The 144179-nt window shown below is 32.2% G+C and overlaps 3 protein-coding genes across 12 annotated transcripts in view; 1 reads left to right on the top strand and 2 right to left on the bottom strand.

The window, feature by feature from the left end:
- The window catches only part of LOC130897807 (uncharacterized), a 56664-nt gene extending 8007 nt beyond the window's left edge, over window positions 1-48657 (bottom strand). Inside the window, exons 1-3 of one of the 3 annotated variants that reach the window (XM_057806721.1) lie at window positions 48512-48657; window positions 9410-9481; window positions 6006-6253 (exon numbers count right to left, since the gene is read on the bottom strand). In XM_057806721.1, coding sequence (XP_057662704.1) covers window positions 6006-6087 — 82 coding nt within the window. In that variant the 5' untranslated portion in view covers window positions 6088-6253; window positions 9410-9481; window positions 48512-48657. Of the gene's footprint in view, window positions 1-6005; window positions 6254-9409; window positions 9482-37762; window positions 37899-41401; window positions 41884-48511 lie in introns of those variants that run through there. The other 2 variants (XM_057806719.1, XM_057806720.1) reach the window with 2 other exon arrangements.
- Window positions 48658-58595: 9938 nt separating this feature from the next.
- On the top strand, window positions 58596-114539 carry LOC130898141 (uncharacterized). The gene is made up of 6 exons (XM_057807209.1): window positions 58596-59180; window positions 96605-96802; window positions 101840-102049; window positions 104950-105127; window positions 107217-107393; window positions 114329-114539. The coding sequence occupies exons 1-6, from the start codon at window positions 59084-59086 to the stop codon at window positions 114537-114539; spliced, it is 1071 nt and encodes a 356-aa protein (XP_057663192.1). The 5' UTR covers window positions 58596-59083.
- LOC130897798 (alpha-1,6-mannosyl-glycoprotein 2-beta-N-acetylglucosaminyltransferase-like) lies at window positions 60347-87346 on the bottom strand. Of its 8 annotated transcripts, none has more exons than XM_057806705.1 (7): window positions 87233-87346; window positions 84960-85558; window positions 84238-84319; window positions 81510-81827; window positions 75427-75641; window positions 72655-72870; window positions 60347-61632 (listed from the first exon to the last, which is right to left on the bottom strand). In XM_057806705.1, coding segments are annotated over exons 1-7 (1449 nt in total). In that variant the 5' UTR covers window positions 87251-87346; the 3' UTR covers window positions 60347-61631. The 8 variants fall into 8 exon arrangements, with proteins under 8 accessions (XP_057662688.1, XP_057662689.1, XP_057662687.1 ...); XM_057806706.1 differs by lacking the exon at window positions 60347-61632 and adding an exon at window positions 68098-68152; XM_057806704.1 differs by lacking the exon at window positions 60347-61632 and adding an exon at window positions 70605-71102.
- Window positions 114540-144179: the final 29640 nt, after the last annotated feature.

Here is a 144179-nt window from a genome sequence, read left to right as displayed (position 1 = left end):
AAAATATCCAGGTTTTTGTTGAAGGAATGATGACCGATTACTGTTGGACTCTATATTATGTGAAACAGATTCCAAGCTATATAATAATTATTTTCTTCATACCTCGGTCGAAAGTACGTTCTTTCGTCCCTAGTAGCATGGATGAAAGTTCAACATTTACTCCAAATAAAATTTTAAAGGAAACTACGAGTATATTATAAAATATTCCTAAAGAATATAAGAAAGCAATTTTTTTAGTACAACATATAAAAATCGTAGTTAAATAGATATAAGAAAAACTTACTAGTAGCTATGAAGGATAATTTCACCAAAAATTTATTAAAATTTACTGGAAGGGCTACCTCTGGTAAGCGTTGTAGATGAAGAGAAAGTTTTGAAATCGAGACAGAGATCTCATTTAACTTTTCGAATAGAGTGGCTATATCGTAGAAGCGATTACTGCGCTACAACGAAATAGTTCAATTGGCATGTTACAAATTCAAATACTTGTGGACTCCAAAATATTTAAATTTTCTAGAAAAATTGTACAGAGAATCAATCTCTTCGATAATTTCGAAATTTAGGACACCATTAGTGCCATTCATACTGAATACACTGTCTACTGCTACTGCACGACTACTTAAAATTACACGGTATAACCAGTGTTTTGATAACTAACTTATCATCTTCAGAGACCAAAGGTAAAGTTTTCATATTGATGGTTGCTTAATTTTGATTAAAATCGATTTCGTTTAAAACATTTTTGCAAGGAAATATATGCATGGAATTCCTTGATAAACAGATAGTAACCAAGGGATAAATCCTATATCTATTCATTATAAATCTGTGATAAAAAAATAGTAATGAATTGTTTTTTTATTTTAACTGATTTCTTTTCTCGGTTTTCAAACGTGTAACAAATATTCATTTGTATCAATGTCCTCATAGATATACATAATTATGTTCGAACTTCCTGTTGCGAAATTATGGTTGATGTCTATCACTGAATAGAATGTTACAGGATGCTTCTAGATAATATTTGTATTTAGTTTACACGGAACAATATTCTGTAATAATATTTTCTACAATTAAAGCAAAAATAATCTGTATACAAGCAAAATTCTCAGTTCTGAATATTATCAATTACACACAGTACCCTCTAAAATTGAATAATTACTCCTACTGTCACCGTTATAAAAAAGAAATTTATCTGTCCAGATTCAGTTTTCTTCTTTGTTTATCATGTGTTTGAACATTTAATCCACGCTTTGGGTGAACACATCAGCAATAGATAATTCTGAAGTGTCTTCTATCTCAATATTTGTAATGAATAAAAAAAAGTCGCATTCGCAGCTAATTTTATATTTTCTTCTTATCTTGTCCTTGTGCCTTTGTAGGCATCGAATATTACATATATTTTCTCAATGCTTTCCTGTCCCTGGTAAGTTTTCTATTTGCATTGTCTTCTTGGTCATAATCTTCGCTTCATCTTTTGTTTTACCATCTCCATTATTTTCTAGGTAAATCTTTGTTGGCCCTTTCCTTCTTCTTACCATATCCTTCAGGCGTCGGATTCAGACTCCATGTAATCTTCCTCTTATTCCTCCTAGGCTTTCCAGTCCATGACGGGTACTTTTGTTCCTTTTAGACATTTTCCTTCATTATGTTCGATTTACTCTACCTAGTAAATTCATATTCTTAGTCATTTTTCCTTGATTTCACTACTTTTCTTATTTTGTTGGCCCATTCTCGTTAAGTATACATACCAACTGAATTATTCCTTTTTTAAGTTAATTATGTTCCTTTTCCTTCATTTTCTTCATATGTTTGTTCCCAATTTTTTGTTACATAAGTATGGATAGATACGACATTATTTATTTTTTTGTTCAATTTACATTTGGTAGTGGTACAGGATATAGGAATGGAATGATATTTAATTCAATAAGAGTTACTATACTTTCGAACCATTTTTCGAAAACATTGGCGTTCTCCTCTTAATTCTTGCTTTCCGAAATTATTATATCATCCATCTCCTGTAGGAATTCAAATTTATGGAGACTACTTATAATATGGTTGATTTTCATTTTACGCAATTAAAATTCACTTCGCACTTTATTCTTTGTGGTAATCGAGGATATGTCTGACAATTTGGTTGTTTCTATTGTTGGTTTTTGGTATATTAGAGCGATAATTATTTTTTAAAAGCTTCCTTATATTTTTTATTTTTATTTGTTTCATTAGTGTTAGTTACTTTATACTTGGGTTAACTACTTAAAACTAAGAGTTTCGTGTACCGACTAAACCATTTCCTGTTCTCACGGGACTAAGAAATAAGTTGTTTGACACTGAGTGTTCACACATTTCATATATAGTATAAGTCTAATTCATTTCATTTTCAGTATAATTCTAATTAATCGGTGCAATACTTTTGAAAAAAGGCCCGGATTCGTTGATTAATAATTACAATCACAATTTTTTATATACAAAGTGGGTTTCTTGTATGCAACGCCTCAATTATATCGGAAACGGCTTGGACGATTTATATGAATTTTTGTGATGTCTTATAGTGGTATTTACATTGTTGTCAGATCTTTCGTTTTTCCGGAAAAACAATGAACTTTGTTATTTTAAATGGATCATTCTCGAAATCTTCAAGAAATACTCATTATTTTTCATCATATGTTCCCTATACCTAAATGCCATAGTTTCGGAGTTACAGCTACATTTGCGTTATTTCCGCCGCAGTTAAAATAATACATTTAGGTGGCTATGACTGCTACAATAATAAATTTGACGGTTCAATAAATTATCATTGTTAAAGTCACAATGGATCGTTTATCTAAAAAAGAACGATTTTATAACTTGACGATATTAGAATATGGAGAGAATATTACATGAAAAATAATCAATATTTCTTAAGGATTTCTAAAATAACAAAATATATAGGGAGATCCATTTGAAATAACAAAGTTTATTAGTTTTCCGGAAAAAGGAAAGATCCGATAACAATGTAGATACCACAATAATACTGGCCGAACCACAAGAATTTATAAAAATCGTACGTTTCCGAGATAATTGAGTCGTTCCGTACAGAACACTCGCTCTGTATAATATAATGTTTGCAGGGTGTCCCAAATCAAAGATATTCCGTCATAGACATAAGAAATGGTAAAACTGTGACTTCAATGACAGGTTGTACAAAGGTAAATATATAACTGTAATAATAATTGGACATCTTATATTTATAATATACGGACCTGACATCCATATAGCTAAATACTGTAGATAAAATAGAAAGACTATACATGAAATGGGAACATGAGAAAAAACAGTATATCAATATCCAAGAAATCTTCTACGAAGCAGATATCTAATCTTATAAATTAACAACCCCCAGAAATTACTGGAAGATGATTATGATAAAAAAGTTGCAGTTATTTAAACAAATTTAAACGGGTTTGTGAGAATTAGAGAGATGTATAGTTAATATTGTCGATTTTTTAACATATAAGAATCCATGCTGGATAACAGAATTGTAAGAAATCAAGTTATAGGACTAATATTCTTTGACAAAATTCTAAATGAATTATCGTTATTTGTAATTGTTGCAAGACAAAATTGGAATTTCTAGAGCCGTTAGTGACCTACATCCTGAATACACTGCTTACACTACCACTACACCAACACACAACAATTACCCTGTTCCAAGCGCATTTTGATGGCGTCTTCAGAGACTGGAATGGGTAATACGTTTATAATCAGTACGCAAGTATATTTAATTGCAATTTTAATTTCAAGCACATATTCTTGCTGTTAGAGACAAGAAGAATTATTTCCTAGGCTTACTACCTAGACTAGAGTTTGATGCAGGCCCACTACTGTTATGTCCCGGTTGATTTTTCACATTATATCAAACATAGAATGGCCAAACAATTTTCCACTTAATAATGAAAGAATAAGAAAAATAATTCGATTGGGGACATTGCTGTACTGTAATGAACCGTCATTAAGTTAAATACTTATGACTCGCGAACACCAAAATGAGAAACAGGAAAAATGTATTCTACTACTTTTCAACCCTCTTTACACATGAGGATTAGAAAACAAAAACAATTCGGTTTCAAATTAGTTTATGAATGCAAAAATACTTTAAAACAATTGTAAGATGTAAATTAACTGTGGTGACTATTACGTTGGACAAATTCGGAGATCTATTAATATCCGGGTTAAGGAGCACCTAGATATGACCGGGCAGAAAAGTCGCATACTGCCCAACACTTTACCAGTTATAATTATAAAAGTGTAAACTTGTTAGAAAAGAGATTAAAGAGATTGTTGGATGCTTCTGTAAGTTTGTAACAAGCCTGTTTGATGATTTTGAATGTATTGAAATTATCAGATGTAAAAATAGTTAATCCAAGCCTATTTATAGGATTATGTAGTGATTAAATTTCTCACTGATGAATATTTCCCGTTAGAATTGTTTCTCGCGTGCGTGAGGAGGTCAATTAGACTAAAAATTTAGTATATATAAGCTTGGTCAGATTGTTTTACCTTCAGTCTTTGAGGATAACACCTTGATTATCGAATCGCCCGTCAGACAGCATTATTATGTACACTATAGCGTTTAACTATTCGCTTCGAAGAATATAGGACAACACAAGATATTGTTTTTAAACTAGGATCAATGAATTGAATTTGATTTGGTAATTCTGTAGATTACTGATGGACCAAAACGCAGCCGATTTCACATAGCACTTTTGACATGTATTATGATTGAGAATGGTATAAATTCTAAACAAGTAATGTCCATTTTGTTCTTTTTTGCATTTTTGTTGTTTTATTAAAATATAAGAGAATTTCTTTTCAGAACTAATTTTAGATTTATGGTGGTATGATTCAGGTTTCCTAAGATGGTCTTTCTAGAATGAAAACAGGATATATTGAGAATATCGCAGCTGTTGCTGAACATGTTGTACAGGAAATCACATTATCCATAGTATATATAAGTATTAGGGTGAAAGACCCCCATAGGATATGGTTTGGGGTTATTTTAAATAGCGAGTCTATGTAAGACTTCTCATAGAGAATATTCTACATGAATACAGGAGATTATCGTCGGAATTTCTGATAAGTGTTAAAGAGCGCAATCCAGCGATCCGTATATTCTTCAATTCTAGTAGTGATCACTTGAGAGTTTCATATCTTCTGCTCAATGTTTTTTGTTTATTAAAAAATAAAAGCATATCGAGTGGAAACTTTTGCAATGTGAAAAATAAATTAATTGACCAATATTTGATACTTATATTTGAATAAATGATACAATGCACTGTTTTCAATTAACAAATATTAATTTATCTCCCTCGTTCTCTCAGGAGAACAATTTTCACCCTGGTGATGGCTGATGGTGAGTTAATTTTTTTCTGCCATTAGGGAATACATTTTTTCTAATTCTAATTTCCTTTATTTAATGAAAATTGTAAAACAATGGAATGAAAAATTATCTATTTTTTCAAAATTTGTAGCTTTTTATCAAAAAGTACGAAAGTGGTCTAATAATTTTTCAATTGTTTATTAAAAATTATTAAAAATAATCTAATAATTGACATTTTCTGTTGGGGGTAGCTAGAAGTGACATTCATTATTTTTTTCAATGAATCAACTGAAAATTTTCGCTGGCTCTTCCTATAATATATTTGATAAATATAATCAAAAATAATCTGTTAGTCGACAAAAGTTTATGTTAGGAGTTGTGACTTTCATTATTTATGAAATAAATCAACTGAAAATTGTCGATGACTCTTCCTATAATATATTTATCAAAATTTTCTATCGAGGGTTGCTAGAAGCGACTTTTATTGTTTTTATAATGAATGAACTGAAAATCCTTCGCTGGCTCTTCCCATAAACAGAATTAGAATCAAGAAAAGAATTACCACTAATGGCAAACTAAATATGTTTATATTTGAATGTATGTCGCACTATTCCACCTGTTGTGAACGTAAATAAATGTTAGTGTTACTTACCTTCTTTCCAGGCATACGTAAAACAAACAAATAAACCTAACAGACTAACAGAAACAGCTGCCACTACAGAATTACATTGCATCGTGAGTCAAACTATTTTTTTGTTCAGTCTATAACTATAATTCCTCCTTTTTCTTTTCGGAGACTCCAAGTTGATTGTTGTTATTCTCAACAAAAAAGTTTGATCGATAGTTAATATTGTGATTGATTTCCGGAAGTCCATACAACTTACACGTCGATACAGTACTCTGAAACAAATTCAAAATGTGTTATACAATAATGTTGAATTGGTCTAATGTATTCGTAAACCCTTTTATTAAGAGTATCTAATATAGTAATATAATGATATCCGTGTATAGTAGGATATGACAAATGTATAGAGTGAAGGAAATCGACGAGTCAAAGGTGTGTGGCAATTATAGAGAATACGTTTAATATCGAAATAAAATTCTACATATTATGTCTGCTTATTATTAATGTTTTAGAGAAATAAAATGCGTTTCAACCTCCATTAACGAGTTACTACCAACGGTCAAAACTAAATGGTACATCAGCATTTGTTTGCCAGAATTGTTGGAAAAAATCTGGGAAACCAATCGCAGAAGACGAATCATTCTGCACCACAACAATGCAAGCTCTCACACATCAGTTCAAACCAAAACGTTTTTGAACGATAAAAACATCGAATTGATGGGTCGTCCGCCGCACAATTCTTGATTGGCACCCTATGATCTGTTCTCATTCTCGTAGATCAAAAATAAATTGCGGGGTCAACGTTTTTCTATACCTGAAGAAGCGGTTGATGTGTTCAAATCACGTTTTAGAGGTAAATCAATCGGAGTGAAAAAAATTCTTCTACAATTGGTTCAAACGCATATTAACGTTAATGGGAAATATTTTAAACTGCAATAGTCATATCCAATTATGAATATTTATTTTATTTGTCATCTCAAAACTTAAGAAGCAAGTCTTGTATTCAGTTTCCACTCAAAATATGAAACGATTGAGCCCAATAACATCTAATTCCAATTCTGATTTGGATTTGTTATAGTATCCCTATTTGTAAATGTGAGATTTTATATTAAAACTATCATTTATGAACGTAGTGTCTGAAAGTTTAAATCCATATTCCTTTATAACCAGAATGATACAATATTCTCAACCTTTGAAAAAATGAAGCATTTTAGTAGAAATTGCACTTTTTAAACTGCTGTTTGGGTGGTATGAGCTGGTTAGATTAGTGAAAATATAAGTGTACACCCGATATATTCATAGTATTTATACAAATGTTATTTCCTACGAAAATACAAACGGTATAACTTGAAAATAAATTTTGCTTAATCATTTTATTACTCTCTAACTTATAAAAATAGACTCTAAAGGTTAGACGTCATAATTATTTAATTACTGGATCCCAAAAATGTTCCTACTACTTGGCACATATTCAAATGTAATTGGTGCCTATGGTGAAAAGTGAAAAAATGTTCATATTTAAGTTTTTAATACGATGTACGTTTCATTCTACTCAATCTCGGTTCTGACTTAAAAAAAGCGTCATAAGATTTCTATTTCTTTGTTTTGTTAAACGTTAATGAAAATATTACTGATCATTGATACTTTAGAGAATCACCATCTTTAATGATGAATGCTTTTGAAAGCCATTCAGCAATAAAATGAATGTTAAAAAGTTATTTGACAACGAAATTTATTAATAGTAAGAGAGAGATTGATACTTCAAAAAATGAAACAAAACAGTAATAATCATTTTTGAGTTCCTACTTACTGACATTGATTGGAAATCACATCAAAATTCACTACTTTCACTCAAAAAATGTTTAGGGTAGTAGTAGTCTAATGAAAACATAGGGTACTGTATAGGAAAAGAATCTTATTCTAACATTTTAAGCTGTTAGTCAGGTAGATGGTTCAATTGTGATAAATAATGCCTATTTTAAGAAGTATTTCGTTAGTGAAATCGACATAAATTGTCTGTTTCTACCTGTTATAAGATTCGGGGAATATTATGCACACTAATAAAAGTAAACCTAAAGATGAAGGTAGATCATCATCAGCTTTTGTTTCGTAGTTGAAAAGAAATCGCTATTTGAATGTGTTGAATTGAAGTTTAGTTATTTTATCTACAGCTATACTATATACTATGTGCAGAATGTTGCTGTATTCGGTAACCAAGATGGCGATCACAGTTCAAGCTCAGGCCTAGATCACAACGAGGATGGAAATTCGGCATGCGACTCACCATGAGACAATTGCCAACCACTGGAAGTTTTCTGCCAAGTACAGCCTTATATCAGCCGTTCTGATGCATTAGGTCAGCTAAGATAGCCCTTGATCAGTGAACACTTATTAACAATAATTTCTGGTAAAATTACCAGGAGATTTCTGTGTATCCACACTTAAAGATGCTCGTTCTTGATGGGAAAGAAGTAACAAATTCTACACACAGCACACAAGGTTGTTAGATCTTATGAATTGGATAAAATGAAAAGGTTCGCTCTCATCAAGAAAAGAAATCTAACCAAAATGTTAAATATAGAAAATTATGGAAAAGTGAATTGCAAAATTTTTCAAAAAAGTGATATTTTGAAACGTATTTGTTCAAAAATACAGCGATGATGCTTAAGTCGAATGAAAGATATACTTTGTCCTCTAAAACATACAAAGAATAATGTTTTCTGCACTTATTACCAAAGTAGATTTTTCATATGTCATCAAAAAAAAACATTTTGAGTAATACTTTAAATTTTCCAAAAAAATGTAATACAGAATTTTATTTAAACAAAAATTATATACTAATAAAGACAAAAATAAACTAACATTGCCGGGAATTACAAGATATGTTAAGGTCCTACTAACAATAAAAATCAAATATTCCATGCACGTGTAAATTATAAAAACAAGTTTTGTTTGTAAACAAGGTAACAATTGAGAAACTTTGATACAAACAAAATTTTAAGCGGGTGTGCCGGTTACGCAGAAAGCATTAATCAAAAAACTTAGTGGATACAATAAAAATGCCGATTCTATTGATCAATCAGTTTCAGTTATCACTGTTTCTCAAGCATTTTTAATAAAAGAATTATAAAAAAATTATATAAAAACAAAGAAATGGAAAAAACATGATGAACTTTAAATCAAATATTAGTTAGAAATTCTCTATCCAACGTTTTATTAACAATTCAAACTTCAAATATTATATATTATAAAGTAGTAAATGATTAAAAAAATATAAATGTTATTATAAACTACAAAACTCTATGAAGATTAAATCATTTCACATTCTAATTCAAATTTAAAAGTTAGGAAGTTTTCAGGTAAAAAATTTCGAATTACATTAACCATTGAAACGAAATTGCATATACAATATAAGTAAATCAAAAACTTACCTGATATATTTTGTAAAACATTTACATTCTATATTCTTGATCCTAGTAGCAACTTTTTTGGCAATTCATATACTGAAAAAGAAAAACACATGTGATATACTCCTCACTCGACCACATGGTGTATATACAAACGTAATAATAATGAAAAAACCCGAGACGTTTTTGATGCTAAGCCATAACTATCGTAGTATAAGAGACGAAATAGACGTCGCCCATTGTAGTCATTTAAAGGAAAGGGGCGAAGTTTTTATAAGCATGGACAAATATTGATCAGTGGTAGGGAACAGTAAATTTCAATGTGCCCTTTTATAATGAAATATAAGGATATGTTAATATCTACCGCGAAACAACACCTGGGATTAAGGTTATAGTTTCAGGGGCGGGTGTTTTCATAATTCATGAAGTATTTAGTAATTTTTAAATTATTCTAGTTCGTTTTTATGGATGTGGAGACGAGGTGTGTTTGATTTTTTTATATTCAGTATTGTAATTTTAGATGCCAGTTTCTATATATATGCAAGATTTTTCAATGATAATTAAAAATATTAAAAATTATTCGAATCGAGTACTTTCAAACTCTTCGATTTGAGAGGGAGACAAAAAGAAACAAAATTATTTTGAATAGATAATCTATCTATCTATCTTTTTTCACTATTAGTTTTATTGACATTTGTCAAGGTAGAAAAGGATGGAAAATTTAGGGCCTAATTGATTAGAAATAGATCTCAATAAATCTCACAGTATTCATATATAGCCTTTTTTATCAATGATATAGTAATAAAATTATGAAGAATTTATAATACATAGGCGTATCACATATTTTAGTAGACACTTGAAATATTTTTTCAATATATATCTCGAGTATTTCTGTATGAATAAATATAATGAATGTATCGGATGTACACATATTTTCATCTAATCAACCTGTTTATAACTTATAAACAGCTGATGGTAATAAAGTGCAATTTTTTCTGAAATGTTCCACTTTTCCTATTAGTGGATTTGAACCAGTAGATGAATAATTTGAAATAGCCTGTCTTCGACCTGTAATAGTTTCTTCTCGCCAAAATTGATACTTCAATATCGTTTCTTTCTTTTAAAACAGATTTTTTAGAAGGCTTTTCCAGCGAAAACCTAGTTTTCATCGCGAACCTAGACAACACCTTTGTCTACTGCCGGAATTTCTTTTCTTTGTATACTTTCCTTCGATGTCTTTCACTCAAATGATTTTCTATTTCAAATTTTTGTTTTCCTGGAGCACATTCTGTGAGAAACTAGCTATTTCTTTTCTTTAATAACTCTGTAAATCGTAGATTTCTCAACACCAATCGTACTACTACATCTACACATTTATAAAGCAATTGAGTATTATTTTTTAATTAACTCTTAAAGGACCGATTTTTCGACTTTTACGTAGCCTTTCCAAATTTTCCATAATCACACTAAAATTCACAATAGATTGTACACTTCACCTTGCAAGTTGCAACTAAACAAAACTGTAAAGAATACACAACTTGGACCTCCTTACTATATGGAAAAACCTAAAATCGTATTATCGGTGAAATTTGTTGGGAAGATTTTCTTGGAACTAAAATATAACAGACTTTTATTGGCAAATAGGTACTTATAGATTCTATGATAAGGCTGTGTAATCCTTAACACACAGGGCTTTTGACCATCCGTACTTTTTTGTATTGTTCTCTACTTCTGGTTATAAAAGGCCAAAACTTGTAAGGATTAGTTCAGGTACATTCAAAAAAATTTATTGTATAATATTGAAAACGGCAGTAGTAAATTTGAATTGGTAAATAGGTTTTATTACACTCTGGTACCTAAAAATAGATTATAGTGATTTGGCATAGTAAGAATATTCTCTTTTTAAAAATGCGAGAAGTTCGAAATAATTAGGATTATTAATTTTTCTTCTAGTGTTTAGTATGGATTTTATTATCGATTATTTGGATCACAACGTTGAACTCTTATTAGTTTGAACTAGTTTTTGAAAGAAAACTACCAATACGTTTTTCCTATCGGACAATTTTTCATATGCATGAAAAACGAGTGTTTTTTGGCAATAATTCCACTTCAAATTTCCACACCAGCAAAAGATCACAATGACGTTTTTGTTTTATATTTGACAGAAGCATGAATAATTTTATTTTTAAGAAGATTTTACAATTCAATTTCATCTGATTATTATTAATTTTAAAAACTAAAATTGGTAAGAATAACAAATCATTAGTGATATACTATGAGCCACGGTGGAAAAGGTCTAATGGTCCTTAACAATGATAACTCACTTTTCTACATTGCCGGATAATCACTATTTCAATTCGAATTATTCAGCTTCATGTACAAGAGAGTGATAGAACCTACTTACTAATCCAATACTTGTGGTGTCTTTTGAATATTATAATATATATTATATAATAAATATTCATTCATACGATTAAAGAAGAAGAAAAAATGTAGGGGCGTGCACCAACTCGTGATTTAAATACCCACCATAAAATTTTAATTCCTATTACAATATGCCAACTCGTGATCGTGGTTGTGATGAAGATGAAACTACTCGTGACGGAAGATTATGCAGATCGGGATTTTAATTATGAAATGAACAACAAAAATATAATATATATTTACCGTATATTTCAGTGAAAATATTTTACATTCTAAACACATAAAAAAACAAAAAACCTTACATTTTGTATTTATAAGAGACATATTTCACGAATCACATTCTGTTATTTTATTTTCTAAAAATTATTTTGCTTGTCTTGATCTCTCAATTTTCATTACTGAACAATTGTTGCGTTTTTATTTTTATATACAGCGGTTTGATACTCTAATAAAAATTTGTAAAAGTTAGAATGAAATGAATCACACGGATGGGTCGTAGTGACAAATCACTGAAATTGGGTGTTCATAAGTGTGGCTATGTAATTTTCTACCAAATAATTGGCCATTTCTTAATAGGTTAAACTATTAGGTATATCTGCCATGAAATTATTCAGTTACTTTTTCAGGAAAGAGATAAGGTAAGCCAAATATTTGTAGCAGCCATTTGCCTGACGCATCAGACTTTTTATATTCCGAAACTAATTCCAATGTTTGTATTTTCCTAAACCAACTTTGGGTTAAGTGAAATCAGAATCCAAATACGGTTGATAATGGTCAAACAATAATTATCGCTTGGTGACTAGGTAGTTTCTAGTTAATAATAACTCCCAAAGGATATAAAGAAATATTAAATGTTTCAAACGGTATCAAATGTTTATTCGGTAAAAGGCAAAAGGGAAAAGATCACGAACAATTTAAATTTATTTCAGATCCAAATTGAATTAAGTGATCAGTTAAGTCACTGCCCAATAAAAAAATATTCTCTTCGGTCAGCTTATAAAAGATCTGTATTATTTATAAAATTGTGAATTGAAGCGATTTGTATTGATGGTGGGACGAATTGAATTTATTTTTGATAGTTGTGGCTCGTTATACAGTGATTCAACAATTTCCGATTGTGTACAATCTTTGCAGGTCTTTCGCATATGTCGGTAGTTGCATGCATCACTTAGTCTACTTAGTTTTTTCACATTTGCCAAATGATTATGATCTAAATTATAATTCACGATATTGTTGCTTTCCAAAAATATAAGCTAACAACATAAATATAATTTGAAAAAACGGAAGAAGTGTAGGTATATAGCTATAATGATACATAAAACCTAGAACATGGAAGTTTATAAGCGAACTTACCTCTATCGGGATAGTACTTTACTTTAAATCCTTCTATTGATCAGCACCAAAGAATTTTGCCTATTTTTTGTAATCTCTGGTGTCTCAATTTAGAATCATCAATTACAATCCCTGCTGACTCAAAATAAAATCTACTGCTAATGCCATTTGTCACAGACACCCTTACCACTTTATCTGTTTTATGAATGAAGAACGGAGCAACGAATTTATTATTTTAAATTGACAAAGGTTGGTGGCAATATGGGGGTAGAATTTTAACCAATATTTGGAATTTCACAAATTACGGTTTCTAAGAATTTTAAAAATTTATTTCTCTATTGTATATGGTTTAGTTTCTACCTAATGTTAAAATGCAAATCGAAGAATGTATAAATTCTAGATTTCAATTTTTGGATTTTTCAACTTTACAGAGTGGATTAGGTACTAAATTCCAAATAATAGTAATTAATGGTTGCAACAATTCATCTTCTATTTTCCATTCTAATTTGAATTTGTGAGACGTAACTCACTTACATTAGTGAGTTTTTATATTAGAACTATTATTTATGGTCGAAACGTTGTTTTAAAAGTTTTAGTCCTTATGACACAATGTTCTCAGCATACTTTATTCATAAATGGAACATTTTAGAAAAAATTGCACTTTTTTACCTTCAGCTATTTATGATTTAAAAGCAGGTTAATTAAGTGAAAATAAGAATGTTTACCCGACATATTCATTATATACCTTAATGTTGAACATTTATTGTTAAACTGTCGAAAGTACAGAAATGAAAGAATACTTAACAATTTTCCAGACAATATAACCACCTTACTCAATGAAAATTGTAATAATGCAAACATAATTAAGTATTTGAAAGACACCAAATTATATCACAAACTATAATTGACATGTCGCTAATAACCTTTGTAGTTGATGCGACAATAAATTTAAAAAAAAAAAAATATTCATTATATTATACAAATGTTATTTCATACGAAAATACTCGAGGTTTAACTTGAAAAAATATTTTAACTACCTAATAAAATCCACGCTTGTGGATTACGAATGCAACATCTTCATAGTACTCTCTAATTCATAATAATAGATTATAGAATATCAATCTCTCTGTGGTACTGCTGCAAGCCAGTAGGTTCAGTTATAAAGCAACGAATTTGTACTCTAAGAATAGAAAAGTACATTGGGATTGGTAAAAATTCGATACAGCAAATCTGACAATATTAACATCCAAAAAATGTGTGTGCCTATCTAGTACAAAAATGTTTGTTGATAGTAATATTGATAGTGATATGCTATAATGTGCTATAATGCAATTAAAAATAACACATGACCCAAACTCGTTAGGATGATTTTCAATGGTACGAACAATATTTGAGTCCTACGAAGCTATGAAAGAGGATACGCGTCGTGTAGGAATTGACAGGAGAAGACTTCCATCACTATTTAAAACAATGGATGGAAGATGATGAAAAGGAAAATTGTATTAATTTGAAATGAGTTATTGTAGAGGGTCAGTGTCGTTATTTGATAGCCACACCTTGTATTATTTCTTCAAGATAATAAAAAATATTCAGTTGTTTCTCACCAAGTAATTTGAAACGTTATTTAATATAATTACGAGACAGTCTGACAAGGTAATCAACTATTAGCCGTACTACTGCGTGCACGTTATATATTTCCTTTTCAAGTGTTAGGAAAATTTATTCAAAAAGTCCCCCTACAAAGCAAAATTGGTGTGCTTTTGAAATTCCCTATTGGACGAAATATTATAAGGAACTATCATCTTATTACATTGGAAATATATTATATATATATATATATATATATATATATATATATATATATATATATATATATATATATGTATATAAATTTCTTATTTCTTAGACCTTCTGATGTATTAATGCATCTAAATGTTCTTGATTTTAGGTCTCTTCTGTTTTAAAATTAGTTTTTTTTGATAGTTTTTAAAAGAAAGATAAATTTTGACGTTTTGTCTTTTCTTTAAGTCTTTATTAAAATTTGATATTGACACTGACAATTTGCTTATTTATATTGATCTATAGATCACATTTATCATGAATAACAAAATAAGGATAGAATCAACTTAGAACTTTGTTCCAATAAGAAAAATTGATTTTTTCCTTGGTTTCCACATCTCAAATATATTAAATTTATTAGAATTTACAAAATAAGGCTATAAATTTTACTTAAATTATTTAGATCTTTTTTTATCATTCATAGCTTTTTCGTTTATATGAATGTGAACTATTTCTAGAAATTCGTGTATTAGATTCAGTTTTAAGAATTTTTGAATCTTTATAATTGAATTTATGTTTTTTTGATATCTCATGGTTCGTTAATGCAGTTCTATTGCATTGAAAGAAAATAATTATCCGGAAAAAATGATAAATAACATATTCAAGAAAAGGATAAACAGATACTACAATCAATTTAAAAACAAAACATAAACGAAACATCAAAACTTTAAACATTTTTCCTTACCATATGTAGAACGACTTTTCCAACAATTATCGAATTATTTCAATAAATATGATATTAGTATAAGTCATAGAGGACATAATACATTATCCAAATATTTCACTAAATTAACATCTAAAACACCAAAAAACAAAAGAAGTAATATTATATATCAATCAAGTGCCTTGTACTAATTGTGACGCTATCTACATAGGGCAAACATCTTAGTCATTAGAAAATAGAACTGCATCAACGAACCATGAAATATCAAAAAAACATGAATTCAATTATACAGATTCAAAAATTCTTGTAACGAAGTCTAATACACGAAAAAGGGAATTTTTAGAAATGGTTCACATTCATAAGAACGAAAAAGCTATAAATCATAAAAAAGATCTAAATAATTTAAGTAAAATTTATAGCTCTATTTTGTAATTCTAATTCTAATTTTAATAAATTTAATATAGTTGCAGCTAAAACTTCAGTTCAGAGAAACTATATTATGTTAATTATGAATAAAAACATTTACAACTGTTCTTAATTGAATTTTAATCGCCGTCAAATGAATACATGAGAATTGCATTTGTTCATTACCTGGATGTATTAGATGCATAGTTCAAAAAGCATTAATACAAGGACAGTACAATGGAAACAAAAGTATTCCGTTAAATAACAACGTAGTGTTTTTTCAGCTGATTTATTCCCAGTTTTCCCTTGCGGAAACCCAATTAGTCGATAACACCATAAAGTATTTTATTGTAAGACGGTTCTGTGCACATTTTTTTCAAGTTTGAAAACAAGTAATCATCACGAACAGTATAGAGGGAGTAATGGTATAATACCATATACGTAATCTTGCATTGTTCTATTTTAAAAATTTTTCGACCAAATGTTTCTGTCAAATTCTCATTCAATGAACCCAATAAGTTTGAGTCTTTGAATTTTTCAACTCTTAGGCATTAAACTGTCGCTATAATTTTGGTGGCTGCTCATTGGTCTCTGAAGTATTATGGCACATCCAAGTTTCGTCCACTGTTATAAAGCTTCTATGTTACTGTTAACCCATTCAACACTTCTATGAAGTTGCCGTCTAAGGTATTGAGCTAGAGGAAAATTGTTTCATACCAGAACGATCGACCAAAATTGAAACCGCCTAACCTAACCATACGATATGCGTTAGGTTTCCACAATCTCTAGTACTTTCAGACTTTGAGTGTGAATCTATTCAATTATTTCGTGGGTAGAAAGTTTAAATGGATATCCTCTATATTCGGCATCTTACGTCCTTGCAGGTGATTTTAAAGTAATCTCCTCTATAAATAATAAATAGAGCAAAAAATGATCTAGTTTACGAAGTCATATATAATCGATAAATTAAATAGTGTAAATTATCATTCAGCGAAATAAAGTGGCGCGACGTCGGTGTGCCAATCTCTTGTTTAATCTGGCATGCGCAGTAATAGGTTGTCGGGGATTCACCGATACAGTTATGGTAAAGTCAAGTACTTTACAAGTTATAGTTCTTCCAATATCAATTGCAGAAGACATTTATGCGAGGAAGAATTAATATTTCATAAATACCAAATTAAGAAATGAAAAATAACGTTTACTCCCTGTATAAAATTCGGTAAACATCCAACAAACCGTCAGTCCACGTGGACTCATCATCTCCACTGTTTACCAATAAAAAGATCGAATCGTAAACATAAATTGATTTTTATTGGCCGAAGCCGTCGGAAGGCGTACACAATTTCTTCGAAATATTCCAGACAAAAAGTCTGCGATAAGCAGTGGCATGGTTTAGTTACATTAATTTAATTCATAAATGTCTTTAAATAAGTAGAAATATGGCGTCTTTCAGACCATGGACGAATGAAGACAATGAAATTGTATAGTATGCATAGTGTGCTTAAACAGAGGTATTAATTTATTAATTTAATAATAAAGATTTAGATATACAAACACAGCAAGTTATTTTAAATATATCCGAATGTTTAAAAAAGGAAAATATTCAGCAATCTGATAATGCAGTCATAATAAGAATTGCTGAATTAACTAAAGTAAATAAATTTTCCATTTATCGAGTAGTCACGATAGGGGTTGCTGTGGATCATTTACAGAACCGAAAACTATGTAAAGAATAATTAAAATCAGCAAATGGTAGCAGATTATCCAGAATACAATTATACCAATTTAGAAACATTGCGTCAATTTTTGTCAGCATGTGTTTTTAAACACTAAAAACTGAATAAACGGATGGCAATAACCTAATCGTCAAGGACAGTTTGATGGCAGCAAAATTATTTGCGTCAGTTAAAAGACTACCGAAGTTCTAATAGACACATGGGCAACGCATCCTACCACTCGCGACAACTCCTTAAGATACCAAATAATAGTAGTAACAAAACTTAAATTTAACATTTACGCCTGAAAAAAATATTCCTATAAGGCACATAAAACAAAGAAAAGGGTCATTTTTAAGAAGACTGCTTCTTTGTAGTTTTTTTGACTGTTTCTCACATAATTATAGAACGACTTGAACGTTAAAACAATTATGTGGTAGAAATTGTTGTTTGTACAAGAAATAAAAGAGCAATTAATAAATTCATAGTTCTGAAAGTGCGTGAAATTTCAAATAAATGTACTGTAAATAACTTACAGCGAGAATGTTTTAAATTAAGATTAGACTTTTTTTGTAATATAGTTCAATTTAAAGCCTGGTTTAAACCATTTGAAGAATTTCTATGTTGTGACTTTATTCTAATAATGTTACCACGTGTGATTGGTATAGTGACGTTCTGCTCATTACTATATTTAATATCAAAAGTTCAAATGGATTAATTTTTTTGATAAATTTTGTGATTTGAAAGAAATATATAAAAAATTTTGACACCGATGACCACATTATATATACTCACTCACTCACTTATTTTTATACATGTATTTTTGGATAAATTTTGTCACTTGTACTTAAAGCAGTCGAATTTGAAGTGCTGTTTTACGATTTTTCCAGAAAATTTAACTCTTTCAAATAAAATAAGAAGCAACGACAAGTATCTCTAAAGTAATTTAGTTTTTTCTGTATTTTGTTTTTTACTTGGTATTTTATTACTCTTCTCAGTAAAATTTCATAAGCGAATGGCCTTTTTTTCGATCAAATTCTAGTATTTATCAAGCGTAGTCTTGATTCAAGTGATGTTTCTTTTCCACGAAGCAGATTGTTTGACAAGTATACGAAATTCTGTAAATAACGAGTTTTTCTCTATCCCTGACTATAATATGAGAAGACGGCGCTTTTGACTGGGGTTAATATACACTTTTTTATTGTTATATGAAAAGTCATGGATTTATTGATTCGTCTTTGTAATTTAACGGTTATCGGAATATAGGTGCGTATGCGAAGTTAGTATAAGGAATTCTCACATACATTTGCACCTGCGGATTTAGTACGAACAACAGAATTACCATTAAAATTGATTGTCTAAACCAGTTATTCATTTCAACTTTCCCCTCATAGAGCATGTTTTGGCATGAATTTTAATTAATGTGTATTTGCATTGCTAACAAGCTTCGAATTGAAATGTTTTGCGTAACAATGCGTATATTATATAATTATATATAAATTTTTTAGGCCTTTTCATACATTAATGCATCTAAATGTTCTTGATTTTAGGTCTCTTCTGTTTCGACTTTTCTTTAAATCTTTATCAAAATATTGTATTCACACTGACAATTTGCTTATTTATATTGATTTATAGATCACCTTCATCATGAATATCAAAATAAGGATGAAATCAACTTTGTTCTAATAAGATAAAGAAGAGTAGAAACTTCAAAATTGATCTTTCTTTTAAAAGTCATCAAAAAAAAACTCATTTTAAAACAGAAGAGACCTAAAATCAAGAACATTTAGATGCATTTATATATATATATATATATATATATATATATATATATATATATATATATATAATATCTCTAAATTTTCTTTATTTTAGGTCTCTTCTGTTTACTATCAATATTATTAAGAAAAAAAAGAGACTTAAAGAGAATTTATCGAATTATCGAAATAGAGAAACGTCCAAACTATCTGAACACAAGGGAAGATAGCCAGAGATTGCCGGCAACTTCATCATCTACATTTTCCCTAAAACTCCCCGAGAAACCGATCTCAACACATTTATTAGCCCACCTGCCAATGAAATACTTCCTATGCGTGCCAAAGCCCCAAAACCAGCCAATAGGTTCCCTATAATTACATGGTCCAGGCGACTAGCTCCCCAGTTAGCTCAAGAACAGCTGTGAGTGTGTTATTGTCAACAGTTCTCTTGATGGTAGCATATTATTTTGATTTTCTATTTTAGTCATTTTATTTTTTTTTTGTTTTTCAATTTTCTCTTTCCTTATTCCAAAGAGTAGGCAGATTGAGACCTTGGAATCAACTAAGAAAAAGGGGTCATACGTTGCGTGGAGTAGGCAGATTGAGACCGCGGAATCGGATCACCTCTTACACAATGAATGAATAACCACCTAATCTCCACTCTTCTCTTGATAATGGCTTCAAAGTGGGAGCCGAAACGTCGAGATTTTTTAAAATTCCAACTCGGAGAGGTTTCCGAGGTCAGGATTATAAACAAAAGAACTAGGTTCACGGGTTGGAATCTTAAAAATTCTCGATGTGTCGGCTCCTACTTTGGAGCCATTATCAAAAGAAGGAGAGAAGAACGTGGCAATGAAACACCAAAGTGAACTAACTTTAATATATTTTACGAACTTTAACCGCTTCTAGTATACGTTACCGATATTAATTAATAATTAATCATAGACTAAAAAACTCTGATGTGGCAAATGAAAAGAAAAATTTTGGAATATTTTTTTATTACTTAAGATAAGAGTAGAGTGATTATTAAAAGATATCATTTCAATGTAAAAAATCATACGTTAATACGAGGGTGGCTACTTTAGTTTTGAGGTATAGCAACACTGATATGAATATGTCAAATCTGACATTGCAGACAAAAAAATTGACATTTTTAATGTTGAACGTACTTAGAACGTATTGTCAAAAGAGTGCTATTTGAGTTGTTTCAAGATACTTGAAACATATATCTTGGTCAAAAAATGGAATTAAATCGCGAACATCTTAGTGCAACGATTTTCTATAAGACGTAGATCAAACCAACAGCAGTGCGCCGATCAACTCGCTTCGACTTTTGGTGATGAAGCACCATCTCGAGCCACGGTGTTCCGGTGATATTTCGATTTCAATCTTGGCTGCAGTTGTTCTAGAAAACATCGATGCTGTGTGTAAACTGAAATTGCAAGATCGTCATGTGACATACCGTAAAATCAAGGCATACTTGGGTATTAGTTCTAAATTTTGCTATGAAAAAGTTTTGTTCGCGTCGGATACCGCATCACTCAAAAAAGCTCGTGTAGATTGGTGTATAGAGATGCTGAAAACATTCAATCGCGGCGCTTCACAAGACGTCTTTAACCGAAACTTAACAACAATCGAATGTATGGGTCTTTAAAGACGAACCAAATCGAACACAAGATGATCGAGCACGAAGCAATTCGAGCAATGGTTGCTTGTTTTTTCGGAATAACTGAACATGTCGCCACCATTCAATTAGAGCAACGTAGAACGGTCAATTCTGAATGGTACACATGCATTTGTTTACCAGAAGTGTTCGAAAAAATCAGGGTAAACAATCGCAGGAGACGAATTATTATCAACTACAACAATGTGATCTCTTACACATCAGTTGAAACGAAAACTTTTTTGAACAGTTAAAACATCGAATTGATGATTTATCTGTTTGGCACCCAATGATTTTTTATTATTCTCGCAGATCAAAAATAAATTGCGAGGTTCATTTTTCTTTACCTGAAAAGCGGTTGATATGTTGAAATCACATGTTTAGGAGGTACCTCAATCGGAATGGAAAAAATGCTTCGTTAATTGGTCCAAACGTATGCAAAAGTGTATTGATTTTTAAATTTAGTTGTGTTATCAGAAACTACAGACCAACACTCGTAATTGGCCGTCAATAATTTCAGGTTTAAATGCATTTAACATCATTTTATTCATTTCGGCTCTACAATGTCGTTTTGTAGTCCCATGTTTAAAGGTATTATTTCAATGGATTCTTCAGCAATGTCGGTATATACTCGATTCACTTATTTAGTGCTTCTGAATGAGTTCTGAATTCTCAAACTACTGATGGGCTTATTTCTCTCTCCTCAACAATTAGAAAAAACCAACGACCTATAATATAAGATCTTAGTGATTTGCACAATAGAAGAGTACGTCAAATATGATCATGATTACTCTCTTCGTTTATGACTAGCCTCTCACATTTGGAAATATTATGTAACCTTACTCATTTAATGATAATGGTCATAACAGGGAGAACAATATACGTCAGAGGATGATATGATAGATTTGAAACGAAAAGATGGTACTATTTTTGTATTTTCTCACCAAAAGGTTTTTATTTAAGATAATCGATCTCTTCCGTATTCGATGACGTAACATATATTTAGTTGTAAACAGTGATATGACGAGAAAACTGGAACGACGAAGATATCAAAATATTGTTTGGTTATGGTGTAACATTGTTTTAGTTAATAAATTGCTATTGAAAATAAATTCTCTTTAAAAATAAATTTGTGTACTAGATATTGCGCCAGGAAGAAAATGGTAGATATATAGAATTTGAAATATATATAAATAAGTTAGTAATTATGAAGATGCATTTTCCTACCTATATAATATTTGAAATAACTAACACCAGAAATTAATGATTGTAATAGCTACTGAGAACCCTATTGTCATTTTTGATGACCTTAAAAAACTATTGACCAGCTATATTATATCAGGGGATTCAAAATGAGTGGGATTTCAACGCACCATCATAATACATTAAACTTAGAATGTTAGTTTATCAAATGAAATAGTCATTAATAGTTTTACTTAAGTTTAGGAGTATTCTACTAATCTCCAATAATCACAAGCACGCGCCAAGACGACAAGCGAGTTTGCAACATACGAGGTCTGGCTATTAAATAACGAGACTGCGCGCCTAGAGGGCGCCTTAGACGGGTAGGGTAAAAACCGAGTAGTGCGTTGGGTATCTAGATATTTTGTCTATGCACGTCCCAAAACACGTTTTCGTCTCTATTAAGGTATTTGTGCGGTTTGAAACGAACGTGAGAAGTTTATTGCATTTTCCAAAAAATGACAAAAGACATTTTATTGTAAATTATTAATGCATTACAAATAATATCTCATGATGTTGTAGCATCATGTAGAGAAATTCAGGGAACAGTATTTAGAGGAATTAATTCTTTTATGGAGTGGCGTACTAAAAAAGGGATAAACAGCTTCACAGAAAAAGTGTAACTAGCTTATTCTGAAATTAAATTCAAAATGTCTTCAACACTTTGGTCGACTTAATCAAAACTGAAAGGCACCCTAAAGGTAAATAACGACGTACTTTTAATATTACTATTACAAAATAAAAATTGATAAAGGTTTTGTCGAATTTTTTTAAGTCTACGGACGTAGAAAAAATTTTGTCAAACCGTCCTACTCGTGAAAAAAAGTATTACTCTACTCGACTCATAAATATTTATTATTGAACTAATACATAATTGATAAAAATATGACGATAGAAATTTTTTGACAGCGAATTATTGTTCAACGGTAATGCATAGTTTTCAAAATTGAAAATAAGCTGGGGTATTGGTTAGTAGAAAGAAGTAGTCGTGAAATCTGATGTCAATGGAGTACAGAGGAAATAGATAGGAATCTAATCGATAAATTTAAGCAGGTTTGATTAAGCCCTGCTCAATACTAATTAAAAGGATTATTGGATATCTAAACTATAACGGAATTCAGTATCAATCATGAATTTGGTTATTTTTCTCGATAATACATCATTGAGGAAATTAAAATAGCTGAATAATATATGAAACTAACCTAAGTACGAGGGCCGTTATTTTTTTTAACCTCCGATAGGCTATAAATACAAGACAATTTCATGTAAAACAATAATTTTATTACCAAAAGATCAGTACACTTACGATTACTTTTCGACATAATCACCGAAGAGATTGAGACATTTATCATATCCGTGGACAACTTAACCCTCTTGAAAGAAAGTTGCCACCAATGTAGCTTAACCATTCATTAACAATAGAGTACAAACAGACCTTGAAACTTCTGATAATTTCGTAGACAAAGCAGCAATGGTGAATATGCGGTTTTCTTTAACCATTCTGTCAACTCGTTGAACCAGGTCATTTGAAACCACAGATTTGCGTCCTTGGTCCCCTTCATCGTGCACATCAACACGGCCATCTTTAAACTTTCGACACCATTCACCCACAACACCATCACTCATGAAGTTTTCTCTATACACACAACTCATTCTTCGATGAATTTATGCAGCACTATGGCCTTCAGCCTGTAGAAAACGAATCATACAATTCACATTTGGCAGGAGCATCAATAGTGGCGGACATATTTACGTGGCTGTAGCACACCGCCGACTGACTCCTGAAGTGAGTGTGTGCGGTCGAAAGTTGAAAAACAACGGCCCTTGTATATGTAGCATTCATGCAATTTGTCTTAGAAATTAGTATGTTGACTTTTAGAAAAGGTCTGATTTGAAACAAAATGTTTTAGTTTAGTTTCACATACTTTCACATAAAAAATCAAAGTCAAAAATATATTTATAAAACACTGCGGAATATTTTTGAGGAAACTTACATTTTCAAACAATTTCTTCTTATATTAAATGGAACAAAGTGTCTCGTACATTTTGGCAAACCGTTTTGAACACACAGAAAAGTCAATTTTAACGAATTCACCCTTGAAAATATCCAAATTTATTAGTTGTTTACTCATTGTGTAATGTGAACACTATGAATTTTTAATGCCAGTTCGAACTATTCATATAATAATAATATTTATGTTTCCGTTAACAAATGTTTAAAAGTTGTTATCGGTACGAATATATATATATATATATATATATATATATATATATATATATATATATATATATATATATATATATATATATATAGTATGTATTAATTATCAATAATCCAAATATTTTTTGTTATCGTTGTATTTTTGTTATTAGTCATATTGCACCAAACCATTTTATATCCTACTCGTTGAAAATTGCACCTTAGGCTTTCTTAGTAATAAAACTGCCGCCATTAGTTAAAATACTGAAGAGACATGTATAGTTTATTTCGACCAACTCAAGTCTGACGCACGTTTCGATAACCAAGTTACCATCTTGAGAGATTGAAAGTAAGCTGTCGTTTGTCGAAGTCTGCATCAGATAGTGTAATTGTGAGTGTTGGAGTAGTAGTTTAGGAATTCCATTTAAAGCAAATTCCTTTTCCACCGAAACTGCATCATTTCGAGATGGAGATTAGTGATGCAGCTTATATACTGATGCAACACAACGCATGTATCCGAGACAAGTAACTAGTTACATAAAGTTGATGTTTTCATATTATTGGAAATGAAGTCTTCTGAAGTTGAGTATATTATCATTACAACTTTCTCAATTGTGTCAATCATTCTCTTCTCTAAATTCTCTTACTCCAAATCAACTACATCTCTCTTGCTAAAGTCACCAATTTAAAGTTGAATACCTCAATATAAAGAGAATAATGACAACACCCACAACCAAAACAACTGATAGCGGTATGACCGGAAATGCAGTTACTTTCAACAGATCTTATGGTTACAAATTTCAACATTACCTGAATGTTTAGATAGCCCTCCCACCACTTTCGCTCTAACTACTGAGACACTCAAATCAAAAAGAAAGAAAAAAAATATAAGTCAACTAGTGAAGATCTGCGCACCTTACTAAAGACAATCAATGATCAAATTGAAAACCGAAGCCCACCTTTCCTTTTATGAGATCTGCGATTTTCTACAAAACACTATTAATATTGCAAACCCTAAAATAATCGCATCAGATCATTAAAACGAACCCTCTGAATTACTCAAAACTCTCATTTTTATCTTTTTATCTATAAACACATACAAAATAAATAAAACCTTACAAAATTATATCACGAGATTTAAACAAAATTATTTACTACCAACATATCAACTTTATCAAAATATTTTTATAAAGACTTCACGAACAAATAAAACTAATACTAAATGAATTATTCTCCCTAATACTTTGCCTCACAGTAAAGCATATACTAATCAAATGTCATCAAAATGAAGAACACAGAAGACAGTAAAAGCTAGGAAAAAAATTTGAAATCAATTCTCTGTTTATCCGAAGACAAAGTTATCTTTAAGACACAAATTTTATATCTAAAATCTAATATCTCATTACTATAAATTATACTACTATGTTGTGAATGTTGCCCTTACTAATAACTCTTAGTAGTTGATGCGGGATTATGTATGTTTAAATAAAAAAAATTATTGATTGGAAAATTAGTGTCACTGATTTTTAAGCATGGTGTCCTCAATATTAATCGTTATGGGTTGTCACTCATTTTTTTCCAGAATTAGAAAATGAGACAAAATCATGAAATGACTATATCGTTATCAGTCTTCGACCAGTGATCTCAATGCGTTCATCTGATCACTTAACGTGAGTAAAAATCTAATTGAAAACCACGTTTCATGCTACTCTAGTGATCCTTGCAAGAATAATAAGACAATTTCTGAATTTAGTATATAGTCATTGGTAATTGAGAAGTGTGCCAAAAATGTGTATTTATCTGTTATTTTGTGAAGTCAGTAAAGCTAAACAAAAATGTGACGCTCGACCAGTACCGTTTGGTGAACTTTTTCGATGATATCGCTGATTGTTGCAGTTTTTGAACGTTCGTCGTCAGATGAACTAATACGGCGATGATTCAGCTGCTCGTATACACTGTGTCTCACCTCTGTCATTTGCGCCTTTCAACAACAAATGTTTAATAACAGCTCACTTAATCTTGATGAGCTCATATTGACATCTTCTGGTTGAGGTCGAAAACTTCTCAGATATCCCTCGTACAAACAATTTGTGCTAATAGAAGCTTGATGAAAATAGAGGAAATCTTGGCGGCAAATGAATTGAATGTATCTTGTTCATTATTCGACCATAAAATTAATGATCTTTGATAGTATAATAATGTAGAAAGAAGAGTTAACCAAATGTCAAGAATCTTCGTAAAGAGCTAAACAAGGACAAACAAAATGAAGGAAGAACATAATCTTGATTAATCCTAATATTAATACGAAATACATTCACAAGAGAAAAATCAAAAAGTCGACTTGTTTTGGCAATTAATAGAGGATATTCAAAGATGTTAAAGGTTGAAGAAAATGGTAACGTAAAAAACTGCAGAAAAGAGGAGGAGCCATTGGTGTTACTAATATCTAAATAGAGATCTCGGTTATTACGAAGATATGAAAAAGAAACAACTGTCACCTAATGGATGAATTGTAGAAAAAATCCATATGTTGATTTTAGAAATGAGTTTTGAAAAATCGCACCTAAATGGCGAAAAATTAATTCATCTCTACATATTCTCACATTTAAGTGAGATAATCAGAAAGTGAATAAGGTAGGTTTTTGTTCTTCTAAATTGTTGTGACTTGTGAATCTAGATAAAAACTTTATAAAGATATTATTTTACTGAAAAAGAGGAGAAATTATATGAGATTCTTGTTGAAATCGAATTAATACGTTTGAAGCCTAACCTAACCTAACCTAGCCTGTATCATCCAATCCAATCAAATGGTCATATCAAAAGATATAGAAAAGTGACATAAAATGGCGACATTGCTGGGATAACGCGCAATCGATTTAAGAACTGCCCACGAAATAAGCAGCTGTCAGTTTTACGTGAGTCACCATTGTTGAACTTTGCTTTCCTGAAATATTTTGTTTGTTCGAAGTTATAATATTTCTTACCGGTGTCATTTTTCAACACAATGTAAATATTCTCACTTTCCTTCTTTTTTATAAATGGTTGGAAAATACTTGAGAAAAACCAACGCCAACAGTGTGATCCAAAAAACATGGCAAAAGCTCTTACAGCTGTTTCAAATGGGAAGATGGGATGGCCGAGGGCCTCTAAAGTATTCGAGGTACCGTTTACCATACTAATAAACAAAATAATTCTTCAGGACTAGGAAGATTTTTACAGCCACTTTAGCTCCTGAACAACAGAAATCAAAAGTTGATGATCTTAAGAAAATGAAACAGCGCTTAGTTGCATTCACTTGTGATGAATTGGGTTCATTGATTTACGAGTGGGCAAAAATAAATCAATTTCCCGATCGGTTCAACAATCATGAGAAACGTGCTAGTTTATATTGGATTCTAGGATTTCGCAGTTGAAACCCACTACTTCTGTTATACAGGTCATAAACCGAACATTGCCAAATTTTTGAAGCCATACCAAGAAATCATTAACAAATATAAAATGGCTTGGAAAAAATCTAGAATGTCGATGGAACTAGTCTATCTACTTTCCAAAATCCCCCAAAAATATTCGCTCCAACTGGTAAAAAGTAGGTTGGCACGATTTCAGAAGCTTAAATTCACGTAACAGTTGATTATTGCTCTGGCTGCACGAATGAGAAAATTTTCCATCAATGGATGGAACATTTTGAAAAAACAGTAATCTAAAGATTCGCTAGTCCTACTTATTTTGGATAGGCATTTGAGCCATAAAAGTTGGTGTGTTTTAAATTATGCAAAACAGCATGGCATCATACTTCTCTGTTGACCGACTCATTGCAGCTATCGTACTCAGCCTTTGGATTCATCTTTTTTTTACCTTCGAAAACATGATCTTCGACCCACTTATGAAAAAGCTGCCACATTAGAAAATGCTGCAAGCAGTTTCATGCCACTGGTCACCAAACGCTTTCTCTGACTATTTTTATGTTCTATTAAGCGTGATCGACCCAACCCTCCTACCTACTGAAGAAAAATGGATGTACGTCCCACAGGGAATATTGTGAATGCTAATGATGTAGAACAAGAGCGTACTACCAATAATAACTCTATAGTCCACAAATTGTCCCCATAACTACCTTGAGTCCGCTTCTTCCCATGTTTACCAGCAGTACTTACCAGTAGCTCATTTATGTTGGAGTTAAAAGAAAAAGAAAATACTCAACGACAGAAAGAAAAGCAAAAACAGGGTTTGCATAAATATGAATGATGCTTATGATGAGGAGCCTGCTCATGAAAATTTAAATGTAGAAAAGGATGATGATAGTAACGCCTTTTGTATGGTAAGTGGATTCGATACTATGAATGTAGGCAGTCGGAACATGTAGATTGTGCTGCTGTTTTCCAGTGTTAAAAGAAAAGTTGTGTTTTAAGTGTGTCAAAAATTCTATTCTATTCTGAAATTCTATTCATAAAATATTTTATAAAATTCTATATCGAGTTCTATGTAGATTATCAGAGCTTTTAGAAAATTACTTTGTAGATTATAATGAATAGTTTTTTGCTTACAGCTCGCTTTGGTCATGAAGATATATAATGATTTATAGTTTTTGTAGGATAACAAACAACAAACAAATTTTGTTTCAATACAAAACCATCTTTATTGCCAGCATGAAGTATAATTACTCGTATTCTCTTTAAGCAATGATTGATTAATCAACCTTGCTATATTCAATTACGTCGTGCGTATCAAACAAGGTTTTGTCCGCTATATTTATGTTGGGGGTCTCAGAATGTATCAATACGAGTACTTCGTAAATATTTTTGACGAAATTATCCGATACACGATTCCTTCGGTTCTCAACTTTTTTATGCTTAAAACTACACTCTATCAAAACACACAAGTGTCATAAACAGGGAACGTAACGTACGCAGTTTTTTATGAATCATGTCCAGTGTTGGCACTAAATTGACTTTAGATAAAAGTAATTATATTTAAAGTAAATTGTTCAATTCTTTTAATACTAGCCTTTAATGACAGATCTCCATGTTCTCGATTTAGCCACTCAAACATATTCGATATAGCTCATTGACATCTATAACACTGTATCGTCTACTTCAAATGGTCGCCAGAAGCCATTCATAGAGTAGTAAATAATAAAAAACTAAAAGACTAAAATTAAATAGGAAAATCGCAATCGCAAAAATAAATTGACTTAATAAGTAAACTAGTACAATTAGCTTCTTTTCGAGTGCGATTGGGTATTATATGCTCTTTATAACAACTCTGCCCGGTAAATTAGTTCTGCTGGGAGCTCTTTGATCCTTTTATGTTTATGAATGCATAAAATTTACTATACGATTCAAGGTCTTTTTTGCGCCACACTGTAATTTTTTTCTATCAATTAATGTTATGTTTAATAATAATGATGATAAAATCTTTCTTTTTTTTTCTGGTTTATTTAGAGAATTGTTTTTATTTAATCCCCGTATAATGGATAAAATCAATAAAACAGGAATTATTTATTGTTTCAACTCGAACGGAATTGAAAAATTGTATAGAAATATTGGGCGAATAATTATTTTTATGGGGAAATTCTTACGTTAAATATTTTCAAGAAAAGTAAGACTCAATTTTTTCCAATAAATAAGTGAAATGATATCATAATCATAATAGTTATCAATTTCAAGAAACAATTGTATAATGCATGCTCGCAAAAAAACCTAGTAATCAGATGATTGATAATGAATTAGCATATTGTGTCTACTGTAAAATTATTGTTTTTCTACATTACATAGATAAACAAATTAGTTATTGAATATTCACTATTTATTCACAAATAAGGACTAGGTATGTAATGACTGAATTATCGCTATATTTATGGCATTATCTTAAGCACATGCGATAAATTTTAAAAATACGATAAATGATTTGATATTTCATACAAATTTTTTTCTACATTAGTAGACATAATTTTTATCAATTTTTATTTTGTAATAGTAATATTAAAAGTATAACTGTGAGCGTTATTATTTTGAAGTGAAGAAGAAGTTGGTTCTTGAATTAGCAACATTTAACAAGTTCAGAGGAATAACTTCGTTTATAGTTCTATTAGTATCTATTTGATTGTTTGTAGGATCATGAACATGAACATCAATGATGAAGTCGAACTAGTTGTTCCCGTTAAAATCCATTTTGTTTTTTATTGAGTCGTCTACGTAACCCTCCGCAACTGTGTTGGATTTTCACCCACAGGTTTCTTTAGTTGAATTATATCACCACCGGAATCCACCAATACGCCGAAGAGCGTGGAAATGTATGCCCAGTGTTAATTTTTTGGATTAGGTAAATTCAAATGTTTTGATATAAACGAGATAGTTTTTGAAAAGTTATTGAACCTACATCTTGGGTTTTGCATTTTACATTTCTATCCTGCGAAAAGAAACGATCCGTTTTGATATTTGGGTCGTTGAATTTTATATTTTTTATAAAATTTACAAAGTTTAATCTATTGTCAGATATTTCACCAATAACACTAAATCGATGTTTAACATAAGGTTTTGTATAAGGTACTGTGATAATTAAAACATTTCCGGTATTAATAATATCGTTACACTTCATTTTATATAATTCCTCCCACCGCAGGGCTCCTGCAATTCCGAATATTAAAGCAACCTGAAAGATGTTACAAATAATATCTAAGTTTACATTAAAATTTTTTGCTGTCATACCTTATGCATGAGATAACGATCGTCTGGAGCTTGCAACAGAAACTTATTAATTTCTTCACGGGAAAATGTTTTAGATTTTCTTGGGTCTATAGCCAACTGATTTAATTTTCAAATATGCAATAAGTTTAGAGTATTTACTGATGCCTTTCAGTTTTGAATAAGTCGACCAAAGTGTTGAAGACTTCCACATGGTGGATTTAGTTTCAAAGTAAGTTAGTAACACTCTTTCTGTGGAGCTGTTTATGCCTTACGCCACTCCATAAAAGAATTATATTCCTTCAAATTCCCTGGATTTCTCAGGGAGAAGATTCATAGTCGCTGCAGTTACCGATCCAACAACATCTTCTTATGAGCAATTTAAACTTTCTTCGCTATTACTCTCCATTACTAATAATAATACTATACTCTTTTTAATTAGACAAAAACGGATTTTCTTGAACGAATATCAAGACAGTTTATCGGAATTGACACGAAAAAGAAAGCGTTCACAGCCCACAAATGTTACTAATCATTATTACATATTTGATGATAAGTTGACCTAGCACCTAGCATCATAGATATCTCTCATATTCACTAATTACAATATCAATTCTTTCGTATGTCTCATTTTATTTAACGCTCATCAGTTTGAAATATTGATAATATCAGCAAATGTTAAATTAGAAAAATGATTCATTCGACCCTATTTCCTGTTTCACACTATATTATTCTGGAGTATCTTCATATTTCCGCTACAAATAGATGAAAATTATCACTGGGTACATAAAAATAGAACAATAGTAACTATTAAAATGTATCATTTAAATGGATTTATGTGTTAGTGGGTGATTTAGTTTTTTTGGTCGGCTATTCTACCTTCTAGTATTACTAAGAAATTTTCATTGATATTTTCCTGCAATGGAGTTCAATATAAATGACATATTTAAATTTGTATTATATACTCGTAGTTCCTCGTTCATATTATTCGAAATTGGTATGATTTCATATTGTAACATACCATTCGTCTTGTTACGTTTTTCTCCAAACATTTTGAATATTCCTTTGTTCACGTAGTGTGGATACTAGGCACTTGGGATCTATTTATTCTAACATTCGAGTTTTTGGAGAAAATAATTTGAAAAATTCGATTTCTTTCTCTACTCATCTTAATTTAAAATCAAAGTAAATTTTAGTAAATATGTGATAATTTTATTCTTTAAATTCGCTTTTCTACAGCTGCGAGGTTGGGAGGTTAACCAATGATTAAGCCGATACACCACAAAAAAGAAACCAAGCAATCCAACATGAACGTGTGAGAATCTGCAACCACTCCAGATTTTCATATATAAATCGTGGTTTTATCTTCAATATATATTTAAATCTGAATTATTGTCAATTTATAACTGCTTTGTTCTCTTCTGGATACGCAGTTAATGAAAATTTATTATTTTTTCAAAAAAATTAATTGATGCTGAAACTTTTTTTTAATGTCCTAAATATTAATTTGGATAATCGTGTCCTGGGATAGTTTTCATTTGTTTAATTCCTATTATTAATTTAATTCATTAGGTTTTTCCAGCTTTTCCACTTTTTCTTAACGTCGTTCGTTAAAAAACAGGTGGCGTCCAATTTAATATTTATTGTTCACCTCATAGTTAAATACTTTACCTGCGGCCGAATACCATTTCCCGAGAAAGAGTCTCCTGCCCGGGGATTTATAAATTGGCGCCCAGTTAAACGTATTGTTTGCTGATTACTTGGGTGGTGTGCTTGATCAAAATTAAACATTTTCTTTGGAATAAATTTGGATAAAGGGATTTTTTAGTATCATAAACTTTTGAACAAATAGGTATTTAAAATATTTGCACAAAGAAGCACACCCCAGGTAGCACTGGATGTGCTGCTGAATCTGAAACCACTGGATCTGCACATAAAAGGATTAGCAGCTAAAAGTGCCCTCAGACTGAGGGAAACTGGGCTGTGGAAACAATCCAACTGTGGGCAAACCAGTATACTAAGGGAGATAGAGAATATGACGGATGCAGTAGACAAAGGTGTGTTGAAACAACGCACCGACTACACTACCGCCAGACTGACTTTTGATATAGACCTGAACATCCTCATACCAACGAGAGAAGACTGGGAAGACTGAGAAGAGAACCCAGGAACAGTAAGTAACTTCGAGGACGAGTCCGTAAAGGATGAACGGATGGGAGTGGTAGTATATTCTGAAGTTCTGGGAATAAGGGAATCCTTGAGGTTTAGAAATGGCTGCAGCATACTGCAGGCCGAGCTGCGGGCAATACAACAAGCCGCGGAACTAATCCGATGCAGAGATGAAACGGTGCGTGACATCACAATCTACACGGATAGCCAAGCGGCTCTGAGATCACTATCGTCTACGGTAGTGAGATTTAGGTCAGTCATACCTGTCATGGATTCGTGACCGAAAGGTTAATCTCTGCTGGATACCTGGACACAGCAATGTAGAAGAATCATATAGCAGACAAACTAGCCAAATTGAGAACGACCAGAAGCGGAGACGAAGCAGTAGGCTTGCCACTACCACCGATCAAATTGCTGATAGATAGAGCATTAGAGGGAGAGCACGGCAAGAGATGGAGTAATAGAGATAACTGTGTCATCTCACGCTCCTTGTAGCCGGTGCTATAGAAGAGGAAGACAACAGCACTGCTAGGCTATGAGAAAGCCTCGATCCGAAGGTTTGTAGCAGTGATTAGCGGTCACTGCACAGTAGGCTCCAGACTCAGGAAAATGGATATCAGAACCGACGATCTCGGTGCAGAATGCAGTGAAGAGAAAGAGACAAGAGAACACCTAATGTGTCACTGCATAGCATTGGCGTCGAAACTACTACAATGCATGGGGAGTGAAACATTGGAATGTCTGGAAGAAGCAGAGAAACTGGATGTTAAGGACCTGAAACACTTCATTGCAAACTGGAAAAGTTGGAAAGGGGGCAAGGACCTGGCAACGGAAGAGATAGGGAAGGGGAGTGAAATGGTGCTGACACAATGGGCCTAAGGCCTCCGAGTGGATCTCGGCTGAAAAGTGGAGATTACCCTGTTAACCTAACCTAACCTAACTTGTTTACAGAAAATCGAATAGATTGTTACATTCCCTCTCCTAAGAGAAAAAAGAAATTCAAGGATTCACTTTCTTTGTAAACTTACCAGTCTATAAAGAAAGTGCAATAGTGTCCACAAATTGCAGAGACAACGAATACGAAAGAATAGGGCAAAAGAAGAGCAGTCAAAACAAAAAAAAACATAATATATATAATGTTAATAAGCTGCTTTTTCAATCAAAGCTACAACTATGAACTTTTCGATATAATAATATAAGCCGTATAATAATATTAAAAATTATTACTACCATACATTAAATATTAACGTGTGATATAGACAATATATGTTGAGAATGAGGGCATTATCTCTGAGATATAACACGAGGAGCTGATTGTGCATGTAAATCGTAAACTGCTGTGAATATTTCTCAAAATTTATAAACAACAGTCTTTTAGTATTCTTATTTATATGAAAATATTTTTCGTTCATACCAAAAGTAGTTCCCAATTCTGTTATTTTAATTTGAAGACTACTCTGAATATGTTTTAGTTTAAAATACATAACCAAAATTAGCATGAATTTGACCTACAGAAAACTAACAACTTTGTCACTGAAGCTTTATATAGAACGCATTTCATGATTTGACCTAGTAGCTGACAACATGTATAAAAATTAATCTTATCTCGTGAAATGGTTCCGGTAATTGATCATACTTTATTTACTGATATTATATTTAAAATATGATGTTATAAAGAGTGAAAAACTTGAATGGAAAAACTCTCTAGTTTAAAGAGTGTCGTCACGTCAATTTGTTTTTATATTTTTTATAAGGCAATATACGAAGCAGTTTGTTTATTTTTCAGTCATATAGGTTAGAATTTTGTAATTACCAATATATAAACAATGAGTCGAATCAAACAAAATAGAAAACGATGTGTTTACTGGAACAACTTTACTAACACGTTCAAATTGTACTTTATCAAAATAGTGGAAATAACTTAATCGATAACAAAAAGTATTCTTAACATATCGTAACTACGTTAACGCCTTTATATTTTTAGAGAAATTGCTCTATGATGGCTGCTGTTTTCTTATGTAGCTGGTTTCATAACTTTACAGACCTGGTCAACAAAGGCAGAATAAACGGCAATCACTCATGATTTAAAAAGATTCGTTGGTCGTCGAACATTTTTACTTGAACAGGTAATCGTTCGTTGAGCACAAATCCAGATTCAGTGTTAAGTTTAAAAATGGACAGCGAAGAAGAAACTAAATTTTAAGCTGCGTATTTTCAACACTCAACAAATATAAAAGAAAAGTATAACAGAAAGTGACATAGAGGTCAACCACTTTATTTACAAATCGACAATTTTATAATTGAGTTGGAAACAATTGCCGATTTAAAAGTTGGGTTGTTCTAAATTTTTGGTAGAACATTTCCAATATAAAATTTTTCCATTATTACAAAAGTTGCCTTATCCAGGTTGAACCAACTATCCTTTTTATTGGATTTGAAAGTTTGAAGCGTTGGTTATTGACCGAGACAAGAATTAGTGGAAAACCACGATTGAGTGTTATATGTATTTTTTTATATTTCAACTCTTACGCATAGTTCGTTTTTTAGATATTTGGCTCAAATTATCACTTGATCATAATATTATTTTGTTAAAAGAAACCAAATAACTAATGGAAAACCATGGATTCTCCATATTATTATGCTTCTCGTTCGGAACAAAAAGCTTGGCATTCTATCTAAGAAAGTGAAGGTCAAGAAGCGAGAAGAGTATTTCGAACTTTGTTTGTTTTATTTTGCTTTTGTTCTAGTAATGAACCTCGGAGAAATTATTTTATTTTTCAAATCAATCTTAGATGTCCATGGTGCAGCTACGAGGATGTTTCTAGAAGTATCTGGCCCAACAAAGGCCCAACAAAAATTTTATAAAAAAATATATTTATTCTTCAACGGAATCTCCTTTTAGTTCCATACACTTTTTCCAGCGATGTTAAATGAGTTCGACACCCTTTTTATATTAAGAATTGTCAAACTCCTCAAAATAGCCTTTAACTGCCAACATAATCACTTCATTGTTGAAAAATTTTTGACCACCGAGCCATTTTTTAAAGTCTGGGAACAGAAATTATTCCGAAGGGGCCGAATCTGAGGAAATATAGCCGAACATTCAACGGAAACATCTTCACGATGCTGTTTTTGTTTCATTTTGAGCAAACACGTCATCCATCGTGCGCACAACTATATCTTCTAGCTCAAGTACTTTCAGTCGATCGTCCAGTACCGCATTTTGGATTTTCTTCAACATTTAACTCATAAAGATTATGAGTAATGTCCAAAGATTTGACATCTAAACAATAGAAAGTCTGCATCAAAGATTCTTGAGAATATCAACAACGAAGTTTTGAATTGTTCTTTGGTGCTAATAAGGACTAAAGGTTTTTATTCGCTCAAAATACATACCTAAAGGTAACAAGAAACAAAATTCTCAGACATTTGGGAAAAAATGTAAACATTAACACGATTAACCACTGAATTTCCCCCAAAATGTACAGACCTATCTCAACGGTTGGTTTCCGCATGCACAGAATGGAAGAGAGCCAATTGTTTGGTAAGTAAGATCAACCAATCTCATTCCATTATTTTTTTAAGGTTGTATCTAGAGCACAAAGTTCCCTAAAGAAATTAGACACAAGTCTGAAGTGTGATAAAATGTTATGAATAGTTTTTATTATCGATCAAAGCAACATTACTTTGTAAGCTATAATCAACCGAGAAAGTTTCTAATTTCTAAAATACTATTTCTTCTATCCATTAGAAAAGTTATGGGTTGCTGCAACCTACAAATAAAAAAGGAACAAACTTTTTGTATTATATCCCATTTTAACTTAACAAAACTTGTATGAATTCTTAATATATGAAAATTTAGTGTACGTGTTTATGTTCCGAATGAACTCAAAAACGAGTCAACTGATATTCATGAAAGTTGGAATATATACGTAATTTGGGCCAACTTAAATGATATGATAGTTATTATTTAAATTAATGGTCTCAATAATTAATACTGAACTGATCATCAACGTTGATTGTTGTTATTAATCGGAGTTTCCGTAAGTCTGGGACAGATGGCGCCTTAAGCGAATTATCAAAAAAAACTAATGTTAAAACAGAAGAAACCTAATATATATAAATATGCTGTTCTCAAATTTCTATAAAGTTCTATAAAGTGTTCCAATCTTATTGTAATATTCATAGCTTCACGAGTATTTTCATAACTGATATTTAATAATAGCATTTTTTTCATAATAATTTTATAAATATTAGTGTTAAATTGTTTGTAAATGTTCTCACCAATGCAATCCATATCTTTATTCACTTGATGTACACAATAACACGTTTGTTCGAGTGAATATTAGGCATAATACATAAGCCCCTCTTTTATCAAAGAATGTAAAAAACCGCAAACATAGCGCGTTATCAGTCTTTTACGATCATTTGTTCAAACGAAAAACCAAGTAACGAAATAACGTATATTTACCAATAACGGTATTTTTAGTTCAAATTTGATAATCTTTGGATAGGTATATTTAACATGCTTGTAAATGACATTGAGATTTATTTATAAAAATAGAAACATGGTGGTCCTCCAAAGTATTCGTAACGAATAGGTACTTTGGTTAATCGTACCGCACAAGATTCTATTAACGCATTATTGTTTTATCAGGATGAAATAGCCAAAATCTGTGCCCATTTTCTTCTGCCTACGTCACGCAATCTTATATACTTCAATGTAGTTTTCCATTAGAATCGTGTAAATTTTTGGAGCTTATTTGTAGTACAGAACACCTTTATAAACATAGAAAATATTTTTCACTCCTACCTCTATCCAAAGACTATATTTCCTGGCAAAGTCGTACTTCCTCCCTAGAGAGGAAAAGTACTTTCTCACCCTAGGTAGGAGAAGTAAAAGTGACTTCATGTAATGAAGACTCTAACTATATTAACAATTATATATCTCTACGCACTAAAATAGATCAGACACGTTTATTTGTCTTCTATAGAGCAGGAAAATGTATCAACCAAATAGTTGGAAAGAATAAGAATACTATTGCTAGAATTCCTGAAAAAATTGCAGAATTTTAAAAATGCCTAATGCTATAAAATATACCTGACATAGTTTTAGAACGGAAATTGGAAGTCTACGAATATCGCTGAAGGATATATGCAGCAATTTCTTGCAGAAAAGCGAAAAATTTCAAACTAAATTATGGCAGTCTATGAATTTCCTGCAACTGATTGTAATCAGCCAAGTACTTCCGGGGAATATCAGATAATAATGTTGATAATGAAAATATCACGAAAACTGCATTGGCTCCAGCTATCACTTCTAGTGGTATGTAAATAACCACTGCTCAAAATTACACGTTTAAGAATAGTATAAATAAATAATCGCATAAACGGAATAGACAAATATTTTGTCCAGCCGTCGTTGCACGATGGAATTTTTGAGCGAATCTTTCCATTCATGTGGTTGGCAATTTCCATAGCCAAATACTACACAGAGACAGTTTTTAATATTTATGATATTCAACATAAGTTACATTACTATAATTTTTTATTGTTAAAAATATTATATGACGAAGTGTTTTATTCATCTAATATATGCAATCTCATTATGACAAATAAATACTGATGTAATCCTACAAAATTGCAACCAAACGCTCAATCTCAAGTAACTCGCATAATCCTTTTGTAATCGGCACAAAGTAAGAGTATGTTATTCATATAGAAAGTATTGGAAAATCGCGAGAGGCGTAGACTAAATGAAAATATAAATCCCCCTTTCGTCGTCATTCGTATTTCTTTGATTAGGGATACCACATCTTAACAATCTTTTGTGTTTTTTTATAGGATTGATTCTAAGTATGATTAAAAAATATCCACTAGTTTTTAGTTCTCATTTTGTAAAAGCGTGTATCATAGAATAGTTATATTTGATATGTTTCAGTTCTTCATATTTCAGGAAGACTATTTTTTGTGTAAAATAATCAAACTTATCAATGAATCATCCTTATCTCATAAGTCCTAGTAATAATTGTTATGAACTTTTTTAAAGTTGTTTTTCCACTTATTTACATGAAATCAAAGCTACAATATTTCCACAATAAATTGAGAATTTATTTTAAAAGTTTAAAAGAATATGTATCTGTCATGTTGTTGCACACTATATGAAACAGTAGTAATAATAGTATATAATAATAATAAACTAATTCTGTCTGTACCATTTCAAAAATTCTCAAAAAAATTTTAGTTTCTCAGTACCTTATAATTAATTTTGTTAATTTTATACTTCCGGGTAGTTGGCTTTAGAAAATCGAAAAATCTTCCGATTTCCATGATTTTTTTTAAATCTTCGTTTTTTAATACTGTACACTTGATTACAATAAGTGATTTTAAGAATGTTTTTGTTCATATAACTTTGATGATTACTTAATAAAAAAGGTACAAACGATTATATGGGAGAAAAGGTTTTAATTGTAAAAACATAAGTCAACATTTTTGTATAATTTTTTTTTCAATTTGCTCGTTTGTTTTGTAGATAATGAAAAAATATATATAACAATTCCATTTAATTATTTAGAAAAGATAATTTTACGTAATTGAGTGCATTTTTATGAACATTTAAAGCCCTGAAACCAATATAAGTTTCCTTTTTTTTATTTCCATAATTTTTTTCGTGAATTCGCCGTAAAAACGAAGATTTAAAAAAAAATTCATTGAAATCGGACGATTTTCTGATTTTCTAGAGCTAAAAAATGAGGGGACCGCAAAAGTATAAAGTTACCTTAAATTTTCTACAAGATTGTAAAGATCAAAATTTAAAAAAAAAATGCATGCACTTATTTCGATTCTATTAATGTTGAGTTCAAATGTTGAGATTTGGAGTTCAAATTTTGGGAAATATCTTTTATATTGTAGAAACTTTAGAGACAAATTTAATCGAAATAAAAGTATCTTGGTGTTCCATTTTGAATGAGAAAGATTATAATAATATTTGCAGAAGCAAATGAAAGATCTGACACCAATGTAAGTACCATAACAATAACAGTCATATTGCGAAAAGAATTTATTACAATTTTAGGAATCATTGAGGCATTCTGATGGGAGATTGTATGCGATTTAAAATCTATAATTTCAATTGTAGAGAAAAGACACTATTATTGGGTTAAATATTAATTTTCAAATAAAAGAGGTACAGTTGAACCATTTTCTTATTCATGTACCGGTGTTGTTGTCAAACAATGGGCGAGTTTTCTTTTGAACAATTTTCATTGATTTCATACGTCATATCCTTTATTATTTGATAATACATAATTAAACGTTGCCCCCAAGAACAAAATGTATAAAGCTAGTACACATGATGCAATTATATAAGTATCCTATTATTTGAAAAAAATAATCACGACATTTATACAATGTAAGTCACTAATATCTATAGCCTGAATAATTATCTGAGTATCTGTGAAGATATTGTTTCGAAAAATATCACGAATTTATAAAATTCATCAAAAAAATTAACCAAAATATCAATATCGTACTTACCAATACAATACAAATATAATGACATTAAGAAATATTCAAAAAATTCTAACATGGTTTAATCTTTGTAAATATTTTTTAACTATTTTATGTTTTTTTTGCCTGCTCAATATGCCGCGATAATCCTTTCCCATTCCTATCACTGTGATCTCTTAATTGTTTTTAGTAAACATTATAAATTATTCATTATCGGGTATAGGTACATGTGTGTTCTTTGTAGGTAAATTATAAATGTACCAAATAAATTGAATACTTAATTGTTCAATAAATTTGAATATTAAATCAGCATGTAATTTGTGAAATATTGGATATTTCTAATTTCAAAAACAGTTCAGTACTGTGTTCCTTGAAAAGATATGAAATTTTTAGTTTATAAATAATAGTCCTTACCTTGGAAATACACTGCTGTAATAAGTTGTTGTGTTTCTAAACAAATATATATTGACTCGAAGACAGTATTCACAATAAATAGATCACATAAAACAACACAGTATTCACACAAACAATTTTTAAATAAATTCCAAATTACACACTACCATCAACTATCGTTAAATATACTAACGATCTACGTCATAGTAAGTAGCATAAAAACTAAAAATCTTGTGCAATTTCTTCACTCGAAAAGGAAATAAAGACAAACTGGTTATTGGCATATAAGAACTGTTAGGTCTGCTTAACCTCACCTACATACAACACATGTTAAGTCGCACAGACAGTCGTTTAGAGGCCAGCACGAGTAAAAAACGAAAATGATGATGGTACGAATACTCGACAGAACGATTTCGCTTATAAATTATCATACGCTTTGCATGTTATTAAAAAAATCACTGCGTCGTATTTTAAATGACTGATGGCTACTAAAGATTACAAAAAAGTTGCACATACATTTTAGGTGTTGAGTTTCGAAATATTGAATTACTACCTACTTTGTATTGTATAAAGTAAACACTATTAAATTACAATTATATAATTCTGTGTTTACTTTGAAAACGATACTAAGCAGTATTTTCCAGTACAGTTTATAGCATAAGCAACTGAATTTTGAACCATCATCAAGTAAAAAATAAACTATTGAAAAGAGGGTGAAAATTATTGCTTCTGTCTAGATAGAAGTTTGAATAACAAATTAGATAAAAGCATATTTCGAAAGTTCTAATTTACGAAACGATCTTTAAAGTTATATGGATCCATGGAGTGGAACTATGGGCATGTGGTTCAAAACGTAATGTACAAATGATCCAGAGGTCTCAATCGTAAATACTTCGACTAATTATAGTAGAAGCCCCAGGTTTTGTACTGAACTACATCATCCAAATAATAGAAGCTATATGGTTTGTATTGGACTATATCATTCAAGTACGAGTACTAATAGAAGAGCCTTTAGTACCAAGGTACAACAAATGACTAAAGAAAGCGTGGCCAGTAGACCTAATATGAGGTGATAGAGGATACATCGCTGGATGTAAACCTCACTAAGGTATTACTAGAGAACCCAGCACGTGAGCAAGTTGAATTATAGAATGTGATTACATATTCTGATTGTTGATAAAATATACAAAAAATATTTCCCTTGCGCTTGAATCTAGTCGTACTGGCCATAACTGTAAGTACTATGTATTATGCGGCTTTCGCAAATAGTTACTTGGAAGAAAACTTTTTTGATGATATTCAAAGATGCTGTTCTCCTAGCCGGATATAAATATGGTGACAATGTTGCCAAAAATTGGTGTCAAGAAATTATCCCTTCGGGATGTAACACTTCTAAGGTCACTGAGTATAAATCTATTCAACTATATTTTATAAATAGTTGCTATGTTTGCAATACCGCATGATTCATTATAACAACAATTACGTAATATTTTACCATCATATTTCATCAAGAGTTGAAAATGAGTTATAGTAATGAACTCATGTTTTTAGTTATGGATTCAATTCATAATATAGGCCAGGTACCAGCCGATTTCCCGTGGAATTTTGATAATCAAAGTCGATTTTCATGAAAATTAGTATAAAGATAGTATTTTTAACCTTCTTCAAAACCCTGTTCCGAAGAGTGCTTTTGCCCTGGGGTGAAAGCCCCCACTTCTTGGAGATGAAAATTTATTTTATCAAAATAATCTCGGAGGTCGATAGATTGACTAATTCTCAGCAACTTTTACTCCTCAAGGTTTTTTCCTAAACTTGGTATTTTAAGAGTTATTAACGATTAATTTATCATTGGAAAAACGCATATTTTTTTACCGTTTTTCATGAATGACATAAAAATGTTTCATTTTATCAGCAAAATCAGGAAAAAATGTAGCCTAATAAAAAAACAAATAGATTAGTTTTTTAATAAGCTCTGTAAATTCAATAATAACTGAGTTATCACTCGTTGAAGGATGGCTATTTTTGGAGAACCCCGAAATTGAAAACCTTTAACCTCAAATAATTTGAAATTGATGAAATTTTTGGAAAAAAATCACAAGATACCTTTTTCAAAGCACCTTTAATAATGAGTTCTGTCGAAAGTCTTTTGCATAAGATTTGACTGATTTATAACAAAAATAAGGTTTCATCTTTTTTCTTCTTCAAAAAAATAACTAAACCATCGCCTTTACGACCCTAATTGAAATTAATCGTAATCCATTTGTAATTAACTTTATTTAAGTATTATTGTTTTGAATGAATTTCCGTAATCTTGAAAAAACAAATGAATTTTTCATAAATAAAACAAAAACTATTGATGTTATAAGAAAATGTTTCAAATATCAATTGTAGGGTTTTTCTTGCCAAAAATTTTGAGCCTTTTTAAATCTATTTATAATAGAATTTAAAGGAGATACAATATTTTAAAGTTTGTATTCCTTTCCAAAACCCGGGGTTTAAAAAAGTTCTGATTGATATTATGTTGATGAAATCCTCTACAAAATGCTCTTTTAAAAAAGCTTATAGCTTAAAATTGAACGAGTTATTGTCTAAATACGATACGATTAATACGAAATAAGAATGTGGGAAGTCCTTTTGTCTTTTCAACACCCATACCTAAAAAGATATTTTGTATGTGACTCTGTATCTCATTATTCTGCATCCAGAATTCGATGGCTACTCAGAAAGAAAGCTTTTGTTCTGGAGTATTTTTGCACCAATTAGTAATTTTCATAGTCGTGTGGATAACTTGCTTTTTGATGGAAAAAATTCCCGATTTAGCTACTTGCGCTAGCTCAGAACTTCCTGTATAAGCGGAAGGTTTTTCAAACAAAGATGATCCCGTCTCGAAGCTCAATAAAAAATTCTCATAACGCCATTTGTATTCAGGATAAAGGCCGCTAGTTACACTGCTCATACCAAGTAGTATTGAAAATAATTTTATCAATATTAGATTGAAGTGAGCTTGAACATCGTTCAATTTTTTCTCCAGAAGGTACTCTTTATAAAACTCGATAATGTGTACCATTATTGGAATATTTTAAGTTGAAGATTATGAAGTAATAGCCGATCCAGGTAGAATGTTACAATCTATTAAATTGATACCTAAAGTTGTTGCCCAAACATTTACTTTAAATGAGTGTAGATAAAGTGATACTCTTTTGACACGTGGATTCCCATCACACCAGTAGTGTTCGTTATGGGAGTTAAGCATACCTTGTCTCGTGAAAGTGGCCTCGTCTGTGAAAAGAATAAATTTGGATTGAGTAACCTTCCTTTCAACTACGATGAAGGGATGGCGAACGAACCTACATCTTCAAATTGGTCCAAATTCCCTCGGTACTGACAAATATCCATTCGTAGGGGGATATACCAGGGCGACTGACTCCCTGAGTCCGTTGTGGTTCTGCCTTGCAATGAATTCTCTATCTACTCAATGACACAAAGTACGGATTCCACATTAAAGCGGACAGAGAAACTAACTGTTTCATATCCAATCTTCTTTAAATGGACGTTATCAAGCTATACGCAGCAAATAAGGATCAAATAAATCAACTTCTCGATATAACACATCGATTCTACAACGAAAGGCATTGTCATGAACAGGCGATGGAAAACTGGGAAAACTACAAATACCTAGGATTTCAACAGGCTAAGTTGCCGGACCACAAGCAGGCAAAAGCTAGAATCCAGGATCAATACACCAAAAGAGTGAAGTCACTTATGAAATCTGAATTAAATGCAGGCAACTTAGTCCAGGCAACCAACACCTATACCACGCCTATTTTAACGTACTCTTTTGGAATCCTGAAGTGAACGAAATCAGAACTAGAGGATATTCAGAGGTTTCAAGTTCAAGAGATGGCTTACTAGCAGCAATCTCTTTCCAGAGACCGAAGGCTTCATGATGGCTATTCAGGATCAAGTTATTAAACCAATAACTACAAGAAAAATATTATTAAGGATCCGAATACTCAATCTGACAAATGCAGAAAGTGTCAACAAACATCAGAGACCATCCAACATATAACATCTGCTTGTAGTGTGTTAGCTAATACCGACTATTTACACCGGCATAACCAAGTTTGCAACATCATCCACCAGAAACTGGCCAACAAGTTCGGTCTTCTCAATACGTATACACCGTATTACAAGTACCGGCCGCAGAAGGTGCTCGAAAATAACAATTTAAGAATCTACTACGATAGGTCCATTACCACCGATAGACAGATGATGAATAACAGACCTGACATCGTGGTGGTTGATAGAAGAGTCAATTTAGTCCTTTTTGTCGATGTAGCTATACCGAACACTTATAACATTCTCAACAAACACTGGCCAAATATGCCGATATCGCAATTAAGATTAAACAGCATATATATTTGGCACAGCGAAAATGTGGACATAGTCCCAGTTATTATGTCAGCAACTGGCGTAACTGGCGTCGTACCTAAGACCCTACACAATAGCATCGCCGCCAAACTGGGATTACCAAAAAACACCTTCGTCGACATGCAGAAGGCTGTAATATTGAATACTTGCGTCACAGTGCGCAAGGTCATTATGTGAACCTAGCTTAATCCATTTGATACTTTGTATCCGGGATAGGTAAATAATACCGGCTCTAAGCTGAGTAGTGCATAAGTTTTTCGCATAATAATTAATAACTTTATCAAAACTTCAAACTAACGTCAGTTATTACTTCATAATTTTTACACAAAATATTGAGTTTTATCAAGAGTTCCTTTTTGGTGTTAAATTAAAGGATGTTAAATTCACTTGAAATTTTGCTTAATAATTCTAATATTGAAAATGTTTTGTTCAAGACTACTTGATACGAACAAATTCATTGGATGTATCAGCTTTCAAAACATATTCGTATAAAATTTCAATACAATGCTCCGAGTACTTGTGACAAAACCGTAAGAAATATGTATATTTTTTTCTAGAACGCTCCTCATCTTGAATACGTTACGAAAGATTTTTACTGAGCAAACCCCAAATATTTTTCGGTTTTCTATCTATCATAGAGACGGGATCACCTTTTTTTGATACACCCTGTATATAGGCGCTGTGGTTTAGGAGACTACCTTGACTAGATCATTGATCGGAGTAATTATTTTATCCAGAACGACATCTAGATACTTAACTTACTGGAAAGTATCAGTTGAAATCGGATATTGTGGAAACTGATTCAGAAATGTGGTATATGTGCTGATTTCCTTCGGGGCCTAATGCACTCAGCAGTACCTCACTGATGTAGACTTGCCCAATAAATTATTAATTATTTTTTTGTCAAGAAGTGCTAAATCACTGAATAAAAATTGGAATCGAGAATTTATCTTTTACAAGAGCCGATTAACCTAATCGGGGACATATTGTCAAACGAAAAACATACACTGATTATACATTAATCAATTAAATTAGAAATCAGTAATGGAATTCGGACACGTATCGAATCGATCGATTTTCCGCTAAATAAGATTCTATTTTATGATTTCACGGAATAATACGATATGATTTACTTTATACCTAGTCTGAATTCGCACAATAAAGATTTTTTATTTTGAGTTAATTATAAATAATTGATAGGTAACTGTTAGTTCAATAATCATGTTCTATTAGGTTACTAATTCGCAATGCGCGTGATCTTTCGCAGTCTCGCAGTATTTTATTTTATATTTAATTGGTTTCAACTAAGGACAATGTAGATGTTGGGCTCTACCCCTTACAGCTAGCAAAACGACATGTGATCAGTAAGTGACTATTGGCTGCATTAGATATGTGATATCTTTTCTCAATGGGAGGCCGGAAACACACTAACACAACTTTTTTAAGAGGGCGTCCAAGGTACTTGAGGTTAGTTTCATCAAGCTCGAAAGAAATCTGCTGATCGTCGAATTGATTACTGGCCACTGGTATACGGCAGAATAACTTGAGACAATGGGCATTACACGAGATGCTCAATTTCTAAGGTGAAAAGTTGAAGAAGAAACTCCTCTCTATCTATTGTTCACCTCTCTCCTCACCGGTGTATTTGTGAGGATATTCTGGTAAATATTCTGAAGACAAGTTATTGAACTATTATTGAATAGACCAATGTCAGTAGATTTCCAATGAAAAACAAATGATATATACGGTTAAAGAAGATCTCAATACAACCATTGCATTTTCAGAACATTAAAATATTTATTCACAAATTATATAGAAAAATAAAAATCCTCAATCCTCAAATTAAAAAATTTGAAAACGATTTGAATTCTTAGTTTATTGTTTTATTTATATTAAATAAAAGATGCCACGTGCAGCTTAGAATTGAATAATAAACGTAACCTAAGTTTGCATTTGACTTTTGTTTAATCTGCTAAAGTGAAACATTTCCTACTTTACCTTAAAGTTCAAATTAAAAGAACATTGAGGATGACTGGCAATTATAAAACGCGCCATAAATTAGGTAATTTCATGGGGACTTTAAATTTGAAGCTCCCTTTAAATGTATTAGATTTGAAACATACTAGGTTCGTTCCAACCCATCAAAAAACCGTCGTTGGTACGGTGACGATTCTGCGCAATAGAGATTATGTGTTCCAACCGAGCGGTTACCGTTATACGAACGATTCTGTTTTGCGTTCCAACCGACTTAAGTATAGTTTGTTAACCATTTCCGGGACGGACTTTTGAACACTTGGTTGTTAGCAAGAACCGTGCATAGTTGGAAATTGCACAGAAAATATCTATAAACGCTTCCAATAACCGTTCCAAGATCGGTCCAAATTGAAAGGTTGAAACAAACTTTATATCTGCAACTATTTAAATGCTTTTCAGTTCCATGTTTACCTGATGCTTTAGTTTTAATTTTGGATCTTATTTTCTAATTTCCGTGTCAGTAACATAGTGTAGATTTATGAATAAAATAACGGCTTAAGAGTGAGAATAATTGAAGTAGATTTATATACATGCAATGCAATGCAAAAGTATTCTAAAATATATAACATGTACAGAAAATATAACCGCCCAAACGCAGGGAAAGTGACAGAGCACTTGAAAGACGGGACTAAAATAAATACCGAATAAGAAATGAAATCGAAATACCTTGTGCGTCATCAAATCTTTAATTTGATACTAAACCAAATTATTGTATTATGTGATTTTCTCACTACACATTCACTTGAGGTATGTCAGCTACACAAAGTTCACTAAATTTTCATGTTATTACGTCTTTGTAGCATATACACTATAACAAAATGTTACAACTGCACATATAAATTGCATGAATATATTACCCAGGAAACAATAGTTAAAATTCCACACATACTCGATTTTTAATGAGTATATGAATTCATCGAACGTTGAAAATGGAGAATTAATCAATACTATTTTGACTTTAGAAGTGTTACACCCAGAAATAACCATTTATCTACTTTGAATTTTGGTAGTATGAATTGGTAGTATTAGGACGAGTCCTCCCCCAAAGACATGGCATTTTAAGCCTTTTACCCACAAAATATAACTACTAGAGAGTAGGAGCTTGAATGCCGAGGTGTGACTGAGTACCGTAGAGGGACCAGAGGTGGGCAAGTGAATCGAGAATCCATTCTTTTGAATCGTTCATCTAAAAGAGCGCTCTTTCGAAAGATTCCAAAAGAATTGTGACTCTTCTTGCCTACCATTACTAGTTTAACTTTCTCGTCTATCTCGAAAACCGACCGACTCTCCGAGTGAGTTGACTCTTAAGTTTACCAGTTCTTAAGACATTTCATTCTTTCGACTAGACCAACTCTTAAGTCGTTTACCCATTGAGCCCTAGACCGGTTCTTTTTTCGATTAGTTTGATATGATTCATATTAATTAGTTTATGTCAGATTCTTCTACTTCTTAATCTTGAATTTCTTGAGCATTTTTTTTTTGTTTTATTGGGTATTGTTTTGATATTCGAGATATTTGGGGGTATTGGCTCCCTTTTATAAGAGAAACAAAAAACTAAATTAAGAGTTTAGGGGGGTCATGACTCCCATGACCCACACTGGATCCGCGCTTGATTTGTAGGATATTCAATCAACATGTAAACTGAAATAAAATTATTAATGGTTGAAGAGCCCGTGTTTTTACATAAAGTGAATTTCCACTTGCTCATCCAGATTTAAATTTAATTTGAGCTCTCTTGTAAATTCTCTGTTGTGGTTTTTGAGGACTTGATGTTTTGCAAAAACTACTGTGTCATCAGCAAACGTTACTATATCTGTTTTCCTTGCAGATCAGAAGTATAAATTAGTATAGAGTATAGATCCAAGTATACTGCATTGGGGTACCACTGAGTTGACTAGGGATAATCACATATCTTTATCTCGGCATTTGACAATTCTAATAATAGGTAAAAGGGAGATGGAAATTTATTGTTGATTTAATGTAATAATCTTTCGTGCCAAACGTTATCATAGGCTAGGTTGATATCTAGAAAAGTTACTGATGCAAATATTCTTTCTTCAAAGGCTTTATTTATATATTTTCTATCACTCTATGGATTTGCTCTATCCTATTATATTGCTTACGGAAGTCGAATTAATGGTCTTCTATAATAGGTATTGATTCAGCTTTCAATAGTTTTTCGAGAGTTTATAAGGTCATTGGACGATATTACGTTAGTTCACTTGGATATTTCCCAGGTTTTGGAACAATTTTTATTTTTGCAAGAAGAAAATGACATAATGGCCTAATGGCTGTGTTGGAATAAGTTGAATGAAGTCAAATCCGTTAATTGGCATTTCTTGTAAAACATTTTCCGTTATAAGTTCGTTGATTCGATATTCAGATTGACTGCGTATGTAAAATAGAATGAATCCGCAGAAACTTGATTATTCTACGGAGTAAATTGAGGTATAATGGGAATATAGAAGCACTTTTCACTAAACGATACTGCTTGAAAAAGGTTCAAATGAATTTCATTATTGAAGCCCTATTTTGTAATAGAAAAATGAATTTTTATTGATTTGATTCAGTTTTATCCTTGTAAAATCATTTGAATCGAAGGAATCAAGACAATAGGTTCATTGAAAGTTAAATAAAGTGTGATAATAAAAAACATGAGTCAATTTTTACTTGTACATTGCTTTCTAAACAGAAATGGTTTTAAAAGTTGTATACTTGAAGATTAGGCAACATTCTAAACAATCAACAAGTTATTTAAATTGCATAGCTTTCACAGTTTTTAACATGTGTTTACTTTTTAACTTCAAACTCCTATTATTTCTCGTGCTTGAAATACGAAAATATTTTTATAGTAAATTCTTCATGAAACATCAGACAATAATAAACTTTATTTGGGTGAAATGTATATTGGGAAAAACACGAACTTAAAATGAATGATCTGAAAGCCTTTTATTAATTTAAGGTTAATTATTTTTGGAATGCGTTAAAGACTTTTAGTTGACTTGGAAAATATTGATAAAACAAAACTTAATATTCATCAGTAGAAATGAACTGCCAGCAAATTTCATAAACTATTACTATTGGTGCCAAATAAAAAAAATATGCTTTCTAAATAGTAGAAGTAGAGGTGAACGGTTATTTATGTATAAATGCACTGATTTCATACTTTTTGCCATGAGGCTGACAAGTGATAAAAAGCCGCGCCACATAAATTCAAAATTTTCAAAATCGGCATGGAAATCTTAATTTTTTTCTTTTATTTATATTAAAGGTTATAGAACAGTTTAAAATATTACTTACTATTGTTAAAAGTTTGTAAGCTAGTTGAAATGTAATCGACTGCTGTCAAACATGGATAAATCCGCGGATGGGTGCGAAGATGGACTTTCCACCCCTACTGTCATTTCGACAGGCCCTCCTTCCTTTTCCCTGAATTCTATGGGAGATTCTGGGAGGTCTAATATTTTTGTTAAGAGTTAGTCTGTTGGCTGTTCACTCTTGTCTTCTTGGTTGTCTTGACATCTCAATGAATGTGTGTGTTTCGCTGCCTCGGGTAAATTCTTTGCAAACTTCTTCTGCAAGAAAAGATCTAATCCGAGTGGTCTTTCACCTTATTTACAGCTGGCCCGGATGTATAACTCGGCACTTGCTTATAAAGTGCGAAGTTATCGTGTCGGCGGTTGACACAGAAAACTTAGAATCTTGGAAGAATTTTTTTTTGTTCTTTGATTTTTTCTGGTGTGTGGTTTTGTATTTTGCGTTTTTTGGATATTTGTTATTTTAATACTAACCTAACTTAACCTACCTAACCTGTCGATCCAGTTATCTTCTCTGTTTCCCGTGCTTTCTATAATCCTCTCTTGTATACCTGATGAGTTTCTCGGTAGGATGTGTTACCAACTCGTCGAATAGCTTTTCTACCCTGTCTTCCATGATGTCCAATACTTTTTGCGGTCTTGCGGTTCTCGCCTCTTGTTATCAAGTAGACATTTAATCCTTGTCTCAGTGTTATATTTTGTTAGCTTTTTCCTGTTCGATTTGCATATTTGTCTCATAACCGGTATTATTATACTCCAAATAAATCTAAGTTTTTTCTGTGTTTAGCTTGCTTTTTATACCGATTAAATCACATAGTATGGCTCTCTCATTCGTTGAAATTGAGACCTTGATCTTACGTTACGCTAGGTATTTGGCCTTTTTTGTCCAATGGAATTATCGTCGTTGATTTTTATGTTCCGGTCGGGCCGGTGGCTCCTTCTTCTCTTGTAGAGAACGGCTTGGTTTTCTCGTAGTTTACTTCTATTTTTCATGTTTCGCACCATTCATCTATTTAGTTTGCAGTATTTTGGAATATTTTCGTGATGTTTTCCACCTTTACGCAGCTTATTGTTATTGCGGGATCGTGCATATATAGCTCTGTCATGGTGTTCTTCGTTAATGGGATGACGGCTGTGTATATATTATCAAACATCGGTGATAATACTGATCCTCGCAGTACTCCCGCCTGCTGATCTTCAACCTTCGATTTTTCGTTTGCAGCATTCACCTGAAACTTCCTGTCTGAGGTACGTCCCAGAAATTTTATGAGTGGTGTATCCTGCCTCTTTCATTTTGGAAAAGTCTTTTAAGTCTATGGTAAATTGTGGAATTCTGCCACAGAATAATAAGGTGTTACGAGCAGAAATGCCTTTTCAATTTTCAATTTTCGCAACCTATTAAATGTATTTGCCATTTTTAATTCTGAAGGTAGATGATTGAATAATACTTTGGCACTGAAGATAATTGATTTTTTTACCCGATCAGAAGTTGGTATAGTTAAGTTAATATCCAAATTTTTTTTCTAGTAGGGTAGGTATGGATGGGTCTTCAAAACTCAGGTTGAGTTTTGAAAGTGTTTGCGAGCTAAACAAACAAATTCTAAAATTAAAACAGCGAGGAGAGTTAAAATTTTGTGTTTTTTAATAGTAGAATTCGCAATGCGTTCTATTACTCAAACCATAAACATAACGAAACGCTCTTTTTTGTAATTTGAAGATGGATTCGAAGAGGTGCGAACTACATGACCCCCAGAAAGGCAAACCATAGCGAAGCTGCGATTCGAAAAACAAGTAGTACATAAGTTGTTAAAGTAGTACGAGAATCAAGCTGTTCAGTCACAGATTCAATAGCAAAACAAGCAGAGGATAATTTTTTTGTCAAGTTTACTACATGTACACAGCATTGAAGGGCATCGTCAATATGTAGACCAAGAAAAAAATCGAATTTGGGGATCGTATTAAGTCATTGTTGAGTTTCATAGGTTTAAGAGCTCCTTTACAGAATAAAAATGAAGTGTTTAAACGGACACTGTTCGCATCACACCAGCATGTAAAGCTTGTATATCTGGACCACTTCTAATTACACTGGTTTTACTTTTTCACTAATTCATAAGTCTGTGACCTCATTAATGTATCCAAAAAAAGGAATAAGACCCAAAACTGAACATTGAGGTACACCACTGCCAAATGGCAATTCACTTGAAACTTTATTAGCTTGTACCAATTGTTTTAGACAATCAAGGTAAGATACAAACCACTTTAAGGGGAGAGTGTGGCATCTTTGAATAAATTTTTTCAAAATATTTTCCAAAATCAAATCGGAAAGGGCCGGTGCGTTGTCATGGTGCAATATTCAGCCTATTTAATCAAGTTGGGGCCTGATGGGGAGAAATATAATCACATGAACGATGCCGTTGATATCTTGAAAAAAACGTTAAATACTGCATTCTTTTGTGACATCTTCGCTTATGTTTGACGTTCCTCAGTTATTCCTACTTATTGTTACTTTTATTTACGGTTGCTAAGAGTATACTCAGATATTCAGATATTCATTGATTATCTAATTCAACCAGTTTCTGTTATCACTCTGAATAGATTTACTTAAATCTTTTGCATGTTTACATCTTACGAACCGTTTCTCTGTCGAAATTAGATAAAGGACAAATGATTAGACGCTGGTGAGATGTGTTCAGCGTGCGCTAACGGTCACATTGGTGTCTGTACGAGTGATAGCGGGCGTTCATTTACATGGATCATTTCCACTTTTCTGGAATTTAATACGTGTGTTTTCAACATATACTTATTTTCATGCACTAACTGCAATTTAGGCAGAATATCGAAGGGGTTATATTGTATTACGACACGTTTTAATGTGAGTAATGCTTCAGAGTAATGCTGTGAGTAATAATTCAAGCTTTGAGTATGTAAAATTGAAAAAGAGATAGACTCTTTGCTTGGTCTTCGTTCGCTCCTCAATAGCGATACTTCTGACTGACCATAGTTTGTAGTATAGAAAATAATTCCAGTTTCATCTATTCCCAATTCCACTAAGCTGTTCAAATATCCAGCCTGGTGTTATTTTCCGGAAATTAGAAAATTATAGATAATATGTTGAGTTATTTCAAATAAAAACTAGATCCAGTTGTAACTGCCGTTTTGCTCATATTTAATCTAAAAGAGAAGCAAGCATAAAAAAAAATGAAGTCATATAAATAACAATGTCATATTAACTACATATTATTACAATTTGTTGACTAAGTTGAAATGAAGAGTGAACACGTACTCTGTTTCGCACTTTAGAAACTTACAGTAGGCAGAGCACGGAATGAATTAGAAATGAAATTAGAAAAAAATTCAAAGCATATGATAGTGAAGATTCCGTGCGTTTAAATAAAGACTATTCGTAAATGGAAACAAATTGGTTATGCTTGAAACGATGTTAGTTGAAGCTTTAAAAGGAAGTCAACGAACAACAGATTATTATGAAATAAAGAGAATTCGATCCATTGTTTGTAACAAGACGAAAATAATTACAAGTACTTTTCATTAGAAACTCATGCATTTCTGGTCAGTGGTGTACAGAATTTTTTAAATCAGATAAAAATAATGAATATGATAAATAATATTTTTCAGAATATGATGAGATAGGTAATATTACCACTTGTATACCCATTGATGGATATATACTCCGCTTTTATCATTCATTTTACTCTATGGATATTTCATGGAAATTGAAATTGTCCTTGAGGCACTACATATAGATTGCAAAATCATGCTCATAAGATAACACAATGAAATATACCCCAAGTCTTTTTCATAATTCTAATTCCAAGGACCCTTCAATGTGTGCAAACAAGAAGTAAGAAGTAATCTTGGCAGGTATGGAAACCTATATTCCTTACTCTTTCAAGGGCCTTGTCGATAAAAATCCATGGTTTGATAAAAGCTGCAGTAGAATAGCCAACAACAAAAGTAGTGTTTATCGCAAATGAAGCTTGTGTCCTAGTACCGAAAATAGTATAAATTTTGTTATTTCAAGAAATACTTGCAAGTAGACTAAATATGCTTGAAAAGAACTATATAATGGGTCAATTGCAGTGCCTGCGAAACAGAAGGCATATTTGTTGGGTCGCATGTTTGCGTCAAATTCAATGCTTTATACGCGGGGAAAACTGCCACCCCGCCTGTCTGGAGTTGGTTTAGCGATGCCGGAAATAGAATTTCGACACTGAAATGTGGCAAAACTTTTCAAAGTCTTTGACATCAATAAAGCCATTGGCACTTATGGAATACCACCAATTGTATTAAAAAATGCGCAGCTGAACTAACACGTCCGCTATGTAAGCTCTTTTCTCTCTCATATAAAAGAGGTCTCTTCCGTGCAGATTGCGAAGTTGGTCGGAATCAAGGGGTCATCCATAAATTACGTCACATGTTAATGGGGGGGGGTATCATCGGAATGTGATATAGTGTGACAAGGGGCAGGGGAGGGGGCAAAAACTTTGTGACATCACATGTTAAAATTCAAAATTCATCACGCAAAATTTAATTAGTCGTTTGTTGCTTCCTAACTAGTCGTTTGTTTTTCTGTTTAAAATATTTGACTTCTTTATGTTAATTTTATCAAAGATTATATAATAAAAGTAAGAAAAAAATAAAAATAACTGTTTTCTTTTGATTATTTTTGAATAAATATATAAATTTGAAAAATGTGTGACGTCACATTAGAGGGGAAGGGGGTTTTGAAATTGTGACAACCTGTGACAAGGAGGGGGGGAGGGATTAAAAAGTCCTGAAATTTGTGTGACGTAATTTATGGATGGCCCCCAACCCATACCAAAAAAGGAGAAAAAAACGGTTCCAAACAACTAACACTCAATTGCTTTCGTCCCAACCACCTTTCCAGGCAATGGAGAAAGTTGTTATTGAGCATATCTTGAGATATTTGTTGTTGAGGTTGGCAGTAATATCCTGGAATAGTCACTTGGCCGAATTAACTGAGGTAGTTCACAAAAACTTGGAGCTATATACACCACAACAGCTTCTAATTCTCTTTTAGGCCCAGACTCATCCATTTTTGGTGTATTGCTCGTACATTTGGAAGTCGCCTCCCAAGCATATCTTTAGGATTCTCAATTACCTACTAACTCTCCGAGACTACCATGGCAGATGCTTTTTCGAACTGTCCAACTTAATCTCACATAGAGCAATATTTGTAGAACTTTCTCCACAGGCAGACGTGGCTTATGAACGCCGGGTTCGCCTGTAGATGCCCAGAACGTCAATTTATTGGGATTCCTTTCTTTGAAGAAGTGAAAGCTTGTGGAATCAGCTACAAAAGAACAACTTTCCATTCCAACATGATAGGTACCATTCGAACTATACGCGTGTGCTTGCTTTTTACATAAAAAAAATAATCATCGTATATTGAGGCAATATATTGATTTGTCATAATACGCGTAACATCTGCATACTTAAATCAATTATTTAGATGTTTTTACACAGTAAAAATGAAAAAATAAATACCATGACACCATATTTCTCATTCGGTAAGATCTTATATTATTATTGTATAAATAGATTTTTTTTCATAGGTTAATTTGTGTAAGGACCGTTGAGTATTGTTGTCCCTGACCACACTTTGATGCTACTAGAAAATATCGTAGTTCAATTGAATTTATCAATGAAAAAATTATCAAAATGAAATTGTGCTTGTTGTAAGGGCGTAGTGAGAATTTGAAAGATTTTAATGCAGCTGAGTGTGTGACTATTTTTCGAAAAAAAATGATGATTTTCCTACGATATTGATTTATGCTGGGCCACAGGGCTACGGGGAGTTTGTAATATTAGAAGAAAAATACATGAGTACAATTGTTTGTAAGTTGGATATGAATAATTTTGGAAATTTGAATTAGATAGCTGAAATACTTGGTCATCTCACATGTCGTGCTTTGTCTGGTTTCCAGGCATACGCAGAATGCCATTATACTGCTAATATCGAAAAGCTTTGCAAATTTAAATGATACTAAACCAGAAAATCATTTCAGAATTGATTTCAGTCTGAACATTTGCCAAAATGTCAGAAATATTTGTCCCCTCAGAATGGCAGAATGTCACAGAAGCACACTACATTAATTTATTATCAAAATAAAGCGGTCGACAGTCAATGAAAACAAAACTGGACCACTTGGGTTTGAAGGTTATCCAAGACCTCTTTTATGAGATTCAGATTAAATAGATTCTAATGTAATTGATTATTATAGCGCTCATAGATTTGATAATAATAATTATAATGATACTTATAATTGTTAAAGATACTTATCATAAAAAAATGATGTTTTGGTGATAATTATGAAAAAGATGATTATGATGATACTTATAAATATAATTATTATGAAGATTTTGAATATTTGCTATTATCGAAGTAAATTTCTAATTACTAATAGCTTGCATGGAAGGAATCTCTATATTGTATGTAAATATTTAAAAGACATATGAATGCATAGAAACGGTTTTTCTTTAATTTCTAATTTCTGAGACCTTTTCATATATTAATGCATCTAAATGATCATGATTTTAGGTCCCCTCTGTTTTAAAATTAAATTTTTCAATAATTTTTAGAACAATGATAAAATTTGACATTTATTTATCGATTATCGATAATTATATATGATATCAAATTATTTTGCGTAGACGAAGAAACTTAATTATCGTTAAAGGTTACAATGAATTTTTAAATTGTTATATTTCTTATTAGAGTAACTTTATTTTTGACGTTCTAGTTCATTTTAATAACAAATGATAAAAGCTCGTTTTTTAAAATTTTTTTTTTTTAATTTAGGGTTTTAGTACAACAGGGTTTTCGCCCTGGTACCCTGAGGCGCAGTTTTTTCCATAACTGAATCGTCCGAATCAAAAGGTCATCCAGTTCATATTTGAGATCATTTTCACTTTCACTATCTGGCAACTCTGCCAATACATGGTCCCTTGACTCAATTGGACTTTGGCGCGCATTTATTACACTTGCGTTATCTTCGTTATATTGTTTCTTTTCAGCTGAAGTACACGGCTCGTTACAATCTACACTTTTTGCGTTATTTGTATTGGTTTTTTGAGAAAGCGAGAAAGAGAAAAATTATTTTTTCAACACGAGATGACATTTCCAGCGCAACAAATCACAGACGTAAATACACGTGCTATTGAAATACAACTAATACTAAGCGCCGATTGATTGCGCATGCATGTACATGTAAATATGTACCGGTCCCTCAGGACCGATCCCGCACTAGATTAACAAATTGTAATGTCTGCGTTACGGGTCTCCAAAGTCCTGTACATTTTCTCCTTTAAAAATGATCTCAACACTCAGTTACGGAGATATGCTTTTCGCAAATCTTAGACATTTGCAATTTTCATATACCACTCTACATTAATGAACGATACCGGTCCCCAGGAGCCGATAACGCAGACAACCCGTTGAAAAAGAAACAGTTATTCGAATGTAATAAACTGATTTATCGTGAAATAAAACATGCGCCACTGTTTTAAATGTGTAGGTCAAGATAAGTGGCAATAGTTTATATACTTTGAATACGTTCTTGTTCTTTATAAAACAGTATCATCAACTCAGTTTTTTATTAACATTAATTTTATAGTGAAGATATTATATAACGGTGAACACACAACCAAATTCGTTATTTATTTGATCAACATTTTATAAAGTAGATAGCATCGAGTTGGAACCGTTATAAATGCAATCAATTAAAAAAGAATAACTTGTTTAACCGATTTAAACCGAGTTGTTAGTGTTAAAGCGGAATATCCTCGAAGAACTTCAATATTTCGTGGGTGAAGATGTTACGCATTTGTGATTAAATAATTATAAAAGGCTGTCATTTGATAGACATGAATTCTACTGGTCATGATCATTCGCCGACAGTTTTGTTTATTTTCCTTTATATTTGTGTTTTTACTTCAACTTGGTGTCAAGTGTCAACGGTTGGATGAATTTAGAAAAGGTAATTTTTCTTTTTCTATTATTATTATTATTATTATACAGGGTGATTCAAAGAAGCTGATCCCTTTCTAGGATATGTAGAAAACTGAAAAATAAATTGGTGAATTTGTGTTAACATCTGACTCTCATAGACGGCTCTAATTAGACGGTTCGTACGAAATAGTATTGAGCATACTTGTTGAAGATCAGATTTATTATATATATCAAAATTTCAAGTGAACGTAAGCAACTTTAAATTTTATTCCAAACAGATACTCATGAAAAAACTGGATACTGTGTAGCGTGCTAAGAATATTTTGATTTTAAAATAATGAAGTTATAACATTACTGTGATTTATTGATAGTTACTATGAAGTCAACAATAATCTTTTTGAAACCTTATTATTTGTAGAATGAGATATTGTTATTCAAAATGTATTGAAATGTTGAATACATCGAAATGTTATTAGCATTAGGCGAGAGACAAATTTCTTAGAAAAAACTTACCACGTTAACATGTTTACTTACATATATTTAGAGCTATTAAATGGAGTTGTCGAGAAAATGGAAATTTGAGACAAAAATAGTGACCAGAAATATCAAGAACAATATCATTTTGATGTTATTGACCAAGATCCAACACTTACTTCTTTAAGTACCTGTAGGATAGTTGAACAGCAGCAGTTAAATCCGACCTCTTTTCCAGACCATCTACCGGTTAGATTAGATTTATATCAAACATTTGAAGAAATGGCAATTTTTAAAAATGTATCCCTAATGCACTCTACGGGTGAGATGAGAATCCATGAGTCAAAAAAGTATCACACTTATTCGAGATAGAAGATTTAACGATAAACGAGCGAAGATCTTCATGTTTATGCATGATGGAGCTCCACCGCACATTAATAGAAGTTACCGTAATTAGTTCAGTAACCATTTTTTGAATTAATGGATTGGTAGAGGTGCAGAAGCTCTGATTCACTGAATTTCTCGCTCATGGGATTTTAATCCTTTCTACTATACAGAATATACCTCATAACTGATTCCCAACCGTTTAGAAGATCAATGTATTCGTTAGAAAAAGGAACATTATAACAAAGGTGTCCAAAACTGAATTGGATCTAACGCTAGAAGTACCACATGGGCTACATTTACTTTCAATTTTCGAATGCAAAATTATTCACATTAGGCTGCTATTAAATTATTTATTCTAGGTTAATGATATTATAATATATTATTAATGTCATATATTATTTTAGAATAGATGTTAGTACTACAGAATGACAACGATTTTTTCCTATAAATTAAGTCTTTATCAGCTAACAGCTAGCAAATGTGTTACAAATTACATCTTCTATCGTAATATTTTCATCACCTACTGTCCTTTGCCACTTTTATGTAGTGTTTTCTTCATTGCTGAATTCAAGGTTACATTTTCAAGTTTAAATTGTGTGCGAAAACCGAACTGTTGGCTGCAGATAATCGTCGAGTGTTTATATATATTTCCTAACTTAATTGAATTGAATATTTTTGCTAATTTTCGGTTATACGATATATCGGAAGAAATAAATGTGTTTCACTTGATCGATCACAAATAATCTGAAATATATTACGTTCACACTTCATAATATTTTCTGGACGCTGTTTGCCCAGGGATTGTTTTTTCGCGTAAGCGCAAACCATGTTTCAATTCTATGTTTGTTATGTTAGTACAAAAATGAATTAGTTAAATAATAATAAACGTCAAAGTTTTATAACCCAATAATTATCAAAATAATGGTGGGTTCACACTAGCGGTTAAATTATTTCATAATATGAGTTGGTAATTTAGGAAATTACTATTCAAAAATCATTATAAATCATATCTACTGTTCTCCTCATAAACACTTAATGAAGAATTAATTGGCTGCAATGAATTATTCCGTGGTGGCTCTGGACTTGTAAAATATCTCTAATATGGATAGTTTGGAGCATAGCTGTTAGACATATGCTTATATTTCAAATTTTGGCAATGATTTTATAGTCTGAATGAATTGGTTTGAATCTTTCTTAAGATAAATTTTTCTCCTTGATTGTTTTTTCTCTATAGCCTTCAATGAACAAAATGCAAATCTCTTCCCATGCCCTCGTTTAAAATTACGATCACTAAATTCTCTGCTTTTATGGTCTCATATTATGTAACTATTTTGAATTTCACTCATTCAATATCCGAATCCCCTAATGATGCCATGATGATACAAGTGAACACCTACGTCCTCTCATATTCATGTCTGACTGAAGTAATGTGGAGCGTACGAGTTGGTGTTTTTTCGCGACAGTACAAGATTATGTCGAAGCTGCTATCCGCAGCGACCTCGTTGCGTTGCGCTACGCGTGTACGTTGTGATCGTTGCGTGCCCGTTCCGCTTTGAAGACGCTCGCAATCCGCTTGTATGATAAGGTCCGTAATGCCATGTATTACCCGCAACCAAAACCTGGGTCATATAAAAAAATGAATTATCTTTAACTACCTACTTAAAAACCTTGCCACTTATTTCTAATGTCAAAACCTCAGACATATTTTATCTCAATATCTCAATAATACGTAGTGATGATGAGCAAAATATCCCGAGATCTGATTTTGAAGTACACCTTATTTTTACTGGGGCCTTGGCGTTGCCCTATAGACTAGGCTAGAAATTAAAAAGTCGGTAGCTGTTGACGCGTGACTAGTGTAAAAGCTCTAATTCGAGATAATCACATCTTAGTATCAAAATGGATATATTGTGTTGAATATGAGTGAACAATTACGTTCAAAAAAGTTTACCACAACTCAAATTCACAAAGGTTTGGTGGATACATTAGAGAAACCTGCAGGCATCAGACAGACACGCACAAGCAAATCGTAAAGTTATTTGCACTCGTCTGCAACTATCAGCAGAAACGCTAATTCTAAACGTATTTCAGGATGCTGACGGCGTTAATAGAAAAACGTCGGATGAAGTTGCTTAAATGTGTCACTCATTGGAACAGCCATGATAGGTAGTAGGTAAAAGTAGCAAAATGTATCTCATTTAATTCATAATATGTGGCGATATCTAAATTTAACTGGAAACCACTCGAATATCTCTATTTGTCCGTTTTATTAAGAGAAATCTGTATATGTTGATTTTACAACCCGCATCTCACCAAGGAGCAGACTTGGATCCATCGTTGTTAATGAAAATATTATTTATGCTTTCTTAACGAAGTTACAATTTGTTCCACTAATTTCAAAGCCCCCAGTATATATAAATTTAAGACATTACAAGAGTCACTCATAGATATTTTCATATGATCAATTGAAGATGATTTATCAATTTCATTAGGTGCAAAATGTTTTGGAGATATTTGGATAATTTGGAAATTTGCCGAGCTATTATAGTTTCCTTATTCTTTTTCTGTCCCTTTGAAAGTTTACAGTAAGAATAAAGATTAATTTCGAATAGTGAATCTTAAGTTTTGAGTAGTGATAATATCAAGAAACAACAAAAATTGAGGAAATATTTGAGGTTATAATAAATAAATGAAACGAATAGAATGTTTCCTCTAATTACAGTTATGAGAATATTAGTTCATTTAATGAGAATTTGATAATAGTTGAGATTAACAATATTGCCTGCCACTGATTTTTCCTTCAAGGTAATAAAATAATACTCAGAGCTGCCACGGAAAAATACAATACTATATTTTTCCAATTTTTGTAATGTAACGCAAAATTATACTATTTTGGAGACTATTGAAAGAAAATAACGAAAAACTATATCGAAGATGAAAATTGGTCGTTGCTTTACTTCATATCATTTATCAATAAGGGGATGCAGACTGCATCTGTCACGGGAATGGCGAACTAAACTACAGAGGTCGGTATAAGTCAGGCAACGCTCATAACTTTGGAAACTATGGAGTGTAGAGAAGGAGGAACGTCTCTGGGTTAAAAAATGTGAGCTGGTTTTTGATGGGTAAATAGGTGGCGCTGATTATAGAGGGTATTTGCTTGAATTTTACGCTCTGATTTGAAAATAACTGTATAGTAATGCCTTAAATAATGCACCGTGATAATGAAATTAGTAGTATTAAAATAATGAAACGATTAAAAAAACAGAATCTCGTTAAATTAACTTTATTATTTAGTTTTTTTATTTGGTTTAGATAATACATATATTCTAATATGAAAAAAAAGTAAAATCATGTAACAATAATGAAATAGTATAAAAAAAAACATTTTGGTTGATTAAAATAAAATATTGAATTTTATCCGTAACTAATATAATAATTATAGCGATATAATTAGATCAATAAAAATAATAGAATAATAAAAAAAATGTTTCGGTTCATAAAAATAAAATATTGAACTTCATTAGCAACTAATATAATAGTTATAGTCATATAAAAATATCAATAAGAATAATAAAATAATTGAAAATAAAACATTTTGGTTCATAGAAATAAAATATTGAACTCTATCCGCAACAAATATAATAATTATAGTTTTGTTAAAATATCATTGGTAATTAGCTTATGCAAGCAGGTACAGAAATATATCAAGTTCTTAATAAAAAATAAAAATCTAATAAGATATTAAGGATTGCACAGCTTTTCACATGAATATAATCAAAAGTCAGTCACAACTTTGATAATTTCTTATACAGTAAGTGTTTAACTTCAGATCTCAATCCCATAGTACAATCAGCGCCACGTATTATCCCTACAGAATTCAGACCACATTTTAAACGTACCGTCCATAAGAGATGTTACTCCTTCTCTACACTCCATATTGGAAACGCTGTCGAAAAAGATTAAAACGAAGCATGTTCGTGCTTGAGGCAGTTCTGTCTCTGTCATTGTAAAACGTGCTCGTCGAGTGGACGCGTTTTCAGAATGAATACCGATAAATTTCACGCTTCGGGAGAGAGTTTTTTTGTTACGTCGTATCTGCGAACGAGAAATTACGAAACTATGTTTATCTAATTTCAAGCACAATTTCCGAACTCGTCGCTCATTGGACCCTTCCCAACCTCCGAACTGCAGTTGAAAAAGAATTTGAAACTCTTCGCGGACAGTTTGACATGCTTTGTCGGAGCTATCTCTCAGTTGACAAACTGTGCCGTGAATGCATTGATTAAGATGGGAATAATTAATGTGAATACTTACATTAACCACTTTTCGAATCCCATTTGTAAATTGGGAGAAAACTATAAAAGACTGAGAGAATAAATTGAATAAACGAGTACCTGCATCCAGCTTATGATAGGAATTAAGCGTTTGTCAAAAAAATTATATAAAAATTCAAATAAATTTTTTTTATAGTACTCAAGAATTTTGCAATTTCCCCTTTCAAACATATGATTCGTAACCTCTATTCTACGGTTAGATAGTTAACCACTTTTTCTCTACTTGGTTTTTCTTGTGTTTCTGCTATGACAACCATAGGGCGAGAATGTGTCTATGTCCTACCCATAATCCTAAGGCTTAGCAATACTTGAAAGACATTGATTTAGTTCAAGAACTACTGTAAATTATTGGATCTAATTGGAACAAAGAACCAAACTTGGTTTTTTTGGCTCCCAGATTTTAATATACGATGAAATTTCAAATCAAAGTAGAAATATTTATACAGTTTCAAAATTGTCTTATTTCTTATCGTTTTCAAAGACTGTATGATAATTAATATCACTGTATGTTTTTCTTCTTTATTTAAACAATTTCTATTTGTGGGGGATATTGATACACAGTGTCTCTCATGTTCTTAATTTTTAAAACACCTCACACTACTCTTAACTAATTTACATAATTTAGTTATCGCTATCACTCAACTAACTTAAATAATTTAGTTAAATTCTTCGATTACTTCTTATTTCGGTCCGTTCACTACGACTATTTATTATAAACTGAACTTAACTGCGGTATAAAAACTCCTTTATATCCCAAAATAATTCTAAAAGTTCTAGAAAATAGAGGAACAAAACAAATGGATAAATAGACGTTCCCAGCAATTATTAAGAAAAATGTAAACAAACCGCCTGTTATGATAAAAAGTTATATAAAAAGCAAACAACAAATGTTCGCTGAATTTTAGAATTCCTGATATTTCAATCGTACATCTAACGTTACCGAATTTTAAAATTCCATAATAGCCGGACAGGGCCGGCTTAAGGACCCATTTTGCGAACTTGTTCGTGACATTATCAATCTATCCCTAATTAGTTAAATATACACGAAAAAATTTTTTTGATAAATCTGATGATAAGAATGGGAAGCAATTCTTTTTCAGCTTCCTCTAAGGCCAAGTCGCCACAATCTATAACAATGTTTGAAATATATTTGTGCATTTTAAAAATAAAATTCTTTTTTACGTTTGTCAATAATTTGCAGTTTAACTATTGAGAGAGAAAATGTGATTCACTTAAACCCAGATTCAATTAAAGAATCTGCATTTTGATAAAATCTATAGTTTAAATACGATTTGAAAAAGTAGTCGGTACTTTTATATAGATGGAAATTGTTCTGATACTTAAAAATTTGTACACATGATCATTTTATGGAACATAATCAATGAATGAGAAAAAACTGTAGTAGGTAGATATCTGATGATTGAAATTAGCTAGACGTCAGCAGATAAATTACTTGCTTACAATCTTGTAACCCTACAGAAATTACTGGATGATGCTGACCAACGAATAACATTCTAGGAGAGAGCAGTCTGTTTTTGATGAATATCCGTTTATGTTAAACGTCCATGAATTTCGACAAAATTAAGTTGGGCGTATAAAAATACAAGCTGAACGATTTAAAACCATGATCAACTTCCAGAAAAATTGATTAATTATCCTTGCAAGACAAATTACGACCACAATTGGCTAAATTATACCCTAATTTGGTACATACAGTTTCAACAAGATAGTGCAACTTCCCATTTTCCATAATAAGTGGAATGAATCATTCAATAGTAACCGAGATCCCTAGCTCTCAATTTTTTAGCCATTTTTATATGAAATCAAAGTTTTTAAATCGATCAATGTTGGAGAGTTATGCGTACTAATAATAGTATAGATTAATTTCTCCACAAGTCAGTACTAACGTTGGAAACAAGAGAGATGAAAATTTGCTTGATTTTAAAAAATAAAATAATTTATTTGTTAACTTGTTTTTATACTTTTATACGTCGAGGTTTGTATTTTGCAACCATATTTTCAGAATATCCCAATATTTGATTTAAGCCAGGGTTGCTAGATAGCCGTTCTGCAAACTGTTTTCATTCGAATAATCCTTGGTAGCTGTTGCAACGTATAGCTCTGCATTATAGAGCAGAAAAATGAAGTTGTCTTGAGCAGAATAATGCTTTTCAAATAAAATTATGTATTTATTGACTATAAATGAATAGCGACCAGCTAATATAGTCGCACTAGAATATGTTTGAACCACCACGTAATGGTTCCTTTGGTGAGATAATACAATAAGAAAATATGCTTTAAGATCTGCGCCATATTATATCATGAACAAGTGGATATTTTAGGATCACTCTTTTCCTGATATTTATAATAAATTCTGATTGACTATTCAGCTACCTACTAGTTTATAAATACCTGTTGTCGAAGAGAGCGCTATTTGCTTTTGAATGAAATTATTATTCACCGGAGAACTAATTCGCACAAAAAAATAACCAACACTCAAACAACAACTTTAAATAATGCCCTTATCAAACTGAAGAAAAGTACTTGACTTGATTTATTGTGATTCAAATGATAACACAGTTATAAAAACAGTAGAAATCTAAAAGTTTATATCGAGGCCATTTTTTTTTAATAAAAATAAGTCGGAAAATATCAGTGATGCAGTCACTTCTGATTTATCTGATTATGCATTGGAAGAATACTTTTGGGATTCTAAAAAACCTTCATTGCTTTATTTGTTGGATTAATGAGAATTTAAAATTTAAATTAGCAATTGGAAATTAATGCCAATGATTAAATGCAAACTTTGTTGAAATTATAATTTCCAATAAGTCAATGGTACTTAACAAAACAGTGAAATAATTTACGCAATTGTTGTGAAAGTACCTAGATATGTTGGATTGGCTAATAATTGATACTTTACTATATGACAACAATAAGTCATGAATACTTTTATTTCAATCGCTATTCATTTCTAATCAATATGTCTATAGCAAATCTCCATTCAAAATAACTTTGAACATATAGTTCAACATCGTTAGATAGGAAATTTTCATCGATTATTGATTGTTATGTACCGGATGTCAGCCGGGAAGATGTACCACTTTGTTTTGTCGCCATTTTGGTAAACATTAGTATTGACAGTTCATATTTGTTAGTCGTGAAATAGAGACGTGGCAAATTTATTATGGAAAAATATTCGGTAAACCAACGTGTTCTAATCGTTAAAACATGAATGATTTAGAAGAAAGAGGGACTGTAGCTGATAGGCCCAAGCATGGACCACAACTTACTGCAAGATCGGCTGAAAACATTACTGCCCTTATTTAGGAGCTTGGTCTTCAAAGAACAACTTTGGCCACAATTTTGCTCAAGGATTTGCATTTGCTTCCATTTAAGATTCAGTTGACAAAAGAGTTTCTTCTAGAATACCATTTACGCAACCGTACATATACCAATAGGATGTTACAACTCGCCCATGACGTCATAAATCATAATAAGTGACAAGGCACATTTTCATTTGAATGGATATGTGGATAAACAGAATAGTCGGTTCTGGGCAATGAAAAACCCTCAAATTATTCATCAGTCACCTTTGTATCCATTAAAAGTGACAGTATGGTGTGCAATTTGGTCAGGAGGAATCATTGGACGTTACTCCTTTGAAACTGAAAACGGCGTAACGGTAACTGTCAACGGGGAGCAATATCGTTGTATACAAAATATTTCAAGTAATGGTGATGTTGATTGGCCTCCTCGGTCGCCTGATTTTACTGCTCCGGACTTCTTTTTGTGGGGACATCTGAAAAGCAAGGTTTATGCAAACAAACTAGAAACGTTGGAGCAACTCAAACAAAATATTCGACATGAAATTAATAAAATAACGCATGAATTTGTGAGAATGCAACGAAAAATGTGCTCAAAGGGCTCGTATTTGTGAGGCTAACAGAGGCGGACATTCATCTGATATTGTATTCCATACATAATTTGCCGACATTAAATAAAACATTTATCAATATAAGATCCATTCTCTTTCATTTAATCAAAAATTATAAACCTACACACATTTCTTTGCGAAATATCGGAGAATATTGATATTATCCGATATTATTCGCATCCACAGAATAGTCACACGAGAAAATTGAATAAGTTCTTCCCTTCTAAAAAAAATGCTGGAATTTATCTTTGACCTTCAATAGAATAGCATACCAAAAATCTGCTTTAATAATTAAAATAACATATGTATACTCCAAGTAGCATACTTTACTTCTTACTATTAATTTTCCAACGTATTATTAGTTTTTAAGGTATGCTTCTTGTTTAATGAAATGATTTTTCTGATGTTTGGAAATATTAAGTATCAGTTTGTCTATTTAGTTTTGTCCTGGATATTGAAGACATTTCACGAAGAAGTTCGGACGTTGTTCTCCATATAAATCGTGTTCCAACGAATACCCGATACACGCTTGAAACACAGTTTCTTCAAAATGAAATAAATAAGAACATCAACTTTTATTGATAGGAGGACGAATTCACATTGAATTTGATTAATTTATTTGAAGCCACAAGTGACGTTAAACACAAAAATCACGAAGTGTAGATGTTGAATTGCAGATTTTGGGTCCTTTACAAATAGACAAAATCGACTGACAACTATGTCGAGCATCCGATGTATTCGCATTTAATGTTCATTGAATTGTAGCAACACACACAAATAAAAGTGATTGATTAGTGTGATAAAGTTCAGTGCCTCTTTTGTCCGTTGCGTGCTAAATTTGAAAATTTGAGGGATTATGCCCAGAATTTGTTTTCACATTTTTAAATCTTTGTTTCCGGAATAATGCGCTATATCAAAGTTATGTTTTTTCGAATAAACACCCTATATTTGATTGCATATTTGGATTAAGCTTGTCTTTCCCTTTATAATAATATATTGTTGTGATATGTTCTATGGGGTATTTAAAAAGTTATAACCAGTACAGTGACTACCACGGTTACCAGATTTCTTCAATAAAATGGACTCATCAAGTATACAAAATATCTCCTGCAACAAGCGACCACATGATGGAGGGAATACGGAATGAATTTCGGTATGTTTCTATAGAAATGCTTCGTAATGTAAGTAACTCTTTCAATGATCGCTAACAAGCATGCAAATATGTTTGGAGGTCATTCCGATAATCAACACTTGTGCTTATACTTTAGTAAGTAAGTTCTTTATTGTTTCATTCCTCTAATTCATTTGTAATACACTCATTTTTTCTTTGTATTTCCATTTACACTTGTACTGTTCTCAACAACAATGATAAATTGTCGGGTTTTGCCAAATAAATCATAATCAACTCACAATTAATTGTTAAATGATTAAATATAGGTACATGATCATTATTTTGCACAGAGAAATCAAAATATCCCAATGCTCGAAAAAAAGTATGTTTATAGTACTTTTCGACACTCACATAAAATAAAAGGTGATTCATTTGGAAATAATCGAGAAAGTAATGTTTCAATATTTCGATTCAGTATAAATATTCCCTTACATTGAACTTATTACGATTTTTATGGAAAACTTTTTGAATACCCTGTAAAATACATCACAACCCTGTATTATTCTAATGGGGAAGTCAAACTGATTTTACAATGTGAAGGCTAATGATGGCTATAATGCATCAAATTTTCAAATTTATATCTCAAATGACAAAGAAGGCACTGAACTTTATTATACCAATCAATCACCCTGTATATTTTATCCTGATAGTCGGTTATAATTTTTTTAAGAATTTAGTGAATTATTAAATAACAAGCATTCTTTGAATAATACTCTTTGCGACGTGTGAATGATAGAGTTAATATATAATTGTTTTTATTAGAATGAAATTGATCGTCATTTATTTATAGAGTGAAAAATTTGAAAATTCAAATGTATGGTTTGGTATTCTATGGAATCATTATTTTATGAACTATTATGTGTAGATACAGTCTCAATGGAACTAATTATTTGAATTTGTTTTTTAACCAACCATTTTTTTACATATTTTGCAAGGTTGCGACAGAGAATTGGGACAGAATGCAGATTACTGTCAGTGGAGGTATTTGCAAATGTAAGAATGGTTATTTATGCAACAACTGAGTAAAGTAATACTTCTTTTCAAGAGTAGGACGGTTTGACAATTCCTACGAGTGAAAAAAGTTACTTTATTCACGAGTTTCTTACAAAATTTTTTCTACGTCCGTAGACTCAAAAAAATTCAACAAAGCTTTTATCAATTTTTATTTTGTAATAATAATATTAAAAGTACAACTTTGAGCAACTGTGTTGGATTTCCAACCACCGTGCTTCTTTAGTTAAATTATATCACCACCGTAATACACTAATAGAGACGCCGGAATGTATGCCCAGTGTAGTTTTTTGAATTAGGTAAATTCAAATATGTTGCGATAAACGAAGGAATTTTTGTAAAGATATTAATACATACAATTTGGGTTTTGCATTTTCCATTTCTATATTGCAAAAATAATTGATCTGTTTTGACATTTGTGGGTCGTTGGTTTTTATACTTTCTATAAATGTTTACCAAGTTTAATCTATTGTCAGATATTTCACCAGTAACAGTAAATCGACGTTGAACATGAGTTTTTGTATCAGGTATTGGGATAATTAAAACATTTCCGGTATTATTAATATCGTTACACTTCATTTTATATAATTCCTCCCTCTGCAGAGCTCCTGCAATTCCAAATATTGAAGTAACCTGAAAGATGTTACAAATAATATCTAAGCTTGCATTAAAATTTGTTGCTGTCATACCTCATGCATGAGATAATGATCGTTAGTCTTGAATAAGTTGACCAAAGTACTGATAACTTCCACATTTTAGATTTAGTTTCCAAGTAAGCTAGTAACACTCGTTCTTTAAATACTGTTCTCTGGATTTCTCAGTGAGAAGATTCATAGTCGTTGTAGTTGCCGATTCAGCATCTTCCCGGTGTGCAGTTTAAACTTTCTTCACTATCACTCTCCATCATTAATAATAATACTACACTCCTTTTAATTAGACAAAAAAAACGGATTTTCTTGAACGAATATCATGAAAGCGTTCACAGCCCACAATTTTGACCACGTTACAGCACTTTTTTTAACGCAAAAGCGTGAAAAAATGATCCATTACGAGTCAAGAATCTAACAACTGCGAGTGAGAAATAACGGTTATCTCAGGTTCTTAACCAGATATTACATTATTAAAATAAACGATATATATTATGAAACTAATACAAAAACCCAGATCGCACAAGATTAGGACAGGTTAAGTTAGAAGTGTATTATATCTTTGGGCTAACCAATGATGGTTGATCATATTCGTTGTATTAAAATGTCAAAGCTACTTAATTAAATAATCCATCAAATGATGAGATAAGTAGTTAAACAATGTTTCAATAATCCCACGACCATACTCGAACGAACTCCAGAATATTAAGACCGCTCTTAAATACTGAAAAATCCTATTGTGTGAAAGGTAATAATTATATATGAGTATGTCGTTCGAGTCACAACAATACAAATAAAGTACGTAATTTGATACTTTAATGGAGCTCCAAGGGACACCCGGAATCAATCATCTATGATGTGGGTCCCCATTAAGATCGTGTACTATAAAGCTTAATGAATACAATATAGCTTCAATTTAAGTAGCTACATTTATTATTCTTCACAATCACATTAATATAAGACAGAAATTTGGTAATCCCAGAGGATACATTAAAGGAGGGTAAAAATATGGACCGTTATTGGATCCTTCAACTAAATGACTAACAGATCCCAATGGTTCCTAACAGGGGTAAGTTAAATTACACACAAGAGATTGTAACTCTTTCTGGGATTACATTATAATGTCAAAACAAGGAGGTAAATCGTTTTCTTGCAATAAATAATTAAATATTCAAGTTATAGTACAATTATACTTTATGGTGATAAAATCATTTGAAGCTAGTAGGTAATTATTTATTAAAATTTATCAGTGCTCGCATTCAATCAACTTTTACTAAAATAACCAGAAAGAGTAGAATTTACACGGTAACTGGCCAATCTACTTTCCTGTAACATACACACATTTTGATAAAATAATCCATTCCTTGTTAATTATCACAATCATATTTGGAATAAATAAAAACTGATCCAATTACATTACATTATAAAAAGTAAATTAACTTGTACGAAATAAATTACCAAAGGATATAAAAGTATGTTACATATCATGAGATTTGAACAAAACAATATAATAATTTATTATTTCAGTACAAACATACTATTGATTTTCCTGTTGCCTCGTCATCATTATACATAATTTGTGATCCCTTTTATCGCCCCATCCTCCATTCGCTCTTATTGGTATATTCTTCCCAATTCTCTGTTTTATTGTCAAGTTATTAGGATACATATAACTTTTGGCAAAGTCTAAAATGCGTTGTATCCTTGATAACACCTTAGTGGGCTCACAATTGTTATTAGAGTGATGAAGACCGCTGAAATGTAAGAAATAATAGTATTATAATAGTGTTGAAAGACAGAGAGAAATGCTTTATTGTCAAAAAAGTTTTTACAAAGTGATTGTGCATTTTTTTACATTGTAAAATATTGAACCTTTAACTAATTCTGAACGTGGAGTAGGTAGGTAAAGGTAGTGCTCCGCGTTCTTAAGTGGATAGCCCTGCAACGACCTTTCTGAAATTGGAGAAACATGCTTACGAATCTGTAAAGCCATTGAAATGAAATTTGGTTTATCATGAAATAATTAACATACCATTCAAATATTTTTGTATATTGATATGTCTCGAAAAATTATCAGGTAATTAGTTTTCGATAGTAAGCATAAGAATTATTTCTGTCAACACACAACACTCTGAGAGTGGAGTTTTAGCATGTAGAGAAAACGCCATGAGAACAATTATGAGTCATGATCGTATTTCCCACATCATTTTTTTTATTAACAAAGAAGTACCAGTAATGGTTAAATATGAAATTGCATGATCTAACATGATCTAACAACCAGATAAGTTCTAATACTTGTTTGAAGAGTAACGGTACACTTTGAACTCATCTCTAGTATAAACTCTTTCTATATTTGAGATAAATATCGTAGTTTAATTGCACCTATATTCCTTTCTATTCTCCAGAAATGTAAAACGATTCTGGTGATAATAATTGTTATATTGTTAATCATGTAAAGATCTAACTGACCTGAATACTACATTCTTTTCACTTGAATACCGTTTTTGTCTATATTGGGGGCATCAAATTTGTCTTTACAAATAATTGTTTGAATACAAAAAGGAAAGGTACTGAGATGTAAGAGGGTGGAGGGTAAACAAATGAAGGCACCGAGAAAAAATTACCTAAATGTTATCTCGAAAGTGCTTCTTCTCATGAAATGGTTTTTCTTTACTTTAGAAATTGGCCATATAGATACGGGTGATTGTCCAGGACTGTTATTTACATAAAAGATCAAAAAAAATGTTAGAATACTTTCAAACGTACTGCAATTGAAATTGTTCCTAAATAGGTCACAGTAAATGAAATTTCTGTACACTATTGTATCCAAGAAACAAAAATACAGTGAAAATAATGCAGAAAACCATTTGCTGTTCTTTGACATTCCAAAGATGTAATTTTTATTGGTAATACGTTGATCAGTTTTGTTTCGAAATAACAAAGCACTTGCCACTTTAATCCTAAAATTGAAAACATGCCTTGGTAGAAAGCGGTTTACCACAAATGAAGAGCTAATGGCATAAAATTTTTTATTTTGTAGAACTTCCATAAGTTAATTTTGCTGATGTTTAAAAAAATATAGTTAGTGGGAGATACTTCTTACAGTGAAGTAACTTTTCCATTGAAAAACCAGTCTAACCTTAATCGCTCTCTTATAAGCACAGAAAAAGATGCTGTTATATAATCACTTAACGTAAACTAATATATTTGGATCATATCTAGAGAAAGAAGAAGAATTTAGAGCCTTATCATACTAGCGGATTGCGAGCGTCTTCAAAGCACACACGCGCAGCGAATTCGTTGCGGACGCGCAATGAGATCGCTGCGAATAGCAACGTGGACACCATTTTGTTCTGTCAGGTACAAACGCCAACCCGTACGCTCCGCCTCACTTCAGTCCATAAAGAGACCCGAATGTGAAAGGACGTAGGTGCTCCCTCGTATCATCATGTTTTGGAGAAAACAAGGCTATGCTCCAAATCATCCAGTCCAGAGTCTCCCCGGAATAATTCATTGCAGCCAATTAATTCTTCACCAAGTGCTTATGACGAGAACAGTAACGCTGAAGATACAATTTGTTGTGAAATGATTTAATCGCTACGGTAAAAGTACCGTCATTTTTATAATTAGTGGGTAACTTATAATTAACCGATTAATAATATTAACGAAGTATAATTACTCAAACTTCTTCTGTGAACTTATTTATTGTTAAAAACATACCTTATAGTGTAATTACGAGTCTTTCTTCAGGTGTCACTGATAATCTTAAATGTGTGTCTTCATGTCTTAAGTCAGTTTGTATCAGATGTATCAACTGTAGGTCTTGACATTCGCAAGTAAGTTCGGAATTTTTTGGATTATTTTTCATTCATTTGCAAAACAACACAAAGTAGTCGCTCTCTCCCATTCGATTAACAGCCAACAGTAGTGTTTCCTCCTCGGAATCCATTTTGTTAATGAGTGTATTGTGTGCAACAAACACGCGACAAAAACGTTGCATTTCTGCCACGCGTCTGCGACGTCGGCTCGGTGCAGCAGCCGTGGCGTGTTCGCGACACAATCGTTGCGCGATCGCTCCACCCCGCAGCCGCTCGCAAACCGCTATTATGATAAGACTGTTACAGTTGATTCTTCAACGGAAAACTCATGCATTAAAAATAAAAAAAACATACTAATATAATTACAATACATTTAAGAATCAATTGAAACATAGGTAGTCTGAGGATCAATACGGAAGGCTATATTTCGTTTTACTGTGGTGATACATGTTTATTTAATTGGGTTTTCTCTATGTAAAAGATAATTCTTACCATTCCCCAGTGTGAAATATCCTGGGAGCGGAAGGTACCATAACATAAAGTTTCTCTTTCAAGCATGTTTTAGATATATATTGTAATGACCAGTCCCAATTATAATCATCATAAGTACAGAAATAGTCAGTACATTTCACAATATTCATCCACGTTGATTTGTTGAGAACTAAGCCCATGTTGTGTTTACTACTTATCCATGGCAACGTTTCAACCTAAAAAACTCTGATTTGATATATTAAGCTTGTATATAAACGACGAGAATACTCAAAATTCATATAATTTAATTAAACATTCTAGTTTCTCCTTGTCTTGACTCAATAATACTATAGTATCGCGAATTCAACCAAAAGGTTGTAAGCAAAATAAATAATATCAATCTTTAAACTTTTTGCTTCAATTTGTTTCTTCCATGAATGATAATTGTGATAATATGATGTTAAGACACTGTTCATTTCTTTTCTATAATATCGGTTTCCAACAACGGAGGGTCATAATACCTCACAAAACTACAAAAGCACTGGAGCAAAAGGTGGTTAATCGTTTTGTTCTTTTGTTTTCCGCGCAATTAAGACATCACCTACGATCACGTCTTTCATTCGAAAAATGATAATCTAAATTCAGTAGTCTTTCCAAATTGGCTTTTTTCAAGGTATAAGACAAATTAAGCATTTCCTCTATATACTTTTTTCATATTTTATTTTTATATTTTTCATATTTGTACCCTATTATTGAATCAAAATGCTTTCATATTTTTATTCCTCGCTTTTAAGGTTTTAAGGGTAGGTATTGTTTAAGTGAACTTTAACCCTTGAATTTAATTAACCAATATGGTTTTAGATTCTGCTTTTGGAGATTTTTTATTTAGACATTCAATCATTGGATGAATGTACTGAAGCTTTGTCGTGTTTGAGTTTTTTTTAGGATGATTGGAGTATTCTTCTGAAAACAAAACCTGTAACCTATCCCTTAATAGTTTGTGTGACTGTAGTGTTTCCCATTAAAAAATCAATAAACCAATAATGTTGTAGGTAATGTTGGAACCCGATTATATGACATATAAGCAAATAGCATCATATTAAGGTCATTATTTCATACTGTTCTGAGTTTATCCCTAAAATTCCATAACTTTCAGTAAAATCTTAATTCAGCCAGATCTGGCACCGCTACATGCGTGGTGCTAGCCGAATACAGCCCCCTGCTCTCGACGCTGCAGCTTACTGACAAAAAAAGTGTAAGATTTGCGTTGAGAACGGTTGAGACACGAGACTCGTTTTTCAGTTCGTAGAGTAAACATGTATCAATTTGTACAATTATAATATTTAGTAATATAGTGAATCAGTCATTTCATTTCGTTTCAATAATTACAGTCCACTTACTAACACATACTGATTAGTCAAAATAACCTTTCGCTATCTATTTTCATTGAATATATTGAATATATCATCGATCTCTTTAGTATCCAGCTTCTTATAAAAAAATTCAGTTAAATCACACATCAGATCAGCCAAAATACTCATGGTATGAAGGGTAGAGGTAAGAAGGATCATCTCATATGGGGGCTTAGCTTAAAAACTGTCTGCTTGTAGATGGTAAATTATAATTCAAAATTTGACTAGAATGGCGCTCCTGTTACACGAGATATCATATGAACTTAGTTATTTTAGGTAGAGAGAAATATGCAGTGTTAAAAAATTTTAAATGAGTCGTCAATTAAATATTGGTATACAAAATCTAAACTATTCACAAAATAATTTTGTAAATATAACCTAGAAAAGCTACTGTGTGATAACGCTGAATATTAATTAATTATTGAGAATTTCTAGAAAGAAAGTGTCAATTATCACTTCTTTCTTTCTCTGTCCTTATTCTTGAATTTCTAGCGCTTTATTTAAAATTTATACTCATGTGATAGTAGCGCCTCCCTAACGTAAAGAATTTGATGGACACTTTCTGTAGCACAGAGATGGTTCTCCTTATCTCTAACCTCCATAACTGATGGTTTAATAATAGAATTATGTTTTCTTCGAGTGAATTATACTGCTAGCTTCTTTTTATTTATCCAAAATCACTCGTGAAACCGCAGTAGGACTACATTTTTGGCAGGGGAATTAATATCTCATAGTTCTCTGTTGTTTTCAAATAAACCTACTGAAATTTTAGCAAAACTACTTTGATTTACTGCTGAAAATTCTGCAGATTATTACTACCATCCTCATGCTCAAATTTTAAAATGCTATTTTGGGAAGTATCGAAGTATCGATACGCTTGACGTCGATTTTTGTAAATATAAAATCCAACATTACCAATACGGATAAAAAAGTCATGAGCCAACATTCGCCCCAAAATGATTTGTTTTTATCAAAAAAATAAAAACCCACGTGGCAATTTTATTAATACATATTTTTCGTAGATGAAATGGCAGCTTCAAATCCGAATATCCTAATAACAAAATTCGTTTGGTTCCGTGCACGTTTCAACAAGTAGTGGCAATTATATGAATCTAACCAAACATGTATTTAATCTAGATTCGTCTACATTTAGCACATCCCTATTTCATTCCAGTAATTTTCCCGATACGTCTTAAATTTGAGTCAATATTTTACTACAACTGCGTAATAAACCATGCGAATACTACTAGCCGATATAATCATTTCCCCGCTATAATGGTGCTTATATGGGTTGCTGGGTAATCCCTTTGATAAATAGGATCAGTTTATTAAAGATGGGTTGTTGTCAGAGTTTTCTATTAGGTTGTTTTACGATATAAATCTCCACTCTTTATGAGAATTTTCAACATAATTCCGTAGACATTTATACGCTTATATTAGCTTCACCTGTATGTGTTTTTATGAGCTTATTTGATTGTTTGGAATTCTATTTTGTGGCTTCTTACTGATAGTATATCCTACCACTTCAGTTGCGTTCGTTAACCGAGGGGCTAAGGTGTCAACCTCCGGATTCGTTAATCGTGAGTTCAAATCCCGTTCACGCTATAACAAAAATTTGTTTTTTTTTCGATATTTTTTTTAAATTGTCAGTGCAAATTTTTTTACATTGAAACCAATTTTAAACCTGTCTGCCCTCTGTTGGAGATTTACTATAATACCTGCATCAGTATTACTTTAGAATTCAACACCTTAAATTTGATTATGTTGTTTGAGATGAATTTTACATTCGTGAACCCTCTGTTGGTAATTAACAATACTAATGACTAGAAAAAATTTTTTCGATAATAAATCGAACTAAAAAGTGGAGAATAAATATAGTTTAAGAAAAAAAAAACAAAAAAGCACGCTTTCATAATATATGAAGCTAAAAAGTGGAAAATAATTTTAGATCTAATAAAACGCTCTGAAGAAAACCAAAGGAAATTGCTGAAAATATCTTTTTCAAATAAGCTTAAAATAATAATGAAAGAAAAATATTGGTATTATTGTGAAAAAGCGTGGGGGCTTTGTTCCATATTTCTAATACATCTTATACAAAAAAATTTAGAAGCGTGTTTTTTAGTTTTATTGAACTACATTTATTTTTATGATAACATCAAGTTTCATAAGTTCTTCTAATATAATATTTATTCGATTCATTCAGCAGTGATTCGAAGATTTTGGAAACAATCCACGTGTAGAATTACAGTTTCCAAATATAGGGTTATCTGAAAAGTTTACGATAACAACCTGAAGATGTTATTATGTATTTTGCGAAGTATATTTGCGCATGCTTTGATAGATTCTCATTAAATTTTCAACCACTTTAGACCTTTAGCTTTTGTTTGACAATGATATCAGTGAATATTTTTCGGAAAATATCTGTTTTTGAGAGACTATGCATCATCATTCAAGACCGTAAAATTTTGGGCAGCTAAATTCAGCTTGACTAAAGACGAGCTTTCTGGAAGGCCAAAAACTGTGATAACCAGCGTTATAATGAAATAAGTTAACTAATTGGTAATGGACGGCAGATAGATTGAGGTTAGAGAGATAGAAGAGGTTATCAGCATATAATAGAAATGTTAGCCAGTTACGTTATTATGTAAACTCACTGTATAAAAAAATTAAACGATAATAGAAAACTGAAATTATTCCATTTCCATTCATACTTCATAGTTTTTTATGAATGCGTAAGAAAGGAGCTTAGGAGCTTAATATCACAGATTCTAGAATATACTCATGTAGAATTCGGAAAATACAGAGATGGACTGGAAATTACGTGCCCACAATTCAGATAAAGTCAATAGCCGTTTTAAAAATAGAAAAAAATAACTTGAAACCTTTTTGATTAACATAATCCAAGAAGAAGTTACTCTAAACGCAAAAAAGGTTGAAAATGAGACATTTTGGTTTAGAATAGCAAAAATGAGAAGAGTTAACTTTCTCTATAGTTTCAGCAGTTATACCTTTGAAGGCAAGTGATACATCTACAGAACTAGCGGCTGAATATATTTTATTGGAGACAGAAGAAACTTAAGTTGAATATTAATATTGTTAGCTTAGAATGAAGTTCTATTTTTTGTAACACTGACAATATTTTCTGTTTCAAAACTTGCCTTATCCATGTTGATATTGCAAAACTTCGTGTCCATACTTGAAAGTTTTTTTACCCTTTTATATTATATAAGATTGGCAACTGAGTACTTTCGCTTTTTACTGATAGAGAGCCTTGTTTATTTTTTAAATAACTTATGTTAATGCTTTGTCACGTGATATTGGTCACATTGACGCAACTTCAGAAGCAAGTAGTGAGTGATTTTTTATTAAAGCCATTAGTTGTGAATTAATTTTAAAGGGAGTGCAGAAATGAACATTTTTGGCATATTTTACGGCTCACAAAGACACATGTGAAGTTTATAGTACTCATTACTCAACAGAGTGCACGTATCAGAATTGGTATAAAAAATTCCGTTCTGATGAGCAACGTTCTGGTCGGCCTACTGAAGTTGATGATGTTCAAATCAAACGTATAATTGAAGAGAATCGTCAAATAAATGTTCGCAAGTTTGCGACGCTACATGTAACGTACCCAACAATTTAAGAACAATTAAAATGTCTTAGGCTAGTTAAGAAGCTTGATATTTGGGTCTCTTGAAAACAATCAACATTTGAGATATGCATCTTAAACGAAATGAAATCGACCTTTTCTTCATTGGTGGTGAAAAATGGATCCTGTACAGTATCATAGTTCGAAAACGATCATAGAGAAAACACGATGAAATATCACAAACCACATCGAAAGCAGAAAAACAACAAAAAAGCTCACGCTGTCAATTTCACGTGTTTACAAGTGTTTTTTTTTGAGCTGGTTCCAAGGAACAAAAGGATCAATTCTGACGATTACTTTCAAGAATTAATGATAAAACTGAACTGGATGAAGCAATAAAAAAAGGCCAGATTTTTCAAATCGGAGGTTTAGTGTTCCACCATGATAATGCAAGGTCTCATACATATTTAGCAAGTCGTGGGAAAGTATAACAGTTTGGCTGGAAAGTTATGCAACATCCCCCATACAGCCTCGATATGGTACTATCTGTTCAGCATTTATTTCAAAGTTTGCAGAATTTATTAAATTTTTAAATTTTCATAAATGACGATGACCTTCAATAGCTCCCGATTCAGTTTTTACTGATAAGAACCAGAAATTTTATGAGGAAATATGACAAAAGGTCAGTGAGCAGAATGGAAAATATATAATTTATTAAAAACTATTCTTTGTTAAAAAAAGTGTTTCATTTTATATTACAAAACCGAAATTACTTTGTTTACAATCAATATAGTACTAAATTATATTTCCCCAATGCCCAAATGATATTTATCAAAACAGCCAAACGAAACTTTATCTCGATTCACTCAATTTTGTCTAAGATAGACAAGGAGAGTTTTACGTTTACACGCTTCATTTGTTACTGTTTATTATAATCTATTATATTTTTTATTTATCTATTTGAAATTGACAATTTCTTGAACTTGGCTTAAACTAATTCAATAGTGTATTAACTGGAAGATAAAACGGAAGATAATAAGATTGAATATTGGAAATAATCTCCAAGTATTCATCATATGAGAATACTTCATGTTGTCTCTTACCTTATCTGAGTCTTTTTTATAATTGACTATCCTGGAATACGTTCCCAAGGAGAGTATGTTACAGTTTGCACAATTTGCTTTTCTGCTCCTCTCCATTAATTTTAATACATGAATGAAGTCTTCGGCAACATAATGATCTTCCTCAAGAAAAACAACAAGTCCTTCATGATTTTTAGTCACTTCGAGTTCATTGAAAACCCTATTAGCTTTCCACCACCAATGGTGTTTAGTTTGAGTGAACTTAGCTTCACGATAATGGCCGTATATATCGGGATTCAAAGCGTTGTTACAGTTCAAGACAAAGGCTCTACAACAACACTTTCTAACAATTATTATATATTAACAAATACAGAGGTTATTTTTTAGATTATTTCGTAGGAATATCAAGGATTTTTAATGGAAATGGAAATACAAAAAATGTGTTTTTGAAACTCTTTACGGAGACTGTTGAAATTATTCTAAAAAGAAAATAGATAAAGAACTTTGGAGACATAAATATTTATTGAAATGGGAATGCGTACGTCAATAATAAATAATGGTTATATTGATTGGAAAATACGTGATCAATTCCTTGTAAAAGATTATAATCATGACCTCTAGGTCTCTGGTTCTTCAATTTTCATATCACATTTTTTCAATGTATCAGATATTAAGCCTCCGTTCTCTCATAGGTTATCATAATTTATGTATGTAGTTAATGTGTTAAGCAAGATCAAATCTTTGCACTCTGTGCAAGAAATTTTATTATTCTTATGCGGTGCGAGATTCAAAATAATTTAAGGTTATTATTATTACAAATGCGAATCAGATTTGTTGAAAACTTTCATCACTGTTAATTTACCTTTATTCATTCAGCTATTTATTTGGTTCATCAGAAGATCCATTTACAAACAAAGAGATTTTGTTATCAGAGATAGGAAATATTATATAATAGTGATTGCAGAGTTAATCAGAGCAAACAAAAAAGGGATGTTTTTAGAATAATTTCTAACAAATATTTTAATTCGATAGGATACAAGGAGAGGATAGAATCTCGCCCCCAGTGTTATCTTGTCCAAAGAAAATGCTCTAACGTGTCGATTTTTAAACTTTTAGTATCTAACTGTGAAAGTTTTGATATTCTGATCAACCCTCTGTAGGTAACCCATCGTAAATTTCAATTTCAAATAGCAAAGAAGGTGATGTGAAATTTCAAAGTTGATTGCAACTAATGATTTGTCTAAAAAATTATAATTTCATATCATTGTTTAACACACAATATGGACTATTTTCTGACTAATCATACGTGCGCGGACTTATTATTTTTCGTTATAAATAATGTCAAAAAATGGAAACTATGGTCACAAATCTATTATTGTCACTTCATTCCATTGAGTGAAAAGTAATTGCTTGAAAGTATTTCAAATTTAGGAGACAAATATGAGAAATTATGATTTCTGCTGAAGCTGTCACAAATATAACGAAACCATTATTTTTAATTAACATCTAAATGATAAAAAATCACTCATTAAGTCGTATAACTAACTAACACATTTTTCTACCAAAAATCGCTTTTATTCATCAATGTAATCTTCAAGAGCAATATAATAATTCCAGCATTCTCTAACTTATCGATGCCATGCTTGTAGAAGGATATGTCTTGTGTCTCAAAATGGTCTTCAGTTTCAGCAATTGCTTCTTTATTTGAACTGAATTTCTTACCGACAAGCATTCTTTTGAGATCAGTCGTCACCGGGGGCCAGATATAGACTATACGATAGATGAGAAAGCAATTCGAAATGTAATTCGTTCCATTTAACCATCGTTGAGGCAGTTTTTTTCTTGTTTTTGCATTCAAATGATCCAACAACTCTATGTAGTATTCGCTATTAATTATCTCTCTTTTTTGGAGACAGTTTATGAACAATATATCCTGCGCATCCCAAAATACTGAAGCCACAACCTTCCCAGCTGATTGTTGTGCCTTTGGACCCTTCGGACGTGTTCACTTGGCTGCAGTCCATTCAAATGATGATCGTTTTAATTCGGGAATGAGGTGATGGATCCATGTTTCATCCATTGTCACATATCGATGCAAAAAATATGATTTATTACGTGTGAACATGGCCAAACACTGCTCTGAATCATCAACACGACTGTGAGTAAGTGCTTTCTCATGATCAAATGTTCAAGCATAATTGTAAACACACTGCCTTTCGGTATTTGTATGGCCTCAGTTATCTCATGCAATTTCAATTTACGATTAGATAGAACAAATTTGTGAACTTTTTTGAGGCAGGTGAATACGCAGTTCGTTGTGAATTTGTTTATGATTCTAGCAGAAACGTAATTCAGATAAATGAACTGAAAATAGCGAAAATACAACTAACCTCATTATGGAGCACCATTTTTTTATTGGCCACGTTCAACTTCAAAATATTCAATATTACAGGCTACAGCCTTCCGGATGTCGGCGAAAGTGTTTTTTGGTAATCCAAATTTGGTGATGCTATCGGTCTTAGGCACGACGCCGGTTGCTGACATAATATCTGGGACTATTTCCACAATTTTGCTACGCCACATTTGTTTAATCTCAATTGCGAAATCCGCGTATTTGGCCAGACTCTTCCGGTGTTTATTCAAAACCTTTGGAGGTAGGTGAATACACAATTCGTTGTGAATCTATTTATGATTCTATTAGAAATGTAATTCAGACAGATGAACTGAATATAGCGAAAATATAACTAACCTCATAGTGGAGCACCATGTTTTTATTGGCCACGTTCAACGTCATATTGTCAGATTCTTGAAAATCACAAGTTGTTTCGTGTCTGTATAAAATTTTCCAAGAAAAAATTTTTTTGAGTTGAAAGTAGGGTAATTGTCTTTTAGGTTCAATAACTAATGACTGAAATTTAAACAGTTCAAAGTAACTGAGTTTATCGAAGACAATAAAGCAGCGGTAATTTAATACTAATTTATAACACCATATTTTAATCAATACATAATATTTAAACAAGACGAAGTTAATCATTATTCTCTCTTAATAAGTAATTAACCAAATATTGTTTTTCCTTAATGATTGATTAGACATCGTAGGTCCATACACTGGCCGTCAAGATCACCAGATATTACCCCATAAGATTTTTTTATGTGAGGTTTCTTACAAACTACTAATCTTGGGAAACTTGTGCCGGAAAATGGTACGAGAATGTAAAGTGTCTGTGTGTCCACCACGTCTACGAAACGACGTGGTGGACAAACGGTTTATCCATGGTGACTACCAACGATCGAAAAAGAGTTAGTGAGATAGGCGGGGAGCCAAAAGTGTCTCTTCTTGTCCTGTTAATATTCGGTCTCAAAATAAGAGTTTACACGGAGAGAGTAATACTCAATCCTATCACTGAATACTGATGTAAACAGAACTTTGAAATCCAAAATTTAAAATTATATCAATATATACTTACTTACACCTCTGAACTTATGTCTCTGGGGCAATCATTGGGATCACTTCCTGGAAATTCGTTGGGATGAGTTTGTATAGAGTAAGGATAAAATATTTGCATAACTTTACAAAAATTAATGCTCTTGATCAAGTCATTTATTTCTTCTTCGTAGTAATCATGAGAAAATATCAGGAGAGCTTGAGAAATATTCGAAGATTTAGCCAAACTACCAATTAAATAACGCAAGTAAGAAATCCTGTTATGTACTTGTATCACTAAAATAACAGAATCTGTTCGTAGGGCTTCAAAATTTTGTTGATTGTGGATTATTTGTTCTCTGTTGTACTGTGCTATCTTTTGGTTAATACTATAGAAAATGTCGGACGTCTTGTTAGTATGAATCGATTTGGTGGTTTGTACTGATAATTCCATACCGAAGGCAGAAAAAGTAATATTTGGGCTTGATTTTGGGAGTTGTTGATGATATGTAGACCATATAAAATTCAGTTGGATGCTTGTTAACATCAAGAAAAATAATAGCACGCCGCCCCCGCTCCACAATCTTTTATTTCTACCAGACCATAATTGACTTATACAATTTCCTAATAGACTGCATATCTGAAACTATGGGAATTATATAGTTAGGCATTCGTGATAGGGAATTGTCGGAATTGTGATTTTATTAAAATCGATTTTATTTGTGACATGCATGCGCACGAGGCCTCATTAATAAAGTGCTCTTAATAAAGTGCCGTCTTTTAATAAAGGAAGGTATGACCTATATTAAAATCGGCTTTTTTTGCTCGATGACTAGTTGCCTATATGACTCATGTGTTTTTAGAAATGAAGATAAAAGAATAATGGTTTTAATACATGACCAAATTTCCGGTGTTTGCTGTGTGGTTTATTTTCTTTTTCTCATTTTTTATTTGTATACGATGTCCAAATCCAAAAGATTTTGTTTTCGCTATAAGAATGATATTGTGTTTTTAAAGAAAATCGTGTTTTATAACCCTATAGTTAATCCCCGTAACTAACACCCCTTTATAAAAAAGACGAAATTTCAGGTTAGAAATACCAACTATGTGTCGAATGCGACCCGATCACTTTATTCTAACGTCGACTTTACCAAAAGTAATAGCAAGTAAAGTCTGCTTTAATAAAATGGCTATTCCGATGATTCCCTAATAACTGTCTAGTATATTATTTAAAGTGGGATTATGTTAATTAATACCCAGTGTAAATTGATAAATTTTTGAACTGTATTTTTAGCCAAATCTCGTTTCCAATGTGCAAGGTATCTATCTTCACTTGAAAATATGTAATTTTTTGCGGTTACTAGACTATTTTTCAAAACTATAGATGAATAGTAGATGCAGTTTTATTAGTAAGAGTGCTAATTGGAAGCACTTGAATATTGAAATAAAGAGTCGATCAAATGGATTGAATCAATTTGTACAGAAAAAATTAATGGAATATTGAAGCATGAACTACATTATTATCATACGATAAGTGCAGTGTCTCATGTTTCATTGAACACTGAAATCTTGCGCTCTTATTGAAACATCACTAACGATAAATATTTAATAGATAATTGTCGAGAAATGAAGTGCCGTTAGATAGATGTTGTAGTATAATAGTTGTTCTAGTAAAATAAAATTTGAAGGTACCTAATCTTTCATGACAATATTTTTAGCTTATTGAGACAAGCTCTAGTTCTTGATAAGCTATAAAAGCTATAATAAATTCTAAACATTAGAGAGAGGAAGAGATTTCTTCTGATTGTGAATGGGATGCGAACATCATTCAAGTGGGATGAATAATTTAGGTTGCGCTCTGGCATAGGACAAAATTTTCCCTACAGGGCTGATATTGTGATGGATTTAGTTGGGTGGTGTGATTTGGATTTAAAAGAAAGGAGCAAATGAAGGCTTGACTAAACAAACTGCTTTTCGGAGAGTCTCTAAAGTCTTATGGCTAAAAACGGTTTAAAGTAATTTTCGTTCTTAATATATTTCAACAATCTATAATAATTTAATACAATAATAGCTATATGAATTAGAATTTGTTAAAACATGACTTCTTAAATAATTTCAGTGCTAGAAGAAACAGTTAACTTTAATAAATAAATGATGAATTCCACTCTTCACACAATATTATTGATACAACTATCGATTTTACAATAGCTCTCACAATATAATCATATTACAAATAATTCCATTGAAACATCATGCGTCGTATTCAATAAAACAGTTACAATATATGTAATGTTAAATATTGCATAGTCTTTCAACTTACCCCCATTACTTTAAACATAAATTTGGATTCGTAAATATCCTTATTGACAAACGGTGAAGCCGACAAATACTAAAATTATTGTTATAACAGCACATATCATAGAATAAGATGTCTGTTTATTTCTGTATATATAGAGATTAGATTAGATTGTGGTTGTCTGATAGATATATAATAATAATTCCCATGTGTAGTTTTGTGGGCAAGATTGAATTTCAGTTTTACAATGAGAATGCATACGATATTTAATCCAGTCGTACGAGGATAGTCCCAGAAGTAACTTGGTCCAACAAATAAAACACAAAAATTTTGGAAAAAAATATATTTATTTTCCAGCTTAATCTCCATACACTTTTCTCAACGATGTTCAATAAGTTCGCTACCATAATAAGAACGTCAAGCTCCTCAAAATAGTCATTAACTGAGATCACCACATCTTGATTGTTGGAAAATCTTTGACCACCGAGCCATTTTTTCAAGTCTAGGAACACAAAATAATCCGAAGAGGCTAAATCTGGCAAATAGGATATATGAGGTAGCAATTCATACTTTAATTTATTAACTTTTACCACTGCAATAACGGATGTGTGTCTTGATGAAATTACTCTCTCAGTTCATTGTTTTGATTGTTCTTCTGTTTCGGGTGTAAAGTGATGGACCCACGTTTCATCCATGGTTATGAAACGGCTCTATTTCTGTGAAACACTCGATGGAAACATCTTTACCTTGCGCACAGCTTTCTCATATCCAAATTTTTAGTTAATAAGCTATGTACCGCATTTTCTGAAATGCCTACTGTCTTCTAGCTTACGCACTTTCAGTCAACCATCATCCAGTACCGTTTTGTGGATTTTTTTCAACATTTCTGGAGTCGTCACTTTATATGGTAGACCACTGCGATGCTGGTATTCGCAGGTCATACAGCCTCGTTAAAACTCTGCTATCCAATATTCCACTGATAACGAAGGAAAACTCTCCAGAGTAGAATCTAGTTCAGCTTTTGTATTAGTTGAGCTAATGTCTTTTAAATTAAAGTATTGTATCACATAATGATGCCCAATTTTTTCATGTTTAAAAATTCACCAGAAACATTTACTATTGATATAGATTGTGTACTTTCTAATACGCGATTCCTTCTGGAGTATGAGTACTCAGCGCAACCAGTAGCACTTCCCTAACCTTCGGTATAATCGGTTGGTTAAAAGCCCTATCACGACCACTACTGATATGTAAATACTCAGCGCCCTCAGTGGCAGTTTCGCGACTCCTACTGGTGTGTCGGTATTCAGCGCCTCCAGTTACAGTTTCCTTACACATGGTAAAATCGATTCGCTGAAGGTTCTATCACGATCACCACTGAGGTGTGAATACTCAGCACCCTTGAAGCAGTTTCGTTAACCCACTAAATCTAAAGCTCGGCGGTTGAGAATAACAATCCCACATAGTAACCTCGGATTTTAACCTGAAAGGTCCGGTGCGGTCTTCGGTGGTTGTCACAGGCTACCTGATCTACCTCTCACAATTCAGTGAGTTATATCGGCATACCTGGGTTTCTCCCACTTAAGTTCGGATGGACTGGTGCAGAAACCCATTTGCGGACTTAGTAAAATTTCCGAAACTCACTCTACTTCTGTTCTTCTTCGCTGTAGACTGCGTTGTGGACGGACTGCTGGTTCTTCGAGAACTGCATTCTCTTCCAAATATTAAGATGGCTAACGGTATTTCCTTTACCACTCCACTGGAACTTCCGGTTGGGAAAATATTTTACTTACAATGGTTTGCCTTGGTTGGCTTCTTACGCAATGTGGACGACAGAACGACTTCCCTTTTCGACCATTTCTTTTATTGCTATAAGCGATTCCATTTCTCTAGCGGTGCAAAAGGTGGGGTCTCTTTGGCTACGAGCTTCGGAGCGCGGGGAAGAATACTATCCTTGTAAATAGTAATTTTGGGGGAGAACTAAATTTTGAATTGAAACCAGGCTATTTTTCTGGTTATTCTCGAAAAAAGACTATATTTTTATGTTTACATTTTGAGCCTCGCTAAGTTTTTGATACATTTTATTATAGTTTTGTGGCACAAAATAACCATGTAATTATACATACCATAGAAAAGCATTATATTTGATAATGGGCATGCATAAAACAAAATAATATTTTTCTGTTGAAAAACTTCTAGGAGCATTAATTTAATGTACAAACTAAACAGAAAATATGTTTTATTCATATAAGTACATTTAGACAAAAATTCATAACTGGAACTACTCATTGGTATCTTCCCTTGTATAACGGATATGAGGTGTTCTAACCGGCTACATTTTAGGCATTTGTACCTGGTTTTTCTATTTTTCTTTAACGAACATAGCAGACATAAATTTGATTTTAGTGCAGGGACATTTTCAGCTTCTTTTCCACATATTTCCTGAAGATGCAATCGAATTGTACGTGCAAATCTCTTATTTGTAGATCTTTTTGAAATATGATCCTGAACAAGCTCATATCCTAACTGCTCTAAAAATTTTCGGCGTCGAATTGATGTTTGGTTGTTGCTCTTGAATACTATGCATGAATTAATACCTGCCACATTCAAAAGTTCAGAAGAAACAACAAGTGGCCATCTACGAGTTGCTTGTGCACAGTCGTAAGCTTCAGACATTTGGTTCACTACATCGACACCACCTTTTGTGTGATTATAATCTATGATTATTTCAGGCTTTCCCGTTGTTGTATCTAATTTATCATCATGGTGCATCGTTGACAAAACAATGACACATTTGTTCTTACAGGGAACGTAGGACACTAAAGTGGACGTTTCGTCAAAGGCAAATATTAAACTCTTCTCTGGTCTTCGGGTCATAATAAGTTCTGAAGGTATCTGTTAGCTCCCCAATAAGTGGATATGTTCAATGCTTCATCTAACTAACACATCACATTCTGTCCTTTCATAATTATAATAATTATGAACTTATTAATGAACGACCAATTATTTCGTAAACAATTTAGTCGGAAAACCCAGCCCTTTACTTTCCTCGATACCTGTTGCGATATCCACGTTCACTGCACATCGGAACCTGATATTGATGATGAATATTTTACTCAGTTCCTTGAAACATCGTCATGTACTTATCAGGTTAAAATAAGGTGGCAAACCTGGGAGGTCCATGCTAAGATAGGATAACCCTATTTCATATGAATTAATTTTCCATCAGGTTTCCCTGTTGATGTCGACATAAGGAATCTCTTATTGAATAGAAAAATATTCCTCATCAGGTTATCCTGACGAGGTCCACACTGGAATCAAATGAGGTTGACCCATTTGTAAATAAATTAATGTTTCTTCTGGTCTTCCTGATCATGTCCATACAATGAATCTCTCAGGTTTACCTTACTGTGAAAATAATATTTTTTCAAGAAATTTGAATAAGTCAATTCTTCCAGAATATTTCTATCATCATGTCACTCATTTTAAACCATCTATTTGGAACCTCCTGAATTTCAACACAACAGTATACTCATGTTACTTTTAGAAATTGCTTATTCCTTTGGCTGTTGAATCAGATATCAAACTAAATATCTGAATTTCTGAATATAGTCATAATATTTAATATATCGCTTCTATTATTCATCAGTGTTTATATTGAAAACGTTCCGATCTAACAAACGTTCTCTCTCATTGGTGTGTATCCAGTGGTATGACACTACTGTCAAATGTTGTTGCTAATAATTTTCTCATTTTGTTAGAGTTGTATTGTGTTAGTAATTTTTTTCTATGACCAAGTTCATTTTATACAAAAAATGTCTTATAGCGATAAGTGGGTTTTTAATACATTTTACACTTATTCATGTGATAAAAATATATCCGAAATATGGAAAGTAAGCTGAAAAAACATTCAAATAAAGAAGATACATTGAAGTGTAGGGATTAAAAAATAATACTTATTATCTTAAGACTGTTGCGTTATATGTGTGTTGGTGACCGAGCTATTGCTTTGGAAATATGAAATGAGCATAGCGTGACTTGTCTAGACTTGTTGGTTATATATAAACCAATGGCTCGTTCTTACAGAGAGGGAAATGTCCAGTAGTTCTTTTAGTTCTTCTTAGAGTGATGGTTGAAACAAGTATCTAAAGAAAATTTGTCCTCAACAATGAAATTGCTTATATTATAATAAAAATTAACAATTGCATAGCAACTTATAAATTGAAATGAACAAAAAAATAAAAGAAAATATTTCAAGTAAAGTGATCAAGAAAAGGTTTATCGAAACAAGTGATGCATCGGCAAATTTATTGTTTTATGATTCCGAGAATTATTTTTGATTTGAAATTTTGGAAGAAAAGACAGTGTTCATGATTTATTTTTTTGGTTTATCTAGGAATGTTATCAAAGTGATTTTATTGCTTATACTGAGTGTTTATTGTAATATGAATTTTTGAAACGAAATTTATGGTGATTGTATAATCAATAGAGTATTTTTAAAAATAATTTTCACTTTTGTGTACCTCTTACTCCCATATAAACCAGAAGCAAAATCTAATTAGGAAAATGTAATTAGGACTACATAAATCCTGATCAGAACCATATGCGGTAATCCCTGATAAGATCTTATGGGATAATCCTGATAAGGATCTCATGAGGCAATCCTGATCAGGACCATATAAGGTAAACCTGATCAAGAACTCATCACTGATCTGCGTTACATCCTTATCTGGTCCTTGTCAGGTTACTATGACCTATACTTTACCAAGTTGCAGAATTACCTTATTGGGTCCTTACACAAAATTCTGGTAGGGAATATTATATCTGATTGGTCAATTCCACTTGGCCCCTCTCACTGCCGCCTTATTAAGCGACGTTCAAAGCTCATACTGATTTGTGTGTAGATGAAATCAATGCACTTGTTTTTCAGTAATCTAATAATCGATGTCGGAAGGGATATTTTGCTAAAATGGCGGACATTAACGTCCAATATATATTTATCTATCCTTCCTTGAGCAGAAAAATGAACGGTGATTGTCGCCCGAATCAAAGGGTATTGACTGAGATTTTGAATAAATTTAATTATGAAAAAACTACGCTTTAGTTACGAGCCGAGAATTTTGCTAACACCTTTAAAAAATAATATGATACTCTACATTAAATTGTACACATATTTCTGTTAAAACATTTTTGTTGCGACCAAGTACTCATCACTAGGGAAGTTATTGAGTTATTAATTTTTGTATTTCTCAATAAGTTCTACTAATATGCTAACCGATATTGACGGTCTCATCGAGGAAATTTTCCGGCATCTTCATTTAGAACCTAAGTTGCTTTACCTCACGTTGAAAACCACAAAGTATTAAACCACGCGCTGCTGTTGTTTATCGATAATGATAGCAAATGAAATTTTACACATGCTCTTATTAAGAAACTTTCCATAGTCTTCATTGCACACACAACGATTCCAACACTAGTCTCACGATTCAAAGTATCTTTGGTAATAATCTGAAGTTAAACCATTCAAAATCACTGTTATAACTTCTTTGACTTCTTTCAATTATGATGAGTTTGTTTAGAGGGTACCTTCTTCTGGAGAAATGAGAAAGGCTCAAGGGATCGTTATCATCAAAAACAGGAATGCTTTCACCAAAAACTCCTACACAATCAACTAGTAATAGGCTGATACGATGTCGTGATGCAAGATCTAGTCTGTCTTAGCAAGTTATTCACGATGAACGATATCGTCTTCTACTGATTTACGCCTCTTTCCAAACCGCTTCTTCTATTTAAACACTGGTGTTTTTGTGATATACTTGACGTCATACACGATTCTTGCATTTCTACAACGCCTCTGAAATAATTACTCTAGGAAAATACACAAAATCAAATGTTCTATCTGCAGATTTGAGGTAAAACTGGAAGAGGCTGAATTACTGAATTATGTTTATTTTACTTTCCACGCTTCCTTCTGAGTGAGTTTTATGTATAGAAACCATCAATTATCTTGGAAACTACTTATTATATAATCTAGGTTGAAGCTAATATTATAATGATATTTACATTGTTTCTATATATTCCATTTACTACAAATGGATATGTTTCATATATTGGGATGAAGGTGATAGAATTTTTATAATTTTGGATGGTGGTATTACTATTAAGTGTGCTGCATGATGTGTTTGGTTACACATATTGCACAATCAATTTTTCCATTCACATAAAAGAAGAGAGAGCAGGTGATTAGTAAAACTAGAAGTAGTAGAGCTGTAACAATTAAAATATAGTGACTTTTATTTTGTCCAGTTGGGATGTTAATTAAGAAAATCTCAGTCGATTACACAAAATTGGAAAAAAACTAGTTTAATTTGAATAATATTCCATTTTTGGGAAACAGAGACTAAAGGCGTTCACTTTAGATGAGCAAAATATTGTTCAGTTCAAATTTTTTAGAATAAAAATTGGTCAAACATCTTTTTTATCGTAAACCATTAGCACTAATAAATAAATTGCATCTAGATCTGATAAATTTTATGGTGTTAAGCCTCAGATATTTATAATTTCAATAAAATACGTAATTTCGATGATCTACAAATTAATATTGCCAGTAAATTTGATAATGGATTATGATTTACACAACGGGTTTAGATCAAGAGGCTAAAATACTGCCAAAACTTCAAATTTTTGATATTTTTAATTAAATTATAACAATAATCGGATTTTGAATTTATATACCCAAACTTATATTTGAATAAAAAATAAATTCAATATTATTCAATTGATTTTTATTGATAAATTTGGATGTTATTATTTTTAAGCTTCTTCAGATCGTACTTGTAAGAGAAAGATACAGTCAAATTGAAAAATAACAATCGTTTCTACCCTCTTTAGCGGCATCCTATTGTTAAAATAATTTATAATAGACAATGTTGGGATTCTTTGTATACTATTGAAGCTTTTCAAAAATTACTTTGTTAATTGAGAAAAAAAATTTTTTATAAGTATACTTTAAAATTTAAATTATTCACATTCACATTTTCTTTGGCTCATTACATCTAATAACTAGAGAAACTATTAGATTATCACTTCATGTATAATTTCGTGTCTACAATAGAATTTATTATATAAGTCTCCACTGAATATTGAGATATAAATCACTAACGTTTAAGTCAGATAAGCAAGACCCTTCGAAACTGGAATCGTTAAGATTAATTATTGGTGAATTTGGTACAATTGGTACATTCTTGATATATCAATATTTTTGTAGATCGACAATACAACAAAAATATCTAATACCCACGCATTTTTCAAATTTTATATTTAAAACATATGCATATTCAATGGTGGCACTACTTTGGGTTTATAGAAGTCGAAAGTCAGATCGTCGGTGCTGGAGATTTTCCTGTAGCCTAGTGAACCGGTTCATCAGCCAAATGGCCGGCGATAGAGAATAAATACAGTCTCAACTGTACCCGCTACCCGCCTACCTGAATTCTGGGAAGAACCGTTTGTTTTCCGGGCTGCTCTCCCTTTTTTTTTCGTCTGTGTTTATTTTGTCCTTCATACTATTGCACTGTACATCACTCTAAATCCATCATAACCACAGCCCAAGAGTTCTTTCTATATCACAGCCAAACCAAACAAATATATTCTGCCTTGTGAATAATGTCTTCATATAGATAGATAGATAGGAACCCAAACATTTATAAAATAATTCTTTGACATTGAATATGTGAATATTCACGTCTCACGAGTGACTTATTTAGTAAAACTTTTTTTACTATCCTAAACGAAATCTCCCTCAATTAATTCAAACAATTAAAAAAATCAAAGATAAAAATTGCAAACTAAACTAAAAGATTTGGAAAAGAAATTGAAATGTTAATCCGTCAATTTTAATTGTAATTAAAACAATTGAGATATATATTCTGTTTTTAAATCGTTAGAATTCAATTCATTTCATCCCAGAAAAATCTGAAATATGAACAGTATAAAATTCATGAAAATATTTTGCTGTGTCTATGCTTGCTCAAATACGGAGGTTTCACAAACCATCCACTTTTTTATTTCTCTTTGTACGATAACTCGTGTTATCATCAAGTATCAATCAGCATATTACCACCTCATAATTTTTATTCACCTTATTCGTATTGTCATTGCCGCATAATAGTTGTACTTAACACGTTCACTACCACTATTCCTAAATTTGGCGATGCTACAAACCAACTATTTTTTTCTCGTGTAAAATAAATTTAGATAGAAATATTTTTGGTTTTTTTGGTGTTATTTTATCTTTTTTTTGTGTTATTATGTAAGAACACAAATTTGGTTTAAGATAAAATATTATTAAAATAAATCACATATCACAATAATGTGACTTAATATTTTGAACAAAATGCTACACATTCTAGGATTTTATGCTCAAAATTAAAGACAACGTATGTTTTTTGAATGTATATATTTGTAAAAAAACATAATTTGTAAGAAAAGTACTCAAAAAACTAGAAATATAAGAGAACGATTTTTTTAATAAATCTTATTTTACATTTTTGTGTCATATGCCAAAGACTTTTTTGTTAGCTTCATAATCCAAACCTTTTTCTATTTCCTTCTTTATGTGGAAAGTGATCGGAGCCTGTAGCTATATTTGATTTTTGTTTTGAATCGGTTCATCAGCCAAAATGGCCGAAGATAGAGAATAATACAGTCTCAACTGTACCCGCTACCCGCCTACCTGAATTCTGGGAAGAACCGTTTGTTTTCCGGGCTTCTCTCCCTTTTTTTTGTCTGTGTTTATTTTGTCCTTCATACTATTGCACTGCACATCACTCTAAATCCATCATGTGAGCCTGTAGCTATATTTGATTTTTGTTTTGAGCTTTTTACTTGCAAAAGGACAATTTTTTTTATTGATTTTATTTAGCAACCAAATTCCGTTCCATATGCATTGGTCCACAAGATGAAAGAACATTTTCATGTATCATCTAATACTTTTTCTTGGTGTGCAGTAATTCGATGTCATTTGGTCTGCTCTGTCAACTCCGCACATATACCTGTTATACTCAGCTACCATTTCAGGTTTAAATTTCTGTACTCCCTTTTGTTAAGTTACTTCTGTCATCCTTGACTTATGTTTACTTGAAACATCTTGCTTATCGTGCCTTTTTAAAATTCTTATCTGTCCCTTTTTTCCAGATAATATTATCCTTCCTTAGTTTTTTAGATACTGTTGGAGGATTTCCTTTTCTGTTAACCAATATCAAGAATAGCCGCCACGAATAATATCTATGGCACATATATGTGACTGTATTTTCCGAGAAAAACTATGCGTCACATATATGTGTCAAGTGGCACGTGAATGTGTTAATTTCATTATAGCTCAAATTATTTTTATAGTTGAAGATCTGGTGAAAAAATGGTCTCCTGTGATTTGGTTATCACCAGAAGAAAAATATTTCCCACTCAATGTCGACGATTTTCTTAAATACGTATATGTATCTGATGAAAATGGTGAAACAGTTATGCCTCATCTAAACGGAAAGCTGCCCATGTATATAACGGAACGATTCAATTTGATGACACATGAATCCGTTGGTACGTATTAAATTATTTGATTTTAAAATAATCTAATTCCATTTAAAGATGTAAACAAATATAAAAGTAGTTTGAAATATTTGAGCCTAAGAGTGTTAGAGTACTGGTTCAACTTTCAGAATAGACAATCAAAACCATAGACTGTATGGCGTATGACCCATCAACTCGATGTTTTGACTGTTCTAAAACGTTTTTGTTTGAACTGAAAGTTCTACTTTGCTCTAATGAATCGGTGGTGATATGTCCAGTTATACCAAAAAACAGGCGATCATTTGACTCGAAGTGTTTCGTGCGCGAACAACTTTCTTGGATTTGACTTGTCTTGAAATAACCACAACGTCGATTGTCGTTCAGTTTTGGGTTCATATGCATAGATACTAATTTCGTCACCTTCAAGATCTTAAAGACGTCTTTTGAATTGAATTTTTTCAGTATTTCTTTACACCAATCCACACAAGCTTTTTATGAGCAATTGTCAAATTACGCGGTATCCAAATCTTTTTACGGCAAAATGCTCATGCAATATTGGATGTATGCGAGTAGAACTAATGCCCAGTTATGCCTCAATTCCAAGGTATGTCACATGACGATGTTGAATTTCTTCGATGTTTTCTAATACAACATCCAATTTTAGATGATTATTTAGCACTAGTATGACAACACGTTCTGAATACGTTCACCATTAAAAATGTCAAATTTTATTATGGCGATGTCAAATTTGATATATTTACATCAGTGTTGCCATACCTCAATACTTAAGTAGAATATTGTCTGAGAAACAAATATATTTTCGAATTCTCGCGAAATATAATATTTTATAGATTAATATGTGTTGAAACTTGCCTATTTCGCAAATTCTCCAGTTATGTTATCTTAGCAAACAATATCACAATCAAAGGGATGTGTAGGCATGAGATGTGATTTGATTACATATACATTCTTGAAATAATTTGCATAAGCTAAGAAAATTGGGATCACTTTCATGCGTGATAATTTTGTATTTTTATACTAAAACTTTTAGCAACTTTATGGGTTTATCAAATTAGACGTTTACCCTGTACCAATAAGTAGTTTTCATTATTAAGTTCTAGCAAAAACAAATTTACAGAACCCTTTTTCTATTACTCCCTTTCCAGAGAATAGAAGCTCAGGTAGTATGATGAAAATTCAGAAAATCGCTATCTTTATACATATTTTTTTCATGCAACTTATTTGTTTGTTCATTATTCACTCTCCGAACACACTTTTGTAGATTTGACAGCTTTATTTTTAAACTCTTGTAACCTTACTTCCCCGGCTGGAGACTCTTTCTCAGGAAGTGGCAATCGTCTTCAGTTATAGTCTATAAACAACTGGTACTTAGATGGGGTGAACAATTAATATTAAATTGAATGCCAGCAACTTTTTGACGAACGTTAAAATTGAATCAAAAAAGTGGAAAAGCTGGAAACACTATCTGACTTGAATTAATACAAACCATAAATATCCGGACACGATTCCCCAAATTAATATTCATTGCTGTGACCAATAATTAAAAAAAGCAAGACGACCAAAAGCAGTTATAAATTAGAAACAACTCAGATATCTAAATATTAAAGATAAGACTGGAACTTATCTATGGAAAGCCGGGATAGTTGCAGCCCTCAATTGAGTTCACAATTGTTGGAGTTAAATTTAATGAGATGGTAGTATAGTTTTATGTGGTTAAACTCCAAACGGCAGCAGAAGAACTGCGAAAAAAATTAAAACGGAAATATGGGGAATCCAAAGCAATCGCACTTAAAAAATCGACGGCTTTTGACTGGGTTTAGTATGACAACCTTCTAAATAAATTAAGATCGTACGGTTTGTCGTCCTCACTCAGTAGCTATTCGATCCATCCTGCTCGCAATCGATGGACACAACTCAGAAAGCTTTCAGATCACTGCTGGTGTTCCCCAGGGATGCATCTTGTTACCTACTCTATGTACTCGACAAAACTGCCAACCCGATCTATAGCTTCGCCGATGATAACATATTGGTGACGTTCCATTAAACTCAGCTACTATCCAAATCCGTAGGCGGCAACAAAGCACCATCATAACAACATACCACCACCTCTACAAAGCCCAGATTCGTATATCTTTGGAATATTACTCGCACATTTTGAGCTCGGCTCCTAAGTATACCAAATGCTCCAGTCAATATAGAAAATAGCAGTCCCACATATCAGCGATCCAGATTGATCAGAAAATTGCCCAGCTTAGAGTATAGAAGAAAGATCGCCTACCTGACTCTGTTTCATCTATGCTACCATAGTCAATGCTCTTCTGAGCTGACTAAGCTAGAGCAGTTTTTGCAAGACTTACTCGATAGGCCCATAAATATTGAGCTACCCTGCAGATGCCCAGAACCTCATTATATCGGGATTCAATTCTTTGGAGAAGTGCAAGCTTGTGGAATCAGCTACTAAGGCATGTCTTTTCCATGCACTACAAGCTACAGAAGTTCAAGATCAATCTTCACGGACATTTCGACACGGCTCTTATTATTCGAGTGTAAAAGCGTTACCCTCTTGTCGTTGCTTTTAATATGAAAATATACAAAAAAAATGAATTTATATTTTTCCAAAATATAACCAAACAGGAATCGGTAATACTCTAACTGTTCTGTTCCAAAATAAATATAAAATACGAATTTATACGGAAACTATTATATAAAATTTGTTTCAAACAGAAAAAATTAATGAAGATAACTTCAATTTTGTGAGCACTATATGAAAAGCAACGTTTAAAAGGGATAAGAAAAACTTACAACTGAATATAAAATATAATATAAAAATTAATATAACGATAAATTTTACTCAATTTACTTTGATTTAAACACTTTTAAAGTGTATATAGCCAAAGGACGATTTAGCTACGAAGCTGGAGTTTTATTGAATTCTTCGAATGGAGTGGGAGGTCGATAACAAATCAATTTCTTCAAAAACTCGAATGCTACAATTGAAATAGAGGTGACTACTGAGCTACAATACCTGAATAAAGGAATTTCAAAATATGTGAATAAAAACGTAACAAACCGAATGGCATCTTACACGTTAAAAATTTTGATAAAGGGTTCGACGTAACGTTGACAGCGTGAATGATTCTATATAAAAAAATAATGAGAAATAGATTTTGAATATTCTTTCAAAAATTCAAAAATAGAACTAGGATCAGTAATTGGTATTGATGAAGCTCTATACCACATCCAGAGAAAAGCCCAGATGACGGATTGGCTTGCTAAGAAAAATATTGCTTACTAAAAATCAAAGTCGAATACCTAAATTCAACATTATTTCATAAAGATAAATATATTTATAACAGGTGTCCGGTGGCAGAATTATGATTTGAATTTCGACTGACGGGGAGAGGGTACCGTCATTCGTGCGAGTTATTTAGTTGCGATGTCGCAGTGGATGGGTGAACAACGTGCGTTTGCAACCGAAGCGTATTTCAAAGCCAATTATTCGTGTGCAATTGCTCGTCGAAGATTTTGTTCACGTACAATATTCGACGGTTACTTGATGGCACAAGAGAAGATTTGATTTGATCATGGGTGCGATGGTTCCGAGCAACAAGCAGCAGAAAACAACCCACGACCGGGACCCAGCAGGACGACGAGAACGAATGAAAACATTGAACTCGTAGCGGTAATTTTGCGCTATAATACACGTCAATCCGTTCGCAAGAGAGAGGCTGCCTTGGGGCTTCCAAAAACTATAGTGCAAGAAATATTGAAGAAGGATCTTAAATTTCATCCATTTAAATTTCAAATGATGCAAGCGCTTAAGCCTAAAGATCACAATATGCGTAATAATTTCTGTAAGACAATGTTGGCACAGTGAACACAAACTTTTGGAGTGATGAAGCCTATTTTCATTTAAATGGAAGTATAAACAAGCAAAATTGTCGTTATTGGTTCCCTAAAAGACAAATCTCCTGCTTAAAACATCATCAGCCACTTCACAGTCCCAAAATGACAGTTAGTTGCGTTGTCAAGCAGGGGAATAATTGGACCATATTTTTTCCTAGCAAATTGATAAGTCATTTCGGTGACATCCCTTGATCACTCACGTCCCCGGATGTTAGCTCCATGCAGTTTTTTCTGTGGGGATATCTCAAAAGTAAATTGTACGAAACAAGCCCGGCACTAATCTTTGAACTGAAAGAAAATATCGCTTGCGGCATCACGGCGGGTTGCAAGAAATATCGAAGCCAGGTTCCGAGTATGTGTCTGACGTAACGGCCAACATTTGGACGATGTAATTCTTAAAAAATAAAACCCGCATTTGTCTACTTTATATTAATTAAAACTAGAAATGCAGTTTTTCTGTAGTTTTTTTCTTATATAGATATTAAATCATAATTTTTCCACCACATTAGATAAAATGGCTGTCAATCTATGTTTCCGATTTAAATCGAATAGAAATTATATGGGCTCAAAAAAATGAAGTAGTATGGAACAATGCTGCTTTCAAATCAAATGACGTGGAAAATTTTCTTCATAGTAGTTCATTCAAATGTATCTAACTTGTAACTAAACGTGACATATCAATTTAATATCGTATATTATCTTTCTCAAAATCATATCAGAGAAAATAAGTGAGATAATTAATATAATATTTCTCAAAATTAATTTTTCCTTTATACTTTTTTTGTATGTTTAATAATACATAATAAACTATAATTGGTATTGCCACACGCCTATGATAGTCGATTTTCTTTTCACATAGACCCGTAAAAAAGTCGACTATATATTCTTATAATCTCTTTTAATGAAGGCAATTTTTCAAATGTTTTCTATTTATTCCAACTTTAGATATTGAAAAGTATGTTTGCACAAAATTAAACGTTCTATAGGGTGATAGTTCGTATTTTTACTGGTTGATACACAAATTAACAACATAAGCAGATACCACTTCATAGATATTGATGGATTCATTTAATACAATATATAATTCGAAATGGTTAAAATTTGTTATAAATTAATTGAAAACACTTATTCTAATTTTAGAGTCTCTTTTAAACGATTCAACGTCATTCCTCCATGGAAACTCTAACCTTAATAAAGTCTCCGTTTACGCTGTTGTTCGTCACTGTTCAACGTCACCAAAGAGTGAAAATGAAAATAGGGTGCAGCGAAATTTCGAAAATAATTTTTATTTTCATGTTACTTATTGGATATTTTACCCGTTTAATTTGGGAAAGGATGTTTGTGTGCTTGGTAAGAAATCTTCATTTTATTATTTATTATAGATTTTTCATGAGCATAATAAGTAAAACTTTTGCATGTAAATTATGGTTACCTCTGTCGTTTCAGGCCATTATGTAAATTTCACTATTAAAATATAACAACAGAAGTGATAAAATCAAAACAAGAATATGTTTAGTATACTTGAACTTGCTTATCATTCCCCTGGGTTTTCTCTGATTCTTCTTAGCTCAGAATAAGGAAGTTCAGGTGGAGTCTGAACGTCTGATAATTGTCTCTTATCTGTTATTTTTCGAAATTATCTAGGTGAGCTATTAACATGAACAGCAACGACATGCTCCTTATCTGAGAAATATGCCGATATATTACTAATAGCTGCGTTCCGCGGCTAACCTATAAATCAGAATATTGTAACTTATTATGTATAGACTAACAAGTATGGAACTAAAGAAGCGCGAATACGAGAGAGTTACATCACGGTAAAAAATAGATCGTGTCCAGCAAAGAGTGGATATTCAATCCTTGCGTTTAAAATAGTTGATCCCAACGCAAATAAAAATAAATTAGGAGAATATGTAGTGAACATCGTGACTTTAAAAGAGAGACAGTCGTGTACAAACGAACATGCGATAAAAACGCTAACAAAAAGGTCACGACCGTTTGTGACTATTAGATAAATATGATGAAGACAATGGACTCTCTTGTTATACATAATATACCAACTGCCAAACTGAATTTCTCTCAAACTATAAAGCTATTATAAAGACTATTGGGAAGACTTATAAAGATTATAACCATGGTAAGGAAAATTAATAATAGACAAACGACAGTTTTCTGTGTAATTTCCAGCGTCACCATGAAGATGTAAGAAATTATCATTATAAGTTGGGAAATAAATGTGCAGATGCGTTGGAAGACTCTCACTGAAATTTGAGACATTTTGGATGCTTACTTTTGTAGTTCCAAAGATTTCTCTTAAGATAGAAAAAATAGAGTATCGAGTTGTTATTAATTATTTGTTTTTGAAAAGAAATATTCCTAGGCAAAGCAGAAAGAGCTAGACACTGTGGTGGTCCTGGATAACTGTCCGATTAAGGCTAGCGAGGTAGGAGACACTATCGGCAGGTCAAAAGAACGGATTTACTATAAACTGATATGCATGCGTTAGCTCTCCAAGCGTCGGGTGCCGCGTTTTCTCAATTTTAACCAAAAGTACATTTGAAAGATTTTCCAGGCCTTCATGACGCGGTTTGAGTAAAATTAGTCGGATATTTGCGTGGACTCATAGCTGGAGAAGAAACCTGGATCCATCACTTCATTACTAAAATGACAAAACAGTCAAGACATGGGATTGCAAAGGAGCGGACTTGCACCGAAAAAGAATGCATCGGTCGAAAATATAATGGCTATTTTTTGGCCTTTTTTGTGATAGTCATGGGATTGTGTTCATTTACTACCTTAACAATAACAGGAGGGTATTACGCATTCTTGCTTGGTAAGGTAAAGGATGAAATTGCCAAAAATGATCGCATCAATTTGAGAAAAAAGAGTGCTTTTGCATCGGGACAATGCACCTTCTCACAATTCGATGATCGTTATGGTGAAAATTCACCAATTCCACATCGAATTTGTTGACCACCCATTGTATTCACCGAATATGACCCCTGTGACTTTTTCTTGTTTCTTATGCTCCAAGTGTCACTTGCAAGGAAGATATTTTCATCAGATGAGGTCGCTATTGCTCTCCTGTTTTTTGGATAAAGATGACATCTATTATTTGGAAGGAATAAAAAGACTATGTAAAAAAATGAGAATGATAATGGTGAAAAATGCCTGGTTTCTTTATTTGATCGGCAATTTTCCAAAAACCGTACTAATAACTTTATGAAGAATATTCTGTTTCCTATTTATTCATTCAAAAATGAGTGCAGAAAGATTATAAAGGTACTAGACTACTATTGTTAATTTTAAAAATTTTTGTTGGAGGGTCTCAGTTTTTATGAAAGGTATTTCAAAAGATTTATTCCATTTTGTTTCTTTATAAGACTCACTTCAGTTTGTAAAGAAAGAAATGAAAGATGGATTTATAACAATTGAAACTACTATTTGATTTCAAAATTAATTAAAAAATTAATTGATATGTCCTATTTGCAAGTTAAATCCAAGATTTTCATGCTTCTTGTGTTGGGTGTCAATATTTAGAGATAGCAACCCAACTCAAACTCAACTTAATTTTTTTGTAATCGAAGATTTTTTCAGCCCCATCAATGTCATAGAGATATTTTAAGTACTAAATCTCAATAATTTATATTTGATTATATTTTTCAGCTCTCGCTATTCTATAATTTTTCAATCATTCTCACTCTATGATGAATGTGTAAGTTTTTTCCACTGGAAACGTTACTTTTCTGCCTTTTTTTGAACTTAATTCCACATTTCTACACTGGTTCAGTTTCATTTTGTACATTCTATCTAGATTGTCCAACTAGCTAATCTGTACGACAATACTTAACAAGTTTAGGAGCTTTATCTTTAGTTATCCTTCCTGATTCCTTCTTGGATTCTTTGAAATCTCACATCAGTTCTCCTATAGATATAGATTGGGATCAATTTTTGATATCATTTACTGAATTAGAGTTGGCCATTCAAAAAAATTATGTTTTCAAGGTCGAGTGAAATAAATTTTTTTCACTAGCACTTGGTATGTAATCAGGAATCAAATCTGTTAAAATGAACCGTTCTCTGGTACGTTTACCATCATTTGGAAAAATAAAATAGGAAAATAGGAAGCAATCAAATATAAGGTCTAAGAACAATAAGAATCGTGGGTATGATTTCGTAATCATAAATCTGTTGAACTTTCTTACAACAATGAATTGGAAAGTTATTAATATTGATATGTTTTATTAAAGGTAGAGTTCCCACATTACAGGTATTCAATACATGTTTGGGTAAAGTGAAAACAATAGGAAACCATGTGGGTGACTGGGAACATATGAGTCTTTCATTTGTTGGTAAACCTATACCCGATAAACTATACATTGCAGCACACACATCGGGAGCTTATTACATCTATAATGAAAAATATCGGTAAGTTTTGATCAATTAATTAAAAAAAAACACTATACAAGCCTCCTTAACTACATAGTGAATGACAACGAGATAAAACGTAAGTTCAAATGCTATTTCACTAATAAATTGAGTTATAATCTAACTTATACACATGTTCAATGCAGTCGATAGAGTACTTGATGCAAATAAAAAATTTCGAAGAGCATATAATTAGAAAAAGAAACCAAACGTAAAATATATAGACCAAAACTAAGACCTTGAGAATAAAATGAAAAATTATGAGTACTATTATGAGACCGGAGAAAAAAATGACGTATACAGATGAAAAACAACTGGAGAAATAGGAGATGAGTTGATGGAAGAAAATGTAGTGAAGGTGATTGAAGGAAGCAAAAGTAAGATGGCTGGGGCATATATGAAAAGCTAGGATCAGATTATTGGTAAAGATTGGACGCAAGGTGCTACGCCCTACGGATGAGTGGAAATAGAAAGGACAGATGTAAGAAGATGGATACTGGGCCTTCTTTGAAAAGAACAACTGCGTAAAGCTCGAAAGAGTGGCAAAGTTTTATATAAGGGATGTTGTTACTGTTATCATGAAATTATCGTGTAGATTTGTGTAGATTGGAGCACGAAATTATTGCAACTAATTTCAAGAAAACTATTTTTATTTTCGTCGAATATATTCTGCAGTCATCTAATTTCAATTCGTGAATGGAAGATTTGTTTTGGAATTTTACAAAATCAGGAAATTGGGGCCAGTCTCCATCTGACATCGAGAGGCGCATTGGTTAGGTTAGGTATATGGTTAGGTGTATGCATAATATTATTTTTATATTTTTCCACGTATTTCTCTTTTCCATCGTTCTGTTTTACGTCTATTAATTTAATTACCTTTAAGTCATTCAACAAACATTTCATTTATTCAAAAAATTGTTATAAATGCCATAAAGTTCTTATTGGGGCAAAAATGTACAAAATCACATAAATCATTGATTCTTTGTATAAATTTTGCGTTGCTTCTGGAAGCAAAACCTTAAAATATATGTTAGTATATAGGGCAGCCGCAAGAGAGCGACTGAAGACTTGCGATACATATTTTACCTTCATCTTTTGTAAGATACTTGGGACTATGAGCTCGTCTGTGAGTTTAAGACAAAGTCTACTAGCTTTTTCCTTATCGTGATCATATAAAATATCAATACAACATGTCACCAACAACCAACAACAAAAAAATCATAAGAATAAAAATTCTTCCTTGTAGGTTTCAAAACATGACGCACGTCATATGTATAAACAATTTTGATATTGTCAACTCAAAAAATAGTATTATCTGGTGTGGGATTATTGAATTTGTTAACCAATTTTCTAAAATTAGATTCTTGATCTTTTATTCAGGGAAATGTAATTTGCACACTCTTAATTGTTCAGGTCTGTTTTCAACGTTGACATCGAAGTCAACAACTCCACTCTAGATAGTGATAGAAACAAATGTATCTAAAATTTCCTACGTGGACGTCCTCTTCTTCTGTTTGCGCTTTCTCCCCTTGTTAAGACTCTGCATCAACCTTCTATAAACACTTATAACTGCGAACGTCGGGTCGTATCGGAATGCTTTTATAAGCTCGAATCAATCATTTAGACGAAAGTGAGTCTTCTTGTTTTGTTAATATTCGGTAATAACAAGTACCATTTTAAAAAAACAACAATACTTCTCTTCGGCAAATATATCTTTGAAATTTTCTTTTAGATAACAAGGAAGTGCGATATCACATGCAAAACTAATACGAACATCCGCTAAGTTATTATTTTTCTCCGTATATTTAATTGAACTACACATTTGCTTTGAGATAAGATAATAATCTATTGATTCTATTTAATAGTATTTGCTGATTATCGTATTCACAAAATCAATTAATAAGCTTTTCCTGTAGTTACCCACCTACCAGTCTTCCGTTACTTTCTATTACCCCTATTTATATAGTATATTTCAAAATAAGGAAAATACTTCATTTACGAATATGACAAAATTATACACAGTGCACGTGAAGGGATGAAGGGATGTAAAGAGCTAAAATCGTTTCTAACATTTCTATGTGTTTTTTAGCATTTTTCAGTTGGATGGTACGATAAAAAAAGTAGGACCAAGACCGAAATTTCCTGAAATTATACGTACTCAAGGTGAACATCCCATAGTATTCTCTGCAAATGGTTCACATGGTATGTGGGCAACCCCGGGAATACAAGAGTACATGAAAGTACCAAAAGTTACAGATATAACTGGGTAAATCTGCTTTTATTATTAGAATGAGGCTCAAATTAGAATCATTGGAATATCACTCTCGAGAACCACTCATCTAAGTGGTTCTCGAAGAATTTTAACATAATTCAGAAATGCTCTTTCCGATATCCAGATTTTATGATTACGATATGACAATTTCTCGAGCAGGATCATTCTGAGAACTATTTTTCCTGGAAATGTGCCTTTCAATAAAGTCAAACTCAGTATTATTATATTTTCAATAACGATTAATTGATTATTTAAATTGGAAAATTATTATGCAGTTAACTAAAAATATCTATTGTTGAATAATTATATGTTAATGAAACTTATTCTTATATCTGGAATTTCCAAAGTACAATGAGATTACACAAAAATTTTTGATCCTCAAGGACTGTAATATCAAATTATTCCACAACTGTGATTCTAAATTCATGCGACAAAATTTAGGGTATAAGTTCCGAGACCGTCGCATTTGTGTAATTTAGGCTTGTGCGGGATCACAAAAAAAGTCATAAGTGAGATGATGAGTAATTATTGGCTCAGACTTGGATGGATCAGCTAAACCACTATTGGACGAGAACTAATACTTGGCGAAGCCTAAAGTGGTGCTACCACATTTCTAAATAGTATGCAGGACAAACTCCTAGAGTGAATCAAGATAAAGCACACGCACTTGTGCATTCTGCCTGTCTCACCAATTAGCTGCTCCACTTCAACAAAGATCAAATTCTACTGGTGACTGACCTTTTAACCAAAACCGGTCATCTAAGACGCCATTTCCACGCCGTAGTCCGTGGAAGAAACCTCGGAGCACGTCATCGGCTGGTGCCCAGTACGTTCACTGATGAGGTTCAAATAACGTATGTCGCAATGGTTTCATCACAAAATTCGTTTGAAAACGGGTTGTAATAATACAATATCAAAATGGATTTATAAAAAAATGTTTATTTTATTCATATTAGTCCTTTCTCATCTCAGTTGCAGTAATATGTCTCATATTTTGGGAATACGAAGAAGCATTTAAAATTTGGTTGGATAGATCCCTGATATTTTATAAAGGAGCATTAACTGTGCTATAGTCGAAAGTGGAAAACCAAGAATTTCATCCGCAAGCCAAAGGCGGAGTTGGGGTATGCGTAAGAAAATTAACTCGTGAATACCGTAAGAGATGCTGTCGTCAACTAAGGCGGATACATTTTGGGAATGAGAGAATCATTGTTATGGACGATGAAGAATCCTTCACAAGAAGCTGATTAAGTTCTAGTCTGGTGTGTGATTTATGTGTATATTAATAAATGATTTATTGTACGTCAACACGACGATGTAGACAATATAATGTTTTGGCCATTGTACAACCATTGTACAAAGGTAAACATCCAAATAACATACCTAATTTTCTTCACGGCCCTTCCATTGAAGATCTTTGGGCACTTTCATCTCGCAAGGTGTATGATGAGGGGTGGCAAAGCACGAGTACGGCGTATAAATTTTAAAAAAATACGTGAAATAGATGTTTAAGTCGTCCAAGACGTAATGGGAGATGTATGCAGAAAATTACGCGTAGTTAAGGAGCACGGACTTCTACATTTAGTTTGAGTTATAAACTTTCTTAGTTACTAAGCCATTGATTCTGCCAAATAAGAAACGTTTCATTGAAGATTCTTATTACAAAATTAAATAGATTGAAAATTTTGTGCCAAAAATATTGATACATATGTTACAAATGCGATCCTCGTAGTGAACTCCATGATGTTGCCGAAGGACATTGGTTTTTGTCAGTTTTGAATGGAGCGTGGTGGGGAAGACATATGTGAGCAATAACTTCTCATCTACCGAACCTATAAAGTAAATATAATAATATATAATAATGGAATTTGATAAATTTCGTTCAATCGCAAGTAACTAATCGCCGATAGTGTTTAACATTCCTGTCACATTATAAAGTGAAATTAGCCATTATTACTTCGTTTATTATCAAATATTTTGAATGAAAATTAGTTTTATGAAATGAGAATATTATTTCATATTTCCTAACTTCCATGTTTCATCTAGCATTAATATATTTGCAGAAAATTAGTATATTATATTACTCGGAAAAGGAAGCTTCATTAAAAACTCAGTTTTGTTATGGTCATATCCCCCAAGGGAAAAGGTTCCTTCTGTTTATAGTAATGATTAACGAAGAAAACTACTGAGACGTTATCAATGAGTCAAATAGTGACTCACTTGAACACATACTTTGCGTTGGATCGATATACCAATGTAGAACTATGAAAATGTTTCATACTTAATTTTAGAATCTAATAAATAGAGATAACAGCTATAGTTCTAATAGTCCGGAAGTCAGCAACCGAAATACATGACTAAGTTCCTCTTAAGAGATAATTAGAAGAATGCATCAGAAAGTTGTATGAAAAAGCCTAATGAACATCAGCTGAGGTTCGGTGGGTGGGATGAGATGAGAAAAAAAAGAAATCTAATAATTTCCTCCCTACTAAAAATTTGTGAAACTGTAACTATCTCAATATCTGAAGGAAACAAAATAATCAGCTCACTATACTATAGTGTATTATAGTTGGCGCCTATAAAAATTGATATTTTCAGCTTATATGTAGTGAATAAGTATATAAGTCAGCTGGCTATATCTCGGTGGAAAAACCGTCAGCTGATACTTTGGAAGTTATTACCTACGAGTTAAGCGGAAGCATCTATTGCATCAGCTGATCAGGTTTTCCTCGACTCGCTGCTAGCTGATTTTTTTTATATATATCACAACAGTATATTAACAATCAGCTTAGAAATTTTCAGCTGGGTACTGCTGCTTATCCCACCCACCAAGCCACAGCTGACATTCACTAGGCGCTATTACATAACTCTCTGGTATATAGCACCAATTATCTTTCGAAAGGAAATAATTAACCAAATTTTCACCTGGCTCTCGGACTATAAGGAGAGTTCAGTCTCAATATGATGAACTTATAAATTTTATGTACTTCAATTTGCATTTAACACGAGGTTCACACATTTTTTACCTAAGAAACCTTGAAATAGAATTATTTATAATGTAGATTTTTTGTATTTTTCGTATACAATGTGTGTATTCATGTTCTTTAATACGACGTGTGTAGTGGAGTATTAAATAGACCTGAAAGTAGTTTGTTCAATAATAATTTGTTAAAATAAAAATGTATCCATGATTTCGTAAAAGCTACAAAAACGCAATACCCAAATTGTATTCCCATCAAACTGTTTGAATCCCTGTCGAATACAAAAATTGAATAGTTCATTATCGAAACAGGGTAAACTTTGGGTCACTTTTTTTTATTCCTTGTAACTAAAAACTTCAGTTCAATCAGTCTGATTGAACTAGAAGTCAGTTTCTACATTGAATGATTATTCAACCGAGGAATTTTTTGAGTAGGTTTGAGGAAGGTTTGATGTAATTGGAGGAGTTGCTCCTCTGCCGGGCTGGGGTGTGGTTATTAGTTTGTGATTGTACTGCCATAGGTCGAAAAAATGATAAAATAAACGACCAAACGATGTTTGAAGAAGAAGAAAAAAGAGGAATACTTCAGCCTAAAAAACAAACCGTTGCTTCCAGGTTTAGGGATATAACTATAAGTTTTTTTGCTACTTTTTTTGTTTTTCTTCGTTGTTTTTGTTTGTTTCTTTGTTTTTCAATTTTTCATTTTCTTTGTGCTCATTATTTAATAGGAAAGCGGGTACAACTGCGGCTGCATTATATCAACTATTGAGGAGGTGAGAGAGGGAGAGTTTTATCTAATGGTTATGGGATAATTATCTAGGAAGTTGAGATAATTCTCAGGGAGGTCTTCTTATGCTGTTGCGAGGAGCCGTTTATTGGCTTGGAGTTATGTCAGTCTTAACATGAACAATGTTAATAGGGCTGAATTGAGAATTTTTTAATGAGGTAGGTGGTTTTGGTGCTGTGGAGACTTCCTTTATATTCGATTATGGGACGGATGTAGGTTTTATACGTATGAAGGAAGGTGGGTTCGTCCAAATTTACCTCCGAGTGCCTTGATGCGACAGACTTGCTTCCGTACTATATTTAGACTATTATTCAGATCGGCCGATAAGCTGAGTGTTTGAGTGAATTTGGCTTCCCTGTGGATCTCGAGCCTCTCTACCCAAAGTCTCATATGAAAGTTTTGTGGTTGATGTTGTTTGCGCCGGAAATGCGGATGTTTGATGATGATGGCTTGGGTCTCTTTGGAATTGAGATTCACCCTCTATTATTCAATCGGACCGTTACCGTGGGGTCTCGAGGGGCTTGAGTATTATACGTATAGATGATGTATAGAAGTGGGGATAGAATGTAGTCATGTGGATCGCCAGTGAGGGGGGTGAGAAGTTCAGATAGGCTATGACTTTGACGCTGATGGAGCGGTTGGTGAGGTATGAATATATTAATTTTTTATTGGATATAGCAGTTGGATAGTCAGAAGCGTCCTTATAGTCCGGGATGCCAGATCTGATCGAAAGACTTCTGGAAATTTATGAAGATAGGAGAAGCGCACTTCTTCCGATTTCTTGCTTGGGTTATGATGGTTTGAAGATTGGTGGTCTGAATCCGAATTGAAATTTTGGAATTATATTCTGCTTGGTAAAGAAGTCCCAGATTCTGTCAATGTTTAGACGACATTAGTGGGTGAACAATAGATCACCCCATAGTTAATAATAGGTTTAGGTATTCCAGATACGAAATTAGAGAAATGATGACATAAAATTATCTATCTAATATCACCAGAAACAAAAACAAAAACCTCTCAATGAAACCAAAACATCCATATAAGCTTCAGTATTCATACTCCTTGATATAGTCGCAAGAATAAGAGAACCTGGTGACCTATACAAGAGGCAGTGCATCATCACCTGCACTTATGTTACATGTAGTAACGAACCTTTTCCACCGCTTTACATATATTCCCTCGCCCCTTTGAAGCGAATTCTCTTGGATCTTTTCCACAGTATGTTGTTGTCATTGACAGAATACAATCATCGGACTTGCGCAGTGACGTAAATCGCTCCCGAAAGCCAAGAAAACAATCTATACCGGCAATTTTATCTGTCTCTCAACTGGCAAGGACTATTTTCGTCATATCGTGAGCTATTTGACGGCTGTCTTTGCTAGTGATTCCCTAAAAAATTGAAATGCATTTTTTATACTATTCATGTGCAGTCGTAAATATTTTTGTAATGAAATAGTTGAGCGTCAGACGGTCAATTTTTTCTTTTCTGTTATATCTTTATAATGTAGAAAAAGGAATGGAATACTCTATTGTTAATGTTGTGTTACTTGAGCCGGCCTATATCGCATTCAGTGCATTCTTCATTTGTTCTTCTGAATGAATTTCTATTTTTCTTGCTTTTTTGTTTCTAATAATTCTATAAAAAAAATAATGATTACAAAGGTACTAATGAATTTGATTATTACAAATAAAACATAAAGAATCCAAACGCATTATCTCTCTAACAAGTACACATTGGATAGGTTAGTCTGAGTTACTGTATATACAGACTAGCCGTTGACCATAGGAACGTTTGAATTCAAACAAGTAGGAATATGTAGCAAACAAATATGATCAAAGTTAGATATAACGGGTGTCCGGTGGCAGAATTAGGATTTGAATTTCGATTTTCTCCGTAAAAATTGAGCGGCGCGGCGGGGAGAGGGCAGTGTTGGCATCATAATTCGTATGGGCTATTTAGTCACGATGTCGTAGTGGACGGGTGAACAACGTGCGTTTTCAAAGCCAATTATTAGTGTGCAATTGCTCATCGAAGATTATGTTCTCGTTACAATATTCGACGGTTACATGACGCCCCAAGTGAAGATTTGAATCGATCATGGGTACGAAAGTTTCGAGAAACAGTGTCCAAGGATTTATTATTTTAACTTTAAATTAAGGTGAAGAGATGTTTTTTTTAGATTAGTTCTGCTTCATATTTTAGCATATAATATCTCAATCTCAAATTGGTATAAATTATGTCACGATCCACATTACAATAATCTATTATCGCTTTAAGCAGTTTAAGGTGAATATCATCAGACTTGCACAAAATTTTCTTTGTGCTAGGCATGGACTGCGAAGCGAATAAGCTAAATTATAAGAGCTGGCATGTGATGCCTGTAGAGCGGTAAGTGATATCGGCGGCTCCCTCTTATAGAATACAGATTCATACACAAGATGTGATCTATAGGAATACTTGATCAAGATTAATACGCTAAGTTATATTTTACCACACTTCATGCTTCTCCCTACGGTTGAAGTCTTGGTTCCTTCATTTTATACTTCTATGATCTCAACTTACAAGATCATTATAAAATCGACGTTAAAGTTAATATTTCCAATTAAGCTGATTGCATTTATTTATTATCACAATGAAGTTTTCCTGTACCTAACACCTAAAACTTGCAAGCAGCTCTCTATACATTATCTATATCTTATCTGATGCAATGCAATCCAGTTTTATTTTTTATGGTAAAAGTTTTTTTCGTTGACATTTTATCATATTTTGAGGTACTCGTACTCTCTCACATCAAGCTGGTCTACAATGATAAACTCAACGCAAGAATAAGCCAACTTCTTCTGAACTGAATCTCTTGAGAATCGAATATTTTCATGATTTCAGATTTCAAAAAAATATCTCTACGCCAAAAGTAAGACTTAGCAGCATCGGAAAAGAATATATATATTAATTAAAGATGTTGATGTCGCCCTTAGTTGATTACCAAAGAAATTCATTTGAAAATCGTTCATCAATAGATTGTTGTGAACTGTTATTATTTCTATGATTTTATGTGTTAGTTTTTTTTTATTTAATACCAAGTTAGATTGGAAGCAGCTAACACAACATTTAATATTCTACTTGTATTTATATAACAAATCGAACAAAATTTTTTCTTATAGCTATGGTACACCTTGGTTTACTTGGAATAACCTCCGTATTTTTCATCTGGGATACGAGAATTTACCTTATTGGTTTAACTTTGGAGGAAGGTGGGGTAATCCGAAGAAAAAGTGCCTATTATTTAAGAAATTAGGAATTTGTGAATATTCCGACGGTCCTACTGGTATTCTGAGAAAAAGACAACATTTTTCCTGCATTAATAATATATAAGTTTTATAAATAAAAAAATTATAAATTCAATACATACCTCATTTTTTCCATTATCGTGTATTATAATCATAGACGTAGATATAAATAGCTTCATTGCTATAAAAAATTTTACAATTTCATATACAAGAGAAGTGACAATGAGAAATATAAATAAGTGAATCGAAAAATTAAATATGAATGAAAATTAAAATAATAACAGATAACTACATGACGTGATGTATGTAATGTAACTTTGAATTTAATTAAATCTAAAACTCATTGTTACAATTTGTAGACAATAATTAAATAGAGATAAAAGTAATAAAATAAAATTTCAATATACAGAAAGAAACCACAATAAGTAACAAAATTATAGGTAATAGTAATAGGTAATAATTAGTATATAGCAAAATTAAATATTATTAATAGAATAGATGTTCTTTTACAGAGTAGAAGACACTTTCGAGTAAATATGCCCTCAAATTATTGCGAAATGCGGGAAAAGATGATATCGATTTGATTTCAATTGACAAGTGATTGTGCATTTTTTTGCATTGTAAAATACTCAGCCCTTAACTATTTCTGAACGTGGAGTAGGTAGGTAAACGTCGTACTCCGCGTTCCTAAGTGGATAGCCGTTCAACGATCTTTCTGAAATTGGAGAGGCTTGCTTACGAATTAGGCAAACATATTCAAAGATGAATAAGCAAGAGTCAAGTTTTTGATCTTTTAGAAAAGTCACGTATCCCAGAGGGGAAGGGAATATCGGAGATGCGACTCAATAAGGGCATAATACACTGTTATGGAGGTGGATAAGTTCAAGTTCTTTGGAAACTGATCTCAGCGCAAAACAGATATGATCCTATGAAGTGCCGTGAGATCAGGGTTGCTCCAAGAGAAGCTAAAATCGTCTACAAATAGACATATTTTACCACTGATGTCCAGATAGGCGATGTCGTTTATAAACAGAAGAAACAAAATAGGGCCTATAATTGTGCATTGGGGCACAGTAACTTAACCGTGTTAAGAGATTATTCAGTAAACTAAGGTTTGCTTCCGTAGTCCAAGAAATATGCCATGAAAGCTGGAAGTATGGCTTTCATAATTTTCACAAAGAGCCAATTTAGAAACCAAAGAAAATGGATTGAAATTAATGTTTCACAATACATACCTATTTTTTGTACATTTCAATTATAGCTCCGTATATTTAACCAATAGGCACTATGGTTGATCCTAATAACGCGAATTTAATTCAAATCTAAGAGGGCTATTAGGATCTTCGTTTATATCTATTTTCAATTTCAAGTACTCAGGATCGCTGTCGGAAAACAATATAATTTTTGTTACAACCACAATCATTTTTGGAACAAATATCTTAAGTGAATTTGCCTGTGTAGCTTTTTCTCATACAACTTTCCAATTTGATCTTTTTTTTTCGTATGAATATTCTTAAAATCTCCCGGTATTTATTAATTTAAAAACAACTTCATTTCTGCATAAAATGAGAGACACTTTATCATACTTCATTTTTATTCAGTTCAAATCGTCCTAGAGAACTAGACGGTTCGGAAAGTAGGGAAAGATATACAAAGAAATAAACCACTATTTTGGACCACCAAAACTATAACGTGGATCACCGTGGAACGAGCCCGTTCGTGTTTCACAGATGAATAATAATAATGCAATATGGGGAATGGAAAGGTAAGTGCATTATTCAACTGAACGACTGTTCCAACTTGCCTGTCGACAGAATTTTTGTTTGATCTGAGAGTGGAAGTTGTGATTACAGATGCATTTGGCGTATCAGTTGATTTGATTTGATTCTGATTTGAATAAACAAAACATGAAATTGAAATTTTGCTAATTTTCTGTGAACTTTGTAATGTGTTGTTCTGTTTGAACCAAATATATAACGACTTGGTCTGTCTTTGTAATTAAAAGACAAAATTGTAGTAACGAACGCTATAACAACCCCAGAGAGATAGTCCATAGCGTGAGAGAGGTTAGACAAGGAAATATGTCTTTAAGGTGGTGGAAAAAATGATCTACTTGCGTAAGATGTAGAGGATAACTTTTTTAATAAGATGTCGATAAGCCATTTCAGAGAGTTAATAAGAACACCTAAAAACCTAACACACTCAAAAGCTTTGCTATTGAAACCAACAGGTTATAGATTAACTTATTGAGGAGCTCTAGAAAATTCCCAATACTGGAGTAAATTCTGTTAGAATCAGACCAGGTTCTAATAGTAAGGAAGTTTTTTCTTGTAAGTCAAGTTAAAAAACACAGTCCATGATCGCCAAAACGAGTAATCTACTTCTACAACAACGTATGGATTAGGTTTCTGTCTACAATCCCTGATGTGAATAGTCACTTGGCAGTTCAGCTCTAAAATTGTTTTTTACTAGAGCCATGTCTTTGTCTGTCTCCATATATGAGTGCACTCTTATAGGAAACGTCATTTGTACAGACTTAAACCTGTTTTGTATATGTATCATATAATGGAGGAATCGTATCATCGTAATGTTTTTGTTCTGACCTCCGCAAGAGTCTGCATATATTTGGAGATTTTCAACATTTTTGTCGAGGTGGTTGTTTAAAAATTCAAAGAGCGTTTGACAAACATTGTCACTTCCCTTTTTACCTTCTGACTTTGGATAGACAAAAAAGTAAGAAGTGTTATTACTGAGAATGTGAATAATAAAACAAAAAACAGAAAGTTGTCTTCTGTAATATACATCGTTTGTGGTAACATTACGCACACACAAATTTTTTCCATAATCAATGCATATGGCCTCATAGGTTTTTGTTTTCGATGCAGCCTTTCGGGCTCTTCTTTTTAAATCATAAAATTTGTCTGCCTTTAATTTGTGTAATTTAAATTCCGTTTCTTTTTTCTTCAAAGATTCTTCAATTTTATCTCTTTCTTCTTGACTTTCAACACTTTTCAAATCATTTCTCAGTGATTCTAGTTTGATATGCATTTCATCACAAAAACTACACGTATCTGTTCTTGGGTAGCCAAAGGCTATGTTAAAGGCTGTGTTACAAACAGATCTGTAAGAGTCATATGAGACTTGCATGTTTGGATGTAGCTCTTGAAAAAGTTTATACATTTTTAATATATTCAGGTCCTCTGGCAAATATGTTTTTTTTTGGTCTTTTATACAATATCGACTCGACCTTTGAATGAATTTATATGGTCCTTAATCAGTTGTTTCGTTTCCTCAGGGATAGCATGTTTTCTATTTAAATGTTTTCCTCTTTGGTCCTTTGGTGAATATCCTGCCATTTTGAATGAGTTAATTAAATACTCTACCTTCTTTTTTGATATGCCATGTATGGCAGAAAACGCTTTCCGACAAACATCGTACTCATTAACTACCCCATCGACCATATCCCTAACTTTATATTTGCATGTAACATCTCTAAATTTCGGGTCAGCTGTATTTACCTTAGGCCTACTACGCTCAACAGGCACAACAGCCATCAAGCCACACAAATACGAGTTTTGTTCATTTGTATTGTGCATCAGATTAAATTTAGAAATAATGCTATCTCTAACCTGTACAGGTATTTTCATTCTACACTTACAGACTGCCCCCGGCTCATGACTGCACCCTCATCTTCTTTGAAATATCTCGCAATCTACCAAATCCTTTTCTTTTTTTAGTAGTCTTCTCCACAACACCATCATCATTTATGTCACTATCACTCATTTTGTACCAATATAGACAAATATTATTTAGAGATAACAACAACACACTAACCTCAACCTGTTGCACCACTGACAGAGAACAACAAAACAAACACTGCCTTCACAATCATCTGTGATTCAAATCAGCAACTGGTTAAGTAGCAAATATCTTATTTGTATTTTTCCCTCCGGTTCTTCAATTAAGATAAATAATATATTAAGATTCTAAAATTATTAAGGTAGCTTATTCAATAAACATAATTTATAATTTCATGTTTTATTAATATGTATATCCAAAAATCAAACTTAAATTGTCCTCCCCGGAAAAATTTGGTCAATGTGACTTTGCCCCTTCTTCCCTCCGACCCTTCATATAAATCAGGTAGTAGTCCGGTCGAATTAGACCAAAAACTAAGTGTGAAGCTACATATATTCCCACCAAGCTGAAAATAAGTTCGAAATATAATTAAAAATAACATTTTAATGTTTCCCATCTTTCCCAGGTCAAAGGAAAGGAAAAATGGGTTTTTCGCGATTTTTAGCAAAACGTTGAGTTTCAACATAAAAATACCTCGAATATAAATTGTAGATCGTAAAATTGTCTACAAAAAACGTGGAAATACTTTTCTTACCACGAGCCACTGTTTCTGAGTTATAACGATTCAAAAAGTTGAGTAAGTCATGTATATTAATTGTATATACATTTCTAGAGTTGTAATATATGATAAAATATGTTTCTATCTGTCATTGTAACTTAAAATATAAAATACACGTAAGTTATAACTACAAGAATATCAGGTAAAATGGAACGCAGTCCCTTTATTTATACGCCATAAAATAATAGATTTCAAAATGTTTGAAACACAAGAGTTAGTTCTATGTGCTGAAGTTTTTAAAAACAATACTTCAACTTTACAAGAAGGTACTACGAAGGGTATTTGCTTTCTTCTTTCTATGTACAAAGATCCTAAAAAACTAAAAAACTACCTGCTTCTATAAGTATCGATATGTATGCTTCTTTAAAAATACTAGAGGTAATAAACAAGTTCAATTGGCTTGTCTTCTTCCAACCTCAATTGCTGCTCATAAACATCTTTTTCGGGTATATTATTATAACTAAGTTCAAGTGTGGCTTGGTTATTATCTAGACCCTACAGTCTGGGGTTGGAAGTTGGTCAACAATACATTAGAACCCGTTCAAACTTTACTCCCACCTGCAACGGAAAAACTGCTGTACACAATTTTTTGCAAATACAAAAAGGAATGCAGTGCTAAATGTGGATGCGAAAAATTCGGACTGTTTTGTTTTCTGGTATCTACACCTTGTTAAATCCGTTCGTACTCTAATATTCAATCACCAACTGTTGACGATCCGTTTAATTCCAATATAGCGATATGCGACACATCGCTATTGACGCAATTTACATACACCCAGAATGTAGATTGGGAAGAAGAACAAGAACAAAAAGAATTTGAAAGTTACAGCTTCGACAATTAAATTTCATAACTTTTTTTTTATTTAAATCGCCTTCATCTTTTCAATCTCTGCTAATTTCCATTATTTTGCAATAATTTCGAATTAAAAATGATCACAACAGACCTGTAATAGGCTTACTGACCTAAATGCGCTAAGTATAGTATCCCAAGGTGGCGTGGAAACGTGTGCAAATTATAACAATTTTTACAACTGTTTGAATCATTATATCCCAGAAACAGTGGCTCATAGGAAAAAAGTATTAGTAGGTTTTTTGTAGATAATTTTATGATCTACAATTTTTGGCTGAAATACTTTTATGATTAAACTCACTGTTTTGCTGAAAATCGCAAAAAACTAATTGTTTGTGTCCTTTGACTTTGAATAAAATTTTTTCCATTTACGGGAATGATAGGGAATTTTTATTTTCAATTATGTTTTAAAAAATTTCACTAATTTTCAGCTGGGTGGGAATTTATGTAACTCCGAATGTCTAAATTGACCGGACTATAAATGTAATATTTTCATAGATTGTCATCAATTCCACAAACTTATTTTGAATATTACCAATTATTTGTAGAAGTTCAAATCTATCGACCTGTCTTAGAAATAAGCTATTATTTTTAAAGATAATAGAACGGAATGGATTCGATTATTCATTCATCAAATATACCTGTAATACTCGTAATAAGAGTTTATTCGACCCGATGTAACAGAAGTTAGAATATACACGGAATTATTACTCAAATACAGAATTCTATGTTGTAAATATTACAACAAAACAATCTTCAGTGATGCATTACTATTTAACACGATATTTATTACGAATATACACAGCGAGTACAATATAATTCTAAAGTAATTATGTTCAAGGAAAATATACTTTGTAATAAATGTTATCATATAATTTACATTTGCATAATCAACTGTTTTATGTGTAGTATTATGTTTATATTTTTATTTTATTTCAATGATTATATTTAAGATCATCTGATGTCATTTGAGAGATAACAATTATTTGACTACTCCTATTATTAAATATTTATAATCTAAATAAATAAGTGTAATTTGTCTTACCTCTGATCATTAAATTTTTACATATATACTAAAACATATACTACTTACATTACATACAATCTTTCTCATCTATTGCCTCACAGATGGCAGATACTGTGGTTTATGTGGACAGAATATGGCGACTGGTATTTCTATAAAGAAATACTGAACATTTCGTGCTTCAGTATTCTCGGGAGAGATGGAGGAAGGAATTAAATATTTCATGAACTATCTGCATAATACATCTTTAAGTGGTATATTACAAAGTCATAAGATATGGCTTTATAAAAATAAAATTATTATTTTTGAACTTATTGAAAACATTATTTATTTCATGAGAACACAATAATAACACATAAATAAGATTAAATAAAGACTGGTTTTTATTTTAGGGTATATTTCATAAAAATGATTAAATAATTTGGGAAAGACATTTTAAAATTCAAAAACCCATCGAAATTTGACGTCAGAAAGAAAAATGAAATTTTTATTTTCATACTTCTATAGAAGTTTCTGAATTGTCGAAAATAGATCGGTTCGTCATTATTATATGTTTGTTTATCAAGTGTTCTTACTTTTGAAGACTATTCACCACTATCATTACTGTAATTAATGGAATCAAAGTTCAACAATACTCAATTTCTTATGACTTACAGGTAGCACAGAGTATCGTCTTTTTAATGTCATTATTAAATAATATTTCGTTCACAAACGTTCACATTCACAAACAAATCCAAACAAAGAAGAAGAAATTAGGTAATTTTCTCCTCATCCCCCACCCTCTATCGACTTGGGATTATGAAGAGAACTGAAGAGTACTGAACACAAAAAAAATTATTCCAGCCGTCAGTCATCCCTTGTTAAAAAAATAGAGAGTGTTAAAAAATAAAAATTTGACATTTTCAAAATTACGTTATAAACTTTATTTGAAAATATTTAAACAAAAAATACAGCTAAATAGTGGAAATAGAATGTGAAAAATATATGAAATTAATTCAGGGAAATTATGAACAATTATAATTGACGTATCCATGAGTAATTATTATTTTATCATGGAAAAATGAATATGAAAAAATTTAAAATTCAATACATATATTTTTATGGTAAAATTGAGTAAAATAAGGATCAAGGTGTGTGGCGGGGGGTTGTTAGACGACGGAAAGATGTATAAATAGTGTTCTTGAGTAGAACCTAATCTAACTTAAAAATAATGACCGATGGCTAATTTCACCTTCCATATATTGTAATTATCTCTTTCTAGCATCCCCCACAACCTCAAGTCGATAGGGGGTGGGGGATGATTTTTCGATAATTGCCAAAAATTATATATACAAAATGGCTGAAATACTTGGCAACATAGGTGAAACTTTTTTATTTGTAATGTTACGAAAAAAATTTATTCTTCATAAAAATTCATGCATGGCCCATAAAGTAAAACGCAAATATCATATGTCAATTTTTCAAATCGTATACGAGATTTGTCAAAAAATATGAATTTCATAGAAGAGTAAAGTACCTTTATTCTTTACAATATCGAAAACTTTAATTATGAAAATTTTTTCCAAATAGAAAATTATCGTTTTAATAAGCATTTTGATCATACTACTTAAGATAATTGTAATTTTCACAAATTGTTCTCAAAATATCAAATTACGTTTAAGTGTAATTACTGATTATTTCTCTCATTATCTCATTACAAAATTGATAAACTCTATTTGTTAAGAATTATCTCAAATAAACCAATACGTAATTAGAATTATTTATTTCGGAAACATAACATAAAACTTCATGTGCATAACAACATTTTCATCACTAAATATGCATCTCAACTTATCCACCGTGTCTTTATAAGCATTTAATTATTCTTTTAGAAAAGGCTTTTATTATTTTCCTAATAACAGCCCGAGTAATATCGTCATATGCTTCCTGTATTTTTCTTTCCAAATGATTAATATAATCGAATGGTCTGTTAGGGTAAAGTTTTTGCTTTAGATATCCCCGCAAAGAGAAGGACTGGAGATCTTGCAGGCCAAGCAAATGCACAAATCTTCCTAATACTCGTCCATTATAAGTTTTCAGTAGATATTCTTTCTATTATTGGTAGATTATCAATAAAATCGGAAATTTTGTCATTAAAAAATTCCAAGTAACGTTCAGGATTCATAGTATTTTTGAAAAAAAGGGTCCAACTATTCTGTCCTTAAAAATTCCCCACCACACATTTGTTTTAAAACAATATTGGTCGCACATTCGAAAGTAAAATGCGGATTATTGTCGTTTCACCAGCGGCAATGTTGTAAGCTAACTGTCCCATTAGAAGTAAACGTTGCTTCGTCCGAAAAAAGTATGGACCTTCCCATATAATGATTATCTTCTAATTCCCCTTGGAACCAAGCAGATAATTCAAACTTTTTATTAAACTCTCCGGGTTTTAGAGTACGAATGAACTGGGGTTTGTACGGTTTGTTAGATTTTAATATCTTTGCAAATACATCTTTACTTACATTAAATGTGGCCGACCTTTTTCCTATCGAATCTTTGTGATTTTCTACTGCTGAGAGCATTATTTGGTTTTGAATATCTTCAGTCGCGATCCATAACTGATGTTCTTTTCTGAATTTATTATCGACATTTCCATCATCATTATTTCACTAATTGTTACAAAATGTACATTTTTATCAGGATGTCTGTTATTGAATATTACCTCAGCTTCCCTATAGGTTTTGTAGTTATCTCCGACAATTAGTACAATTTCATTTTTTTCGACAAGAGTCAATTTCAATGGAATTTTTGCTCCTTCTTGAAGTACAATTAATACACATTGACGTTTCCAATTTTGTTCACATTAGTAATAATTTCATTTCAATTTCAGTGCACGTTAACTAGATTGAATGTATTATTTCTTTCTCGAAAGATTTTTCTTGATTGACTTTCGGTAACTGTCTTTGTTAGAGCCACCTAGATTTTAAATTAATTCGTTCATTAAATAAAGATTTGAGGTGTGTTTACTTGTTACAACTAAAATGTGCAAACTTTAAGTTGAAATTAAAGTGGTCAAAATATTTCTATTAATATGGACATCTAATGTTAAATGTATATTATTATTTCCCAAAGCAGAGATTTTCAAGAAGAATAACATTTTTTCGTAAAACTTACAATACAAAAATTTCCCATATGTTGCCAATTTTTCCAGACATATTGTTTACAGCTTTACCTTACACAAATCAATTATCTAAAAAACTAAAATATGTCCCATCCAAACACAACATCAATGTTAAATCGAAACATACACTGCCCCTTTATGAAATACAAAAAAGCGAGTGTTATTTATTCTATACTATATTTAAATTGTCCAAGAAATTACATAGGAATAACTATGCGATATCTGGAAAATAGGATAAATGGTCACAAATATACTGAAATTGCATCAACATATAAACATGAACAAAATGAAATGCATGAATTTGATTTCAAAACTACCAAAATATTACCTAACTCAAGATAAAAATTATCAAAAACTAACAATCAAAGGAACGATCTTTATAAAACATAATAAATTATCAGTTAATGATAAGCAAGACATAAAAAAATAAAATGTATTACAATTTAATCAATTGAATTTTCAAACCTATATATCGTTAAGAATCTAAAGTTAGGTAAACTGATATCTCAAATTACTATTCTTTGTCATACTAAGATATTACTTATTGACATTTTTACAAAAATAGTTTTAACAAAAGATTTATTTCATATTATATCGAATTTATATAACATTTTTCAATATTTTTAATTGAAGAAAAAAGTCTTTTTATAATGCTTCTAGTCAGAATCGAAACGTCGAGATAAAGTAAAATCCAAATAAAAATCAACCTAAGATTATGAGCGTTTTCGTAGTGGGAATGTGGTAGAATTAATTCGTTATATCAAGAGTCAGTTTGAATATTGAATTTATACATATTTTTATATCGTACTAGACCAGACGATGGTAAATTTTGCTACTTTACCAATACAACAACGCTCTTATATATATTCTGCAAGCCCTTCCACAAGGTAATTTATGTGCAAATTTCCTCCATTCATTTCTTTTATAAGCTAGGTCATTTGCTTCTTTCCTGTTTATTTCTCGTCAATTAAATATTTTTGTTATAACTTAATCCCACGATTTTCTTGACCTACTTCTCTGTTTTTTCCAATTTTCGCTTTTCATATTCTTTTAACAAGTCGTTCCTCATTCATCCTTTGTGTGTCCATACCATTGCAGTTGTCCTTCCTCTATATAATCTAATGTGGGTTATATAATTAGGTCTTTTATAATATCTAAGTTATTTATCTTATTTTTTTGTTATTCCTCTTATTTTATTTCTGTCGTCTAAGTTAGAGGAGTAAACAACAAGAAAAAGATAAAGAAAGCGGAGAGAAAAACCTTTGAAGAAGAAGACACAGCGGATATGAATATACAAGAAGAACTCGAAAAAATAAGGAGAGAGGAAGATATATACATTAGTTTATATCTTTACGTTTTAGTTGTCTGACCAAAATTTAAGATGAATCACTTTAACACACTCATTTCATGTCTCAAAATAACTGTACGGGAGTAAAACGAAAACGCTTTTTTCTGACCGAACACGTGCTACAATGAGATTAACAAATAGTTGTTGGTAGGCATCCTCCCATATCAACTACGCATTCACAATATTATATCAAATGTGAAAGCTGTTCTTTGATTGGCTCGATATCATAGCTCCTAGTGTTACCCATCGTCAAATCTATAAACGTATTAGTTGTGCTCATGAGCCAAGAGAGGACGCTCTTTCGCATCGAGTTTTCATACCCTGATGGACTCAAGGGCTCACTATTACTGGTTATTGATCGTTTGTGAAGAAACAATTAATTATTATGTCAGTTCAATTTCTATATAAGAAAACAGGATTTTGAAATTATTGTTACAAATTTGATAGAACTTGTAATTATTCACATTGCTTCTTAATGATTCGGAAGCGATTGTTACTGACATTGTGTTGTTGTTGGATCAAAACCTGTAATCAAAAACAGAATATGCACTTGTTTACCACACTACCCCAAATGAGTGATACTACACTGTTAATATTGTTGTGAAATGATGATTTAAAGATGAAGTTTCATCCAAATTTATTCCTACAATTTCTCATTATTCTGATACTACGCATTGAAAAAGAATTGAAGAAACGTATGAGAAAAAAACCGGATTCTTAAAAAGAAAGGTGTATATATTTATATCTCAAATTAGTCCTCTACTCTGATGTAAACATCAGTAAATTAATTAAGAGATCAAACAATTGAGTATATTAGCTATTTTCAGAAACATGAAGAGAAAAATATCAGGAAGGAACTGGATCATTTTTCAAAATTACGAAGAAATAAATACTAAAAAGATTAATAGCCCGATATCGAAATCAGAATGGATCGAAATTTCAACTGGAGCTGAAGAACCAGATGAAGTGTAAAAAGTTCTATTTGTAGACCCTAGTTATGGACAAAACATTAGTTATGAATAAGTACCTGTGACAAATATCTCAAGCAATATCGAATACAGAACATAGTTAATTAGAAACAACAGGGCAAAATTGAATATCAGAATACGGCAAGACCGAATAATTTATAAATCACATCGAAAATTTTTGAGAGCTGGTATCTTATAAAAATGTTTTCAGAACATCACAAACGAAGAATTACAAATTTGTATCAAGAACAATATAATATTCCTATTTCGTTTTGGAAAGAGCATTCATCTATATCAGCAATAAATGCAAAGAAATTGAAAATTGATAATGTTATAACCTCTTAAGTATAAGTGATTCTAATTTGAAAAAGGTATTCATGTTAACTGGTTGTGAGGAAAAATTATTAGTTTATAAAAATTTAAAAACCGCAGATTTAATACGTTATTAAATAAAATCGTATTTCATCTATTGAAAATAATATGTGTTTCGTTAACTAGTTTAGTAAATATTGTATTTTACGTGTTTTTGTTGCTTTTATTTCATCCTGGAATTCAATGCAATTTACAAGATGAAATGTTACACTGGCAGACAAAGCATTATTTTTCTACTGTTATACAGAGCTTAATAACTTAACAAGGATGATCAAATCTATCTTGATACGAAAATGGCTAGAATAAAGCTGTAATAAATAAGGCTCATTATTATATTGAAAAAAGCATGCCTAGTACAATTACGATTAATATATAGTGAAAAAATGACTTCATAGGTTTTTTAAAGCTGTGTATCGACTATATTCGTATAATTAATATTGGTATATAACAAATCAAAAAGATTTATTTGTAGAACATTCCATTTTTTTTAATAATTGGGGCTCCTGTCTTCATTTTTCAAAAACCAATCACAGCTAGATCCCATCACCCCACCCTTAGTACCAAATTTATATATTCTGATTTTTGTATTTGGATGGAACCTTTCGCTCTACTCGTTGCTGATACTTAGCAAATTTTCAGGAAAAATGATGAATGAAAATGGGGTAAATGAATTTTTAACGACATTAGGCAGTCATGCGGTTCATAGGAAAATCAAAAGATCACTAGCTATTCGGAGTATGCATATACATTGTTTACAAAAAATCCCCTTACGACACTTACGAATGAGTTCTAAGCTTTAAACATATGGTGAGATTTTTCAAAAAATCAATAAAGCCCAACAGCAATAAAAATACCCTCGTTTAACTCGGCGACAAATAATTGAGGAGAGATTCTTAGATAAATAAATACCATTCTCAAATTGAGTTGATTTTAAAACTATTTTCTCCTCCTTAAAAATCACATCATGACTTAATACCACATCATGTTTTTCCGAAACCCAAACACGATACCCATCAAGATGTTCAAGATATCCGACAAATATGCCTTTCAATGCCTTTTTGTCCAGTTTTCTACGTTTTTGTACAGGTATGTGGACAAAACAATCCGTACCAAAAACTTTTAGGTTACCAATTCTGGGTTTCTCAGCAAACCATAATTCATATGGGCTTTGATCTTTGATTTTGGTTGGTCCTGTTCTATTCAAAACAAATACAGCAGTATTTACTGCTTCAGCCCAAAGAAACTGCGGCAAATGTGGCTTTGCATGTAACATAGAACGTGCTGCTTCCATTAAGGTACGATTTTCTCGTTCGGCACTTCCATTTTGCTCCGGGCAGTAAGGAGTTGTTATTATATGTTTAATACCTCGTTTGTTCAGGAAATCTCCAACCTCCTTATTCACATATTTGCCCCCACCATCTGTACGCATTTCAATGATGTCTCTACCAAAGCGTGCTTTAATTTCTGCGCAAAAAAGTTCAATTTTGTCTTTGACCTCCGATTTTTCACGAAGAAAATAAACAGTCCGATAATTACTGTAATCGTCTTTGAAAAGTACATAATATCTTTTCTTACCTGGAATTTCCACTTGGATCGGTCCGCACACGTCCGAATGAATAATTGCACGCGGTTGTGATGCAATATTCTCACGTGTACCGAACTTGAGTTTGTGATGTTTACCGAACGCGCACGCATCACACAACTCATTGTTTAACTTAAGTTCAACTCTGCGATTTTTCATAACCATCTGCACGTGTCGTTTATTTTGATGACATAACCGTTCATGCCAAAGTTGCAGTTGATCATCCACTGACGCGGCAGAAGCATTATCCGGCGAAACCACTCGCATTAAAAGTCGATATAAGTTACCCGCTCAATCCCGACAGCCACCAATTTTTTACCTCTACGAAATGTACATTGAGTACCATTATGCGTCAGAGTGAAATCGATACCCTTTTTAGCGGCTGCGCGAACCGAAAACAAATTTTTCGACATTTCCGGAGTATTCAGGACGTCACATAAAGTTCCTGGGCACCAGTTACCGTTTACAAATGTCTCCATATCAATGTGACCACTTCCAAAAGCTTCCACGGCGGCACCATTACCTACATAAACCATAGTTGGTTTTGCAAATTCTTTAAAATTTACAAACCAGGTCCGTCGATTTGTCATATGCTGCGAAGCTCCAGAATCAATGAGCCAATGATTTTGTCCACTTCCGGTAGTATTCCCAACAAAGGCTTCTCTCTTTTTACTTGACGAGCCTTCACTTTTATTTGGACAGTTCTTTAATAAATGTTTTTTGGAGCCACACGAAAAACAACCCCGACAGTCTTTAAACGTGTGGTTGTTTTTGCGGCATAACGAACAACGCGTCACAGAATCAGTTGAAGATGACTTCCCGAAACGATTTTTCTTTCCAGCAAACTTTCCTGAAACTAACGCTACTTTAGACTCATCTTCAACATTTTCTTGACTGCCAAATCTTAGTTCTTCAGTTAGTAGTCTTGTTGTCAAATTTTCTAAAGTACGTTTGCTTTGTTCTGTGGAATCCCAAGCACTGTGAAAGAAGTTGAATTTAGGTAGTAATGTGGAGAGTATTCTCGTTATCAGCATAGATTCCGGTATCTTACCACCCAACTTATCCATCTTGTTTGCCAGCTGCTCAAGACTTGATATGTGATGCGCAATACCACCATCATGACTCCACTTAAATTCAAAAAATTGCTTTTGTACCAACGCAAGACTCTCTTCGGATTTAAGATCGTAAACACTGTGCAGTTTTGACCACATTTCATGAGCCGTTGTACAATACATAATTAACTGCAAGGGTTTTGTTTCAATTGTTGTGACAATCAACTTACGGGCAAGTTTCTCTCTTTTGATCCAGTTTCTAAGTATATTCTGGTAGTCCGTAACTCCTTCAGTTGGCCGTTGTTCTGTCCCTTCACAAATTTCTAACGAGTCGTCACTGTCCAATAGCGTTTGCATCACAAACCGCCACTGCGACCAGTTGTCAGCATCACGCAGTTTATCTATTTTCGGTTTGTCAATTTCCATTATGGCAAACTTGACCGGCGAACGATAGCCGAATGCACTTAGTTTTTACTCAGTCACACCCGCACTTCACTTTTCCGTTACACCGAAAAAAACCGAACCATTATTTACTTCCACTACACACCTGGGCCCATAACCCGTTGTAGAATTTTTGTGGATCAGGTGAAGTAAATAATAAACTCGTGAAAACTGAATACTTTAATTAAAACTCGTAACTCGAACGTTTGCATGTAAAGCAAATAACCGACTGACTCTAGTAAAAATACGATACACTTTTTAGACCTCTTTAAACAAGAACAGAGCGTCATTATTATCGTTAGCAAAACATACACATAAACGAAAAACTAAACCAGTAGATATAAAAACGGTCAACAAATGTATCGATTACAAAAAACTCGTATTTCAGCCTAAAAAACGCCGACACGGCTAGTCAGTGATGCTTTTAAACACTTCAATAGAAAATTCCATCTAGAAACATTTGTCCAGTTATAGTTACCTTAAATTAAGGTATTATTATTATTATAATTAAGGTTACCTTAAATTAAATTACCATAAATTCTCCACAAATATAGCAAAATTTGTCAGGAGATGTTCTGCAACTGCAGCGCGTTTGATTTGATATTTTCGTCTTTATAATCATTTTTTGCACTATGAACAGAGAACCACTTACTATGAAACTCAACAGAATACTAATTTTTAATGTTATTTTTATGTCTATTATTATGAATAAAACAGTTGAGATATTTTTTCGGCCATAATATTTTCGAATATTAACCACCCCTTTATAAAATTACCTACCTGCTAATATAAACATGGGCAATTAAGCTATTAAAAAATGGTACGTGTTTGGGCTTAATAAATATTTTTTCTATTATTGGACAGGTATTTCCATTTTAAAAATAAAGATCTCGCATGTGTTACGAAAATCTTGTCGGCCAGTGATTGTACTGCCTTAAATCGTGACAATAGCCCGAATGACCAGGACATGTAGCCTCAAACTGAGACGTATCGGGATGTATAGCAACCTTAGTCTATGTGACACATTAGAATGTTCTTTTCACAAGAATTTCAAATAATCATGATAATAGTTTATTCATTCGATAGTTTGAACACTGTTTTTGGACATTAAGTATAACATTTTTTCATTGATGATAAGCAATTAATAATTTTGTCGCTTCTCTTTAGCATTGATTATAAACCCATATACATAGAAAACAGGATGCTCTCTACGTTAAGTTGATTAATAATTTGTTTACAAAATCCTGGTTTTCCATTGGTATCATCTTTTAGTAATTCCTGGAGGATTATGAGTTGGTGGGAATGCTTTTTGGGGGCTTTAAGAATACGTGTTACTGATGACTAACTAATTCAAACATAATCAAATTTCTGCTTGTTAGAGATATTTGGATCATACTGAACAGCCGTACGACAGCTGACAGCCCAGGTCATAGCTTTAGAAATATGATGGGTGTACCCATCTAGGGAGTAATCATTGAACAACTATGTTATAGATATTTTTGGGGAAAGTTGCTTTTACTAGACATCACCATGTTCTAAACATCGTAGAAGTATGTTTGAAGCAGGAGTTTACAGTATAGAGAGTAGTTGAAAATTGGAGACAAGTGAAGGCAATTGGATTGGTATAAAGTGCAGCCATTATTGATAATGCTGCAATTCGTGTGATAATTCTGGTTAAATGAAATTTGATTGTTAATTAAATTAAATAACCATAATTTTATCGACGAACCTTTACCCGAGAAACTTTAAACTACTAGTTAAATACTAAAATTATCCGAATTGTCAAATTATCTATATTTCCAACCTTCTGAATATTGGTTGATAAATTGATAACGTCTGCAATACCAACATTTTGTTTAACATCATCGTGATATCTGGTAATAAGTACGAGTATCAAGGCATGTAATTATCCAGTTTGAATTCTATATTTTTTTGCTGTAAACAACTGTATGGCTATAAATTGGACGATACGTACCTGCTACCTTCTGATCTCACCCTCAAATTGTGTGTCAAATTGTATGTCAAATCTGACATTGCCATAATAAAGCTTGACATTTCTAATGGTGAACGTATTAAGAACGTGTTGTTATACATGGGCTATTTGAATTGTTTACAGATGCTTAAAACACTTTCGTGTGATGATTTTCTAGAACTCTCCACGTGAAGTAAAGCAACTGCAGTGTGCCGATCAACTCGCTTCGACTTTTGGTGATGAAACACCATATCGAACTAGCGTGCTTCGCTGGTTTTCCCAATTAAATCGTAGTCACACTTCGTTATAGGATAAATTCCGTGAAGGTCGTCCAAAGTCAGCTGTTGTGCCAGAAGACATCGATGCTATGCGTAAGCTGATATTGAAAGATCGTTATGTGACATACCTTGAGATTGAGACATATCTGAGGCATAACATAATCATGGATCTTTGCTGCAAATGAACTCGAAACTATACAACAATCCACTGAATGACCCTTTCAATACGTGCCAAATCCAACAGGAGTTGTTTACGCACGAAGCAATTCAAAGCAAATGGTAGTATGTTTTTTTTAATATCTAGACATGTTGCCACTGTTCCATCAGAGTAACGTAAAATGGTCAATCAAGAAAACCAATCGCAGCAGACGAATCATCCTCAACAACGACAATGCGAACTGTCACACATTATTTCAAACTAAAACGTTTCTGAACAGTCAAAACATCCAATTGATCATTCGCAAATCGAAAATAAATCACGAGGTCAACGTCTACACCTCAAGATGCGTTCAAATCACATTGGAAGTACCTCAATCGGAATGGAAAAATGAAACTTATAAATAAAATAATGAAATTGTGGATATTAGTGTGTAAACATATACAAGACCTTGAACATCTAATTATAAGTAAGCAAAGTTATATTCTCTATGTATTCATCCATCCTAAAAACAAACTCTATTCGGATGAAATATGCCGAATTGGAAAATTATTTCAAAGGATAATAATCTACTCAACTATGTTTCATGATCTATTTGAAACCAAAAATCTTGGCGGTGAAAGGATTTGTCCAAATAATGCAAATAAAATAAAAATAAAACTTTCAATGAGTCAATACAAAACTACACTCGTAGTAAACATTTCGTAAAATCCACAGACCATTCGATAGTATTGTGTCATTAAAAAGTGGTATGTATGCAAATGTTGGCACTAGCATTTAATTCAATTACACTGGAACGAACTATCGTCAGCTTTCCGTGTACAGAAATTCGATGTAAACTATAGCTCCGTTGACTGTGAGCACAGTTTGTAATTCGATGCATGCAAGTGTATCAAAATATTCATTTTTTTATACAAAACATTATACGTCCATAGTGCATGCTAGTTGCGTTTATGTTCGGGGTGTATTATATGTGCTAAATGGCAGTTTGAATATAATGAGGGTGGAATAAATGGAATTGTGTTGTTTAAATGGGAATAACACAAAATAAGATTTATGCATTTGTCACATAAAAAAAGTATTGCGTAATTATTACGCAAAGCAATTCAAACACAAATTTATTCATTGTATCTTAGGATTGATACAGAGTTGTGCCGCATTTAAGATGAACACAGCTACATATTTATCTTATACAGGGTGTTTCTATATTCGATCGACAATGCAGATATCAATCAGAGAGATATCAATATTTAATTCATATTGATATAGGAATACGAACCCTTGCGAGGGCTAGTTGCTGAGATATAGGATGCTCAAAATTTTAAATCAAAATCAAAAATTTGTCACAAATCAAGGACGACTCTTTTTTCAAATTTGGTGACCAATATGCTTCTTAGGAAAGTAATATTTTGACATAAACAAACTTTGGAAAAATTTAACCAGTGGTGCGGTATCAGGGTTAGTTGTCACCTTTATCCCCCTATTTTTGACGCAACTGGAGCAAATTATTTTATTAATTTTGTTTTAAATTACCTGATTACTTTAAGTTAAAAAACTGATAACCCTTTATAAAGCTAAAATGAACGCTGTTGTAGAAATTTGCCTCAAAACTAAAGTCTGCAGGTAATTAAATACTACTCAATATTTTTAAACTATAATCTAGTAGGCACTGTCATATTTTTGATTGTTTAACAATTTGTGTATTTGACACGATCTTGGTAGATCAAATCATAGAATTTTGAATTAGTTTTCACATTAATTTTTCATTTGAAGGGTTGACCGAAATATGAATGATTCACGGAGAAGCTCGAAAAAATGGGAGAATGGCAGCTCCTTTATACCAACAAAGATTTCGCAACATCATTCTACATTTGCAAGTATTGAAAGAAGGCTGAAAGCAACTAGAAACTTGTTAATTAAAAGAAATAATGCTGGAAATAATTTTTGAAAGGCCATCCTTAAGTACTTGAGCTATAGGTCGCGCTTTGAGAGTGGATCATTCTACAATATGGAAAGTTTTAAAAGAACAAGTGTTACATCCATACAAATTGGCCAGTGGTCAAGCATTACAACCTAGAGATTTTCAGGTGCGTATGGAATTTTCAAATTGGTATTTACAAAAATATCGTGAAAATCGAAATTTTCCAGAATATGTGTTGTATTCCGGCGCGGCGAGGCTATTATTAGCACATAAATTGTTGAAGAATATTCAAATTGAACGAGTTTATTCAATCGTAGCCATCTAAATGTACAATATTTATTGTAACTTTGGTGGAGATACTGTAAAAGTAGCTATAACTCCGAAAGTAAAGCATTCAGTATTACGACAATATCACATGAAATATAATCAGTATTTCTTGAGGATTTATAAAAACACAAAATATATAAGATTATCCATCTGAATTAACAAAGCTCATTATTTTCCGGATGAAGGAAAGACCTGAAAACACCATAATACAGGCCGTATCACAAGACCCTTGTACACAATAATTTATAAAAATCTCCCAAGCTGCTTACGAGATAATTGAGGCCTTCCATACTTAAAATTTACTCTCTAGAAAAGGTTATAACCCATTACACACGTGTAAAAATTTTGATTGTGTAAATGGTTCCAGTGTTTAGTGTTTGTGAAAAATTTGTTCCTAGCAGCCTTTCACTAGCCGATGAAATTTTGCAACAGAGATATATTGATATGTGAATTAATTATTATATATCTTCGAATCATTGAAAGAGGCGGCAAAAAAATCGATGTGTAGGTACCGCATAAGTTTATTTCCCGACATTCTTTGTGATTTCTCCAAAGCACAATGAAATTGGAATTAATTTTCCCGTGATCCACAACGAGAGATTGAAACGGACAAAATATCGAAACATTGAACATAAAGGATCGTAATTGAAACGTGATTAAGTGACCCAAACATTTGCAAAGCTATTAGGAATGGGACTATTGGAAATATTGCTTGAGCATTAATAAGATAATTTAAGAGAGGAATATCACAACCAATATTATGGAAATTGTAAGAGTGAAACAAATAATTCCTTCTCGGATACCACTAAATTTCTTGTTATGTTATAGGATTCCCCAAAAAAAAAAATGGAAGCATGGAAGACTTCACTTAATTATTTTCAATATACTCTCCAATCACAAACACATGTATAAGAGCATTCTGGCAAATGAATGAGTAGAATTAAGGATGAATCCACTGATAAAATCAGGTGGTACAAGCGATGATGGATGAGACATGAAAAATGCCTTTGTACTAACGAAACATTATAAAGCTCTCTCAACTATGGATATCTTACAAGAGAATTTTTCTTCGATAAACGCAAACAATAAAATGGTTTGTGTTGCGATATTTATTTGAGCAAAATTTTGTTGCACAAATCTAAATGACCAATCGTAAAAATAAAACATGATGCTAAATTTTATATTTCAGTTCTTCATTCAATTGTTCCGTTCGGACCCTTCATTGGGAGTGGAAGAGAATTATTTATCATGAAATTAAAAAATCTGGTGAAACGGTCTGTTTAAGGTTATTGAATAATAGAACTGACAATATGTTCTATATGTATCATGAGGCAAAGTGACATACATCTTTGATACCACACCAAATAGACTAAACTTTTCCGGAAAGTTTCATAAAACCACTGTAGTCCATATATTGTACGATTGGCTTTTCATTTGTGAAAGTCTTAGCAAAGCATGTAAGAAAAAAATAGGACAATATAGGAGATGTGAAAATCATGTCACCATTTGACCACAAAAGTGGACCGAAAGAATTATAAAACTATTGTTAGAGGGGTACAAGGTGAAGGTTAATAAAGTAACATTTTTTATTGACATCGATTTGTGATGGAGAATAATTATGATCAGAAATAAGTGAAAATCGGATTTTTTTTCAAAATTACTATGGAAAGCAACATGTTTCCCATGTTTGAAAGGAAATTATTATTGACAATACAAAATTGTAAAAATTTCATCCCTATTATAATTTTGAATAAAATGTTCAAAGATTCCATATAAATATTAAGTCAATTTATTTGCACGCTTCTAATTTTTGAAGTTGTAAAAAAAGTTCAGTGTGCAATAGGTTAGGAGAATACTTCAATACATCAATAATTATCTCATTCATTACTTTTTGCGGTACTCCTGAAATAATTTGAATTTTCCTCAATTTTTGTACAATATACTATTTTAGATGACTTCATATGTAAATATGTATTGGACAAGGTGTCCGCCGGGAAGGTATACTACTTTGCTTTGCCGCCATTTTGGTAAACATTAGTATTGACATTTCATATTTGGCAGTCATGAAGTATAGACGTGGTAAATTTATTATGGAAACATATTTGGTAAACCAGCATGTTTTAATCGTTAAAATATTTGATCGAAATCAATCATCGATTACTGTGATGATAGGTCCAAGCATGGACCACAACGTACTGAAAACATTACTGTTGCTAAAAGAAAGTGTTCAAAACAATCCATCAACCTCAATTCGACGCCGTGCTCAGGAGCTTGGTTTTCAAAGAACAACTTTGGCCTCAATTTTGCACAAGGATTTGCATTTGTTTCCATTTAAGCTTCAGTTGACACAAGAGCTTCTCCTAGAATACCATTTACGCCGCCCGATTTCCATAAAAAAATCATAATGAGTGACGAGGCACATTTTCATTTGAACAGATATGTGAATAAAAAGAATAGTCGATTCTGGGCAATGTAAAACTCTCAAATTACTCATCAGTCACCTTTACATCCATGAAAAGTGACAGTCTGGTGTGCAATTTGGTCAGAAGGAATCATTGGACCTTACTCCTTTGAAACTGAAAACGGCGTAACGATAACTGTCAATGGGGAGCGATATCGTGATATGATTAAAAACTTTTTAACGCCACGACTGCATGCTTTGGGCTTGATTAACATGTGGTATCAATAAGACGGTACCACATCGCATACAGCCAGAATTACAATGGAATTTCTGTGGGACCTCTTTGCACAACAAGTTATTTCAAGAAATGATGATGTTGATTGGCCTTCACAATCGCCTGATTTGACTGCTCCGCACTCCTTTTTGTGAGGATATCTGAGAAGCATGGTTCATGTAAACAAGCTAAGAACGCTGGAGAAACTCAAACAAAATATTAGTGATGGGAAAATGTAATGAAAAATTTGCTCAAAAGGACTTGCATTTGTGAGGCTAACAGAGGAGGAGATACATAACTGCCAACATCAAATAAAACATTTATCGATATAAGATCCATTCTCTTCCATTTAATAAAACATTATAAACAAACAAATTAGTATTTTTTTCCGGCGGATACCTGTTAGTTAATTTTGCTGATCGAATGTTTGAAAAAACGAATCACTTGAAAGAACTCCACCTGTTTGTTATACATATTTGAATCAATAAATAAAAATCTCAAGCTCAACGTTAGTAATCCGCAGCATTAGCTTTCCCTCGGGCTGTGAAATACCGCTTGACATCCACAGGTTTCAAGCTTGTCATCAAGGTAAAACAACCAACATACAAAGATTAATCAGCCACAAATCCATTGTCTCAAATACTAATAGGTATGCAGTTTGTCTAATCTAATTTGCATATAAATTAAGGTACCTGACCCGTGTCTGCAGATGTCGATACGTAGTCTAGCTAAATTGACGGACGCCAACATATTCTATAAACTTGGTTTGATAGTTTTGTTAGAGCTTGGCTTTATAAGAACGTCACGTCACTCACGCCCGGGGATATTCTCGAATAGCCGATCACAAGTCGGATTATTACCCGTCAATTTTGATGGAGGGATTAGAAAATCAGGAGATTTGCTGAATTTATCGGAGTTTTGGTGGAACACTCCATACTATACTCTAACAATTTAACTATCATAGGCTGATCTAATGATTATTGGAAAAAGTGAATAGTACGGATCGTTGTATCAGCAGTAAAGCATTTTAATTTTGTGTAAGTTAACAAGAATTTATTAATAAATTTCGTTCAGTATGATAATTTTTATACTTGTTTCATAAAGAAGGTGGCTCAAAATTATGTACATTAATAACGTTCCGAATTAAGGGTGCTTCTTTGTATAGAATATTAGGGATGAATAATGAGAGCGACACAACTCTTTCAAGGAATGAATAATTGGAAATGTTATTTTTCCAAATATCTAGAGAAATTATAAAACATGATTATTTATGCCCTCGCGATTTATTGAGAATACAATCAATAATTATCACAGTATTATATTATGTGGTTTTAGTCATGGACTAATACCTTCAAAATATTTGTGACGAACTTAACAACAATTATACAATATTTAGTTAACTGAGGTCAACAATTTGCTCCCATGTGATAACAAGAAATGATTTTATAATTAAATTCACTTAGGTTTATGATTGAAGATAACAAACACAATAGATATTTACTCATAAGTATTTTATAGCATCAATAATTGACAAATAAGATCATTTTCATTGGCTCTATTTTCCTTTTGCTTTTGCTACAATTATTGTTAATTTGGGGACATCATTCTTAATCCAAATCCTTCAGATATCCTTGTAAATATTTTAAAATATGATATAGTCGAATGAATGTTTACAAAAACTACAATAAAATACTAACAAATAAATTGACGAAACTTTCACTAAACTCATACTCCGAGATATTCATTTGATGAAGTTTCAATACGAAATAACCATAAAGTTTAACCACAATTAAAGAATCGTGTTAATTATCAATATGTTGAAATAATTGCTCTTAACATATTAGTTAAACTTTCGCTTGGAATTACATTAACAAAAAAATATCTGTAGACCATTTTTTTCTTAATTGTAACTTAAAGCTATGTTCATACTGTTATTTAGCAATGAGTAGAACCAAAATAAAATTATTGAGTTAAGTTATATCTTCAAATTCTGGATTGTTTCTTGGAATATATATGACTCCGCGTTGTCTGAATAAAACTAATTGTTTATTTATGCTTCTAGTATAAGGGAGTTTTGTTAGTTTTTTTCACATTGAAATACCAAACCCCATTATTGTTTTCTGTTGTATGCACGATCTTACGAATTGTTAAACGAATCGATAACATTATCGTTGTGAAACGCAAAAAAATTGTTAACCAATTGCTCCATTCAAATAAATATGGATATAATCCAGGCTACCAAGGGAAAATGAGGTATTACCTACGATTTTCATGAACCAGAATCGATTTGCATGAAAATTTGGAAATAGGCTATATATATTCAAAATATATCCCATGCTGATATGTGCTTATTACTCTTAGGGGTGAAAACTACCCTTTATTGCAAAAAATCAATAAAATTATAGGTATAAGTATTTAATGAGTAGAAAAATACTTTTAAGTTATAAATAGAAGTTGTTCAATACCTGTTTGCTTAAGCCCAAGTTAATATAAAATTAAAAAAAAATTAAATTACTTTGTGGGATCTTACTTATATTAAATTGACTGTTTATGTTTGCGTTCAACTCAAATATTTGGATTCAAAATGTTCATTTCTTATAAATCATTCTTTTTGATGATATATTTATTTATTTTTTTAAATGTTTCAGCTTATCTTTATTGACTTGTATATTTTTTATTCATAATTTTTAATTCCTATAATTCCTCCTCAATATCCCGCACTGCATACTTTCACTAATACTCCAAAAATCTTCAAAATTTTAACATGTCTATTTAGTTTCTTGGCCGTATCTCGGTTAATTTCAAAGCAAATTAGTTGCTTAAAACGTAAATTTATAGGAAATTCTATAAACGTTTAAAGGGTTCGAAAATAGTATCAGTCATATGTTAGGATTCGATTTGTAAGGTCATATCTCAGTTAGTTAAAAAGCTACAAACAATTCAGGAAAAGTAATATATTTGTTGAAAGAAATAGTAAGTTTTGTTTTCTATCAATTTTTATCCTATAGTTTTTTAGAACTTTTTGAAAATTTTAAAAGTGATTTTTCGAGTTTAAGCATAGTTTGTTTCGAAAATATGTATTCTGAATCGTTGAAACTTCCAGATATCATAAGTACGAGGATATATTAAAAATTCTTAGCCCACTATAGAACCAAATAAAAGTATTATGTCAAAATATTTTATCACTCAACATATTCTCCTCTTAATTTGATACATTTATTACAGCGAACCTGCAACGTCTCTAGAACTTTCAAAAAAAATGTTTTTTCCTGCTCTGGAAACTGAACCTCCACAGCTTTTATCGTTGGAAGGAAATTTACGACCTTTTAAACTTTTTTCAGTTCAAGAACGAGATGATTGTCGTACGGAGCCAAGTCTGTTGAATAAGGCGGGTGTTCTAGTAATTCAATCACGAATTTGTGTATAGGGGAGTTGTCCTGCAAAAACAAAATACCTTTGGATAGCTTTTCTCTAATTTTTCCCTGTAGAGTGGTCAGTAATGTCGAATAGTAAAAAAATATATAATAAGAATAAAAAATCAATCATGATTACTCCATGGCAATCCAAAAAAACTGAAGCAAGAACTTTTCCAGCAGATTTTTGGACAGACAGAAACTTCTTAGGTCTTGGAGAACCAGAGTGTCGCCATTCCATCGATTATTGCTTTTTTTTTCGATGGCAGAAATGTACCCAAGTCTCATCCGTAGTAACAATTCGGTTTAAGAAGCCTACATCGTTTTCAAATCGAGCACAGATCGAGCGCGATGCTTCAACCCTTATCGGCTTTCAGTCAACATTCATACATTTGAGGATCCATTTTGCAGCAATTTTTCTCAAGTCCAGATTAACGTGAACTATATGGTGAACGCGTTTGTATGAAATATTCAGGGCTTCAGATATCCGTTTTAGTCCAATTCGACGGTCTGATAAAATCATGTCATGAACTGCATCGATATTTTCGGGGACTGACACAGAAACTTGCCTTTCCGATCGGTCATCATCTTCAATGGAAAATTTACCTCTTTTGGAGCTTGCAGTCCAATTTTTCACGGTCGTATACGAAGGACATTGATCATCAAAGTTATTAAGCATATCTTCGTAAATATGCTTTCCTCTTAACCCCTTTAAATACAGGTACTTGATGATGGCTCGATACTGCAATTTTTCGAATTTCACAATTTCGGTGGATATCTCTTTCCTTTTAATTTATTGCGTAACTCTGGTTTACTTTTTTTGACGTCAAACTTTACATTAACACTTCTAATAAGTTATTGTTCGCTGCTATGGTAACGCAATATATTGTTTATGCATGGAACTGGTCTAGGCTAACTAGATATCAATACATCCTCGTACGTAAATGAAGTACCATTGCTAAGGGTTAACTTGAGGTTTTATCTTTCAAAAAAATATAAATCGATTTTATTTTGGTCATAGCTTACCTAGGTTTTATGCTAGAGAGTTCTACTAATTCTCATTTTTAAGATTTCTACAAGTAATTTGACGAAGATCATATGCAACTACCTTAAAAAGTTGATCGTTTTTCCGTTGCTTGACGTTGAATTTTAAAAAAATTTCGTTCGATAAAAATAATCAACCTTCAATAAATCACAACTCTGTTTGTATTATGCCTGAAGCAAATTTTAAAAAAATCTCTTTTTCTATAAGCTTTTCTTCTCACACTTTTTCCACTAAAATCAAAAGTATTTGAATTAATAAAAATTATTCAATTTTCAAAAAAAAAATGCTAGAACATTTTTGGCCCAAAATTTTGTCCTCTATTAACTTAGAGGTTATTTTCTGTTGTTATTGTGGAACTCAACAAGGGAAAAAGCACACATCGGTGTAGGGTAGATTTCGATATTTCAGGTATTCCTGGGGTGTGTGATAATATGACATATAGATATGTAGAAAACAACGCCAGTGTCTCATTGATCTATGACAATTCGATATGTTGAGAAGAGCTTGAGAATATTATATTAATATTAATCGGAGAGAGCAGAGCAGCGATAGAGGATGACTCAGTAGTCGCATTCTTATGATGGCACGAATCCATTTCTCAGTATTAAATGTGTAAGCAGTATTATTATTCCATAACAAAGAACTACTTCAAAATCATCAATCGCGATTAAGCACTTCCAGTATAATATTTACACAACACAGTTTCTCTGATTGTTTCTCCCCCTTGAATAATATATACCAAACTACAAGTATTGGAACTAATCTATCTCTCATATTCATGTAAAATTTTGTTATATGAAATTCAAAATATAGCTGAAAGTAACAATAATACCTCTCAAATGTGGCTTTTCCGTAAACCCAGCCTCGTATTTCGCAAATCATTACATATCACCAAAAATTGTATTTTGTGGTTCCATTATCCTAACAAGCCACTAAAACCGAATCCCCAATTTGGAGGATAAAAAAAAACCAACATATGTAACTTGTTATTCGGAAGAACGTTGATGCTCATCGAATTTGCATTAATTAGTGCTTTATTGTAATTCCACTAATCCGGATGAGAGAAACCAAACTGTTCGGTTCATCGTTAAATTAGTTTTGCTTGAAATAATTATTCGCTGGTCAGTGAAGCCAGAATTCGTGAAAGTCTGACCACAAATAGTATGAAAATAATCTTTCTCTTCTAACAAGCTTCCCTTGTTAATACAATAACAATAAGTTAGTTTGCTCGAATTTGATACAGATATTTGAGAGAGATTTTTTGCTAACATCAAATAATTGCGGAGTTTCTAGTTATATCTTGAGACTAAATACGCAGTGTTGTTATTTGTTTTCAACATAATCTTTAAGCTATAGAACCAATTGTTTTGAAAAATGTATCCTCTTGTACTTTGAAACAAAATCCCCTCATGTAACTTGGAACATGAGTACAAGAGGCTAGTTTTTTAGTTTTTTTTGCATTAAATCCTGGTGCCTTAAAAGAAGCTGTATATGACGAGGATCCAGAAATAAAAATTAGCCTTAGGGAGGCTTCTAAAGTGTTCAAATCTTGCCTCATCACACTGTTTAGAGATCAGAGAAAATGAAAGAGGAAATTATAAATGCGGGGTAAATTTGACTGTGTTTCCTGAAGAAGAGGAAAATTGTTTAGAAGAATATATTAGAGAAATTACTTTAATGAGATATGACTTAACTAAGAGCAGCTCAAGACAATTAGCTTATGAATTTTCTGTTGCCAATAAAAGTAAATATTCAGTTACATGGGATGCAGAACAATTTGCTGGTGAGTGGATACGCGACTTTCTTAAAACGCATCAAAACTCTCGAGGCAATAAGTCTGAGCAGATCGACGTTTCAATAGAATCATTGTACAAAAGTTTTTTAACAACATAAAAGATATTCATATCCAACTTAGAACACAATTTCTTCGAATCGGATTTGGAATTTGAATGAGATGGTTGTAAGCACTGTTCAATTCAACAACTAGGAAGTGCAACTATATTCCGTCAATGCTGATATTCCCCAGAGTTTCGCACCTTCTAGAACAATCGGAGCTGCAGCTCTCAATGGCTGGTCAAATAAACAGCTGTTCTTTAAATCCCTTGGTTATATTATTAAGTTTGTCAAATGTTTAGAGGACGAACGCGTTATATTACTTTTGGACAATCACCATTCACATTTGTCCATTAAGGCAGTCGAAAATGCTTCGAATGCTGGAATCATCATGATAACTATTCCATCTTACATATCAAACAGGCTTCAGCCACTTGATTTAACTATATATGGCCCTCTCGAAACATTTCACAGCAAGGTGTAGATTCTTGGTTGTTTAGTAATGGAGGAAAAACGTTTGAAATTTACTTTCTGTTGTTACTGAGTTTTTACAATATGTTCTGAATAAATTTGTCTTTTGAATCTGTTATTTTTTTATTTTTCTTACTGTCCGTTTCAATGTACATAACCACCACGCATTTTTGTAATGCGAATTTGATCCATGATTAGACACAAATTGAAATGACCCATTCTAATTCTCGCATTGATTATTTAAATTTTTTCTGTGTGAAAATTTGAAAAAAAATTTCCAGGTACAACTGTTTTCCCTATGTAGGTTATCCAACTTTATATCCGTACGCAAAAATCCCCAAACTTCTTCAAAATTTTAAAAAAATATATCCGATGGAGTAATGTTTTGCCCAAAGATTTGAAGCGAATGGTCAGCT

Source organism: Diorhabda carinulata, chromosome 9 (assembly GCF_026250575.1).
Source record: "Diorhabda carinulata isolate Delta chromosome 9, icDioCari1.1, whole genome shotgun sequence".
Lineage (NCBI taxonomy): Eukaryota > Metazoa > Arthropoda > Insecta > Coleoptera > Chrysomelidae > Diorhabda > Diorhabda carinulata.
The sequence above is the reverse complement of the archived record's forward strand: the minus strand, read 5'-3'. Positions and strand labels throughout refer to the sequence as shown.

Bases quoted from the DNA above. Each gene is read 5' to 3' on its own strand.
- LOC130897798 (XM_057806703.1), bottom strand. The intron at 84,320-84,959 runs GTAAGTAAGTAT...AATTTTATACAG, and splicing joins AGAGACATAAGTTCAGAGGT to ACACGAAACAACTTGTGATT. The intron at 81,828-84,237 runs GTTAGTTATATT...ATTGTTAGAAAG, and splicing joins ACATGGTGCTCCACTATGAG to TGTTGTTGTAGAGCCTTTGT.
- LOC130898141 (XM_057807209.1), top strand. From the start codon at position 59,084: ATGATCATTCGCCGACAGTTTTGTTTATTTTCCTTTATATTTGTGTTT. The intron at 105,128-107,216 runs GTAAGTTTTGAT...TGTGTTTTTTAG, and splicing joins ATCTATAATGAAAAATATCG to CATTTTTCAGTTGGATGGTA. The intron at 107,394-114,328 runs GTAAATCTGCTT...TTTTTCTTATAG, and splicing joins AAAGTTACAGATATAACTGG to CTATGGTACACCTTGGTTTA.